Source organism: Calliphora vicina, chromosome 1 (assembly GCF_958450345.1).
Source record: "Calliphora vicina chromosome 1, idCalVici1.1, whole genome shotgun sequence".
Classification (NCBI taxonomy): domain Eukaryota; kingdom Metazoa; phylum Arthropoda; class Insecta; order Diptera; family Calliphoridae; genus Calliphora; species Calliphora vicina.
Genome location: NC_088780.1, coordinates 65,013,352 through 65,157,530, shown reverse-complemented (window position 1 = coordinate 65,157,530; position 144,179 = coordinate 65,013,352). Strand labels below are relative to the sequence as shown.

The 144,179-nt window shown below is 33.0% G+C and overlaps 1 protein-coding gene and 1 pseudogene across 3 annotated transcripts; one reads left to right on the top strand and one right to left on the bottom strand.

The window, feature by feature from the left end:
- The first annotated feature begins 38,691 nt into the window (after positions 1-38,691).
- LOC135949271 (uncharacterized) lies at positions 38,692-53,826 on the top strand (annotated as a pseudogene).
- An 18,637-nt stretch (positions 53,827-72,463) lies between these two features.
- CkIIalpha (casein kinase II subunit alpha) lies at positions 72,464-103,791 on the bottom strand. Of its 3 annotated transcripts, XM_065514942.1 has the most exons (4): positions 103,773-103,791; positions 103,525-103,628; positions 103,046-103,440; positions 72,464-74,699 (listed from the first exon to the last, which is right to left on the bottom strand). In XM_065514942.1, the coding sequence occupies exon 4, from the start codon at positions 74,594-74,596 to the stop codon at positions 73,586-73,588; it is 1,011 nt and encodes a 336-aa protein (XP_065371014.1). In that variant the 5' UTR covers positions 74,597-74,699; positions 103,046-103,440; positions 103,525-103,628; positions 103,773-103,791; the 3' UTR covers positions 72,464-73,585. The 3 variants fall into 3 exon arrangements, with proteins under 3 accessions (XP_065371014.1, XP_065371015.1, XP_065371013.1); XM_065514943.1 differs by lacking the exon at positions 103,525-103,628 and having other exon boundaries at positions 103,773-103,790; XM_065514941.1 differs by lacking the exon at positions 103,773-103,791 and having other exon boundaries at positions 103,525-103,702.
- Positions 103,792-144,179: the final 40,388 nt, after the last annotated feature.

Sequence of the window (144,179 nt, the reverse complement as noted above, 5' to 3'; positions counted from 1 at the left end):
TATAATTTTGTTATATCTTTGTTGTTATCACCCAAAAGCAAAATTTAACTATTTTAATGAGAGACAACTTTTTGAAAGTAAACAAGTTTTTTTCTTATTCTTGTTGTTTGCCTTAATTATGCGATCAAATGTTCTTGGTGCTAAGTGAAAGATTCGTTAAAAATGTTACCAAAAATAAAATATTATCAATTTTAGTTTTTTTCAACCAAAGGTACGTTTCTAATAGTAACATCTCAATTTAATGCAACTTTTTCTATTTAAATCAATAAATTTCATCACTTTTAAAGATGCCCAAGGGAACTTTTTTGTCCGATCAAGAAAGAGAAATTGGACGTAAAATCGATCGTTCGGAAATTTCTTGAAGAAAGGTCAAAATTATGGAGTTCGAAAACCTATAAAGGGAAATACAAAACTAACAAGAAGACAACTTAATCTAATTAAACAAGAAGCAACCCGCAACAAATTGAATTCCACACAAATTAAGAATAAATTGAGTTTTCCAGTGACTTCCAAACATGTTGCCCACATTTTACGAAACGATGAAAACATAAAATGGAAAAAGCCGAAATGTAAACCAATGCTAAAAAAGCACCATAAAGAAAATCGTCCAAAATTCGCAAGAAAATATATGAAATCGACAGATGAGTAGAAAAAAGTAATTTTCTCTGAAGAAAAAAAATTTAATTTAGACGTTCCTGACTCATACTCGTGCTATTGGCACGATTTGAGATCAAACTATGTTCGGATGTAAAAACGTAATTTCGGTGGTGGCAGTGTTATGGTTTGGGCAGCGTTTTCTGTAGTTGGCAAGTCGAAAATATGTTTTGTTCCGACAAAAATGAATAGTGCGATTTATAACGAACTGTTGGAAGATGCTCTGCTTTCATTTATGGATGAAAAAATGGATGAGGATTGCATATTCCATCAAGATAATGCCACAATCCATGTTTCTAAGCAATCGGAATCTTGGTTTAATGAACATAGCATTCCTCTGTATGACTGGCCGGCTTGTAGTCCGGACTTAAACCCAATGTAGAACTTGTGGGGATACATGGCTCGTAAAGTTTATGCAAATAATGCCCAGAATGAAAGCATAATGACTGTCACAGAGCTGAAACTAAGAATTAAACAAGTCTGGGAGGAAATTGATTCCAATATGCTTAAAAAAATTTTGGAATCAATGCCAGACCGTACTTTTGAAACAATCCATAACAAAGGATCATCCACACGTTGTTAATAATGCTACAGTGGCCCATAAATTAAAGTGCGTTTATAGGAAAATACCCTTAAAATGGCTGTTAATCTCGAAAATTAAGTAAAAGTAAATAAAGTACATATGAATTTGTTTTGTAAACAATATTTTAAGTGAAGTCTTAACTAATTTAATAAACAAATTTGTAGCCCCCAAATATGTTCATGTTTAATTTTCACAATCTTTTAAAAAAAAGTAGTGTGCGTTTATAGGAATATGCACCAGTGTATCTGCTATTAGGGCCTAATTGGAAAATGACCACCGGGATTGGGATCTATATTTGCCAGAGATAAAGTGTGCTTTACGAACCTCCGTACACCACACCTTTTTTCGCGTTGTTTGGATACCATTGGTTTTCAAATGGGGCCGATTATAAGTTAGCCCGGAAATTAGGAACAATGAACGAACACCAAATACAAGACATAGATAGAACCGATCGTCTAGAGTTGACGATCGAAAAGATTAAAGAAAATATTCATACGGCCTATATGCGGAACGCAAAAAGGTACTATGACAGGGCACGTATAGCGAAATTCACTCCAGGACAAGAAGTCTTTAGGTAAGATGCAATATAGTCTTAGAAATTATTATCTATTTATAAAATTTTTGTATTCTTACCTCCGTTTGAGTAATATGGTGCAATATTAAGATTAGGAATCCTCAGTGATAAAAAAATTAAAAACTGTGATAACAACATGTGATATTGACGTTTTGTGACTGCTGTTTATTTTGGTAGGTTTAATGTAGTTATGTTGTGCAATTTCAGACCTAAAGAAAAATAAGATGTCACAAAGTATCGATTCATATTTATGGTTATTATTATGGATACTTTCCGTAATGTTATGGTGAAAATCATCCAATTCCTTGTGTTTACTTCTGAACTTTTTGAGTGTAAAAGAGTTTAAGAAGTTAATTAGATCATTGGATAACATTTTTCTCGATCAGAAAGTTAAGAAACGATATAGTTTCTAATTAGTGATAGTTTAGGATTAAGTAATTTATAAGCCTTAAAAGGGCGTTCGATTAATAACGCACATGACTGTGCAATACTGACAAAAAGCCAGTAACATGATAAAATGTTTAATAAAAATAAAATGGGTTTGCCCATACGGTTTCTTTACAACTGAAAGAAATACGGCAGAGTGCCAAAGTTTTCAATGGTCACTTTAACAGGATTGGAAGACAATAGGAAAAGTTGCGAGGATTCCTGTAAAATAGATAAACAAAATTTGTAGTTAAAACTTAGTTTTATATTGCACTGATATACATATATAATTACCTTCTAGCCCGGCTAATTATAAAGTAGAATATGAGACTCTCTATTCAGGGTCATGGGAGTTCCCCACGTTGATCCTAAACATAAACCGCACACCGTTTCCTTCGGCGTAGACTTGAATGATTCGGAGTTTTGTTGCGGCGGTGCTTAAAGGTCTGACATAATCTTGTTTCTTTTGACACAGAGTGTATTGAAAAATTGGGCCAATGAGAAATTAATGTCTCCCACTTATAAATAATTGAAATCCTTTGGGCTGTTGCTCTTTTATGTGCTGTTCGATAGGATGTTGATGTTCTATTTCTCCAGTTTATTGTTGAGTATAAATTTGTGTCTGCCTGCTTGTTGATGTTCGAGTGTTGATATGTGTTTCTCTTGATGGTATGTTTAATATAGTGAGATGTAGATTATGTGAATGACTATGTTTTCTTTTTAGTTTATTTAAATGTTTTTTTATTGTGTTTATACTTAGTTCTTAAATATTTGATGTTTATATGTTATTTAAAATGTTGGAGTATTTTATGGTGTTTTGTTTAGTATTGTGTTTATTGTGTTGTTTCGTGTTTATTCCTACTTCGTCTGGTTCTATTTTGATGTAATAGAAGGTCATACTGGAAACTGCTTTTACTTTACAGAGGTGTACATTTTTAGTAGTAGATAGGAGTTGCCACCAATCATCCATTGATTGGAACGGTTGCCGACGGAAGAGAAAAATTTAATTCTCTGACCCTATCCCTTATGTGTATGTTGCCCTATAATATTATGTTATTTACCGGTATATGTTTTTTTGTATAGTTTTTGTTATTATGTGTGTTTTAAGGAGCAAATGAAAAATAAACGTGCTTAGTTTGAACTGAAGAAACATTATTAGCTATTATTTGCAAAATTCCGTAAAGCAAAGCTAAACGTTTCTCTGAAGTTTTTTTTTTTGAATGAAGAAAATAATTCAAAGATAACCAAATAAAAATTGTAAATATAATAGTTTTAAAATGCAACATTTGAAGTTTTGTTCGAAAGGAAGTGATAATAGTGACTAATAAAATTAAAAAGTAAATGCTTTAGCCGTTATAACTTTTAGTGATGTTTGTGTTTTTTTTATTGATTGATAGATATATGTCTTTTTTAAAAAAAAGGAAAAAGGTAACGAATAAAATTTATTTATTAATATCTATATATCTAAAATCAAAATTTACAGTAGAAAAGGTATACTACGTTTCGGACGGAGCTCGTCAACATTTTAAAAACAAAAGTAGCTTCGCAAATCTTACAGCTCATGATAAAGGTTTTGGAATGCCAGCTGAGTGGCATTTTCATCCTACTGCTCATGGTAAAGGAGCATGTGATGGTATTGGAGCAAACCTCAAAAGAAATGCAGCGAAGTATAGCCTACAGTGCTCTCATCAAGATCGCATCTTAGATGCGACTGCTTTATTCCATTGGGCAAAGAATTATTGTAAAGAAACTAAAATAGTTTTTAGTAGCAAAGAGGATCATGAGGAAACATTGAAAACACTAAAGAGCAGATTAGATGCTGCGGAAACAATCGATGGCACTGCTCAATACCATGCTTTCATATCGCTTGTCGATGGAAGACTCAAATTAAAAAAGTTTTCTGCATCTACTCAATTCGATTTCTTTCCAAAGCCAAAAAAGAAGCCAGCAGCGAAATCAGTAGCTGAATCTAATAACGCCAAGAAAGGATTGACAAAAAAAAGCAGCTAATAAAGGTGACAAATAAGGAGGATAAAAGTATGGATATTTGAAAATTTAAAAACTTCATAAATTAAGTGTAAAAATAGTTATTATATAAATTGATCTATTGTGATTAAGATTAAATTTTACTAAATTATTCATCTTTTTATTATTATTATTATTATATATTAAATTATTATTACAAATAAATAACAAAATTAAATTATTCAACATTTCCATAGAAAAAAAGGGATTTTTATTCCTGAGGTTAACATATTATGGGAATAACAGTATCGAGGCTATGAAATTTTAGTTGGGTATGTTACATACCATCGGAAAGGCTAATGTGTCTAGTTTCTCTGCGTAAGTTTAATTTTTAAGGTTTACACACAAATATGAAAAAAATTAAAATAGTGCAAATTTAAAAACCTTTGTCTTGAGTTACAAAACATTTATTTTGATAGATATCCCACTCGCATCCCACTAAGCGACCAAAAATGTTTTAAAGGAAAAGACCTAAGCTTTCTTTTGAGAAAAAAAAATTAATAAAAAAAGAGTCCATTTTGGAAAAAAAAGTCAAAAAGGTTTTTGATTTTTCCAAAAAAAGTAAAAAATTGTATGTCTTGAGTTACAAAACATTTTTTTATAGATATCCCACTCGCATCCCACTAAGCGACAAAAAGGGTGTTAAAGGAAAGCACATAAGCTTTCTTCTGAGCAAAAAAAAAATTAAAAATGGGTCCATTTTTTTAAAAAAAGTCAACAAAGTTTTTGATTTTGCAAAAAAATTCAAAAATTTTAAATCTTGAGTTACAAAATATTTTTTTTGATAGATATCCCACTCGCATCCCACTAAGCGACCATATAGGTCGCTTAGGAAAAGACCTAAGCTTTCTTAAAAAAAATAAAAAAAAAAATAAAAAGGGCCCATTTTGAAAAAAAAGTCAAAAATATTTTTGATTTAAAAAAAAAAATCAAAAATATTTTATTAAATTTTTTTAATTTTTTTTTTTCGAAAGATTGCATAAATAGCTATCTGAACTATTTGGGACACATTTTGCTAAGAACAATAGGTAATAAGTTATATGGATAAAAAAAACACCTGTTTGGCCAAAATGTCAAATTTTGACCTCCTATAACTCAGAGAGTTCTTGACCGATCTTTTTTGAAAAATGGTGTCCGAATTACTATCCAATAGAACTAACATTGGTGCAAATTTCATCGCGATCGGAAGACATCGATTTCAAAAGTTGGTTCACTTGACGTGAAATGCCCCATAGATAAAAGTGGCAGCTCCTAACTAAATTTGAGTGGAAGAGCTTTTGACCAGGTGCTTTTGTTAACAGATACGTGTAGCGGTACAAAATATAAGGTTTAAGTGAAGTCTTCCACCAAAGGTACTGTTTTTTTTGATAAGTTTAGATAGAAACAAGAAAAGTAAGGAATACAGCATACTCCTAGGCATATGATTAAAACCAGGGACCGTAACAATTATGACATTTATAATAAAAATCACAATATAATTGTTATTTTCTGAGTTTTATACAGCAAAATCAAAATCTAAAAATAACAATTATTTTTGACAAAAAAAATCAAAAAATTACAATTATTTTTGACAAAAAAAATCAAGAATTTCAAAAGCATGTTATTTTATGAAAATATAGTTGAAAACAATCAAAATGGTATGCTTGACTTGACTCTCCGATATTATCCTGTGATGGCTTTTTTCCTTAGAAATTTCAACAATAATTATTATTTTCGGTCCGTGATTAAAACCCATCATAAAATCAACCTTTTATTAATTAGGAAAATTTGATTATTGATAATTTTGCAAAAGAAAATATATAAGATAAATATATTTATTAAGTGTCAGTGGATGTCTATTTTGTGTATAATTTAAGATTTTTGTGTTTTTTGTCATTAAATGTTAGAATTTAGTATATTAATAAGAATCTTTCAGCCTAAATTTGTGAGAGTTTAAAATTTTACGTAATAATAGGTCTTTTCTCTACTATACAAAGTTAGAATTTTGAATATTTTAAACCTTGTATTGGGTCATTTTGGTGTTCCGTCTAAGCGAGCTCATTTAGGCAGGATTAGAGATTTAATTTGGAAAAGAACTTTGTAGGGTAGTAAAGAGGCTACGGATCAAATGATAAAAACTGTTTTTTGTTTACTAATTTCCTTTATTCATTTAGAAAGACCACAAATTAAATTAGTATTAGGATAAATCGTTTGTTTAAGAAATTTTGTTATTAAGTTAGGAACACATATATTTTACATCTCGTTACTTTTAAACTGTTAGAAACATAGGATAGTAAATAAGATTAATTAATGTTTAGATTTAAGATGATTTTTGATAATGAATAGAATATATATTTTTTTAATACATTAAATATGTTGTGCTAATTTTGTGTTTGTGGGTAGAGTCGACGTGCGGTAAGTGGGATAAAACATGGTTGGGGATCATGAAATAAAATAGTTATATTGGAACAATATAGTGATCCAGGATGGGAGGGCAAAATCGTGGGGGTTTACACCATCTTACTCTCCTCCAGCTATGTTATCTGGTTTTTGAATTGAGAGAAGTTAGAATTATTTTTTTTTGTTTCAGTAATTTTTGTTGATTTCAAACTATAGTTTTCAGTTCCAGTTTTGTTTGCGATTTTAGTTTCAGTTTATTTTTATTGTTTGTTTGTCCTTGAGGCTGCAGTGGCGGGATGGAACCTCCCTAGATGTGCCAATGAGCTAGCTGGCATCAATACTACAGTGCTCTTCGGGACATATAGCATAACTTTTTTATTTAAATTTCAATATTTTTTGTATGCCCTTAATATATTCTTAAATATTTTGCAAAGGCACTTTTGAATTTTGATTTTTTTAATTTATTTTTATATCCCCACCTTAGTGTTTAAAGTCCAAATACAAACATACACTCAGCTACACCTCTTCTATAGTCCTGGGAAATTTGATTAAAATAGGACTACCGGTTTAGAAATTATTCGAACCTGTTTTTGAACAGAAAAAACCGAAAACCGGTTTTTAAAAATTACGCTTTTTCGAATTATTCGAAAATCGTTTTTTTGTATATGTCGAATATTTGATAGCTTTAGTCGTAGACATTGTAATTATTTTTTTTCATACAAATGTTGTCACCCATGCCACAGAGACACCTAGTGTTGAGACACAAAACCAATCACAGCATAGCAAAGACAACAACACCTACAGACGCTTTTTGTGAATTCTCGCAAGTAGCACGGACAACACTACAAAAATGCAAGTTTGGGAATACATTTTTTTAATCTTGTGTGATACAACCAAGGCGAATTCATACAAGGTGGAGTCAGTTCTACAAAAACAACGATTTGATAGCTTTAGTCGTAGACATTGTAACTATTTTCTTTCATACAAATGTTGTCACCCATGCCACAGAGACACCTAGTGTTGAGACACAAAACCAATCACAGCATAGCAAAGACAACAACACTTACAGACGCTTTTTGTGAATTCGCCCAAGTAGCACGGACAACACTACAAAAATGCAAGTCTGGGAATACATTTTATTAATCTTGTGTGATACAACCAAGGCGAATTCATACAAGGTGGTGTCAGTTCTACAAAAGCAACGATTGGTCTTAACCCATGGTAGGCGTTCATATTGTTCAGGTTACGATGATTTTCGTCAAACAACCCGAATGTGAACAAAAGAGCGTAAAAATACACACAATTCATTCAGTTTCTTGATGTTGTTGTGGATATTTTTTTTTACCCAAAAGAGCACACAAATTAAATGCCTTTTTTTGCCTACCAATGGTCTTAACAAATCGTCGTCCCGAAGTTATCTTCACGTATATCACAAAATCAAAAAAAATGAGTTACGACCATTTTCTGGGGTAAAATTCTTAGATCTATCGATCTGTTCAATCGACAGGTTTATATCTCTTATAATTTTAGAGATATTGTGGGGCAATTTTGTTGTATATCCATTTTTGCTAAAAATTTAATGAGTTATGATACCGTATGAGCCATTTTTGTGGATATACAATAAAATTTGTATGAAATTTTATAAATATAAAAATAGGGTGTCTCAGTAAGAATGCAATTTTTGATTTTAAAATAAAAACATGGATTTTTTTAGAGATAGTTGTGATTATTTATTGGATTGTAAAGACGACATATTCTGATAAACTACGGAATAAAATATCTGTCAAATGACCACACGGATCTGATGACGAGGTATACATATATGCTTTAAATATCTTTAATTTTTTCATGAGAAATATTTATTCATGTGTACAAATAAAATTGTCGAAACTCTCTTTCTAGCTCGTGTATTAAAACTTGATGATGGAAATTAGTTTTCAATTGTAGATGTTTCAAAGACTAGAGAAAATAAATTGCATTTATTATATTTTATTACTTTTATTTTGGCAAATGGAACTTCTTTAAAATTTTGGATTGATTTTGTTGTCGAATCTAAAATAATAATGACTTATTTTAATTTTAGGAATCGGTCTATTGCACTATATATATATATATATATATATATATATATATATATATATATATATATATATATAGCCTTGCTCGTAGTTTGGTTAATTACGGGCTGCCTCTATACTGGGCATAGGCTGTCTATAAGTTGTCTCCACGTTTTTCTATTCGTTGTCAGGTCCTTGAGGTCACCGATATTGTTAAACGTACGTCCTAGGCTGACTGACATTTCGTTAACTTCTTGTAATGTTGATCTTCGCCAGGTGTTTCTAGGTCGACCTCTTTTCCTGCTACCTTGTGGGTTGTAGTTAAGTGCATGATAACATATCTCCGCAGGGGGTTTTCGAAGGGTATGACCGATCCATCCAAATTTCCTTCTACGGATTTCAATATTAATGTCATTTACTTCTGCTCTTGCCCAAAGCTGCTCATTGGATATTATACGAGGCCAAAAGATTTTAAGGATTCTTCGAAGACATCTGTTAACAAAAACTCGTAGTTTATTTTTAATACCTTCGGTAACGAACCATGTCTCGCATCCATAAAGTAATACAGCTAAGACGCATGATTTGAATATTTGGATTTTGGTCTTTACGCTATATATATTACAGCTCCAGACCCTGTTAAGCTGTGTGAAAGTTCCAATTGCCTTTCTTATTCGGCTTTCGACATCTTTGATTGTACCACCATCCTCAGTCACCACACTGCCCAAATATTGGAAATCTTCAACACGTTGAACATGTTTTTGATGGAGTATTAAGGGGTCGTCAGATCTAGAGTTAATGCGGATCTCCTTTGTTTTTGCTATATTTATTCTAAGGCCAACCGTACTTGATGTATATGCCAGGTCATTTAACTTATCCTGCATGTCACATAGCCTTTGGGAGAGTTCACATTTATCATCAGCGTAATCTAATGACTCAGGGCGGTCGATTGGTCTGGTAGGATTCCACATAATACCTCGGGATTTGTTTTCGTTAGCACGTTTGGAGACTGCATCTATAACGATCAGGAACAGTAGAGGTGATAAAAGGCAACCTTGGCGTACTCCAGATATGGTTTCAAATGGTTCTGATATTTGGCCTTCATGCTGTACTGAACATTTAAATCCGTCGTAACTACTACGTATAATGGAGATGATCTTTTCTGGCACACCAAAATTTCGCAATTTGGCCCATATACACTCTCTATGTATCGAATCAAATGCTTTCTCGTAATCTACAAACAGTAAATATAGCGGAGCGCATCTCAACTGCTTGTTCAATAATTATCCTAAGCGTGTTGATATGATCAATACAGGATTTATTGCCTCGAAAACCGGCTTGTTCAGGTCGCAATCTATTGTCCACATGGGTGATCATTCTCTCCAGGATGATTTTCATGAATACTTTCATGAAAACGCATAAAATGGTAATGCCCCTCCAATTGTTGCAGTCAGTTGCGTCCCCCTTTTTCGGCAGTTTAACTATGATACCCTGCAACCAATCATTAGGAAAACATTCCGCGTTCCATATTTGTTCGAAGAAGGGATGTAGTATTGTTGAGAATAATCCAGGGTTTACTTTTAACGCTTCCGCTGCAATGTTGTCCACGCCCGCTGCCTTCCCATTCTTGAGAGCTTTAATGGCTTCAACAATTTCAAGTTTTGATGGTGCTTCTGTACTGATAGGTAATAAACTGGTGGGGTTATTTGTTATTACGATTCCTTCGCGTTGGACATTTAATACACTCATAAAATGTTGTTTCCATCTTTTCAGTTGGTCGTCTATGTTGGTAAGTAGTTGTCCTTGAAGGTTTTTAACGGGAACGGACCTCCTAGCTCGTGAACCAGCAATCTTCTTGGTTATTTTAAAAAGGTCTTTCATGTTGTGTGCTGCAGCAGCGTTTTCAGCCTCTCTCACAAAATTGGTCATATGTTCCCTCTTATCATCCCTTATGGCTCGCTTGACTTGTTTATCCTTCAGAGTATATTCCCTTTGAATTAATTTCCTCTCACTAATGCTTCGAGTAGCATTGATTTTATTCTTAAGCTTTGCACGCTCATCTATAATCTTCCAAGTTCGCTGTGTTATAAATTCCTCCTTCGTATTTCGGCTTCTACCAAGTCCCTCTATGCAGGCCTCTAAAACAGCAGATTTAATACTTGTCCAGTTTTGTTCAATAGTATTCATCGGGGATGGTTCCATAAGCTTCGTCTCCAGTAGTTGCACGAATATGTTCCGTTGATGTGATGACTTCAGTTTATCTGTGTTGTATTTAACCCGATGGCATTTACTGTTCCTGTTCCGCTTCACCCTCCCAACAATAAAACGCAAGTTACCAACTAATAGGTGATGATCCGAACCTATGTCAGCACCTCGTCTGTTGCGAACATCACATAGGCAATTACTCCATTTAGCACTAACACATATGTGGTCTATTTGATTCTCAGTTTTGTTATCCGGAGATCTCCAAGTTACCTTATGACAATGTTTGTGTGGGAAAAGCGTCCCGCCAATTTTAAATTCATTTACACCACAGAGCTCAACCAGTCTTTCTCCGTTATTATTCATAGTGCCAATTCCATGAACTCCCATGATGTGCTGGAGGTCGGTATTTTCGGCACCAACTTTGGCATTAAAGTCTCCCATAAGCACCTTCATATCGTTCTTCATTATTGTTCCAATTGCATTTGTCAGGGAGTCATAAAAAGCATCCTTTGCATCACTAGTAGCATCCTCTGTCCTCTGTAGATTCCTTCCAGTACCTTTAAATCTCATCATCATGATGCGTTCATTTACGAACTTGTAGTCAAGAATAGCCTTGCGGAATCCATTGTTCACCAAAATACCCACACCATATTGATGTATATCATCCTCACGAGGCATACCAGACCAGTACATTTCATGGCCATTAGTCGTAGTTATCCTTCCACTTTGGTTCCATCTAACTTCACTGAACCCAATAAAAGCCAAACGATAGCTTTCAAGAATTTTACCTGTCTGGGCAAGTCTACCGGGTTTAAATAGCGTCTGAACGTTCCATGTAGCAAATCGTAGTCCATTTTCTAAGCATAAGGTCGTCAACGAATTTCGAGTTGGTTTATTTCTTATAGACATTCTGGGAATAATATCAATTCGGATACGACAGGTTATCAACCTACCGCTCCTATCCTGATGATGGGGCTGCCATCTAGAGCCATCAGACTGGCAAATTTGTGACAGTATTTAATCTGCACGATATTAAGGTTATACCGCCCATGGTCGGTCGCCATTTCCTCTTTGGTTGTAAGCAGGGTGCACCACTTGCCGGCGAGGTTGACATTTGAGTAGGCTAGGCTATATATTCGCATCGCTACCCCTTGCACTATGTACATTGCACTATGTACAGTGTAAATCTCTTAAATTTGAGAAAGTCCCGGTTGTGAAAATTTTTGAAAAATTGTTTTCAAATTACTACCAGTAAATAAAATTACCTCTACAAAACCACCCCCTATTTACTTGAGAGAAAATAATTCAAATTCACTGATTCAGAGCCTGATCTCATTAATAGGAGAGAACTCTTTTTACGTTATCCCAATCAAGAAAGGCACGATTCATGAAACTAAAATACAGGTTAATAGTGAAAACTATTATAGAAAGGTTGTAACATATTTTGAAACTCAAAAGAAAAGCTTTTACACTTATCAGCTGAAAGGAAGCAAGGGTCTACAAGTTATAATAAAGGGTATTGACTGTAATGTTGAACCACTCGAAATAAAGCAAAGCTTAGAAGATAAAGGCTTTAAGACATAAAATGTTAGAAATCGCGAAAAAAAACCCCAACCAATCTTCCATGTTGAACTTGAACCCGGTGACATAAGCCTGAAAAAAATGAAACACATCCCATATATAACCTGAAGTACTTATTGCATCGTAAAATTACGTAAGAAGAACCACACAAACGATTTGGCCCCGTCCAATGTATGAATTGCCAAGAATATGGACACACCAAGGCATATTGCAAATTGCCACCAGTATGTGTTATTTGCGGGGAGTTGCATAACACATCCCAATGTAACAAATCCAAAGATGATCCTAAAATAAAAAAGTAACCACACAGCAAACTACAGGGGTTGTCCTGTCTACTCAATTGTTAAAAAATCACAAAGCCAGAAACCAAAGATTTTCAGAGGATTGTAAATCTTCGTAAACCGCTCAGCCATTAAATAACATAAATTTTAACTACCCCCGTTGCAACAGACATATGACAATAAAGTAACACATGCAAATGTACTTAGAAACAACCAAACTCAGACGCAAGTCCGTCAACTCCAAAACGAAAATGTGAACCCAGAGGTAAGAGAGCAAACGTCAATTTTCAATTTTACCAGACTAGAATCTACAATAGAAACTCTTGTGCAATCCGTAAATAACTTTACAAACTCAATGAGTAACATGATGCAAGAAATGCTTAAGATGCAATCAATGTTATTGCAGGCTGTGCTTAACAGACCATGAACTGCCTAAGAATATGTTTTTGAAATGCAAACGGCATACGCCAACACAAAAACGAACTCGAATATTTTTTAAGAAACCAACAAATTGATGTAATGCTGGTTACTGAAACTCATTTGACGTCCAGAAGTTCATTTCGAATAAATGGATATGTAATATATGACATCAAAGATCCCAGAGGTAGAGCATGCGGAGTCTCGGCAATTTTAATAAAAGCTCGAATCAAACATTACTTAATGTGTGATTTTTGCGAAGATTATCTTCAAGCTACTACAATCTGTCTTGAAGATTTTCATCCAAACTTAGTGATTTCATCGATATACTCACCCCCTAGATTTTCAATTACAGAAAGTCAATATAATAGATTTTTTAAATCACTAGGCCCCCGTTTCCTGGCTGCTGGCGATTATAATGCTAAACACACATTCTAGGGATCACGACTGATTACCCCTAAAGGTCGTGTTTTGTTCGATACAATTTCTAAAATGGATCTGAATGTGCTTTCGAGCGGCCAACCTACTTACTTACGAAAAATACCGGATGTTTTTGATTTTAGCGTGATGAAAAATATCCCTAGAGAAATGATTCAAATTGAATCCTCGCTAGAACTATCTTCAGATCAATGACCCACTATTGTTACTTTATTGAGCCCCCTAGAAATTGTATCCCCGACTGGTAATTTAGCGATGGCAGGCACAAGAATAAATTGGCTCAAATATAAAAAATACCTCAGTACACATTGCTCGGAAAACATACCGCTAAGAACACCAGAAAACATCGATCACTCTCTTATCAATTTCGATAAAAATCTTAAACTGTCTGCTCAACATGCTACTCAAACCCCCTACAAATCAGATATAATAGAATTAATTCTGCAGATGTCGAACGACTCTTAAATGAAAAATGAAGATTTCGAAGAGAGTGCCAATTGCACAGATCCCCCCAATTAAAATCGAAGCTTAAAGATTGTATAAAAAGACTTAAAAAGCTCTTGGAATTTCGAAAAATGGAATCATTGAATAAATATTTAGAAAGCCTGGACGCAACCCCGCAATCGGATTACTCATTATGGCGAGCAACAAAAAGTCTTAAAAGACGCGTTATATGTAAGTCCCCCTTGCGAAATTCAAGTGGTGGTTGGGCAAAAAATGATACTGAAAAAGGGAATCTGTTTGTTAATCATTTAAAAAAAGTATTTACACCGAACACATCAAACGAAGCAATTGAGTTGCCACCTCTTGCACCCCATTTTGGAGCAGCCGTACCCCTGCGTTTTAAGATTCGAGAGATCGAAAATGCCATTGTTGATTTAAATCCCAAGAAAGCGCCTGGTATGGACAAGATCAGCAACAAGATGCTTATGGAGCTACCCCGGATAGCAATAAAAATAATTCTTTTTATTTTTAATGCTATATTACGAGTTGAATATTATCCTCCAGAATGGAAGGTTTCACTGGTTACCATGATACCCAAGCCGGGAAAAGATCACACAAAAGTAGAATCATACAGACCCATCAGCCTTTTGTCTAATATATCAAAGCTATTTGAGAAGATACTTATGAACAAGTTGTACCCGATGTTAACTGAAAACAATTGTATTCCGAATCATCAATTTGGATTTAGAAGAAAACACAGTACTATCGAACAAACCCATAGACTTGTAAATATGGTGAGAAAAGCGTTTGAAGAAAAGAAATACTGTTCCGCACTCTTCATCGACATCTCTCAAGCGTTTGATAAGGTATGGCATGCTGGATTAATATACAAATTGAGTCAAAATTTACCCGCAAACACACATAAGCTGTTGGAAAGCTATTTAACTGGTCAAACATTTAAGGTTAAAGAGGGAAACTTTTTAAGTACTGCACAACCCATTGAAGCTGGAGTCCCCCAAGGCAGTATCCTGGGACCTCTTTTATATTTGATATATTCGTCTGATATGCCAACTAACAATCGCACTCATACATCAACATTTGCTGATGATACTGCTATTCTAAGCATTCATGAAAACCCCTCAAGAAGCATCTCGTTACTTACAAAACCACATATTTGAATTAGAAAAATTGTTAAAACAATGGAAAATTAAAGTCAACGAGAAAAAATGTACACACATAACATTTACATTGCGTAGAGAATCATGCCCCCTAATCATATCAATAACCAAACAATAATTCAACAATCGGAAGTGAAATACCTCGGAATACATCTCGGTCGTCGCCATACATGGAAAAGTCATATAGATGCAAAGTTGACTCAAATGAAATTGAAATCAATTCAAATTAATTGGCTTATTGGCAGAAACTCTACGCTTAGTTTAGATTGTAAACTTCTACTTTATAACATGATCATAAAACCGATATGGTATTATGGCATACAGTTATGGGGCACGGCCTCAGCGTCAAATGTAGAAAAGATCCAAAGACGCCAAAACAAGTTTCTAAAGGTAAGGTCAGATTACGCAAATTATTTGACACAAAATGTTTCATGTGTTTGATCAAAACTATATCATATAATCCATGGGTTGATTTTATGGTCACACTGTACACATTTATTTGCCATATTTGTTTAATCAAACTACACAAAAATACTATCAAACACACGAAGGGCAAAATATATTTGTCTTGTGGTCACATTAATGGTAATATTTGTTCTAAATAATTATTAAATAAAGCTTCAAAAAAACTTTAATTCCTTTCATCAATAAAGAAGACATTTCTAGAAATTAAAATATTACTAGATTTGTCTTTACAATTAAAAGAATTGTGAAATTTCAGTACTTTTATTTAAACGTCAAATATTTTATGTTTCTAGTTTGAACAGAAAATATTTTTCACGGCAAACAAGAAAACAGCCGAATATGGTCAAACAAATTTATTTGCCGGCAACAAAACTCCACGGCAAATGAGTTTGAACTAGAAGAACTGCCAGCTTCAACAATGGCTAATGCAGCCCAATTCGATATTAGTCCTGAGGATGTTAATAGAGTAATTAAAAATAAATTAGACTTGAAAAAATCACCGGGATATGATTTAATAACGCCATCAATGATTAAGAACCTACCAAATGTGGCAATAATTGTGCTATCTATATTGTTTAATGCTATCTTGAAACTAGGAATTTAACCAAAAAATTGGAAAATTTCTCAAATAATAATGATACCTAAACCGGGTAAAGATTTAACCCTGCCATCTTCTTATAGACCTATTAGCCTACTCCCTTGTTTGTCGAAGATATTCGAGAAAATATTCCAGGAAAAGATAATACCTTTTTTGAATGATGGAAACATTATCCCAGTACACCAATTTGGTTTCCGTGAACATCATGGCACCATTGAACAGGTCAATCGTTTAACTGGAGAGATTAGAAAATCTTTTGAATTAAAGAAATATTGTTCTGCCGTCTTTTTAGACGTTGCTCAGGCTTTTGACAAGGTATGGCATAAGGGTCTAGTACATAAAATCAAATGTTTACTACCACTATGTACTCATAAATTGCTGGAGTCTTATTTATCGAATAGACTTTTCAGAGTTAAGTACAATGATTATGTGACGAGAGAATACAAGATTGGAGCTGGCGTTCCACAGGGAAGTGTACTAGGACCTACGCTGTATTTGATTTACACCTCCGACCTCCCTACGTGCGATAAACTAACAATTTCAACATTTGCTGATGATACCGCCATTATTAGCTCAGACGAAAACCCACTCATGGCATCTAGTCAACTGCAGAATTACCTCGTACGTGTGGAGTCATGGTTGAAAAACTGGCGAATAAAGGTAAATGAGCTGAAAAGTAAACATGTTACGTTCGCTCTAAGAAGAGGAAATTGCCCACCTGTCACACTCAACAACGTTAATATACCGCAGTCTGATTATGTCACCTACCTTGGTATTCATCTGGATAGACGGCTTACTTGGCGCCGACACATAGAATCCAAGAGACTTCACATGAAGTTAAAATCCTCTAGCTTTCATTGGTTAATCAGTGACCAATCAAAATTAAGCCTTGAATATAAAGTCATCCTGTATAAGACCGTTTTAAAACCAATTTGGACATATGGAATTCAATTATGGGGAATTGCTAGCAACACCAGTATTGATCTTATACAGAGGGCCCAATCTAAAATTCTTAGGACCATGACGGGAGCACCATGGTACATAAGAAATTAAAACATCCACAGAGACCTAGAAGTGACATTGGTAAAGGAAGAGTTCAAGAAAGTCCGTGAGAAATATATTGTGAAGCTGCGAAACCATCCCAATACGCTTGCAAGACAACTTGTGCAGACCCAAACCCGATCCAGGCTCCGTAGAGCAGATCTACCACCCCGCTAAGATGAGTGACAGTTTACCATTATGGCTCTCTTGCTGAAGAGCAAATAGTTTTAATTTTAGTTATAAGATTTAAATACTTATTGTAAGGTCAAAATAGACAGATTCAATAAATCAATAAAGCGTTAAAAAAAAAAAAAAATGTTTAAAAAAAAATAGTGAAATTGTCTCTTTAATTTAGTGCTTAAATATTCTCCTTTTATTTTTCTGCCATGCTGAGCAAATAATTTCTGTTTTTGCTCTATTTGATCAAACAATTATTTGATGAAAATATTTGATATAGTGTGACCACACGGCAAATATATTTAATGATTCTTTTTCGCAGCAGTTTGGTCAAAGAAAAAGTGAAAAATTAAATTCAGTATATGACAAAAAAAATCAACAAAACTTTATTCAAATAATTGCTTTACAATTCGAAATAACTGATTTAACCTTAAAAAGATATGCAAGATCAAATTATATATTTTGTATGTATTTATATAGCTAGTGGTCACACTATGTTCACATTAAGAAAATATCTGGTTTGCCGACAAATAATTTTGTTTGACTAAAATCAACTGTTTTGTTGCTTGCTCTAAATTTTATTTGTGGTCAGATTCAAGCAATGAAATATTTGACGAAAAACTTCAAATATTACCTTAAGAATGATCACAGTTGCCCCCTGGTATATCCAAAACGCGAAAATACACAAAGATCTAAACATGTCCATTGTAAAAACTGAAATCGAAAAATGTACAAAAATATTTAAAAAAAACTTGAAGTTCATCCAAACCCGCTGGCCCGCAACATATTAGATAACCGTGGCCACACTCGATTAAGAAGGAGGGACACAGCTGATCTAATCTAGAAGGAAGAATGCCAATTTAACTAAAACAACCATGAATACAAAATTTTTACGTCCGGTACTGGCTGGACTAATTAAATAATAATTATTGGATATAAGATTAAATAATGAAGATACAATAAATAAATGATAAAAAAAAAATTACTTCTTTTATACAAAATGTCAAGGAAAGTAGACGATACTATTTTATTTCTGTTTTGTGGCACACAGGAGTCGCTCCAAAGAATCATATGCTCAATATTATAAAATCTTGGAATACATTTTCCAAAATTTTAATAATAAATGGTGGTTTTTTAAGCCCGCCAGAACTTGCGAAAGGATTAACTATCTAATGAACTGTCCCACTGTTGTCACTTTTTGACATTTAGAATCAGTATATTCTGATGATGATAAATCATTATAAATATATTGATGCTTGAACAACAGCTTTAAAAATCAGTTATTGATTCACCTTATTGTCGACTGTTTTATCGCAAAATTTTAACGGGTTTGTTAATAAACAAAATTGATGCATATTGAGTAAAACCAATCCACAACAAACTCAACACACTTTATTACATCCAGAAAAATTCACCATTTGGTGTGGTTTACATGCTGGTGGCATCATCGGATCTTATTTCTTCAGAAATGAAGCCGGATCTGGCGTTGCGGTCAATGGAGATCGATACAGAACCATGATCAACAATTTTTGTTTGAAAATATGGATTATATATAGCCGGGCGATATCTGGTTTCAACAGGAGGCGCTACGTGCCATATGGATACCACAACCATCGATTTATTGAAATGGACCTGTCAATTATCCTCCAAGGACGTGCGTTTTGACATTTTCGATTATTACCTGTAAGTCCACGTGAAATCACATAATGCGCTTCATTAAAAATAACCAAAATGCAAATTTTTCAGTTTTTTTTTTAAACATTTTTGCTACTAACTAAATACTTTTGCAATTGAATTCAAAAGAATCGAAATGTGTACGTAATTGCACTGGATACTTTTCTTTAAATTTAGCAACACAAGATGGTGCCTTTAAAAACACTTGTTTCCATTCGAAATTAATAAATCTATATATTCAAATTGAGATCTAATTTCTTCGGCTACTCGATGTAAACCATGTGCTAAACATGTTACATGAATAAGTTTTGAATAAAATACTTTTAGACTATTTACAGCTATAAAAATATATCCAAAAGGAAATTAAATATACAATAAAATGGAAAAATATGCTAAATATATGCATTTAAAAGAAAAATATGCATTTATAACAAAATATGCAAAAATATGCAACAACAAATCGATGCCGTTTGGTTGCAAATTCTTCGATTCGGAAAGATAAATTGTAAAAAGTGATTTTGAGATACTGACTATCCTTGCCCTGGTGATCACACACCGATGTATTTTGCAGATGTATTAAATAAATGTAAAAACTTTTGCGAACATTAAAGAAAATTAGTTAAATCGGTCCAGGCGTCCTGCGATTTTAGATATATCGAAAATTTTTGGTCAATTTTTCTTTCAGTAAAAACTTAAATTGGATTACTATGATCATTTAAACAAAAAATTAGCCAAATCGATGTAGCCGTTTTTCGATTTTAGATTCGAAAAAAGTGGGCGTAGTTAATTTTTCATTCCGTAAAAACCTAAGTTGGGCCGTTCTCTACTGATGCAATTACCAACGAACAACATTTGATTTTTATAATCGTTGGTAAAAGGTATAAAGATATAAATTTTTTATTTTCGTTGTCCATATTATATAAAAACACTTTTTAATACATTTTTTAAACTTTTTCTTACAGTTTGGGTTTTTTTTAAAGAAAACTGTTTTTTATTTTTGAGCAGATGTCAAAATTTGTTTCTAACTAGTTTATCTCAAAAGCTAGTTACAAACCTGTTTTTGTTTTGTATGGATAAACAAGTTTCTCAAACTAGTTTATCACCATAAACAACTTATAACAAGTTTATGGCGTAGGTGTAAATGCATGTAAACATTGCTATTTATGTATAACATATTTTAAAATTTTCGCCACTAATTCTCTGGTAGGGTGTATTTAAAATTTTTCCTTGACTGTACATCAAATTAAATTTAATGTTTGATAAAATCATCGCTAAGTTTTTAATGAATCATAGTAAGATTTAGCCTAAACTTCTAGAATTATGCGGAATTTAATTTTAATTTTTAATGGTTTCATTATGTGTAATTAATTCGGAGAAAGTTTTTATTTATTTAGAATCATTGTAATTCTTAAAAAAGTATATCCAAAGAGGTTTATTGTATATATATATCAGCAGTTTAGGTTTCAAATCAGACCGAATGTTTGATATAATGGCCCATAATCATAGTCTAACACTAAAGTCGGTTGTTTTTAAAAACAAATGTAGAAAATGTTTTCATACAATATACAACAAAAAACAGACAAGTGGCAACGCTGAACAGCTGACATACAAAATTAAAAAAAATCTTAAAAACGTAAACAATAAAAGTAACCGGGACATCTAAAGAAAGAAAGTTGTTTGTTGTGGAAAAATGGAAAAGATAAGATTAATATCATAATTACGATATTTTGGTACTAATTTTATTGATAACTGTTCAATAATTGCAAAATCTCTACCAATATCTTGTAATATTTTTTACTTTGTGATGAACTTTTTTACTCGGCGAAGAACAGCTGATGCTGTTGTTAAACGAGTTAAAAACAACTTCAGCTAGTTTTATATTTAGCGTCGACTTCAGCGTCAGAAGTATACTTTAACATGTCTATGATAAGCCTAGTACTCTGTTCATATTTGCGAAAAACTATGGTTTTTTCATGCGAAAAATTTTACATGCTGTTTGACAGCAGGCTGTTCGTACGAAAGAAGTGCTGCGTATGTTATTTCGTGTGGAAAAATAAGGTTGCCAGATGTATTTCACATGTTTTCCACAATAAAAACAGAGTACTGCTTTTGCGAAATTATTTCGCATATATTTCATTCCAAATATTTTATATGTACTTAGTTTGACAGCATTTCGCACGAAATTTTGAACAGAGTACCTAGCTATAGACCTAAAGTCCATTCTTAAGTAAAGTCGAGTTTAATTCTCTTAAATTTTTTTTTGTTTTTTTCATATTTTATTTATTGTATCTTCACAAAATAATGTGAACTATCAATAATTTGTTCAAATCTTAAATCTAAATATTATTTTTTTTATTTACGTCCCACCACAGTTGGACGAAAAATTTTGTTTAATTTATAGATCCTATCATTAGCGCAGGTCTGTTGGATTCCTTCTTCTTAGTCGGATGTAGCCATTACTTCCCATTAATGTTCGTGCAAGTGGGTTTGGGTGAACTTCTAACTTTTTAAAATATGACTCCGCTTGTTTTTTTTTATTTCATTTTTCACCAGGGAGACACCTAGGTCCTTATGAATGTTAATATTTCTCACATACCAAGGCGCTGCTGTTATCATTCGTAATATTTTATTTTGGAATCTTTGAATTTTTTCAATATTAGAAGCTGAGGCCGTGCCCCATAATTGAATTCCATAGCACCATATGGTGCTATGGAATTCTCTTAAAATGTACTTTATTTTTGACTATGATTATGGGCTAATGTGTATAAAATGAATATAGAAAATTCATCAAAATATGACATTTATTCATTTTAGTCTCAAATTTTAAAAATCTGTTAAACGAAAATCAACATTTTAAATTAACCGGTTCTTTATAAACAAAACTTTACATTTTTTTGCTTTGTTTATTTGTATTTATAAAGGTATTTATAGGCGGCTATACTGAGTATTAACACTTTTCAAATTTAAAATATTATTAAAATCACTCGGTATTTCAAAAAATCGTTTCGAAAAAACATTTATTGTTTACACGATAATATTACAAATATTTTATTTCTTTGTTGATTGATATTTTTCTGCAAACTTTATTTTTATTTTATATTTTCTTGACATTTTGTTTGCCTTATTTGTTTTTATAAATACATACCCGATACATATGAAAATAAAAAGTTTTTGAATTGTTTTAAACAAGTTTTCAATACCGACCGTAAATCAAAACAATCATTTGCATTTTTTGAATATCTAATACAAATTTTTTAGACGATGAAATTGTATTATGATACTTGAGTTTTTGACAAATATTAATACTCAGTATTGCCGTCTATAAATACCTTAAATAGTATTTATAGTATATTTGTATAACAAATTTACATTTGCTACTGTATTAGCAATCAATTGCAGTAAATATACATTTTTATCAATCTGCATACTAAAAATATAGTTACTATTATAATTTTGTATAACTCTGCTAATATAAATTGATGTTATAGTGCATTTACACCGAGGCGAAATCTAGTGGATTTTAATTGAAATCTTGCTCAAAATCTATACCGTTTACACCGCTGTTTTCTGACATTTAGCAAGATTTCATTTAATAACAAAAACAGCTGACTAACAAAACCCGCAGTAAATAAGTAAATTTTTAGTATTATAATTTATAAATTTAACTTTTATTCATATTTGCATCCATTGAAAATATTTATCAAACGCTAAAATTTTTTCGCACTTTTTATATTATTTTTTTATTTGTATCTGTCAAATTTTACTTGTACAGTGCTGTATTTTTTAGTCCGTTATGAAGAAATTCACGGTTGCATCACTTGGTACTGAGTAGATTTGAGGAGATTTCCCCAAAATCTAGTCACGAAGTAGATTTCATTTTGTATGGGAAATCTCGTCAAAATAACTAGATTTGGCTCGAAATCTCATATGTACTAGATTTCGCTTCGGTGTAAATGCACTATTACTATTCATATATTACTATACAAATTGCAATGTTAGTTTGCAATTTCTAGTAGCAGATACAACCAGCGAATGGCGGAACGCATGGTGGTAGCAGCCATTCTGCCAGGATTTTTATGCCTTAGACTACTATCAGAGCCGGTGTTGGCAGGGGGTGGTGCGGCTACAGGGCACGAGGATTTCATCACAGACCCTGATCGCACAGTTGCCATTTGGGAGTCGGGCCAGACTAGTCTGCAGTAGCATGCAGACTAGTCTGGCCCGGTGTTATCACCTGACTAGCCTAGGTCACAGTAGCATTCGACTCGCCACAGCCCGTTACCATCGCTGTGGGAGTAGGGTCCCCGGAGATTATGAAGCCCCCGACCGGGTTCATGGGGCATGATTCCTTTCTTTCCATTGCGTCCTTACGGACAAGTAAAGGTTGCATTTTATACCTGCTGCCAGGTGTTGATTAACTGCCGCCCCATTGGGGATAACAGATGCATACCAACAGCCGCCCAATATGGGACACAGACGCTGATGGATTTCGGACGGACAATTTAAGAGCCCTTTCGGACCAGACGGACAATAACCAACAAAGCCATCCATCTCAGTGAGGGGAACATGGCTTGTTGGAACATCTGATAGCCGCCCCAACGGAGAACTGACGATATCAGACAGAGGGGGGGTAGTTCTTAGTATCATGCTCACCGCGTGCCCTTCTGGAATGGGAGACCCTACCGGAGACAGCCAACTCAAGTTAAACTGTCCCCACCAGCATGACCAACACAGATCATCGCATTTAAGCCTCTACATCGCGTCAAGATGACTACCCGTCGTAGATGACTACCCGTCGTATACAGAAGTAACACCAACTAATTTTAAGGGCATTGGTGTAGGATATCATATGGTCGATCTTGACCGACTATACTTTCATTCTTTGCTTTTGGAAATATCCACTTTGGAAATCTAAACATACATACTTATATAGACAATTATAAATTAGTACCCATAATTACAAAGGTTTTTATTTTTATCAGTCCCGCACATTTTCCGATATATTGAGTCTAAAAAATAAATAATATTGTTACGTTTTAACCTTTTCAAAACGCTGGATTATTTCCTTTAAATAAACCGGATACTTTTGATTGCAAATAAAAGCCGTTTAGTAGTTTAAAAATTGTAACAACTCTTTATTTCTTTAAAATGTACAACAACAACAGAATTAAATAGCCACTCAATGTTTTTTATACACGTTTATAATGTACACGAATTTACTTGAAAAACACAACACACTTTAAGGCACTCAGATGATGTTTATTCGAAAAGCGTCTCTGATAAACTCACTAACGACTGCTACTATTTATAACTGTCTAGAGGTTTCTAATACATACGCCATCTGTGGTGTACTTTCTACAATGTTCTTTAACTGAATATTCGAAATCGAATACAGCGTTGCCAACTTACGATCAAATCAACTGAAAGATTTTATTTAATAATGCCCACAGATATGTTACAGTTTTACAGCACTGCTATTTGAAAGCACTATGCCACCCCTAAATCAACCGTTAAAATCGTTATATTTGAATTCAAGTACAATTTCGTAACAATATTATTGAAATATGTTATATTGTGTTTTTATAGGATATTTTAGCATTTTGAGTAATAATAAATAAGAATTGTAAAATTAATATCACAATATGTATGTACAAGAACTTGTAATTGTAGAAATTGTAGTTTGCAAGTTAAAATGTTAATGAAACACAATTCATCAGCTCTTGTAAGAATTAGACTTGTAATTGTAACTTGTAGAATTGTAGTTTACAAGTTCACAATTACAAGTGTTTTTGCCTGTAAAATTGTGAACTTGTGAATAATTGTGTTTCATCAAAATACAATTACAAGTTTGTACCTACAAGTGAATCTTACAAGTCACAAGTCTACCAGTCATACTTCTACAAGTGGTTTTGTTTCACTAAACTAAATTTACACTTGTAGAATTGTAGAAAAAAAGCTTGGGGTCGACGGAGACCCCCAGGAAAATTTTACAAGTTACAAGTGAATGATAAATTGAAATAAAATTTTTTAATAAAAATTAGTTAAAATAAACACAAAATCCAAAAATTTTAATATTAATTACCATTTGGTTACCTTAATATAGAAAGGCCCTAACTCGTGTTTTTTTTAATTCGAGATTTGTTTTGCTCAATATTATATATGAGTGGGCCTTATCGAAATAATCGAAAATCTGGGCTTATAAAAAACACGAGTTAGGGACTTTCTATATTAAAGTAACGATTTATTTATTTTGTTTATTTTTTTAAATAGGTTTCACATATACAGAAGAAGTCATGCCACCTAATTTTAAGGCGATTGGTGTAGGATATCATATGGTCGAGCTTGACCGACTATACTTCCTTACTTTTTTTTTTGCTTTTAGAAATAGCCACTTTGGAAATCTAAACATATATAGACAATTATAAATTAGTACCCATAATTGCAAAAGTATTTATTTTTATCACCTCACTTTAAAAATATTTCCAACAAATTTTAAAATCTAAAATTTGTTTTATGAAAGTGATATATTAGGGGGTTTTTATTACTGAGGTCTATTTCACTAAACTACAATTCTACAAGTTTCCGATAGATTGGGTCTAAAAAATAAGTAATATTATTGAAATATGTTATATTGCGTTTTTATAGGATATTTTAGCATTTTAAGTAATAATAAATAAGAATTGTAAAATTAATATCACAATATATATGCACAAGAACTTGTAATTGTAGAAATTGTAGTTTACAAGTGCAAAAAGCTACAAGTGTTGCCTTTGAAACACAGGCCCCAGGGGCCTATTTCACTAAACTACAATTCTACAAGTTTACAATTACAAGTCTAATTCTTACAAGTGCTGATGAATTGTGTTTCATTAAAATTTTCACAACACTTGTAGCTTTTTGCACTTGTAAACTACAATTTATACAATTACAAGTTCTTGTACATACATATATATTGTGATATTAATTTTACAATTCTTATTTATTATTACTCAAAATGCTAAAATATCCTATAAAAACGCAATATAACATATTTCAATAATATTACTTATTTTTTAGACCCAATCTATCGGAAAATGTGCGGGGACGGATAAAAATAAATACTTTTGCAATTATGGGTACTAATTTATAATTGGATATATATCGCACACCCAGTTCAAAAGTGACACAACTCAAAATTTTAATTTTTCAGAAATTTCATAGAGTAGTTATGAAATCTGCTGATTCTTCGGTTTTATTTTATTTTTTATCGATATTAAATTGGGTAATTCTAGAATCCTTTTTGGTGAAGTTTACCTGACTAGTGGGAATATTGCTGCATTGGAGGAGTTGATTGGTGATTTAGTTGTCAAATATGATAATGTAATTATATCAGGTGATTTCAATAACAATTTTTCATGCACATCAAAGTCTTACCTGATGTCAAGCATGTGTTCTCTTAAGTCCCAGTTTGGGTGTTTGGTCTTCCAACCAGATGATGTGTCCGGGTATTTCAAAGCATGCGTTTATTTTTGCAACTATCAACTTGCCTAATTTTGTGTGTGATGATATGATTGAATATAGAAATTATGGTGCTATTGATATGATGCGAATGGATGAGGAGGCTAGTTTATCAGATTATAATCAGGTTTATGGTAGTAATGACGTTGATGTGCAGCATTTATGTTTTATGTCTAATGTATTTGCTTTACATGACTTGGTGCCGATTACGAGACGTAAGCGTAGGTGGTTTATTGATAATGAGTGGTTTTATGCACCGGAGATTATTTATAATATTTCTCTTCGAGATCTTGTTTATGGTGATTTCTTGGCAGATCGTACTGAAGTGAACTGGGGTATTTTTTGTCGAGTGAGGAGTAGGACTAAGACTATTATTCGCAATGCTAAGGGAAGCGCACATAAGCAACGTTTTGAGGGGTTGAATAATAGACAGATGTGGAATTTATTAAGGGAAAATGGATGTATTAAATGTAATGTAAGATGAAGTAGATAACGTGGATCCACGCGATATCAATCGGTTTTTTATTTCAAACCAGTCTTATGAATGGCCGCGGCCGGTAGTTTAGCTAACTGATCTAAACTTTCTTAATGTGAATTCTTTCTCTTTTCGTGGCATGATGGTTTACCTCTGAAATTTATCAAGATAATTTTCCCTTACATAAGTTCTTCTCTTACGCATATCATCAACACAATATTTACTACCTCTAAATATCCTTCGATTTGGAAAATTGCACGAGTGGCACCGATTAGGAAGGAGGCAAATTCTAATTCGCTTGAAAACCTACGTTCAATTTCTATGGTTCCAATTCTTTGTAGAATTGTTGAACATATTATGAAGGACCAAATTATGCTTTATATAGATCAGAATGCATTACTGCATGTCAATTAATCTGGGTTTAGGCGAAAGTATAGTACTACTGCTCTACTTGGTGGACTTACAGATTCAATACGACGAAAGATTAATGAGAGGAAAATGAGTGTATTGGTTTCGCTGGATTTGTCGAAGGCCTTTGACAGGGTACTACATTCAAGGCTAATCTTCAAGTTGTGTGACATGTTCAAATTTTCAAGATCTTCATGTATGTTGATGCAATCATATCTCTTTGGGAGGACGCAGTACGTTGAAGTGAGTGGTACGAAGTCACATGCTTTAGAGGTTTCAAGTGGAGTACCTCAGGGTTCAGTAATTGGTCCATTGTTATTTATGATTTATATCAATGACTTTGTTAATATTTTTTATGTTACTTCTATTGAATCATTTATATATGCTGACGATATTCAGATATTGTTTGCATCGATGATGACCGTGATGTGTTGGAGAATAATGTTAATTTTTACTTAGGGCTGATTACTCAGTGGATGGAGGATAATGGTTTTAATATTAACACTGATAAGTCTAAGGCTATGTGTTTTGGATGCGATGCTGAAGATTTCCATATATCTATGAATGGAGTTGGTTTACATTTTGTGGATGAAATGAAGTGCTTGGGGATTTATTTAGACCGAGGACTGAATTTTTCGAAACATATTGATTATGTTTGTGCACGTGTGAATGGTTATATTCACTTGATGTGTACCTTCCATTTCGTATTAGGAGGGATGTTGCAAATGCTCTCCTAATGTCACAATTGATGTATGCCTTGGAGATATATTCAGGCACCAACAATACATTCTTGAGGAGAATCCATCTTACTTTTAACCGTATTATCAGATTTATATACCGATTGAGAATTAGAACTCATGGCACATATTCATAAATCATATCTAAAGTCGGAACTAGTAAAACAGAAACTAAAAAATAGTTCATTGATAGTTGTAGTTCTTATTCAGAATTCATAACTAGCTTAGTTACTGCTTTGACATGTAGAGAAAACAAAATGTCGATAATATTTTGATCGATATATACTGTAATTAATTAAAAGGCTTATAAAGCTATTAAAAAACTATTTTTGTTCTCTAAAAAGTACATACAAAATTTATAGTTGTAATTTGTATGTAAATCAATTAAAATAATGGCATGTAAAATTTAATTTTTCAATAGAATGTTGTTGACAAAAAAAACACATCTCTAGATTATTTTCCTTTTGTATACATGTATTAAAATGAAATCAATCAGCTGTTTTTTTGAATGCATTAGTGTCTCTAACTTTGTTATGGATTTTATTGGGTTTACCTTTGAAGATTTCATTAAATTAAGAATGCTGTTACTATTTCGTAAATCTGCTATGATGAATTGTCCGAGATATATTGTAGATAGTTTCCAATTTTCGCGATCTAGTAGAAACCCACAGATAGTGTGTCACCGTCCATTTATGAAAGATTACTTCATGTAAGAATCTTACGGGTGTGGAATCCTCTTCCTATAAAATTAAAATTGTTTTCTTTTTCGAATCAAACATTTAAGCGTAGACTGAAACAATATTTCGACTTTTTGGTCGGAAAAAAGTCGAATAGTCGAAAATAGTCGATAAAAGTCGGAAAAAGTCGATAAAAGTCGAATAGTCTATAAAAGTCGACATTTTAGATTGTTAAAAAATATTTAATTTGAACATTAAACTAAAACTATTGCAATTTGGTACACATGCATTTTTTGTAGTGTATGCTAATATAAATAATAAATAAATGTTTATAAAATAAAGCTTTTTTCTACACAAAATTCTTCCAACATTCTTCTAACTATTATCGCCTTGATAAATTTTATTTTTATTGCTAAACATTACAAAAGGCGCATCAATAAACGTAGAAACTATATATTTTTTACAAGAAATGGTAAAAAGTCGAAAATAGTCGGAAAGTCGAAAATAGTCTAAAAAAGTCGATTTATCTAAAAAGTGGAAGTTCGAAAAGTCGACTTTTTAAAAAACGAAAAAAGTCGAATGTTCGAAAAGTCGACCATTTTAAAAAAAAGGAAAAAGTCGAAAGGTCGAAAAGTCGGCTTTTTGTTTCAGCTATAGAACCCTACTTTGCATATTACCTAATACTGTTGTCATGTAACTAATATACAATTATATGTACTTTAAGTTATACTACAAATTTTTTATTGATTATATTTTTTTTCTCATGTTTCTTTTTAATAATTTTTTTTTTTAATTTCTTAGCCTACTATGTATATATTTTTAAATTTTCTTTAATTTTATGTAAATTTTTTTTTCCTGATTGGAATTTGAATCATATTTGGCCCTTAGGGCTTGATTCTTAATAAATGAAATAAAATATATACCAATTGAAACATGATGAAAGATATTAGTGTTTTTTTAGCAACAGTTTGACCCCTTTCACACTAGGCAATTTAGTTGCGCAAGTCTCTTGGTTGTAGATGCCAGAGGCACAAAGTATACAGAGGCGTCAAATTTGACAGTTCAAAAACACTAAAATCAGCTTTTTTTGAAATTGTTTCGATAGAAAGAGAAAACAAATTTGCGGTTTAATACAGAGAGTGCGTTAAAACAAACAACTATATAAATAAGCACAAAACCAAACCAGTTGAAATTGTTTCGAGTGAAAGAGACAAATATATTTTTTTTGACGTGTCGCCTCTGTATACTTTGTGCCAGAGGTAATGTCGGGTTAAGGAGAAGAAAATTTTGCATGCTGTTTTTTGGTTGGTCAAGAGACTTGCACAACTAAATTGCCTAGTGTGAAAGGGGTCTTTACAATAACAGAATACACTGATATCTTTTGTATAGATAAACAAGTGTATTGTGAATAGTTTAAGCTTAAAATTAATTTTTCGGGTTTATATAACCCGAAAAATTTTTGATTTGATTTTGTGTTTATTTTAACAAATTTTTATTAAAAAAATAGTTAAAAAATCAAATTTTATTTCAATTTATCATTCACTTGTAACTTGTAAAATTTTTCTGAGGGTCTCCGTCGACCCTAAGCTTTTTTTTCTAAAATTCCACAAGTGTACAAGTGCAAATTTAGTTTAGTGAAACAAAACAAAATTCACTTGTAGATACAAACTTGTAATTGTATTTTGATGAAACACAATTATTCACAAGTTCACAATTTTACAGACAAAAACACTTGTAATTGTGAACTTGTAGCTTAACTATAAATTTTAAAATTAATTTGTGTTTTTTTAAGTCGAGATTTTTTTCCTAAATATGATATACATATGAGTGGACCATTTATCGAAATAATCTTTGCTTATAAAAAACACGAGTTAGGGCCTTTCTATATTAAAGTACCGGTTTATTTATTTTGTATATTTTTTAAATAGGTTTCATATATACAGAAGGCGATTGGTGTAGGATATCATATGGTCGAGCTTGACCGACTATACTTTCTTACTTGTTTTTTATACCCTTCAGCTTCGTGAGAAGGGTATATATAAGTTTGTCATTCCGTTTGTAATTTCTACATTTTTCATTTCCGACCCTATAAAGTATATATATTCTGGATCCTTATAGATAGCGGAGTCGATTAAGCCATGTCCGTCTGTCTGTCTGTCCGTCTGTCTGTTGAAATCAATTTTCTGAAGGCCCCAGATATCTCCGGGATCCAAATCTTCAACAATTCTGTCAGACATACTTTCGAGAATTTTGCTATTTAAAATCAGCAAAATCCGTCCATAAATAACGGAGATATGATCAAAAATCCGAGACAACCTCTGAAAATTTCATCAAAAAACACAATGTATTGCATGCTTTGACAAAAAAGCAACAAAACGTATGGTTGGATGTGCAAGCTTTTCGTATTTTGTTTTTTTTTGTGTTTTGTTTCTTTTGGCGTTGTTGTTGTTTTTTATACAACTAAACTTTTGTTTGGTTGTGTGTTGGTTTTTTTGACAAAAAATCAACAAATCGTATGTTTGAATGTGCATGCTTTGCGTATTTTGTTTTTCTTTTGTGTTTTGTTTCTTTTGGCGTTGTTGTTGTTTTTTATACAATTAAACGTATGTTTGGATGTGTGTTGGTTTCATTCCTTGCGTATTTTGTTTTTTCTTTTGGTGTTCTGTTTCGTTTGGCGTTGTTGTTGTTTTTTGTGTTCTTGATAAATTTAGGATGCTGTACGCTGAAAGTGGGCAATGTACATACATACATATATACTAATTATAAAAAATAATAATGCATCCACAACAAAGGTGAAGGGTATATAAGATTCGGCATAGCCGAATATAGCACTCTTACTTGTTTTATTTTGGAAATAGCCACATTGGAAATCTAAACATATATAGAAAATTTTAAATTAGTACCCATAATTGCAAAAGTATTTATTTTTATCATATTTTCAATAGATTGGGTCTAAAAAATAAGAAATATTATTGAAATATTTTAGCATTTTGAGTAATAATAAATAAGAATTGTAAAATAAATATCACAATATATATGTACAAGAACTTGTAATTGTAGAAATTGTAGTTTACAAGTGTAAAAAGCTACAATTGTAGTGAAAATTTTAATGAAACACAATTCATCAGCACTTGTAATTAGACTTGTAATTGTACCTTGTAAACTTGTAGTTTAGTGAAATAGGCCCCTGTTATATGTGTGTCCTCTAGCTGCATAAAGCAACAACAACACGCAAAAATAGGAACAAATACAAAGCAAAGCAATTTCTTGACATATGGTTGAGTGCCGTTGCAATTAATTGCATTTTGTTGTTTCTTTACTGTTAATGTAGAAAATTAAAAAGTCAACAACAACTTGTGCAATCTGAAATGCAAATGAGTATGATTGGCTAAGCGTTTGTAACAGGTGTAAATTAAAAAAAAAGTATAGAACGCTGAAAAAAAAATTATACAATGAAGAATCTGAGGTACATACATATGTACTTGTATTGTGAAGAATAGGAATGCAGTGAAAGTACATTAAAGAAGCTTATTTTTTTTTTTATTTCATATTTTATTTATTGTATCTTCACAAAATAATGTGAACTATCAATAATTTGTTCAAATCTTAAATCTAAATATTATTTTTTATTTACGTCCCACCACAGTTGGACGAAAAATTATGTTTAATTTATAGATCCTATCATCAGCGCAGGTCTGTTGGATTCCTTCTTCTTAGTCGGATGTAGCCATTACTTCTCAAATATGACTCCGCTTGTTTTTTTATTTCATTTTTCTCACATACCAAGGCGCCGCTGTTATCATTCGTAATATTTTATTTTGGAATCTTTGAATTTTTTCAATATTAGAAGCTGAGGCCGTGCACCATAATTGAATTCAATAGCACCATATGGGTTTTATTATTGAGCTGTACAGCAAATGTTTGCAATATAAACTCAATCTCGAGTTTTTACCAATTAGCCAGTAAATTTGAGTAATTTAACTTCATTGAAGCAATTTCGTATCTATATGTAAGTAAAAAAAATAATTTCGTATCCAAGTAAGACGTCGGTCTAGATCAATGATGTTCATTTCATTGTGCTTTCGCGCTGAGTAACAACACACATATTCTTATTCTCTTTAAAAGAGAGTAACAAATGTCTCATTTTTTCAGAAATTCATTAAGCATTGTTGTTGGTTGGTTTTTGGACGAAGCATAGCAAACACACGCGTTTCAATTACAATTGAACACAAAACAACAAAGTCAGAAATAAATAAAAAAATTTAGAGAATTTCGGTCGTATAATGTGTATTCTTTTATTTCTTAAAAATTTAAATTACATTCATTTAATAAATTGGTTATATCTAGCAAAAATTCTAAATCTAAACATTCTTTATTTTGTTCTTATTTTAAGTGTTTGACATTATGTTTGCTGGGTAGCTCTCTCACCAATACACCTTCATTTTTATTTTTGAACATCACTGGTCTAGATGCAGACCTAGATATTTAACTTCAATTTGTTGAGGTATTATATGATTATTTATTAGGATTGGAGGGCACAATTCTCTACGCAATGTGAATGTAAGATGTATACATTTTTGCTCGTTTACTTTTAATCTCCATTGTTTTAAACAGCCTTCTATGTCGAGTATATGGTCTTGTAAAAGTACAGATGCTTCTTGGGGGTTTTCATGAATGGCTAGTATAGCTATGTCATCAGTAAAAGTAGATATGTGGGTTCGACTGTTTGTAGGCATATCACAAGTATATAGCAAATATAGGAAGGGACCCAGTATACTTCCTTGGGTACGCCTGCTTCAATAGGTTGTGGTGAACTTAAGTCTCCCTCTTTAAGAACGAACTTTCGATGACTTAAATAATTTTCTAGAAGCTTGTGTGTGTTCACTGGTAAATAATGTTTTATTTTTATCGATAATCCTTCATGCCATATTTTGTCGAAGGCTTGCGAAACGTCGATGAAGAGTGCAGAACAATATTTTTTTCTTCAAATGTTTTGGATATGATTTCTACCAATCTGTGAGAAATCATATTGCTTATGAGCAACCGTTACAGATCATTTTTTATTACGCATTTTGGTTATGTTTAGATCGAGGAATATTTGTCATGTGTACTGAATTGTTGTTTTTTGTAAAGGATTTTTGTGCGTATTTGTTTTTTATTAAAATAAACGGTATTTTTATACCCTTCATCTTCGCGAGAAGATTGCTTTTTAAAATCAGCAAAATCCGTCCATAAATAACTGATATATGAGCAAAAATCCGAGACAACCTCTGAAAATTTCATCAAAAAAAGACAATTTATTGCATGCTTTGACAAAAAAGCAACAAAACGTATGTTTGGATATTAGAGTTGTGTAGCTCATGAATGACCTAGTTCAATTGAGCTATTCACTCAACTGAGCGAAGTGAATCATTCATCATACTGAGCGTTTTCAGCTCAGCACTGAGCGTTTTCAACTGAGCGCTGAGCTGTTTCAGTTCAGTGCTCATGAAAGAGCTGCACAAGCACATTCATTTGTCGTCTTCAATGTTTCAGATGTTTCACATGTTTCACTTTACTCGTCAATGCTCTTACATTCTTTCGCTCACTGACATTGAAAAGTGAGTGAGTATTGTGTCCTACAAAAATAAAACGATCATTCGAATGTAGGTTTGTTATGTATGTTTATGATCGTATGCTGCCGCGTATATATTTTTGTTTCAAGAATTATTAGAGTTATTCAAATTGTTTTTGGTTTCATGAAGGAATTTTTATATGTGTGCTATTGAATGAATGTGAATTTATTTATGGTATGGTGATGTAGAATGAAATAAAGAAAGAATATTGCTACAGTTTGAAAGTAAATTTCATAAAAAAATAATGAAAAAGGCAAATACATAATTGTTATTGTTAAAATAATAATTGTAATTGAAAGTATGTAATTAGTAAAAAAATACTATTTCAAAAACACATTAGTGGGATTATATCTAACAAAACACATAATTAAAAAAATACAAAGTACTGATATTCTTAATTAAATTAGCAATATTATTTCAATCACTTTTTTTAGAAAACATACAGTGGTGGTCAAAACATATGCAACTAGCAACAGAATTTTACAAAAGTTGTTTAAACTAGTTTTAAAGGTAAACAAAAATATTCATTTGCTTATAATATTTGTTTATTAATGCTTTAAAAAGCATTAATAGCGTTCCAAGCATCTACCAATCCTTGAAACATAATATCTGAATTAGTGCAATTTCCGGTGTCGATTCTTTGATTAACGATTTCCCAAAAGTTCCCAATGGGATTTAAATCCGGTAATTGTGGTGGCCATTCCATTACTGAAACTCTTTCTTGTGCTAACCTCGATTTAACAACATGTGAAGAGTGCTTGGGGTCGTTATCGTACTGAATAACTCATGGAAGAGTCATATTATCCTCAAAATTTGGAAGCATTACTCTTTCCAAGATGTCTCTATAGATAAATCCATCCATTATTTCATTAATTCTGAGCGATGGGCCAACTCCAGCAGCTGAAAAACAACTCCCATACCATTACGTTGCATCCTGCATGCTTCAACGACGTTTTCCCAACGCGCAAAAAACCGCTTATATCAAAACGTAATCAAAAGAAACGTTTGAAGTTTGCAATGGAACATTTAAATTGGTCAGAAAACAAATGGACCAGTCGTCCTATTTAGCGACGAACCCGAATTTAATATCATCGGAAGTGATTTCATGTGTTACGTAAGACGACCAGTTAACACGAGGCTTCAAGCACGATACTGCAAAAAGACAGTGAAACATGGAGGATGTAACGTAATGGTATGGGGGCTGTTTTTAAGCTGCTGGAGTTGGCCCATCGCTGAAAATTAATGAAATAATGGATGGATTTATCTATAGAGACATCTTGGAAAGAGTAATGCTTCCAAATTCTGAGGATAATATGCCTCTTCCATGAGTTATTCAGTACGATAACGACCCCAATCACTCTTCACATGTTGTTAAATCGAGGTTAGCACAAGAAAGAGTTTCAGTAATGGAATGGCCACCACAATTACCGGATTTAAATTCCATTGGGAACTTTTGGGAAATCGTTAATCAAAGAATCGACACCGAAAATTGCACTAATTCAGATATTATGTTTCAAGGATTGGTAGATGCTTGGAACGCTATTCCTGCAAATTTTATTCCCAATATGATAGCTTCAATGCCTTGCCGATGTAAGGCCGTCATTGAAAATATAGGATTTGCCACCAAATATTAAGTTTTATAGACATAAATGTTTTAGAAGCAATTAGTTAGTTGCATATGTTTTGGCCATTGAAATATCAACCCATTCGTAGTTTTTTTAATTTTTTTTCTTTTCAATGCAAACAATTCTGAATTAAATTTCATATTCTCATTTTTAAAGCATTAATAAACAAATATTATAAGCAAATGAATATTTTTGTTTACCTTTAAAACTAGTTTAAACAACTTTTGTAAAATTCTGTTGCTAGTTGCATATGTTTTGACCACCACTGTATGTATATCTTATGCACTTTTTTACTACACTGCTACATCAACAGAACATTTGTCAGCTGCTATGAGCGACCTATCGTGGGTTTTTCGCTGTTTTTTGGAATGACAGTTTAGAATTTCTGAATTTAAGGAATAAGATTTATAAGATTTCCTTTTTCAAATTCCAGTTAATATCTCGAGTTTTTTGGTAATTTTATTATTTTGTGGTAAAAGAATACCTTATAGTTAGTGAATGTTCTGCTTAACAAATATTGTCTAAACATTTGGTTAGCATCGGAAATTAGAAATAATAAAAAATGAACTCTTTTTTCCGCAAAAATATGAGTTTAATAAAATACAATTTTATTTTTTAAAATTTTAATGAATTATTTCACGCATAAATCTCTAATTGTCAAAAGACTGTGTGTTTTTACTAACAACAGAAATAATTGATTTAATTCACTACAAGCAATTCTCAAAATGAAATGGTCATTATACAACATACTGAGCTAATGAGCTAAAAGAGCGACCTAGTTCATTTCAGTGAGCTGAGCTGAAAAGAGCGGTCACTTCACTAAGCTAATAAACCCAACTCTAATTCATTTGTAGTGATGAATTATTCTTGCTTTCATGCATGTGTCCTTCCATAATCTGGTTGTTGCATTTTCTATCCATTTTCTATCATTCCTCTTTATCCTTTTTTCTCCTGCTACAAAATCACTCACGACCACGATTGAACCTATTTATGTATTTGTTTATCATTTTTGCATAAATTGTTGTTGCATTATGCATTTACTAGCATTTATACTGCAGTTACAGAACACATACATATAACAATTTTTATATCATAATTACCTACTTGTGTGTATAAGTTGATGTTGTTGCAGTTAATTTCCTTTTGCTCCTGTTGTACTTATACTTGTGCCTTTTTTGCATTTACATACATCTTACACATAAAATTGTTCTTGCACAATTATTTTCTATCCCGCTTATTTTTTTGTTTGTTCTCCTGTTACAAATTTTACGAAATGATATATTTGAATGTACAACAACACTTTATATGATAGATTTCATTCATAAAATTGCATTTTATTTCTTTTTATATCCTGGTATTTATTATGGTATTCATTGGCTGTTGTTGTTGCATTATCTATCCTTTTTAAACCGTTTTAATACAAAATTATTTTTTTCTTACTAATTTTTCTAGACTCCTATTAGCACCAGCATGAATACATTTGAATTCGTATTAAAAAATCAAACAATCAATCAAAAAATTCAAAAATATCCTCCGCATTTAATCTTATTTAATGTATTTTCATTGCATTGCTATCTTTCACAATACATACAATTATACAATTATTGCACTAAAATTCTTTATTAACACACATTTCAATACAATTTTTTATTTTGCACACCCAAATTTTTCTACTCAATGACTATATGCGGCAAAACAAAACCATATATGAGGCTTTAAACATTTTTAACTTTGCACAATTTCGTATTTTACATTTTTCAACTTCGCGAAGCACTGGTACCATTGTTCTGGCGTACAAAAAAAATACATACCAGCATTTAGGAACTTAATTGGTTCAGTAGTTGCCCCTAACTAACCCTACACACACACCACTAGATTATATTACCCCAATCACTTACCTTTTACTTTTTATTCCATTTTAAATAATTCAAAAACTTTCATATCTTTTCATTAACATTATAAAAAGGCATTCTTTATTGAATATTTAGTTAAAAAAAAAATTTTAAGGTTTAAATTTTAAAACATTTTATATAAATATACTACATACGAAGAGCAAAAATCAAATTTAACATCTCATTATAATTCAAATATATATAGGATTTAATTTACAGCAGTCTTTACAAGCGATTTCAGGTGAGTATCTTTTTATGTATTCATATAAAATGTAATTCTAAAATAAATACGTTTTCTCTTTTGTTTTCAGGTTTTTTTTATCGTTCTTATCTATTTTAGATCTAACTTTTCTTTCATGTACCTCTTGCGCACAATTTGTGGTCTGCTGAATACACTAAGGGACCCTAGAAACTGAGCTCAATTTTATGTGGCCCTACGTTTTTCCTTCATTCTTTAAAGGATTAATTACTTAGGTATACAAAAAGTTAAATCTAATTTATTCTGATAAAAAAAAGAGTAATATATCTAAATTACGTATATGAATGTTTTTTTTTTGTATATAATTACTGAATGAATGATGCTGATGAAAATGTGGTGGATGATGTTAATGATGCTGAAGAGGATGGCAAACGGATAATGATGATGGTGATGAGGAAGACTAGAGATGATGGAGAAAGACCAGGCCAGAAGGATGGCTGATGATTAGCGGATGAAAAGATGACTAGGCTGATGGCTATTGCGGTTGGTATAGATGAATACTGTTGAACATGGATGAAACAGGTGCGGATGTTGCAAATTGATGAAAGAGATGTAGCGGATGTGGAATATATGGTGAATGGGGAATTTGGCGGATGTGGCTGGCGTAAATGGCGGTTTTTTTATAGTTAAAGTTCGTTTTACTAATTTTTTTTTATCTTTCAGTTTTTTGCTTTTAATATTATAAGGTTTTATCTATTACATTTAGATTTAAGTTTTACTTTTAATTTTCTTCACCTTCAGTTATTTTTTTTAAGTCTTAGATTTAAGTTGTTTTTCTTTCTTTAAGTTCTAAATTTCTTTTATATTTAAGTTAATTTTTTATATTTTCTTTATCTTTAGTTTTCTTTTGTAACTTTAATTTTTAACAATTTCTTTAAATTTTTCTCTTATTTTAATTTCTAATTTAGTTTTCTTATCTGTTTTTCTTTAGGTTCTTTATATTTAAGTTCATTTCTTTATTTAATTTATTTTAAGTTTTATTAAATAGTTTGTTTTATATTTTATTTTAGCTTTAGTTTTATTTATTTTAGCTTTAATTTCAGTTTTAGTTTTATCTTAATTTTGTTTTTTTCTTCTAGATTTATTTAGGTTTTTACTTCAGTTTTTAGGTTTATTTATGTTTATATTAAAGTTTTTATTTAGTTTTAAGTTTATTATTTAGTTTTAGTTTTATTTTTAACTCAGTTTTTAGGTTTATTTTTAAGTTTTAGTTTATTTTAGGTTTAGGTTTAAGTTTGATTTAGCTTTTAGTTTTAAATTTGGCCTTTTTTTGTTTTGTTTTATTTTAAAATTTCATTTAGTCTTAGGTTTATTATTTAGTTTTAGATCTTTTATATAGTTTTTTTTTTAGATTTTCTTTTTATTTAAATTTGAATTTTAGGTCTATATTTAACTTTATTTTTTTTTAATAAACTAAATAAATAAAATTGCTCACACAAACTTTTTCACATTCACTTTGTTTTATATATTTTTTTTTTGTTTTTCGATGCGCCACTTAACCACTTACCAATCCAATTCACAACCAAAGAGATCGATCTTCAGGTCACACACCAGCTCATCACATCGGTGTCATATTCTTTGTTCCAGGCAAAATAGATTGTCAGCAATCTACTTTGCCTGACGCCTGTATTTTTTTTGTTTCTGTCCATCCTTTCATATTTTTATTACCTATTATGTTCTCAATAAATCCCAATGTAATGATCAAAAAATTTTAAAATTTGATTAACAAAATTTTTAAAAATTTGAAATTGGAGTTTTGAAACTGCCTTTAAAAAAATTAAATTTGTTTGGTTATACCTGTGAATACGAAGACAAAAACTCATATACAAGTAAATATGGATATATTTTAAGTAAAAATATACTTTCATTTTAATATTTCTCAAAATATGTTAATTTTGTTTCTACATTTCTTGTTCTAGTGGCCTGAAACACGTTAATAACTTTAAATTTTTTTAACCAATTATTGTCTTTTATATCTTAGTAGAACGACAATTACGTGTACATTTCGATTCTTATAAATTAAATTGCAAAATTAATTATTTAATGCAACAATTTTTACAAAAACTGAAAAAACAGTTAGCGTTATCCTATCATCCTAATATTTTACACAAGAAGTTTCTACAATACATAGAACCATTCTGGAGGCCTGTACCTAGAAAATTTTTTTCGTCCATACAATCTTGGAGAATTCTAATGTACATATATAAGTACGTGCAGCAACGTTTTTTTCTTAACAACGTCCATATTTTTTATTAATTTTTTTATATTGAAGTCAGCTGTTTTATGACTTGTCAAAAATAAACCACTTAACTGTCTAAAATGCTGATGTAAACGGCATTGTTTATGAAACTAGTTTGAAAATTACAAGTGTAAATGCACTATAACAAAATATTTATTGTTTACATAAATGAGTAAAGCCCTCACTATTCAATTATCTACACTATATTAAGTTTAAATACTTATTTGGCTGCCAATACATGCAAGGAGTTATAAACATTAAAAACAAATTAAAACTAAAACTGTGCTAAAGAAATTGATATATTCTATAATACTTCAATTTTTAGTGATAAATTAATCGGTTTTTATACATTATTGTGCAAAATCAAAAATTTCACAAACTAAAAACTAAAATTATAATGTAATGACAGTTAACAATTGTAAACAAATGAGGAATTTTGACAGTTGAACGAATTCGGCGAATTCAAGAATAAAAGTCAGCTGTTCTCGTGAGGTCACCTTATTAGATTCGCCTTGGACAACACCTTGTATGAATTCGCCTTGTATATTTCATTCCAAATATGATCAATCACTATAATTGTAGGTTAAAGAAAATTAACAACTCTGTTAATTTGGCGGATGTCGGTAATAAACAAACAGCACAACAACATTTCGAAAATGGTAAGTATTAGTTACTAATTATTATTAAATTCTATTTTCCAGGAAAATTAAACAAATTTAAAGCAAGGAGAGCAGAGTATAAATATAAGAGAAAATTTAAGAGAAACCCGAACGAGATCAAGTTAATTGTAAATTTAATAATGAAGTTTTGTGTAATTTTCTTTGTGACAATAAATTTATCAAAAATATTTAATTGTTTTATTTAATGTTTCACTTGTCAGGGCGAACAATTTAATAAATTGATAAGAAAAAATAATCGTGTGGAATAAACTTGCGGAACGTGAATTTATTTTGTATTAAAATAAAAAAGTATTTTATATACTTCGTATTTATACGCGAGTCTCACACAAATTATTTATTCTTGAATACCTGGTTGTTGTTGGTAGGAACTTCCCTTTTCTTTCAGACACAAGCAGTAGTTGCAGTGCATTTTAATGCTTTTTTTTATTTAGGGGATGAAAGGCGAAGGTGTTTATTTTTGTTTTAGAAACAAATGTTTTTATTATTATTAACCGTGTGTTTTATTAACGATCGCGGTTAATTTATCAAAAGTTTTTGTTTTTAATTGTTTTATTACTTAAAATGTTTAGTTTTCGAAAACGATTACAAGTTTTGTATTCGATTTTTGTTTGTTAAATTCTTTTAAATCAAGTCCCAGCTCGGGCGCCAAAATGTATCGTAAGAGTTTTTACGAATGTTGGACTGATTATTTTGGAATAACAGCCTTTTAAAAAACCGATGCGAAAAAATATAAAATTGGTGTGTTTTACTTTGTCTTTTATGAACAAGTGAAGTTTATTTATTTCAATATGAAAGTATTTTTTTTTTTGGGTGTATAACACTTTAAATAAAATTACCCAAGCCTCAAGGTCAAGGGTGCAAAAAACTACCATTTTTTACAAAAACTATATAATTTTTTCTTAATTATATTGGCCCATAATCATAGTCAAAAATAAAGTACATTTTAAGAGAATTAAACTCGACTTTACTTAAGAGTGGACTTTAGGTCTATCATAGACAAGTTAAAGTATACTTCTGACCAAGGAGAATTTATACAAGGTGGAGTCAGTCAAACAGCTGATAATTTTTTTTTCGCGTTTTGGTTCTAACAACTGTCAAAACTTGTTTTTATATTTAAAGTTTATTAACAAAATATTTATTGTTTACATAAATAAGTAAAGCCCTCACTATTGCATTATCTACACTATATTAAGTTTAAATACTTATTTGTTTAATTTTTCATTTTGTTTTTTTGACATTTGTTAAGACCAATCGTTGTTTTTGTAGAACTGACACCACCATGTATGTATTCGCCTTGCTTCTGACGCTGAAGTCGACTCTAAATATAAAACTAGCTAAAGTTGTTTTTAACTCGTTTAACAACAGCATCAGCTGTTCTTCGCCGAGTAAAAAAGTTCGTCACAAAGTAAAAAATGTTTAAGTTACAAGATATTGGTAGAGATTTTGCAATTGTTGAACAGTTATCAATAAAATTAGTACCAAAATATCGTAATTATGATATTAATCTTATCTTATCCATTTTTACACAACAAACTACTTTCTTTCTTTAGATGTCCCGGTTACTTTTATTGTTTACGTTTTTATGATTTTTTTTTAATTTTGTATGTCAGCTGTTCAGCGTTGCCACTTGTCTGTTTTTTGTTGTATATTGTATGAAAACATTTTCTACATTTGCGGTGGCACCAAGTTAAAGTCGGTTCAATTTAAAACATACTTTAATTTTGACTATGGTTGCAAATTAATAAAAAGCTGATTTTTATTTTAAAGTTGTTTTTAAAAATAACCGATTTTAGTGTTTGACTATGATTATGGGCCATTGTTATTAAAATTCAATTAAATTCATTTTTGTTGCTTTTATTTAATGGCCAAACATACACCCTACGATTTTGAAGTTTTAGAGAATTAGTGGCGATAATTAAAAAATATGTTATAGCAATGTTTAAGGTATTTAATATTAAGACAGTTTGAAGTAAAAAAGAATATGGAAAAATGTAACATAGATATTATTGGGGAAAAACATAATAATTAGCGGGAAAAAAGTCTACACACAACATAATATCTTCTAACATCACATATAATATTTATAATTTTTTTTTTATCCTTGAAAATGACAAATTGAAAAAGGGTTCATATTCCAGTTCGGAATATGGTCGTAAATCTCCGAAAGGAAAATAAATTTTATGGAGAAATTGCTAAGACAACAAAATTAAGTCGGCTACAGTACAGACGACCATAAAACATTATAATAACACTAATAGAACCGAAAATAATCCAAGATCTGGCAGACCTAAGAAGCTTTCGAGACGTGCTTTCGTGATGAAAGTAGTGAACCAGAATTCGAAAATAAGCGCTCCAAAATTTTCGGAACAGGTCGATAAATGTTCCAACCACATTGTTACTCCACGAAAAATTATAAACATTTTACATGACAATGGAAAACATCACGCAAAAAACCACTCATTTCAGCGAAGAAACATAAACTTTGGCTTGAGTTTGCAAAAGCTCATATGGACAAGAGTATGGATTTTTGGAATCGTATTGTATTTGCCGACGAAAGTAAGTATATTATTTTCGTAACTGGCATACCTAAACACGGCGGGCGGCAAGCGTATTTTAGTTGTCAAAGATTCTCATGCCCATACAATTGAAGGTGAGTGTAAATATTTAAAATAGTACACATATATTATTTTCTTTTATATTTATATATTTTATATTATCAAAAATATGGTTATTATCTAAATAATCAGGGTTGTTATATAGACTCTTTTTCCTATGGATTTTTAATGTTTTTGTAATTATGGTTTAAATTATGTAAATTATTTAATTTTTTATTTTATAAATAAAGTTATTCTTTAATGCCTTAAATACTGACATAAACATTTTTTTTTAAATTTCTTCGCGAACTCTCTAAAACCAATAAATCATAGGGTGTATGTAGACTTTTTTCCTTGACTGTATGTTTGGATGTGTGTTGGTTTCATTGCTTTGCGTATTTTGTTTTGTTTTTTTTTTGGTGTTTTATTTGGCGTTGTTGTTGATTTTATATAACAAAACGTATATTTGGATGTGTGTTAGTTTTATTGCTTTGCGTATTTTGTTTTTTGGTGTTTTGTTTCGTTTGTAACTTCTACAATTTGTAAACGTGTTCTTGATATATTTAGGATGCTATACGCTGAAAGTGGGCAATATACATACATATATACCAATTATTATAAAAAATAATAATGAAGGGTATATAAGATTCGGCATAGCTGAATATAGCACTCTTACTTGTTTTTTGTACACTTGTCCATGTGTCCGTTATTTTTTTTTTTTCGCGAATAGTTGTAATATTGATGTAATGAATAAATAATTGAGTAGGAGTATAAAAGGCAGCCTCGATCATAGTACGAGTATATTTGTGTAATAGATGTAGTGAAGTTCACATGTAAGAAGTTTTAAACATTGATTTTTAACCAACAACGATAAAAGTATTTTTTTTATTTAATAAACATTTTGACAAGGAAAAAACCGTAAAAATTATAAACTTTTAGTGAAACAATTATGAAAGATATGAACAATTATTTCGATATCAGTGCTGTGTCTGATAAGGTTCCCAGAAAACTTACATTGAAAAGTAATGAGTTAAAAAGGTAATATACCTACTATTCACTACTTACACAATAGCTTTTTAACTCATTATTTTAACACGGTGATGTCATTGGAGGCAAGTACTTACAACTAGGGTTCTATAAGTCGATTGTTCGAACAATCGACTTTTTGCTGAAAAAAGTCGAAAAGTCGAAATCGACTTTTTGGTCGCAAAAAAAACGAACAATCGATTATGTTATCTCAAAAGTCGAATAGTCGATAAAAGTCGAAAATAGTCGATAAAAGTCGAAAAAAGTCGAATAGTCGATAAAAGTCGAAAATAGTCGATAAAAGTCGAATAGTCGATAAACGTCGACTTTTTAGATTGTTAAAAAAAATTTTATTGCAACATTATACTAAAACTATTGCAATTTGGTACACTTGCATTTTTTGTAGTATATGCTAATATAAATAATAAATAAATGTTTATAAATTAAAGCTTTTTTTCTACACAACATTCTTCTAACTATTATCGCCTTGATAAATTTAATTTTTATTGCTAAACATTACAAAAGGCGCATCAATAAATGTAGAAACTATATATTTTTAACAAGAAATGGCAAAAAGTCGAAAATAGTCGGAAAGTCGAAAACATTTGAATGTACAACACTTTATATAATAGACTTCATTTATAAAATGCATTGCATTTTATTTCTTTTTAGATCCTGTTATTTATTATTACATGGTATTCATTGGCTGTTGTTGTCACATTTTGTTGTTGCATTATCTATCCTTTTTTAACCGCTTTACATACAAAATTATGTTTTTTTCTTACTAATTTTTCTGGACTCCTATTACCACCAGCATGAATACATTTGAATTCGTATTAAAAAATCAAACAATCAAAAAAATTCAATAATAATATCCTCCGCTATCCTTTGTCCAGAATCTTATTTAATGTATTTTCATTGCATTGCTATCTTTCACAATACATACAATTACATACCTCAAATTACATTCCCACGACAGCCGGTTCTATGCACCGAAATGACCCGATTTCACTCGGCCAAGGGCTGCCAACCCAGCAACAACAAAAACTATAAAATTTTTAATTTCGGAGCTGCACCTTCCGGCATTGCTGCTCCGTATTTTACTGGTCCGTGAAAAAAATCCCGGACCATGGTTCTGCACGGTTTGTCAGAACCGACTGCACCACATGTCAATACAATTAAGGTGCAACTCTTGTTTGGGATGGTGTCACCTCAGGAATTGTTCCGGACTTACCCATGAAAGGGAGTGGTCGAAGAATTACGTTGCCCCAGCTACCATTGACGTAGTTCATTGGCGTCTTCGCCATCATCGTCGTCATCCTACGCCAGATTTCCACCCTCCACACCGCAATCACAACAACAGCAGCAAGTACAACAACAGCAGCAGCAACAACCATCGCCGTTCACACCATCGATTGCAGTCCGTAGACCTGGGGTGATATCCATATTGCAGTTCAACCCCAATGGCCTCCAAAGGAATATTTCCGAAATAACCCGATTTATGCGCCAACACAACATCGTCGTCGCTGCGGTCCAGGAGACTAAACTCACGAGTAATTCCAGTCTGCAAAGTTGCAATGGATACAACGTTCTCCGAAAAGACCGCACCAGAGGTAAAGGAGGAGGCATCGCATTTATCATACACAACACGGTGCAGTATTGAGCTCTTTCTCTCGATCTGAATTCTAGAGACCAATATCTTGAAGTTCAGGGTATTGCGGTCAGATCGGGAGATACGGAGTTGAAGCTCTATAATGTCTACATTCCACCAGTAGCCAGTTGTCCAACAGGCTACCATCCCGACATTAGGACATTATTGGATGTGGATTAGAGATGCTAATCGGGACTGATTTTTAAAAATCCCGGGGTTCGGGATTTCGGGATTTTCGGGAAATCAAAAATCCCGAAAATTATAAGAAAGAAACGTACATAATTATACCTTTACAATTGAAAGTAAATTTTTTATTTAGCAATTAATTTTTCTTAGACACTAAAAAGCATAAAATACTTGCATGAGTACATTATATAAGAATAACAATACAGTATGTACATTAGGCCGGGTCGATTTGTATGGACGATCAAAACGTAAAAAATCCCCAAGAAACCACAGGTCTAAAATCAAATCCTATCTTGCGCATTTCGTCTTTTATCCAATAAAAAAAAACTATTAAAAATAATATGGGGGATTTCATGTCAAGTGAACCAACTTTTGAAATCGATGTCTTCCGATCGGGATGAAATTTGCACCAAGGTTAGCTCTATTGGATAGTAACTCAGACACAATTTTTCAACAACATCGGTCGAGAACTCTCTGAGTTATAGGGGGTAAAATTTTGACAATTTGGTCAAACAGGGGTTTGTTCTTATCCATGTAACTTATTACCTATTGTTCTTAGCAAAATGTGTCCCAAATAGTATAGATAGCTATTTCTTCGATCTTTCGAAAAAAAATATTTAAAAAAAAAAATAAAACATTTTTAATATTTTTTTTCCGAAATCAAAAACTTTTTTGACTTTTTTTTAAAATACGCCCTTTTTTTTTTTTTTTTTTTTCTTAAAATAAGGTTTAGATATTTTCCTTGAACACCTACTTGGTCGCTTAGTGGGATGCGAGTGGGATATCTATCAAAATAAATATTTTGTAACTCAAAACATAAAATTTTTGACTTTTTTTGCAAAATCAAAAACTTTGTTGACTTTTTTTTTTCAAAATGGACCCTTTTTTAATCTTTTTTTTTAGGTCAAACAAAAGCTTAGATATTATCCTTGAAGACCCTTTTGGTCGCTTAGTGGGATGCGAGTGGGATATCTATCAAAATAAATATTTTTTAACTCAAGACTTACAATTTTTGACTTTTTTTTTTGCAAATACGATTTTTTTCCAAATGGGCCCTTTTTTTAAAATTTTTTTTGTAGTCAAAAGAAAGCTTAGGTCCATTCCTTTAAGATATTTTTAGTCCCTTAGTGGGATGCGAGTGGGATATCTATCAAAATAAATATTTTGTAACGCAAGACATACAATTTTTTAATTTTTTTTTGCAAAATCAAAATTTTTTTCCAATATGGGCCCTTTTTTAATTTTTTTTTTTTGCTCAAAAGAAAGCCTAGGTCCATTCCTTTAAGATATTTTTAGTCCCTTAGTGGGATGCGAGTGGGATATCTATCAAAATAAATATTTTGTAACGCAAGACATACAATTTTTTAATTTTTTTTTGCAAAATCAAAATTTTTTTCCAATATGGGACTTTTTTTTAAAAATTTTTTTTTGCTCAAAAGAAAGCTTAGGTCTTTTCCTTTAAGACCTATTTTGTCACTTAGGAAGATGTGAGTAGGATATCTATTAAAATAAAAATGTTGTAACTCAAGACATTCAATTATTGACTTTTTTTTTGCAAATTCGAATTTTTTTTCAAAATGGGCCCTTTTTTAAAAAAAAAAAGCTTAGATATTATCCTTGAAGACCCTTTTGGTCGCTTAGTGGGATGCGAGTGGGATATCTATCAAAATAAATATTTTTTAACTCAAGACTTACAATTTTTGACTTTTTTTTTGGCAAATACGATTTTTTTCCAAATGGGCCCTTTTTTTAAAATTTTTTTTGTAGTCAAAAGAAAGCTTAGGTCCATTCCTTTAAGATATTTTTAGTCCCTTAGTGGGATGCGAGTGGGATATCTATCAAAATAAATATTTTGTAACGCAAGACATACAATTTTTTAATTTTTTTTTGCAAAATCAAAATTTTTTTCCAATATGGGCCCTTTTTTAATTTTTTTTTTTTGCTCAAAAGAAAGCCTAGGTCCATTCCTTTAAGATATTTTTAGTCCCTTAGTGGGATGCGAGTGGGATATCTATCAAAATAAATATTTTGTAACGCAAGACATACAATTTTTTAATTTTTTTTTGCAAAATCAAAATTTTTTTCCAATATGGGACTTTTTTTTAAAAATTTTTTTTTGCTCAAAAGAAAGCTTAGGTCTTTTCCTTTAAGACCTATTTTGTCACTTAGGAAGATGTGAGTAGGATATCTATTAAAATAAAAATGTTGTAACTCAAGACATTCAATTATTGACTTTTTTTTTGCAAATTCGAATTTTTTTTCAAAATGGGCCCTTTTTTAAAAATTTTTTTTTAGTCAAAAGAAAGCTTAGGTCCATTCCTTTAAGATATTTTAGGTCCCTTAGTGGGATACGAGTGGGATATCTATCAAAATAAATATTTTGTAACTCAAGATATACAATTTTTGATTTTTTGGCAAAATCAAAAACTTTTTTGACTTTTTTTTAAAATGGGCCCTTTTTGTAATTTTTTTTTTGCTATAAAGAAAGCTTAGGCCTATTCCTTTAAGATGGTTTTGATCGCTTAGTGGGATGCGAGTGGGATATATATCAAAATAAATGTTTTGTAACTCAAGACATACAATTTTTGTGTTAAAACATTTATTTTGATAGATATCCCACTCGCATCCCACTAAGGGACTAAAAATATCTTAAAGGAATGGACCTAGGCTTTCTTTTGAGCAAAAAAAAAATTAAAAAAGGGCCCATATTGGAAAAAAATTTTGATTTTGCAAAAAAAAATTAAAAAATTGTATGTCTTGCGTTACAAAATATTTATTTTGATAGATATCCTACTCGCATCCCACTAAGGGACTAAAAATATCTTAAAGGAATGGACCTAAGCTTTCTTTTGACTACAAAAAAAATTTTAAAAAAATGGCCCATTTGGAAAAAAAATCGTATTTGCAAAAAAAAAGTCAAAAATTGTAAGTCTTGAGTTAAAAAATATTTATTTTGATAGATATCCCACTCGCATCCCACTAAGCGACCAAAAGGGTCTTCAAGGATAATATCTAAGCTTTTGTTTGACCTAAAAAAAAAGATTAAAAAAGGGTCCATTTTGAAAAAAAAAAGTCAACAAAGTTTTTGATTTTGCAAAAAAAGTCAAAAATTTTATGTTTTGAGTTACAAAATATTTATTTTGATAGATATCCCACTCGCATCCCACTAAGCGACCAAGTAGGTGTTCAAGGAAAATATCTAAACTTTATTTTAAGAAAAAAAAAAAAAAAAAAAAAAAAAGAGAAAAAATTTTAAAAAAAAGTCAAAAAAGTTTTTGATTTCGGAAAAAAAATATTAAAAATTTTTTATTTTTTTTTTTAAATATTTTTTTTCGAAAGATCGAAGAAATAGCTATCTATACTATTTGGGACACATTTTGCTAAGAACAATAGGTAATAAGTTACATGGATAAGAAAAAACCCCTGTTTGACCAAATTGTCAAAATTTTACCCCCTATAACTCAGAGAGTTCTCGACCGATGTTGTTGAAAAATTGTGTCTGAGTTACTATCCAATAGAGCTAACCTTGGTGCAAATTTCATCCCGATCGGAAGACATCGATTTCAAAAGTTGGTTCACTTGACATGAAATGCCCCATATATATATACTGCAATATCATTGGATAAAAGACGAAATTCGATAGGATTTGATTTTGATAGACCTATGGTTTCTTCTTAGAATTTTCCGTAGAATGCGTTTCTGCTATACGATTTTTCGTGAAAAAAATCGACATACTGGTGAAAAACCGTACTTTAGTATAAAAAAGTGTTTATTTTAAATAGCTTCTTAAGAATACTATTGCATCTATGGTTTCATCTGCCATTCTGGAACGAATTTTGTTTTCGACATATTCTGCTGCCGAAAAACATCTTTCACATTGGCAAACCCGTTTGCAAATACTTATAACAAATCTGCAAGTATTTTACTCTTGTTCCTTCAGAAATAAAATGATATATTTCTTTTGCAAGTTGAAACTCTACATTATAATTTGGTTTCGTTATTGTTATTTGGGGTTTTTACATTTATTAATAATGGCCCATAATCATAGTCAAAAATAAAGTACATTTTAAGAGAATTAAACTCGACTTTACTTAAGAGTGGACTTTAGGTCTATCATAGACAAGTTAAAGTATACTTCTGACGCTGAAGTCGACTCTAAATATAAAACTAGCTGAAGTTGTTTTTAACTCGTTTAACAACAGCATCAGCTGTTCTTCGCCGAGTAAAAAAGTTCGTCACAAAGTAAAAAATGTTTAAGTTACAAGATATTGGTAGAGATTTTGCAATTATTGAACAGTTATCAATAAAATTAGTACCAAAATATCGTAATTATGATATTAATCTTATATTTTCCATTTTTCCACAACAAACAACTTTCTTTCTTTAGATGTCCCGGTTACTTTTATTGTTTACGTTTTTATGATTTTTTTTTAATTTTGTATGTCAGCTGTTCAGCGTTGCCACTTGTCTGTTTTTTGTTGTATATTGTATGAAAACATTTTCTACATTTGCGGTGGCACCCAGTTAAAGTCGGTTCAATTTAAAACATACTTTAATTTTGACTATGGTTGCAAATTAATAAAAAGCTGATTTTTATTTTAAAGTTGTTTTTAAAAAGAATCGGCTTTAGTGTTTGACTATGATTATGGGCCAATATCTTTTAGCCTTTTAGCAATCGAAATATTTACATTTTGTTCGAGCTCCTCATCTGAGATAAAATCAATTTCATTTGAAGAGGATTCAAATTGAGTTTTAAAGTTGAAGAATTGATTTTCTAGAGCCCCACTCAAGGAAAACCAAAAATACCGTTTTCCTTTATTAACTGTATTGTAGCAGGAGTTGAGCTTAACAACTTTGCTGAACATCATTTTGAGATATTCGGGCATGTAGAATGTCAAAATGAATGAAAAAGTCACACAAAAATTACTATTTCCCCTATTTATTTATGAAAAACGGGATTTGGAAAATCCCGAAAACCCCGGGATTTAAAATTAAAAAATCCCGGGCTTCGGGATTTAGAAAATCCCGAAAACCCCGGGATTTTCGGGAACGGGATTCCCCGTTTAGCACCTCTAATGTGGATACACGTTTGGTCCTAGGGGACTTCAATGCTCATCACCAGCTCTGGCACTCAAATCTTGGGGAAGATCAAAGAGGAGCGTTGCTGGCGGAACAGATTGACGAATCCACCTTCTGCACACTAAATGATGATGCCCCCACACGGATTATGGGCAATTGCACTAGTTCGCCAGATATCACCGTAGCGAGACCTGGTCTGATTAAATGGGGACAAGCGAAACAAATGGTTGGATCATTTGAAGAACTGCAATCTAAGTTCTGCAGTAGGCAAGTTGTGGTCTACAGTTCGGTCTGTCTCCGACAATGAAGGATGATAGGGTCGCGATTATGTTTGCAGACAACACCATATTCTACCCTAAACGGTGCGTGCGTGCTTTTTGCCGACAGTTTATTGAGCACCCCGAGAGACAAGGCGAAAAGAAGTATTGTCCGCAAACTACATAATCTTCCATTCTCGAACACACCACAATTTTACACGCCAACTGAATGCTGATGTTAAAACACCTAGGCGAGCGGGGATTCGAGTACCTGACAACGGTTTTTAACCTGTCAGTAAGGAGCTTAACAATACCCAATGTTTGAAAAATGGGTCGAGTGAAACCTGGGAAAATCGCGAGTGAGGGACAATCGTACAGGCCGATTTCCCTCCTGTCACCTGCCGGCGGTGGCGGCTAGCCGGCTCTACGCCGAGTTTTCTACCGGCTGAAAAAAAATTCAGCTTAGCCGAATTCAAACAATATAAAATTAGCTTTTTTAACAAATTATAAAATATTTTTATGTCAATTTGTCTCAACAGTATTCCTACTTTTTATTAATACCTAAAAAAGGTACTTTAAATAAAAATATTTTTATTAATTAAAAATTAATTACAAAATAAATAAATCAAAAACCATGTTAAGGGTATTCATTTAAAAAAAATGCAAAAATTACACAAACACAAGAAAAAAATTTAAAAAAATACAAATTTTTGTGGATTTTTTTTTGTGTTTGTTGTGTAAAAGTGTCAAAAAATCAGAGTGTAATTTTCCCTTTTTTGGAAATGAATACCCTTTATATTTCTTTTGTGAAAAAATATAAATTTTATGAAAAGTAATTACTGTTACGATTCCTGACAATAATAGATGTGTTCAGATTTTATATGTATATCTTAATTAAGCTTCACACAAAACAGTAAAAACAAGATAAATGCATATATATGGTATCACTGCCGCTAATTCAATTAAATACCGATTTTCGTTAGTATTCACTGATATTAAAAAAGAACCAAAAATTAATTGAATCATAAATTTGTAACTTAATATTTAATAAAATACGATAGAAAAAATGAGAATCGGCTAGCAATTGAGCCGCCAACTAGCCGAGTGATTCGGCGGCAGCGTGGCTTGTTGAAAAAAATTGGCTGAGCCAATTTTGAGCCGCGCCGATACGGCTTGCTTCTCTGCTCGTCACCAGCATGGATTCCGTATAGTCACTCCGATCTCAAAGGGCTTAAATCAGCAGAGGCCTTGTGAACGGACTATCCTAGTGGCACTTGACCTGTCGAAGGCCTTTGGCACTGTCAGTCACGCCACACTCTTCCAGAACATCCTGTAGTCCACAATGCCCAATAACACGAAGAGATGGATAGTGAATTATCTGAGTGGCAGGCAGTCGTTCGTGGAGTTTAGAGACAAATACTCAAAACCCCGTAGAATTAAACAAGGACTCCCTCAGGGCGGGGTCCTGTCGCCACTCCTGTTTAACTTCTACCTCTATAAACTCCCAGGGCCCCCACAGGGTGTGGAGGTTATCACCTATGCGGACGACTGCACCATCTTGGCGACAGGTCACAACGTTGATGAGCTTTGCGGATTGGTAAATGGTTATCTCAACGAAATCCACAATTTCTTCACTACACGTAACCTGCAGCTAACACCAACGAAGTCATTGACAACACTCTTCACCACCTGTCAGTGGTTAACTATGCTGCTCCAGTGTGGCCGCCTTCGTTAAGTGGAGAAATATTCAAAGCTGTCAAAATGCAGCCTTATGGACTGTCACAGGCTACCTCCAAATTACCTCCGAACACCACATTCACGAGGAAACTAAGGTTCTACTGGTCAGGGAACATAACGTCATGCTGACGCAACAGTTCCTTCTGGGATGTCACCGGAGGAGTCATCCAAACTTCAACATTACACAGTTGGATTCTCCCCCAAGGCATGTCAGACAGGACCTTAGAAAATACGAGAAGAGCATACAGAGGTATGTGCATGAACCATTTGATCGCAGTTCGTATTTGACAGCTTTGAACGACATTCATAGAGACGCCATCAATTCCGCGGTAGCAGAATACCGATAGCAGACGCTGAAAAAAGTCTACCGCGTAAAACAAGAGTCGTTCTGGCACAACTAAGATCAGGATGGAGCAACAGGCTTAATGCCTTCTGGTCCCACATAGACCGTGCCGTCCTCAACTTATGTCCAGCATGTTGTCAGGGTCCCCATGATACGCTCCACATTTTCAACTGTCCAGCCAGCCATACTTCACTACGTTCAGTAGATTTATGGACCCACCCAGCAGAAGTAGCACAATTCCTTGGACTTGATCTTGCAGAACCTCCAGAATAAATATTGTAAAATTGTTGAAGCTGCTAGCTACAACAACAACATACCTCAAAAAATAAAACTTCTATTTTATTGCACTAAAATTCTTTCATAGTTTTTTCAACTTCATAGTTTTTTTTCATATTTTTCTAAGTCAGTGACTATATGCGGCGAAATATTTCCATATATGTGGCGGAAATATTTTATAAATAAACATTTTCGCTTTAAACATTTTCAACTTTGCACAATTTCGTATTTTACATTTTTCAACTTCGTACATTTAGCATCTTTAGCATCCATATTTACATTGTTTGAATTTTTCACTGCGCATATCGTTTAGTTTATGGTTTTCACGCTGCAATTTGTTTGCATGTATGATGTTTTTGTAGTAAATTTTTTGTACATTATACACAAGCAATTTCATTTGTTTTTGCTAACCAAAAATATACATATATTTATGCAGCAAATGTTTTAAAAATTAAAAATTTTCATTTTGTCTTCTAGCTGCAACGTAAAATATTTTGTAAGGCAAAATATTTTGTAAGGCAAAATATTTTTGGAAAAACTGCGACAAATATTTCTACCATGAAGCTTGTGCATATATGGAATTTGTAACTCGTCACCCTTAGACCCCTTTCACACTAGGCAATTTAGTTGCGCAAGTCTCTTGCCCAACAACAAAACAGCATGTAAAATTTTCTTCTCCTTAACCCGACATTACCTCGGGCATCTACAAACACAAGAGACTAGCGCAACTAAATTGCCTAGTGTGAAAGGGGTCTTATTATGGTTGTCGTCAAAGAATAATTACAAGAAGTGAAACGCTGTCAAAAAAAAACCTAACTGGCCTACCTAAACAAAAGCGTAAGACGGAACGTTTTTTTGCGCTTAGCTTTAACGCTGAAATGCCATACCTAAACAACAGCGGCAACGATACGTCAAACAATAAAAACAGCGTTATCAACAAAATAAATATAACAACCCTGATTAGACAATAACCATATTTCTGATAATATAAAATATATAAATATAAAAGAAAATAATATATGTATGTATGTATACTATTTTAAATATTTACACATACCTCCATTTTCTAATAACAAATATACATATATTTTTTTCGCTTATTTGTTTTTCCTTTTGTATGTATATGTTTACATTTATTGTGTTTTGCAACTAACTTCACTATTAAACGTGCTGTCAAAATTGGATTTTCCAATTGCAAAGCGTTGCCGCCGCGTTATTTAGGTATGCTACAGCCCCCGAGAAGATAACAAACTCTGGCCAACAAACTTTTTTGGTTTTACTCATTTTTAAGAGAGTAAATAAAAAATTCTCTCTGAGAATAATTTGCAGCAGAGAAAATTGAGTGTTTTCTGCTTTACAAACCGAATTTTAAGTGCTGCCAAGTTTAAATACACGAATTTACTACTTAATTTATATAAAAGTCAATTAACAGTGAATGCCTGTTCTTCTTCATTTTTGTGCATGGGAGAGGATTTTCGGCCTCTAACAAACTTTTATTCATTTTCTAACAAACTTTAGTCACTTCAACTAAATTTTTGATTTATTTAAAAATTTATTTAAAATGATAATAAAAAATGAAATAAATTACATTTTTAATTTATAAATTAAACAAAATTTTATGTTAAAAAACACTCATGTTATGTATGCTTCAAAAGCAAATAATAACGTTTATACAAAAAAATCACTCAAACCACTTTTTAGCCTATTGTTTAAAAATGGTATTTGTGCCAAAATTTAGAAAACGGGGCGTGATAGAGGAAGGTCTTGGCTACATTCCCCAATACCAAGTTTTTTCCTGTACGGATAGGTGTTCGAACAAATTTTTTGAAAAATCACTCAAACTATTTGGGGACATATAGGGCAAAAATGGTTATTTGTGCCAAAATTTGGAGAATCAAAAAAAAATATCAGGAAAGAGACGAAGGGGAAAAATTATTTAAAAAAATCGCGCTATTTTTTTAAATAATTTTTAATTTTTTTGCAATATTTAAAATGTATAACTATTTCGTGAAGCACCACCTTCACTCATCAGTGCCCAAGAGTTATGTAGTTCTGTGTTTTTGGGACCCACACAGAATGTTAAATAATCTTCCTTTTTATGGGCGAACTGCTGGGCTTTAAATATGTTTTTAAAAGGAGATTATAATTACAATCACATATATGAGTGATTATAATTGTAGGGAATTGGGGAAAAAGAAATAAATAAAAAGAGTTTTGAGTATTTAGTTTTCTTTTTAATTGGGTTTTATTTATTTTCTTGTTAGAACATATTCACCTTTTTTTGGTGTTTTCAGAGCTGGTTTACAATTTATGTTTAATTAATTTAGGTAAGTATTTTAAGGTAAGTATTTTATGGTAGGTATTTTATGGTAAGTATTATTTTAAACAAATTTTATTTTAAGTAAAAGGTAAGTTTAAGTTTACGAAAAAGGTAAGTTTAATCTTGTTGGGTCTGTTGCCAAGCCAAAATTGATATATAATATGACCAAATCCATTGTGAGCCTAGTACTGTATTTAAGTTTTTAAATTTTCAGTTTTTTTACTAAAGTGATGATATCTCGAAAATTATATATCAAATGAAAGCCTGAAATGTTCTCTGCAAAAATGTATGTAACATAAATTGTGGTTATATTGGTTAATTTTCGAGATAACAACACTTTAGTAAAAAAACTATTAATGAAAAAACATAAAAACAGTTATTGGCTCACAATGTATTAATATATTCGGAAATATTATATATCACTCGAAAGGCCTTTCCGAAAGCTTTAAAATGATACCTATATTAACTACATTCCCTTTCATATAACAAAGTCATGTAAAATGTTTGGTTAATTGTTTACAAAAATATGTATTTTTTTAATTTATTAATTTTTAACCTCATATAACTGCGTGATTTAAAGGGTTAGGATTATAAATTATATATCAAATGAAAGCTTGGAAGGTTGTCTACAGAAAGTTATATAACAGAAATATTCATTATATTTTTTAATTTTCGAGATAACAACACTTTTGTAAAACAAACTCTTAATGAAAAAACATAAATACAGTTATTGGCTCACAATGATATTATATATCAGTCGAAAGACCTCTCCGAGCACATTCAAATGATTCCTAAATTAACTAAATTTTCAACTAAACTAAGTTTGTTGGCGAGGGGTTGAAGAGGCAGAGTGTGTAGTACACGACCATCTGTACTAGACATTTTTTGTATCTCTTTTCCACTTTTCGCAATTTTCATGTTGTTGCTTCATATCATTTTTCTCACATCAATGTTTAAATGCATTTGACAAAGCAAATATTCATACGCATCAACAACGAAAAAATTAAACGACAAATTTCTGTCTGTCTATTAATTTCGCGGTTGTAAAAGGTTTAGGCAAGTTCAAAAGAGAATGAGAAAAATGTCTGCCTTTCAATTTCTGCATTGTAAAAGGGAACTAACATAATCATTATATTGATTAATTTTAGTAAATAAACTCAAAATTTAAAAATTTAAATAGTCCTAGACTCACAATGGGTTAATGAATTTAGTCATATTATATATCAATCGAATGCCCTTTCCGTTTCAGTTTCAATTGATATCTATATTGTCCAGAAGTATTATCCAGTACAGTAGATATTTACAAATATATATCAAAACTTTAAAGGTGTATAACTCGTAAACCTTAAGAGAGCAGACAATTTTTTTACATTTAGTCTTTCATAGGCCTTCAAAACTAATTTTTTTTTCAAAATTCAAGCTGTTTCTTTCGCAGGTCTTGACTTATACCCATTTTTTAATTTTTTTACTAACTAAATGGGTTCTAAAAAATTGTGCTTAACAAAACGTACAACACTAGTATAAAACGAAAAAAATATTTAATTTCAATGTGTAGGGGAGAGGGGGGCACGTTTGAACAGGGGCACCTTTGAACAATGTTAATAAAATCTCAGTTAACAATTTTTTCCGACCCTTAACCGAGTTTTTCACATGACAACCTCGTTTTCTAGAAACGTCAACAACGTTCGCTAGTTTTTTCAGTCGTCGAACGCATTTAGTTGGGCATAGACTAACATAGACCCGAATCAGCTGTTTTTAGCAATATGGCGGAGGCAAACAAAAAAAATTTACGAAAAATTAACAAAAGAAAATGTATAATAAACCACGGTAGATTTAAAAGAGGGACAAACATATAAATTTATCTTTCTATATCTCGTCTCACACACTCATCGATTTTTTACTACATTTTATTTTTTCTCTCGCTCTAAGATCTCCCTTAATGGTGGAATTGAAAAAATGGTAAACAAAAAATGTAAACAAAACCATACGGTTCGATATTACTATTTTGACAGCTGTCAATGGTTTCTTATCTGGGTATCTGTGTAGTTGGGTGTCCATGTTTTTGCAGTAAATTTAGTAAATTTTTTTTATTTGTTTGTAAGAGTTTTTTCTTTCGTGAAATAAATTTATTGGCCCATAATCATAGTCAAAAATAAAGTACATTTTAAGAGAATTAAACTCGACTTTACTTAAGAGTGGACTTTAGGTCTATCATAGACAAGTTAAAGTATACTTCTGACGCTGAAGTCGACTCTAAATATAAAACTAGCTAAAGTTGTTTTTAACTCGTTTAATAACAGCATCAGCTGTTCTTCGCCGAGTAAAAAAGTTCGTCACAAAGTAAAAAATGTTTAAGTTACAAGATATTGGTAGAGATTTTGCAACAGTTATCAATAAAATTAGTACCAAAATATCGTAATTATGATATTAATCTTATCTTATCCATTTTTACACAACAAACTACTTTCTTTCTTTAGATGTCCCGGTTACTTTTATTGTTTACGTTTTTATGATTTTTTTTTAATTTTGTATGTCAGCTGTTCAGCGTTGCCACTTGTCTGTTTTTTGTTGTATATTGTATGAAAACATTTTCTACATTTGCGATGGCACCCAGTTAAAGTCGGTTCAATTTAAAACATACTTTTATTTTGACTATGGTTGCAAATTAATAAAAAGCAGGTTTTTATTTTAAAGTTGTTTTTAAAAAGAACAGACTTTAGTGTTTGACTATGATTAATTGAAAAAAACTTTTTTTAAAAAAAATTAAAAAACAATTTCGAAAAAAAAAAAATTTGAAAAACAATTAAAAAAAATTAAATTTTGTTTACCTAAACATATTTAAAAAAATTTATTTTAAATTATAATTTGGTTAAGGGTATATAAGATTCGGCACAGCCGAATATAGCTCTATTACTTGTTTAATTTTATTTTGTTTCACGTTATAGGGAATGTATAATTGAGAACATACTTTATAATAATTGTACCTTGCTAATTCTACAATGGTTTTAATTAAACTTGACTTGGAAAAAACTCTCTCGCTGATTGTACATAGATGTTGGAGAAATCGAAAGTAAAGCATGATAAACAATATCCAATCAACCCTATCGCGAGTCAATATTTCACATGAAATATATTCCCTTTTCCCATTTTTCGTTCATGCACTTTGTTCACGTGGAAAATTCCCCATGTTGTGAAATATTTAGATGGAATTTTGTAAAGAATAAACAGCTGTTTCGAACAAAATCAACTATTGTGAATGAAAAGTTCATGGGAATATTACGATAGCAATTTTCCCTTCGAAGGAAATGTATATTTCATGGGAACATAAATTTCACATGTTTTTTACGATAGGGGTGAATATTTCACATGAAATATGTTCCCTTTTCCCATTTTTCGTTCATGCACTTTGTTCACGTGAAAAAATTCCCCATGTTGTGAAATATTTATATGGAATTTTGTAAACAATAAACAGCTGTTACGAACAAAATCAACTATTGTGAATGAAAAGTTCATGGGAATATCACGATAGCAATTTTCCTTTCGAGGGAAATTGATATTTCATGGGAACATAAATTTCACATGTTTTTTTCGATAGGGGTGAATATCTCAGACATTTTTTTAGTTTTTTCTAAGCATGGACTTTTTAGATTTTTAATCTTTTAATAATTTCGATAAGTTCTGATAAAATACTCGTTTCAGTAATATCTCCTTCAACAAATACATGTAAATTAAATATGTCAGTTGTTATGTTTCTTGGATGTTCGAAAAATATGTAATTTTACCTTGACATTTGTATTTGAATTACAAAAAATATTGTTACGAAATTGTACTTGAATTCAAATATAACGATTTTAAGGGCTGGTTTAAAAGTAGCATAATGCTTTCAAATAACAGTGCTGTAATGGCATATCTGTGGGCATTGTTAAATAAAAGCTTTCAGTTGATTTGATCGTAAGTTGGCAACGCTGTATTCGAATATTCAGTTAAAGAACATTGTAGAAAGTACACCACAGATAGCGTATGATCTAGAATATTCGAACTTTGACAGTTAAAGAGCTTTCTAGATGGTAATGCAGTGTTATAAATAGTGGCAGAGGTTGCAGTCTTGAGTGAGTTTATCAGAGACGCTTTTCGAATAAACATCATCTGAGTGCCTTAAAGTGTGTTGTGTTTTTCAAGTAAATTCGTGTACATTATAAATTGTGTCTGTAATTCTGAGAATTTATAAACCTGTATAAAAAACATTGAGTGGCTATTTAATTCTGTGGTTGTTGTACATTTTAAATAAATAAAGAGTTGTTACAATTTTTAAACTACTAAACGGCTTTCATTTGCAATCAAAAGTATCCGGTTTATTTAAAGGAAATAAACCAGCGTTTTGAAAAGGTTAAAACGTAACAATTGGTGTCAGAAGTGGGATTGCAAATTAATAAGCATGAAGTTTGAGGAACTAAAAGTTGAACAACTCAAGAAAGAATTGCCTCTGCGATGGGTAGTCATCTTGACGCGATGCAGAGGCTTAAGTGCAAGGAGCCATGGGGCCGTGCTGGCAGGTACAACCATACCAGAGGGGCTCATGGTGAGCACGAACTAAGAACTACCCTTCCCCTTGTCAAGTAGCGTCTGTATATCCCTATGGGGCGGCTACTTGACGGTACTGTCAGAAGGTTTTCCCTTTCAATGAGATTGGGGCCTTCTTGACAGTATATGTCCGCTTTTCTGGACCCTTTGGGTCCTCTGTCCCTTTCCCATACAGAGTCCGAAATCCACCAGCGTCTGTTCCCATATTGGGCTGCTTGGTGGTCTGTTTGACCCCAGTGGGGCGGCAGTTTTTCACCTGGCAGCTAGGTATAAAATGCACTTTTTACGTCGGTCCGTCCGATAAATGGAAAAAGACAAACAGTGCCCTATGTATCCGGTCGGCGGCCTCATAATCTCCGGAGACCCTATTCCCGCGGCGGCGATTTCAGGTCGCGGTGAATCGAGAGCTACTGAGATCCAGGTTAGTTCGGTGGCGACACCGGGCCGAGCTAATCTGCTAGCTACTGGCGCTCAACAACAAGCAGGAGGAGTTTTAGGAAAACCTAAAACATCTGAATGCGCAAAGACTGCATCCTCTAAAAAAGGATGCAAGAGTAAAAGCAGCGAGGTGCCTCTGAATTTCAACCCAAGCACCTCGAAAGCTGCCTTGGACCGTACCGACAGAGGATCGGTAAAAACCCCTGTTTTGGGAGCTGCTAGCTTGAAAACTCAGGCTGTAGCTAACCCAGTGCCGATCGTGAGCAAGGGTGCTGCGAACAAGATTTCGGGTACCCAAGCTACACCTCTCCCTGCCAGTAAAGGAACTAAGTTTTCGGGTTCCCAAGCTGTGCCTCCTGCCCAACAGGGCGACAACAACCCCACAAGGCACGTAACACCAGCCAGAAGGGCTTTTTTGAGACGGCGAGCCGCCGAAAAAATTATCGACCGGTTAGGCAACAAACCTGCCGAGTCACTCTCGTCCGATGATTTATCATCACTCAACTGGGCAAGGAACATCCTAGCTGACCTGCAGAATCCTCCTCATGCGTCTAAGGACGCGCCTAAACGGCAACGTTCCGAGGAGGAGGCGCAATCGCAGAGCCAGCAGCCCGCGACGAAACGTCCCAATTCTCACCGATCGTTTGACAAATCCTTCAGCGAGGTGGCCAAAGGTCATCTTGTTCGGGCTGTCATCGATCGGAGTGACTCTGACTGCTCTATATCCCATGCAAATTGGGATATGGTGCGCAGAAAACTGATGGGAGTGTTCTGGCGAGTTCTCAAAGAGAACCCGGGACCCCCCCCCCCCCTCAGTGTGATGATGCCGGTTGGTATCGCGGTCGGGTTAAACTAATGGCTTGTTCAAACGAGCGATCTGCCATGCTTTTTAAGCAGGCTGTCGCTCTGTTGGACGGCCTTTGGGAAGGAGCTAGACTGGATGTGGTCTCTGTTGACGAGATACCACGCCGGCCTAGATCCACAGCCCGAGTTCCCGACGAACCGGCGAAACCGGAGGAAATCCTGGAGCTCCTTCGGATCGGAAATCCTGACATCCCTACACATGATTGGATGGTTGCCAGGGTCTCCGAATCTGAAGGGGGATACAGGAGGATCACGGTTATCATGAACCAGGAGTCCCTAGCGCCTCTTCGGAAAAATCTAGGAAAGGTCTACTACGGTTTCGAGTCGATCTTTCTTAGAGTTTACCGAGGAGACGATAGGGGTAAACTGGTTCAGGATGACATTGAACCTACCCCCGAGGACATGTCTTGCGATGAGACTACTAGTTCTGTCGCTCAAGAGGACACCCATTCCAACTCTGAAATGGTGGGTGAATTTTTTGGGCCATTGGACGATGTAGTTGACGAGGACGCCCTCTTGGACTCGAGTCCCTCGGACCAAGAAGACGTCAACGTCACAATCGTACAAAAACACGGAGATGGTGAAGGTAACTCAAATTAATCTTCACCACTCCAAAGCAGCTTCGGCTGCCCTGCTCCTCCGGATGTCCGAGAGAGGGGAGGAGCTAGCACTCATCCAAGAACCCTGGATCCATCGAGAAGGGGTTCGCGGACTAGGTGCCAAAGGCCATAAGCTACTATACATGAAAGGCTCAGGTAACATTAGATCATGTATAGTAGCTAGCAACAAACTCAATATCTTCATTCTTTCTGATTACAGCGATGAAGATACTGTGGTAGCGGCCTGGGAAACTGGTGTAGGAACTATACTAGTTATCTCAAGCTACATGGCACATGACCACAGCGAACCACCACCAAACAGCAAGGTTCGCGACATAATTGAAAGGGCAAGAGTTGAGAATCTGCCGGTTATTATTGGAGCTGATGCCAATGCACATCATATTGTATGGGGCAGCTCGGATACCAACGCAAGGGGTGAGTCAATTTTCGAATTCATTCTTTGTAATAACATAGACATAGTCAACACTGGTTCAGAACCAACCTTTGTAGTTACTAACAGAAGGGAGGTTCTTGATTTAACGCTAGTTAGTTCTAAGCACTCAGATCTTATCAGTGGATGGAGAGTTTCGAATGACTGTTCATTCTCTGATCATATGTACATAGACTTTGTTATTGAAGTTCGTGAAAAGGGGGCTATGCCCATCCGAAACATGAGAAGGACTGATTGGGTTGGGCAACATGCTATTCTCTCTCGCCTTCTCCCTGACCCTCCGATCATTAGTGATCGGAATGATATTGAAATTGCGGTCAACAATTTGACTAATGCGTTTGACAGAGCGATATCAGATTCATGCAGACCTAGTATCTGCAGAGGTAGGAAAAAACCCCCTTGGTGGACTTCCGAGATAGCGAACACTCGTAGAGTGTCGCAAACTTTTCAATGAGGCCAAGAGACTGGGCAACTGGTCTGTTTACAAGTCCTCTGTGAATAAATTCAAGAACCTGGTTAGGAACGCGAAGCGCAAATCCTGGAGGTCCTTCTGTAGCGGCGTGGAAGGTTCCTCTGAGACGAGTCGCTTGCGCAGGATCTTGTCATCTTCGGCCGCTGTCCCGAGTTATATTCAGAAATCGAGCGACAGCTGGACTACTAGCGGAAAGGAAACCCTAGAGGTTTTGATGGACGCTCATTTCCCTGGCAGTGTTCCCCTATCTGAGGATAACACTGCGATATCTTATACTGGGCCTTTTGAAGTCACAATTCTCATAAATGAGGAGAGACTAAAATGGGCCCTGCGTAGCTTTGACCCATATAAATCTCCGGGTCCTGATGGCATCATTCCGGCGGATCTGCAACGGAATGAGGATTTAATTATTCCCTGGTTGACTTGTATATACTCGGCCTGCTTGGCTTGGTCATATATTCCGGAGTCGTGGACCAGATGTACTGTGGCCTTAATTCCCAAGGGAGGGAAGGCATCTCATACTAGACCCAAGGATTTTAGGCCTATTAGCCTATCGTCCTTCCTCTTGAAAACTATGGAAAGGTTGATTGATCTACACCTTCGTTCATCGATTAACCCGAACCGACTATCCTTGTCTCAACATGCCTATATGAAGGGTAGATCTGTTGAGACTGCTTTACATTCGCTTGTGGGATTCGTAGAAAAATCACTCGAGCATAAGGAATATGCATTGGTGGCCTTCTTGGATATTGAGGGGGCCTTTAACAATGTGACGCCAGAGACGATCCTTTCGGCTCTAGGCGGTCTGGATATAGATCAATCTATTATCTGCTTCATAGGTAGACTTCTGACTAATAGAGTCATTATCTCTTCTATGGGAACTGCTACTATTTTTAGATTAGCGAACCGGGGCACTCCACAGGGAGGGGTTTTATCTCCACTCTTGTGGAATCTTGCCATCAATATGTTACTCATGAAATTAGATTCCATGATGTGCAAAACTGTTGCATATGCTGATGATGTTGCCGTAGCTGTTTCTGGGAAACACTTGGACACATTATCACAATGCCTGCAAACTTCACTAAGTACACTCAGCCAGTGGAGCACTGCAAGTGGACTAGGTGTGAACCCTGGGAAAACGGAGCTTGTGCTGTTCTCCAGAAGGTACAAAATCCCTCCGTTCCCATTACCGCGCCTTAACGGTGTGGAACTTAAACTCTCGGATAGTGCTAAGTATCTGGGAATTATACTAGACTCTAAGCTATCCTGGAGCCTTAATATTCATGCGAGAGCGTCCAAGGCGGCTGTCGCTATCTATGCCTGCAGAAGGGCCATTGGGAGTACCTGGGGAATAAGCCCTAGGAATGCGAAATGGCTTTTCGATATGGTGGTTAAGCCCATACTAATGTATGGAGCACTAGTTTGGTGGAAGGCTCTAAGTAAATCCACCTACTGTGGGATAATTGAGAGAATCCTGCGAATATCCGCACTAATGATCACGGGTGCGCTACGCAGTACTCCGTCTCGTGCTCTGTTTGTAATGATGCACTGGCTACCGGCTGATCTGATGGCAAAACAATTGGCCATAAATTCGGTGGTTAGGTTAAGTACTGTTGGAGCATGGAGGTCTAGTTGTACTGGCCATGCGTCTATTTTGGGCAGTATATCTTATCTCCCTGCTAATATTGACTACTGCACTCCCTTACCCTTTATTGACAGACGCTTCTCTGTGTCATTGACGGGTGGGTCTCATTCTTCCATGGACACGTTTGTCATATACACAGATGGCTCTAAGTCTGCGGATGGGGTGGGTGGAGGCTTCTATATTCCCCATCTTCAGAAGAGGGTGTGTTTCAGGCTACATGATCATTGTAGTGTAATTCAAGCTGAGATTTCAGCGATCAAAAGGGCGGTACACTGGATGAAGTACTATAGGCTATTTGGTGTGAATATCCGAATCTGTACCGACAGTAAGCCTGCAATTAAATCCCTATCTGGCGTCTACTCGACATCCAGATTGGTATATGAATGCCGGGTATCTCTTAATGAGATGGCGAGACATTCTAACCTGGAGTTATTCTGGGTGCCTGGTCACTCTGGTGTACCTGGCAATGCTATTGCGGATGAACTGGCCAAAAGAGGCTCTCGTCTACAAATTGACGAGATCGATAACTTGGTCGGTTCACCGCTGTCTTGCTGTAAGTCAATCATACAGCGTAAATTATTTGAGTCTGCTCAACTTAGATGGTCTAACTCGACAAACTGCACGATATCGAGACTCACCTGGCCCGTTTATGACCATCGTAGGTCAATGTCCCTGACGGGGCTACCTCGGGCTAGGCTTCGAGCTCTGATGTCAGTGCTCACGGGGCATTGCTTGATAGGTGAGCATGCTAGGAGAATGAATACTCCATATAATGACTTCTGTAGAAGTTGCCATGATGAAGACGAGAATGAGACGATTGAACATCTCCTCTGTCTTTGCCCTGCCTTAGCAGGGGTGCGGACTGCGACAATAGGTAGTCCATTTTTGCACGGCCTAGCGGATCTATCTACTCTGGATATCAGGAGGATGGATTCGTTCATTCGTGCGTCAGGTTGGTTCGGCATTGAACCCAGTTCTGACATGTGAAGAATCTCTTGAGGTCCTGAGCATGATCTTTAGGATAACACAAAGGGACCAATTTCATGGACCCAAGTGAGCTGGCTGATAACTAGCTGCCTTCATAACCTAACCTAACCTAAGAAAGAATTGAGTAAGTTGGTGCTACCAACAGAATGTAATAAGGCGGAATTGCAGAAGAGGCTCACAGATGAACTCAAGCGGCGTGATATTGATATTGGAACTTACGAGTTCGAGTATAAGGAAGAAATGGAAGTTTCTACACGTTCAGCAACAAGCAGCATGGATTTAAGCACAATGTTTGCTGCTATGATGGAAAAATTCAAAGAAACAAATGAAACTTCTAAAGTAAACAACGAGAAACTTCTTGCTGAAGTTAAAGAAGAAAATAAAATAATGGAAATGAAATTTGAAGAAACTTCTAGAGCCACAGACGAGAAGCTTCGACAAATATCGGAAGATATAAACAGCAGAGTGGATGGCATTGAGAAAAAGGTGTCCGACTTAGAAAGCTGTTTAGAAATACAAGCCATAGACGTCAATAAAAAACTCTCCGACTTAGAGATTGGTGTCGACAATAAACTGCACGATCTGCAAATAAAAGTTAATAATCTTCAATGCCAAGATGGACCGGTTCGAGTTATTTCAGAAGCATCTAGCAGAATAAAGGCCCCTAGTTTTGATGGCATCACACCATTTAATGTTTTCAAGTTCCAGTTCGATACAGTTGCCATTAGAAACATGTGGAACAATGAAGAAAAAGCTATAGAATTGATATTGGCCTTAAAAGGGAATGCCGCAGTAGTTCTTGAAAGCGTGCCAGCAAGCAACAGAAATTGTTATGATGACATAATGGAGGCGCTACAACGTAAGTACGGTGGCGAACATAAAAAAGAATTATACCGAATGGAATTGCGTGGCAGAGTGCGGAAGGCTAATGAGACACTACAAGATTTTGCGTTGGAAATCGAGCTTTTGCTACAGCTCACTTATCCATGGGAAAACAATCTATTTTTGGACCATATCAAGATAGAGACATTTGTGAATGGTATTCGCGATCCAGAGATAAAATATGCGGTATGTGCCACACCAAAGTCAACATTCTTTGAAACCGTCTCATTCGCGCTGGTATAAGAAACAGCAAAGATAATTTCAAAGCCCCAGGTGTGTTATGTGCGGAAGATCGAGGTTGTCGCTGAAAATGATAGAAGTATGGTCAACGAATTAAAGGAATTAATAGAGACAGTTTTAAAGGTATTAAGTAAGAGACAAACTAAAGCCAAAATTAAATGTTATAACTGTGGAAAAATGGGTCACATTCAGCGAAAGTGCAGAGCACCAATAAAGCGAATCAGATATGTTTCAGCATCAAGAAATAACCAGCTGGCGAATTATCAAGCATTACAGGAGCCACCTTTAAAGCGAGCTTGCACTGAGGGACAGGATCTGACACCCACACCTGATGGCCCTACCATCTCCATATCAGTACTGCAGCAGGAAAATAACAATCTTACTGCTAGTGGGAACATCAACGGTCGGAAGCACATACTTACTATGGACACGGGAGCGTCGCAGTCTATCATAAGAACAGATTTAGTAAGGAAATCGATGGAACCAATTTACAATGTAAGTCTACGCACCGCTACTGGAGAGCCTGCCGCTGTCCATGGTAAAGTTAATGTGAAACTAACTATTGGTGGTATTAGCGTAAATCATGTCTTTGTTGTTGCCGATATTGTGGAAATAATCATTGGTGCAGACTTCATGATTAGTCACAGCATTACTTTGGATATGGGACAAAAAGTCATGAATTGGCAAAATGTTAAAATACCCCTTGACGTCGGATATGAGAGCAAGTCTCAAGTAAGAAAGTTAGTTTTTGTTGAGCACAAAAGGTTGCCACCGCAGTCAGAGGATTTGGTATGGGCCCGTGAGGAAGTGGAGGATTGTATAGACAATGGTTTGTTGGTGTTGGAACCAGCGGATGTGAGAAGTGGCCATGTAACAATGGAGGCCCTCGTTGAACAGTGCAACGACAGAATGGTTCCTGTTGGAGTGATAGGTCTGTCCCGCAGAGAAAAGAACATCAGGCCGGGTTCCAAGATGGGTGAAGGTGCTTCAGCAGAAAAAGAAATGCATGAACTCGTTCGGAGCCGAATTGAAATGATAAATGGCCAAATGAAAACCAGATATAGCTCACAACGTAATAAGGGTTTGTCATCCAAATTAAGGAATCACTGCAAAGGACCACATAGGGTGGTTAAGAAATTGGACGACATGGATTATAGAATACGGAAATGTGGAAGACCGATATCGGGAATTAAAGTTGAACATCTGAAACGTCTAGACGCCTATGGGAGAAGTGAATCTATGCCTATTCGGGACGAACAGGCTTAAGCGGGGGGCAGTGTTACGAAATTGTACTTGAATTCAAATATAACGATTTTAAGGGCTGATTTAAAAGTAGCATAATGCTTTCAAATAACAGTGCTGTAATGGCAGACTGTAACATATATGTGGGCATTGTTAAATAAAAGCTTTCAGTTGATTTGATCGTAAGTTGGCAACGCTGTATTCGAATATTCAGTTAAAGAACATTGTAGAAAGTACACCACAGATGGCGTATGATCTAGAATATTCGAACTTTGACAGTTAAAGAGCTTTCTAGATGGTAATGCAGTGTTATAAATAGTGGCAGAGGTTGCAGTCTTGAGTGAGTTTATCAGAGACGCTTTTCGAATAAACATCATCTGAGTGCCTTAAAGTGTGTTGTGTTTTTCAAGTAAATTCGTGTACATTATAAATTGTGTCTGTAATTCTGAAAATTTATAAACCTGTATAAAAAAACATTGAGTGGCTATTTAATTCTATGGTTGTTGTACATTTTAAATAAATAAAGAGTGGTTACAATTTTTAAACTACTAAACGGCTTTTATTTGCAATCAAAAGTATCCGGTTTATTTAAAGGAAATAAACCAGCGTTTTGAAAAAGTTAAAACGTAACAATATGTTAAAGTGCAAAAAAAAAAAATTTCGGTTAATCGACACAAATTAATCGGTTTATTTGTTATTTGAAAATCGTCAATTTTGAATTATTCGAACCTAGTTAACCGACCAAAATTAATCGGTTAACCGATTAACGGTTAATCGATTGAATACAGTATGTATATAATGAAATATTCGTTTGTTAAATATTTGTTGCAGTTTTGATTTAAAATTATGAAATATTTTGCAATTTTTTTACTAATATAGTAGTAATTTAAAACTCTGGTAAAGTGTATTGTTTGAATTACCTATTGGCATAGATAATAAAACTTAGTTTTTCATTTTCATATAAAAAGAAATTAGCCCTTTCAGACATTAATTAGAACTAGTATAGCCCGGTGCACTTCGCTACCCCTACCCTAGTAAAATTACAAAAATATGAATGGATTTCTGATAAAACCTTACTACATATAAAAATATTGAGAATCTCTCAATTACACTATTTTGGTATGGGAGATACCCCTCCACTGCTCTGATCCCACCCATTTTTAAACCTTTTATGTAAATATGAAGCTTTCCTTTATAAGGGAGGGGTAATTCCTACTAAGCCTAACTACAACAGGAATCAGGAATAAATTCATTTTTAGCTCACCTCAGTAGAATGGTAATAAATTGATTGATACAGAGTTTAAATACTTTTAGAATTATAGTTCTTAGGCAAAGTTTGAAGAACCTTGCAATTATTACTTTGTATGATAGTTGACTCACCTTCTTTTCCGACCCCTTCCATTTTGGTTCCCCAGATATTCGAAATCAATATTTACTCTGTATAGGAGGTGCTACGCCCTCTAATCTTATTCCGTCCAATCCCGAAAATTTTCAGTGAAACTATGCTAAATGATAAAAGAGCTATTTAGACAAAATTTTAAAAATCTCGCAATTATAGTTCACAAAATATTTAGAAATAACAATTTACATTGTATGGGAGGTGACTCACCATTTGTACCCGTACCATTTTTGATTAAACTTAATGTAGTGATAAGAAATTGATTCGTATGAAGTTTGAAAACCGTCACAATAATAGTTCTGCAAATATTATAAAATATGGGAGTTAGAAAATAAAAAAAACACCTTCAAAATATATTTTTTAATTGACTTTAAATTACTAAAGTCTTCTTCTTTGTTTTCTATAACAACTCTCACTTAAAACAGACCGAAAACTTACTGTTTAATTGTTTCTCTTATTTATTTACAACAACAAATTGGACAAACATGCATTGCTTTGTTTACATTTTAGCTTAAGGTTCACATGTACACGTTTTTGCATATGTGTTAGTAACATCTTTAAACGCTTATAACTCCTAAAAAACTGAACCGATTTCAATAAAATATATATTCTGCACATCTGTGAACAAATCCCTTTAAAATGGTATATTTTTTGTCCAAATTGAATGTATAATGTGAGCGTAAAAGGGGTCTAAAAAAATCGACTTGCCTATTAATATTATGATTAGTTGAGATGACAATTTCAGTGTAAGCTAATTTGAGGCTGCTAATTAAGAATATGAAGTCAAATTACAGGTAAATTGTCACACCTGCCTGCCAGGTGAGGTCAAATATTTTGGACGAATTTCCTTAAAGGACATGTATCTCAGAAATAATTTTTAAAAAACAAATTTAATTAATTGCAATTAATACACAAATAGATAAATTAATACTCAATTAATACTTATACGTTTTTTTGAGTTTAAATTAATGTAATTATCATTTTAAACTAGCACTGAATATTACTATGTCTAACAAATACTTATAGAACGCTAACGAACTTATGAAAATAACATAATTTAACAAAAACCAATGAAAAATTCGATGTTTAAATCACATATACTATATACAATCTAGTAAACACTCTTTTGATAACGCTATTAATTGTAAAAATATATCCATTTGCGTCAACGCTACATGACTTTAAAAAGAAAAACCCGAATGTCCAATATATTGGACAAAATGTCTGAAAAGGTGGGTTAACTATGCAAGCTTAGTTAATATAGCCTCGATTATTTTTTTGTGTGTATGATCGTTTCATTATTATACCCTTCACCTTCGTGAAAAGGTTTGTTATTCCGTTGGACCTACAATGGGTCAAAATTAGAAAAAAAATTTTAACCGGTATTTTTTTTCCACCAAAAGTTTTTTTTCGCTAAATATTAAAAAACAAAAAAAAAATTTAAATTTAAAAAAACAACTCACAAAATTTAAAAAAACACTTTTTCAATAATTTTTTAAAAAACTATAATTGCACTGTTTTTTATTTAACATTTGCTTCCAAAATAATATAAAAGTACTTCTGGGTTAATATTAAGCCGAATTATGAAAAAAAATCCCCGGTGTTTTTTTTTCCTTTTCTCATTATTCCTATTCAAATTTTATGTTAAAAAAAGAAAAGGGAAAAAACTCCAGCGGATTTTTTTCATAATTGGGCTGATTATGTATAACATCGATCTGCATAAGAATTGAATGATTATGTAAAACTATAATAAAAATTAACTAAAGTCACAGGATTTGAAACAGAGTGCTTCTTTGGATTATTTATTTTAAGATTAACACGTTTAAATGTACTTACGAGACAGGCGAAAATGAATGTCATACCAAAAGTTCGCAGTAACTATATAATACAAATTAGTTGTTTTATTGTTTTATTTTTTATTATTACGGTTTATTATCATTTTTATTATTATTATTATTTATTTTAAATAAGCATTTTGGTTTCTCTGTGAAAAGCCAAAATAGAGAAAAAATAAAAAAAGAAATATATATAAAAACAAAACAAAAAAACTGTTTATTTTTTTTTTTGAAAATTAAATTGTACAAATTTTGAATACAAGTATTTATAATTATGTATGTCGTATGCCTTAATGTTGTTTTTGTTTTATATATAACTAGAGGAGAATGAATGGAGTGGGAGTGGTGGAGGGAGGGTAAGGATAACCGTTTTTTATATGTACGTTGTACGTATATGATGTATAATGTTGTAGTTTTTGTTGTAACAAACAGTAGTTGTACAAATAAGTATATATGTATGTGGTTGTGTCTATATATCTATGTATGTAATAAATGTATTTGTATTTGAAAACAAGTATGTATGTAGGTATTAATTAATTAATTATTTTTGTTTGTTTGTGAGCGAAGAAGTTTCTAAACATAATTATGTTATAATAGTATTTAATTTTGATGATATATCTTTACACCATACATATGATAAGATAAGAGTTTAGAGGTGGATAATGATGCTGCTGATGATGATCTACAATCTAGATGAATTTGTTGTTCTTGAGGTGGTAAAAAAAAATACATTTTTGTTTTAAATGAATATACCACATTCCTTTCTTTTCCATATTTCTATTTAATTTGAATTTATTGTTGATTCTTTATTTTTTTTTTTTTGTATAAATATTATCAGTTAAATGGATTTTGTTTAAACGCAGTAACTGTCCTTAATTGCAATTCTTTATTGGTTTGATACAATACACATATGTACCACCATCATCTAACATAATTGGGTGTTTTTGTGTTTATGCGAATAGAATAGTTTGTATTGCCGTTAATTTCTTGTTACTTTTTGTTCTGTTTGTTTTATTGATGGTGTTTTTTTTTAATATATATGTAGTATAAATTTGAATTTAATTTGGTAATGATAAATTGTCTACAACTTGTTAATCCTTTTATCTGACTCTGTAATACGACATGATGATGACTGGCTTACACACTTCCACACTACATCCATCCTAGTTTCGGCTTTCTAATCCTATTGCTGATTATTCGACTTCATCTGGCCGTTAACAATGGGTGCGAAATACGGATGTGCCATGGCCTCACGGGCAGTAAGTCGTTCGACGTGATCGTAACGCAAAAGCTTGTCGAGAAAATCAAGGGCTTCTGGCGATACTAGATGCTGGTTGTCGGAGTGAACAAAACGTTCCCATCGCTTGCGAGAGTGTCTCTGCAAGATGTCATGGAATCGGGGATCCAATTCGATGTTGTACTTATCCAAATATGCGTAAAGCTCTTCAGTGCCCAGCACTTTGGCAATACGCACCAGCTGATCGTAATTATCGTGGCCGTGAAAGAATGGCTCTTTGCGGAAGATCATTGAGGCCAACATACAACCCAGCGACCACATATCTAGCGAGTAGTCGTACATCTGGTAGTCAACCAGTAACTCGGGTCCCTTAAAATAGCGTGAGGCAACACGGACATTGTACTCCTGCCCGGGGTGATAGAATTCAGCCAGACCCCAATCAATCAGCCGCAATTTGCGGTTTTCATGATCAATCATTACATTGTGAGGTTTTACGTCACGATGCATTATGCCCATGCTGTGACAGTAATCGAGTGCCTTTAACAACTCAAACAGGTAGTAACGAATTTCATAATCTGTAAGTGTTTGATACAACTGTTTAAAGTCTGTATTGTTGACGTGCTCGAAGATGAGGGCTGGAGTGCGAGAAACTGGATCCTTGACCACAGCTAGCAATGTAATAATGTTGGTGCCACCGCGTAAATTTTCCAAAATTTTAATTTCACGCTTAATCTTCTTCTTCTTGACAGGTTTCAATATCTTTACCACGCACTTTTCGTTGTTAGTAATGTTTATAGCTTCAAACACTTCGGAATATTTGCCACGTCCCAATTTGCGCACCAATTGATAATCATCCTGATTAGCCCAGTCGACAACATAGTTTTCGTAATCCCAATATTCATCCGGCTTATGTGCATTCACATCCGTATAAACGCGAGCGGCGCTCGGTAGGGTCATTGTTACAATATCGAATTCAAGCGATGAATATGTCCAGTTGTCCGATGCAGATGATGCTGTGGAAGAATGTTCCCAGAGGTTTGGATACTGTTGACAAATCGATCTGTAATGAGCATAAATTAGTAAGTATTTATATGTATGTCAGTAACTGTTTTTACAAAAATAAAGTTTTGAATATGTACTAACTAGTTAATAAGCTACGCACAGTGTGGTAGATCGCAAATCTAACTGGACACAATTAATAAATCACGTTGGGTTCACTTCTCACTTATGAATCATATAAAAAATGAGTTCAAATATAAAAACCAACTTTTTTTTCGCAATGTATTTTGGGAGTTTTTACTCATTCTTCAAAAATTTTCTTTCGTGAAAAAGTAGAAGTCATACTGGAAAAGTGAAAAAATTTATGGCGGTCGCAAGAATGCGCAAGATGTTTTTGATTTACCTTGAAGTGAACACTTGAAAGATTAACTCAAATATAGTTTTACACCGGAACAGCTTTAACTCTACTTGAAAAAAGGAAATATTTTATTTTTTCCAATTTCTGATCTTCTCACAAAAAATAGTTTTTTTTTATAGTTACAATGGAAATAATTAAATGAAAATTGTTGCATATTTCCTTGAAATAGAGCTTAATAATAATATAAAAAAGTTATGACAATAAAATCACCGTAGCCTTTTTAACCATAAAAAAGTCACACAAAAAATACAATTCTCTTTGAAATCTTAATGTACCTGTTGACAACAACTGACTTTAAAGCTTAGTTTTTCCTAATCGGAGCTAAAAACCAAAAAAACAAAACATGAATTACAGTTCCCTATTGTATTGAGAAGCTCATTAAATGATCAGAAGGAATGTTGCCAGACATTTATTTTTTAATTTTGTCCAGCTAGATTTGTGATTTACCACAGTGTGCAACGGTCCAAACAAGCAATATCATGTCTAAATAATTTACAAAATATGAAGAGTTTTTGCGACTGACTGACTGACCGACTTAAGAAACCTTAAACATAGAATAAAATTTAAATCTATAGAAACGTTACTGAAAAGAACGTAAGTTATAATAATCTTAACAAATGTATTTTGTTATTGACAGTCATTTTATATTTTATTCTCCAAATCTTCGTTCCAAGTTCTTTCCTACGCCTATGAACAGCAAAGTAACTCTATTGCACCATTGTTGTTAATGACAAATTTCTCTTGGCAGTTGTTTGATATACCGATAATAATAAGCAGTCTTATTAACAAAACTGACTCATATAGCAATTCCGTATTTTTTTTTGAGTCCATAGAGTAAAGAAATACTTATAATGAAAAACTAATTTTGGGTGCTCATTAATCATAAACCATCACTCAAACCAAGCCTAAAAAAGTGGTTTACTGAATTTCGTTGTGGCCGTACAAGCACGGAAGATACCGAACGTTCTGGACGCCCAGTTGTGGTCTCTACACCCGGTCGAACAATTGAAACGATCGGAGATTGGAAGTGCTAGTGATTGTGAAAGTAATAGGCATCTCAAAAACACATCTTTTCTAATATTTGCATTGCTGTTTCAAGATTTAAGTTCCATTTGAAACATATCGCTGGCTTAACATGCAAAGGCTCTAAGTCCATATTTTAAAATTTTAAGGGAGAGACAAAAAACATTCAAACATGTTTTTGCGTAAATATTTTTTAATTCTGTAAACGCAATTTTTTTGTATTTTTCTTTGTTTTCGATGTGCGTAAAAGTAAAATGATAACAAAAGTATTTGCCGTGATAAAAGGTTTTTTGGACTTAGAGCTTTTTCTATTGCTTAGTTTGTATTTTTTCTATGGACTTAGGTCTTTTTCTTAGAACTTGTCTTTCAATTCTTATTTACTAGTTTTTATATCTGGATTACTAAGTCATTAATATAGACAATATGGGTATCTAATGATAGAAATTTCAAAGTCCATTGCAACGATTTGTATAAGGCTATAGTATGTTGGACCTACAATGGGTCAAAATCAGGAAAAATATATTTTAACCCGAATTTTTTTTTCATCAAAAATTCTTTTTTTTTAATTTTTAAAAATTTAAAAAACTTTCAAAAAATTTTTCAAAAATTAAAAAAAAAATTTGGAAAAAAAACTTAAGAAGGATATATAAGATTCTGCACAGCCAAATATAGCTCTCCTACTTGTTTTTCACTAATAATTTAAAAAAAAACAATTTAGAAAAAAACAAGAGAGCTATATTCGGCTGTGCCGAATTTTATATACCCTTCAATAAAATATACTTTAATATAAATATATTTAGGTAAACAAAATTTAATTTTTTTTCCAGTTGTTTTTTCGAAATTGTTTTTTAAAATTTTTTTTTTTTAAATTTTAAATTTTTAATTTTTTTTTTAATTTTAAAACAATTTTTTTTTTTAATATTTTGTGAAAAAAAATTTTGGTGAAACAAAAAATTCGGCTTAAAAAATATTTTTTCCGATTTTGACCCATTGTAGGTCCAACTTACAATGGTCTTATATACGTCGTTGCACAGGTATTTGAAATATCTATCATTAGATATCCATATTGTCTATATTAATGATTTAGTAATCCAGTAATGGGTCAAAAATAGGTCAAAAATCGAGGTTTTTTCCTTATATCTCAGCCATTTGTGGACCGATTTTCTTGATTTTAAATAGCAACCGAGCCGGAAGACATTGATGTATCATTCGTGTATGTAAGTTATTTGGGGGCTTCAGAAAGTTGATTTCAACACACAGACGGACATGGCTATATCGACTCCGCTATCTATAACGATTCAGAATATATATACTTTGTGGGGTCGCTAATGAAAAATGTAGAAATTACAAACGGAATGACAAACTTATACAGTGACGGACAATACAATAGAATCACTACATATGAATTCGATTAAAGCGGTAAAACTACAAAATTTGATTTCAAAATTTAAAATTTGTTCATTATGTATTAATGCTCATAACGTAAACAATAAATAGAAAAAAATGAAATAAAAAAATAACACATTCTTATGTTAAAAACGATGTCAAATCTGAAAGACTAAGGCCATAATTTTGTAAATCACGTCACCAAAGTGATGTTTATGTGCAAAGCAAAAACAACATTTCACACATTTTAAAAATTTGTTTTTGTTTTGTGTACACAATTTTCAAATTATGAAAGGCAAATCAAGCTTGAATTTGTGTGCGTTTGTTTGGTTCACAATTTGTACATAAAACAAAAACAAATTTTTGAAATGTGTGAATTGTTGTTTTTGCTTTGCACATAAATATCACTTTGGTGACGTGATTTACAAAATTAGGGCCTAAATAAAATATGTGACATTCAAATAGAATCAATCAGTCTTAAAATGATTAAAAATAAAAAATTTTCATAAGAATTCGTTGTTTTCTTAATATTTTGTTGCATATCAATTATTTCTAATAACAGCATCAAATCTTTTGGGGATTGAATTTAACAAACTTTCGCATGTAGATCGGGAAATTGCATACCATATTTCCTGAATTTTCTGCCAAAGTTCTTCCTTGTTTTTCAATTGTTCAGGTACGAGTTTGTCTTTTACTATTTTCCATAGGATTTAAGTCTGGTTATTGAGACGGCCATTCCATAACATGAATTTTGTTATATAAAAACCATTTTTTGGCAAGACCTGACGTGTGCTTTGGGTCATTATCTTGCTGGAAGAGCCATTTTAAGGTCATATTCCATTCTGCATGTGGCTTTATAACATTCTCCAAAATATTTACATACAAGTGCTTATCCATATTTTCTTTAATCCAATAAATTGGACCAACGCAATACCAAGAAAAGCATTCCCATATAATAATATTTCCCCAACCATGTTTAAACGTTTTTGGTTTTTGCCATTTTTTGGACGTCTAACCCATGTCTTATCATCACTACCAATGTCTTATCATCACTACCAATTGTATATACCCTTGCCACTTATGGTGAAGGGTATTAAAATTTGGTAAAATTTTTTTTTTTTAAATTTTAAAAAACAATTTAGAAATTTTTTTTTTAAATTTTGTATACCTAAAAATTTTTAAAATTTGTATTTTAAAGTACAACATGGTGAAGAATATATAAGATTCGGCACAGCCGAATATACATACCTATAATACGTTTGTGTAGATGTTTGTAACGCCCAAAAATATTAGTCTAAACCAGTGATGTTCAAAAATAAAAATGAAAATGTATTGGTGAGAGAGCTACCCAGCAAACATAATGTCAAACACTTAAAATAATAACAAAATGAAGAAAGTTTAGATTTAGAATTTTTGTCAAATAAAACCAATTTATTAAATGAATATAATTTAAATTTTAAGGAAATGAAAAAATATACATTGTAAGTCCGAAATTCTCTTAAATTTTGTATTTATTTTTGACTTTGTTTTATTGTGTTCAATTGTAATTGAAACGCGTGTGTTTGCTATGCTTCAAACAAAAACAACCAACAACAATGCTTAATAAATTTCTGAAAAAAATTGCGATAGTCCGTCACATGTGGTTTCTACGCATTCTCAGCGATGAATGAACAAAAGTTTTTAAAAGAGCATAACAAATGTGTGTAAATTTTTCAAACAATTGTTGTATGGCGTGAACATCACTGGTCTAAACCCACCTTAAATTATACCGATAGACTCAGAATCACTTTATGAGTCTTGGTGTTTATTTTCCCAATTTTTACGTGATTATTAATATCTTAGTTGCGTGTTAAAAAATCTCGAGGATGGGGGACGACGCTGCGTCCCCTGTTGCTCACACATCATCACAGCCGGATTTCGAAAATTTCTTTCAATCGATTTTGATTACTGATTTTAGAAAGTCGCGTGGTAATGTGAAGAGGACAAATTCTAATCCTGATGTCTCGGCACCTTTGGCCAAGAACAACAAGGTGACCTCATTAAAATCTCATTTCATCCCTGACGGATTTAGATGACACTGTACCTCAGTTTTTGAGTAATTTGAAATCTAGATGCGCTGGAATGGATGTAGTTCCGGAGGTATCTGATGAAATTGAGGTTGTACCCAATGGACAATCTGGGGTATCTCAGGGTGACACTATAATTTATAGACAAAATTTTTACGATGAGTGTGATTTTTTAGTTTTGGTTGATTCCTCTAATGCTGACCCTGGCAATGAGAAGATTCGTAAAAGTTAATGGCAAAGTTCTCCTGTAGGTAGAACTTTGTATCGCATTAAGTTTGATTCTGCTGCTAATGCCAATGAATTGCTGGTAAGGATTTGAGTCAGATTGGTTTGAAGGCTTTTATTCCAGATACCTTTATTTATTCTTATGGGGTGATTCATGGCATTCCTTTGGAGTTGTCGGAAGATTATATTTGTGAGTCTGCAACTTCTGACGTTGATATTGTGTCTGCTAAGAGGTTTGTTAAAAAGGATAAGGACAGTGGTAAGGAAACGCCAACGTACTCTGTGAAGATTGGTTTTCGCTCAGGCAACATTCCGGAGCACATTATTTTGGATTTTTCTCATATTAAAGTTAATATTTACTATCCCCCACTCAGACAATGCCACACTTGTGGTCGCCTTGGTCACATATCTAAAGGTTGTCGTTCCAAGAAGAGATGTTTGAATTGTTCTAATGAAATTTGTGATGGCAATTGCATTAAGAAGTGACTTTTATGTGGAGGTCTATCTCATTCTAGCAGAGATAGGAAATTGTGTGCCAAATAGCGCGAGGCGGATGATATTTTGAAAATTATGACCATTAAACGCCTCTCCAGAACTGAGGTGATAAAATCATATTCGACTAATCAATTTGATATATTGAATGAATATGATGGGAATTTCCCATCCCTAACTCTACCCCTGTGAAGGATAGGGATCAGGAAGTTAATAGGATTCTTACCAGACAGAGGTATAATAGTGTTGTGTATGCGAAGCCTCCACCTCCTAGGCCTGTACCTATTTATGTACCTCTTCAACCTGTTGATACTGACCCTTCTATGCCGGTGATTTACAGGGAGAATAAAGCTAAGGTTTCGGATTTTGAGAAAATCTTTGCTGAATTCTCCTCTTGGATTTCTTTACCAAGGAGGGCAGTGGTTCCCACCTTCGTGTACTTAATGATTTCAACAATAAAATATCTAATGCTCTTTCTGATTTACTTACATACATCTGGTGATCCATCGTCTTCTCTTTCTAATTAATAATGAAGATTTTACAGCACAATGTCCAGAGTTTAAGTTCAAACAAGTCTTCCATTGAGTTTTATATCAACAATTATAACGTAGATGTTTGTTTATTTTCTGAGATTTTTAAAGTTGACGATTCAGATCCCAACTGTAAACTTTTGAATTACAATATTTTTTCCAAAACTCGTCCTGATAATTATGGCGGTTGTGCCATATGCGTCAGGAAATCTATACGTGCCAGAAGGATTGGTTTTTCAACAAATCTGGATGTGATTATTGTAAAAACCCTTAATTTGAACTAAAACTTTACTTTTGTATCGATCTACTTTCCACCCAGTCTATCCACTGGTACTTGTGCAGCTGAATTGTCCCGTTTATTATCTTTTCTTGAGGGCATGCGCAATGTTATAATGGGAGGAGATTTCAACGCTCGTCATTCCCTTTGGGGTGACAGGCTGGACTCTTCCCGAGGATGTTGTTTTAGAGACATTTTCAGTCGATCAGATTTTGTATGTTTGAATGATGGATCCATCACTTTTCTTCCTCATTTAGATAGCGACAGAGAGACTGTTTTAGATTTGACCTTTGCTAGACTATCTTCTCTATCAGTCCAATGGCGAACTTGTCCCATGTAGTCTGGCGGTTCCCATCATTTTCCTATTATCATTGAGATTGGTGCTGTTGCGGTTTCACAGACCAAATTTCTTTCTAAACGCAGACTCTTGCAGAATCTGTCGACAATAGAACTGGAACCAGATATGGATTGTATTATGAACTCCCTTAGGAATGAAATTTCTAATGCAACATTCAAGTCCGGTAAATTTGTGCCGAAGGCTTGGTGGAATGGTGGTCTTTCATGTCTCTTCAGGAAACATATCGCAGCAATGATTAAGGCTCTTAAGTATCCAACACAGGAGAATCTGGAGGATTCTGTAAATGCTTCGGAAGCCTGGAAATTAGCGGCTCGGAAAGCTAGAAGTAATGATTACAAATAAAGAATAGAGGAAGTGAATAATCAACAAAATACTGCTGCTGCATGGCGTTTTGTCAATAGTTTGAAGGATTACAACTCCAATGGACCCTTGATGTGGGACGATGATGCTAATGGTTCTTTCTTGAGGCATTTGGCGGATCAAGTTTCATCTAGGGATCGTTTTTTCTCTACTTCTAGGCCATCGGATATGAATATTACGCCTTTCTCATTTAAGGAGTTCGCTGATGTTCTTGACTCAAGGAAACGAGCCTCTGCGGGGCGTCTGGATCGAGTCACTTATGATATGGTTAAATCCTTGTCTGTTGCATCTAAGGAGTCTCTTTTACACGTTTTCAATAATTTGTTTCTTGATTGTACTTTGCATCCACATTGGAGGAAGATTAAGGTTGTTCCCATTCACAAGAGGCATGTTTCACTAGATGATGTTAGGAACTTTAGGCCGATTGCTCTCATCTCAGTTTTTTTGAAGTTGTTGAATATGATGGTAAAGAAAAGGTTGACTACGGCTGTCGATGCTTTGGGAGTCTTATCCGATCGTTCCTTTGCTTACAGAGGGAGAATGTCGACGACAACGTGTTTGAATGAGTTTCTTTTCAGGGTGTCATATCTCAAGTCAACGGGTTTGAGAGTTGTGTTGGCATCTATCGATATCAGCAATGCCTACGACTGTGTGAATGTTTCCATACTAAAAAACATTGTACTCAGTCAGCCTATTTCGTTGGATTTGATTGATTGGATATCATGTTTTCTCTCTGAAAGGGAGCTGTGTATGGGTAACATGTCCGTCAGTGTTTTTAATGGACTTCCTCAGGGATGTTGCCTCAGTCCGATACCTATACACTGCTGGTATTCACTCTCTTGAGGATGATAGGACCCTGATTTTTCAGTATGCGGATGATTTTCTGATTCTCTCCTTTGATTCTTTTTTTGACCAGGCGGTATCTAACCTTGATTCTAAAGTTGGTCAATTTCGATCGATCTGTTCCTTCCTTAGTTTGCGTATTAATTCATCAAAGACCAAATGTATGTTTTTTGGCAGACGGGCTAATTTTGATATGGGACTCACTGTGAATTCTCAGGTGAATTCGCTTAAGTTTTTTGGTCTGACCATCAGAAATACTTTGACTGTTAATGATCATTATGATCGTGTTTTGAGGGAATCCTCTTCAGCTACCAATCTTCTCAAAAAGTTATCGGGTATCAGAGGAGGTCTAAGGCCTCAGATTGGATTGAGATTTTATAGTGCTTTTATAAGGAGTAAGATTGAGTATGCGAGATCTACTTCTGCCCACGCCCCTAGGTATGTTGACAGGAAGATTCAGACCTTCCAGAACTCAAGTCTAAGACGTTGTCTAGGACTGTGTCCCTCCACGCCGATACAGGCCATTTATGTATTGGCCAACGAACTGCCACCTCATCTTAGATCGGTCTATCTTGCGTCCAAGGAGCTTTTAAAGTTTGCGTGTTATCTTATGGATTTGATTAGAGCGGCACCCTCATATCTTAAGAACAGTTTGTCTACGGGAAATACAAGGATATTTTTGACTCGATTCCGTCACTTGGTGAATGTGGCACTAGTGACAATATTAGGAACAGAGGTATGTAAAATGAGGAATTTTACTTTGGTTGCTACTGACTCCTCGATAATGAAGAATGGCACTGGATGTGTTGTTTTTAATCTTCTCACTGGATGTTTCTTTTTGTACAGTACACGTGAGAGACTTTCATAACTGTCTGGAGAATTAATTGCCATTAAAAGGGCTGTTGATATAGCCATTGTGGATAATAACTCGCATCTTGTTATTTACACTGATAGTAGAAATGCGTGTATTTTGTTGGGACGTGCTAGTTCGAGGAACTTTATAGTATCGGATATTGTTAATTCTATAGTTGATTCTCATATCCTTGAGGTACATATAGTATGGGTTCCTCCCCATGTTGGAGTTTGGTTCAATGAGAGGGTAGATTACCTGGACAAACAGGCCGTTTCTCTTGGCGCTCCTTTAGAGTGCATTCCATATGAGGATGCACTTGTGAGGATAAGGAATTCTCTTAATCAGGAGTGGCTGGATTTCTACAGGACCAGATCTCAAGTGTCTGGACGTTTCTTTTTCTCTCTTTTCAATGAAATACCTGTAGGACCCTGGCACAGGGGTGTTGTTTGGGATCCAATTGACATCAAGATTATTAATATGCTCTTATGTGGCCACTGTTATAGTGGCGTTTACCTTCATTTGATACGTAAGAGATCGTCTGATGTTTGTGATTCTTGTAACATGATCTACAATTCTGAGCATCTTATCTATCACTGTTCTGAATTCAATGATATAAGAATTAAACACCCATTTTTTCGTAAATTTACTAATCTTTTTGACTTATTAAATTCTCATGACATCGGTATATACTCTCAGTTAATTAGTTTCATTAAGGAAGCTAACATACGAGATCGTTTTTAAGTCTTAGGAAATAATCAACCGTTAGTCACTAACAGCGTTATACTAGTGGAAGTAGGCATTTTTCAATGCCCAACGTTTTTCCCAGTGTTTTTTTCCTTCGTGTGGGATACCCTGGCTTTTTGCGTATTGCTTTGCCATCAGCTCTTTTTATTAAAAACCAAAAAAAAAGTCACTGCATTTGTTGTATGTATTTTCAATCATCAACATGTGCAAATTACATTGCTTGCAGTGCTTGCGCTCTCACCATTGATTGCCATTTACTCAATCATTTTTTAAATGTCGTTAACAATAACAATTTAAAAATGGTTACTCTGTTTTGATTTGTTTGCAATGTATTCAAATGATTCATAAAAGCTCGATGATAAGTTGAATGGATAAGACAAAATCAGTGCATTAAATTGTTTTAAATAAATTTTCGTGCGTGGTTCAAGAACGAAATTTCAACAATATTCGTCTAATTTATGTATAGTGATAACCAGGGAAACCAAAATATGCAAATGCATGTTTTTTCTGGTGAGTCTAATGGGCACATTGATAAGATATTTACACGTTTCAGAACTATTTAAGAATTTTGGCATCGATTTGTTAGTGCATATTTTTGCATATTTTACCATTAAATGCATATTTTTACATATATTTGTTTTAGGAGCATATTTATGTCATATTTTTGCGTTTTAGAGCATATTTTACTGTTTAATAGCATATTTTGATTTTATCAAAAACATATTTTGTCTTATTTTTCGCAGTTGTGTTACAGGTTTTTGCTTCCTTTGTTTAAACATATTTTGTCTTACTTATTTTTCGCAGTTGTGTTACAGGTTTTTACTTCCTTTGTTTAAAATTCAAAATTGAAAAATATATGATTTTTTTTTAATATAAAATAAGCACTATTTTAATAATAGCGCCATTTAAATATCAAATTTTAGTTCTAATTCAAACTTAACCGTTTTAATTGTTAAAGAAATATTATCTTTTAAATTTGCTCCTATAACATCAATTGATGTCGAAAGAACATTTTCTATGTATAAAAATGTTTTCAGATCCAATAGACGATTTCTATTTGAAAATTTAAGTCAACATTTTGTAATTTATTGCAATAATAACCCTAATTGAAGAAGTGACTTTATATTTATATAAAATATCATCAAAAAATACCCCTCGAGGCCTTTGCATAACTTAAGTTGCTATTGTTTTTATGTTGTATTTATTTTTTGTTATACTTGTTCAGTTCTTGTTATTTTTGTTTATTTTATGTTACTTTACCTTTTTAGAAATAAATTGTATTGTTTTTTAAATTAAAGTATATTTTTTGGTTATAAATTATGTAAAAGTTTGTTTTTTTAAGAGCATATTTTAAAGTTTTTACTGCATATTTAAAGCGCTTAAAACGCTTCTTTTAGAGCATATTTTCGGTTTCCCTGGTGATAACTCATGCACATCTCTGATATGTATGTATACACAAAGGGGGCAAGCAAGGTTTGTGGAGCTTCTGAAGAGTAAATATAATCTTTTTATATAAGTATTTGGTATTGGTGAAATCCCTAGGACTATAGGGATGTCATAATGAAGACAAGGATGATACTATTTTCCACATTATCTGTCACTGACCAGCACTAGGAGATCTACGCATTAGGATTCTTGAACATCGTTTCTTTGACGTTTAGGCTCCATTAGTCTTTCCATTAGTTTTTCCGTAAGAACGTATCAGCCTAAAAACCAACTTGGTGATTTTTTTTTTACTATTTTTAGTGTTTTTGTACCTAGACCGTTAAAATATCATTGTGAGCATTTTTATAAATATATTGCTTGTTAATGAATTCATTTGCAAGATTTAATTTAAACTAAATTTTATTTTAAAGTGTTACAAATATAAATATGTTTCAAATTTGATCAGCTGCTGGAGTTGGCCCATTGCACAAAATTAATGCAATAATGGATGGATTTATCTTGAAACATCTTTGAAAGAGTAATGCTTCCAAATACTGAGGATAATATGCCTCTTCCATGAGTTATTCAGCACGATAACGACCCTAAGCACTCTTCATATGTTGTTAAATCGTTGTTAGCACAAGAAAGAGTTTCGGCAATGGAATGGCCTCCACAATTACCAGATCTAAGCCCTATTGAGAACCTTTGGGAAATCGTTAATCAAAGAATCCATATCGAAAATTGCACTAATTCAGATATTATGTTTCAAGGATTGGTAGATGCCAATTTGATAGCTTCACTGCCTTGCCGATATAAGGCTGTCATTGAAAATATAGGATTTGCCACGAAATATTAAGTTTTATAGACATGTTTTCGAAGCAATTTGTTGCATATGTTTTGGCCAATGAAATATCAACCGATACTTAGTTTTTTTTAAATTTTTTTCATTTCAATACAAAAAATTCTGAATTAAATTTTATATTCTGATTTTTAAAGCATTAATAAAAAAATATTACAAGCACATGAATATTTTGTTTACCTTTAAAACTAGTTTAAACACCTTTCTAAAATTCTGTTGCCAGTTGCATATGTTTTGGCCACAACTGTATATACAATATAATTTCTTAGTATGTCCGTATGTTCCTATGTATGTCCTATTCTCTTTCCGCAACTCTCTGAAGTCATCTGATGACATAGGAAGATGAAATTTGGCATACTTAAAGTACTTTCTCTGCGAAAGATCGTAACGGAGCCAGATTTTTTCGGCCTGTGAGAAGAGCGGTGTGGCACTTTCCGTTTTTAATATTTCTCTATGTAACTCACTATTTTTTTTTAAGGCGATTTTAATGACACATAAAAAATATTAGTAGTACCACATGCTAAGGGTGACTATTTGAACTGATTTCAAGATCCCATTCACGCAGCGGTCATAGTATATCCCTGAATGAATCCACACTCATCGCATGGTTTCATTTAAATCAAAACAACATTAATGCCCGAAAATATTATTACTGTTTTTAATAAGAATGCTAATTGGCAAGTGCGAAAATGTGGCGGAAATAGGGTGATTGGGCGGATGTATACTGTAAGTGTATCTAAAGGTGAAAGATACTACCTTAGACTTATGCAGCTTCATATTCAAGGTGCAACTGGATTTGATGATTTAAAAACAGTAAACTGTATAACACACTCTAGCTTTAAGGAAGCAGCTAATGCATTCGGTCTCCTACACGACGATACAGTATTGAAGTCAAATATTTTGAAAGGGGGACGTACCTATCAATCTCAATTTAAACTTCCAGTACCGTTAACGGAGACAAATTAAAAAACCCAAACTTATAATATGGGACGAGGCAACAATGGCACCAGTCACCAGTTATATGTCCTTACCTAGTCATACAACCCCCACTTGGTCACTGCCACTTTATTTCGTTTTTGAGCTTACGAATTTTGGCCAATTCCAAACCTAGAGGTTTGTAAACAATTTTGAAAATCTTTACAAGATTCCTCTAAATTTGTTCGTATTATTATTTCAGCTCTATTTAGGTCGAATTCTTTCCTTAATATAAAGATTGTTTAAAATAGTAAAAACTCTTTCACAAAAAGCGTTAAAGGAATGAATTCTTCAATTCATTCCTTTAACTTTTGGTAAAAATATTGTTTTTTTTTAAATTTAAAAATGCTATATTTTTAAAAAACGATTTTCTGTTTTTAAAGCGTCTTGAACTTCAGTCTTAAAAGTTTTTTGTTCATTAGGCGAAATTTTTTTCAAAATGCTGTTAACTTTGGTGCCAAAAAATTTGTCATTTAAGCTAGGTACTCTGTTCATATTTGCGAAAAATTATGGTTTTTTCATGCGAAAAGTTTTACATGGTGTTTGACAGCTAGCTGTTGGTTTTAATTTCGTGCGAAAGAAGTGCTGCGTATGTTATTTCGCATATATTTCATTCCAAATATTTTATATGTAGTTTGACAGCATTTCGCACGAAATTTTGAACAGAGTTCCTAGCTTTATTCTACATCTGAAGCTATTCATAGTAAGGTCAAGAGTCATTCTCAAGAACTAAAATAGTTGTATGAAATTCCTGCATTATGTTTTGCATAACATATAAAAAAGCTTCGGATAATCCTTAACTTTTACATTCTTCTTCTTCATTGACATCATTATCAGAAATTCCATATGACACGTATTCCCATCAAATTGTTTGGTATTTATTTTTTAATTTCTTCAAAAAAAACATACACTTTTTTGCATAAGTTATTACTGTGTACTAATTAGTAGTAAGTAAATTTAAAGTAATAAATAATATAGATATTATTGTCGAAAATTTCTATTTAGCTGGATAAATGAAATTTTAGCTTGAAACTGGACAGGCATCAAAAAAGCTCGACAATCCAGCCAAGTCAGCCCGGCTGGCAACACTACCTGGGATACCTTTCATGTGTTCTTTAATTCGTTTTTTTACAAGATCCTAATATCTTTCCACAGGCCGAAGTTCTGGACAGTTGGGTGGATTTGCCTCCCGAGGTACAAAATTTACAGTTTTCTTTGAATACCACTCATGGCATTTTTTCTATTATGGCATGATGCCAAATCGGGCCAGAAATATTTTTTTATGTGGATTATGGACGAGGTTATGTTCAAAAATCTAGACCCGGAAGTTATGAAAAGTCTACCAACAACAAGAGGTGCATTTTTTTTATAAAATTTTACTCAGCGCACCAAAGAATTTAACTCTACGAGCTGCTTTTCTGATAGAAGTGTTCGGTGAAAGAGTTGTTCGACTTATTTTGCCTTTCTTCCTGATCCAGGTTTTCTTTTAATGTTCAAGTCTTTCTTATACTGTTTAATGGCTTTTGAAACGGTGTGACGATGAACCTTCAGATCTTTTGCTATTTTTTTGTCCATATTGGATAAAAACTAGTTGACCGCCCCGACCCGGCTTCGCTCGGTAGCATTTACTAATGTTAGCTCTTCAAGTTTCTCCAACCCACATACACCTGCCTGTTATTATTTATTTGCAAATAAAATATCTAAATTTGTACAGCATACTTTAGGGAGCTGGTTTTATTACAGTTGACTCGACTCAAAAAAAAAAAAAATTCCGAGTTTTACCCTGAATTTATGAATTTTTTTTCTTTACAAACATAAACCATCTCCTGAAAATTTCGAATCGAATAAAAAAAAATCAGCCAAATCGCTCCAGCCGTTCTCACGTGATGCCATTACATACATGGACCATTTCATTTTTAGATAGAGGTAAACCTCCATTTACGTGAATTCGATATAACGCGAACTCAAATTAGCAACCATTTTTTCGAAACGCTGCAATAAACAACAAGATAAGAAAAATAAACACAAGCGAATAACAGATTTCTTTTTTGAAAACTTCGTTAATTTTTATGATTTTTTTGTTATGTTTTGATATTTTTTATGTATTGGAATAATTTGTTTTTTTAATTGACATTTTTTCCTTAATTTTCGATAAGAAATAATTTTTTTAGTGGAGTTTTTTTACTTTACTTTTGTTTTAAGTAAGTTTTTAAAAGTACAAATAAAATAAGTTTACTTAAAGTATATATCGTCGTCTTAAATGCAAACGGACGTAACTACATTTTTATTGTTTTTACAGGAGAAGCTAAACACGTTATAAAATCAATAATAATAGAGTATTCTTGGCAATGAATTTCTTTAATAATTGTAATTTTTTATCTCAAATTTTTCAAGAACATGTAGTTTGATAAATAGAACAATAATCAATCAAAAACTCAATTTTGAATTTTTGTGTAGTTAAGTCCGCTTTCATTTAAGGTGACGATATGTATGAACATATATGTTTTCGATTTAACGCGATTTTTAGTTCCCAATTTATTTTTTGTTATGTAACTGATGTATTGTTTTACGCGAAATTGGCCCCACAAAAGCATTTCTTTCTAAATTAGAACGCGAATTTGATTCACTCGCTATTTTTTTGGGCCCAACAAACTCGCATAGATATTTTTACATTAAGTTTATTGCATCACTTTTTGCACCAAATTATAAAATTTTATTATCAATGAATTTTTAATTGTGTATTAGAAGTAAGTTTTTTATATAATAAAAATAAAAAAAATTATGATGAAGGTTACAATATTTGCGATGAACTTGATTTCTGTGTTTTGAAAATAAGCAATTCTAAAAAATTAGCAATATAAGTTTTTTTATATATGAGTCATGCTGAGTATTTGAAACGATAAAAAAATACGAAAATCTTAACCAGGACCAACCAACCAAAAATACTTGAATTCCAAATAAAGGTATACAATGTTGGAAAAAATAATAGAAACGAATGCTTTTTTTCAAACTTTGTAAGTATATTATTAGTCAAGTTTAGTTTTGTTTTGTTAAAAAAAATGTATATGCAATTTTGTTTATCAGACATACAGCATAAGAAAAAACATAATCATTCCTATTTTCATTTATATTTTATATGACTAACAAAGTAAAGTCAATATTTTTACTGGAAAAAATAAAAGAAACGCATAGAGGATCATCTTTATATTTTTTGTTAAAAAACTTTCTTATATTAATATTTTGTTTCTCTACCTGTGTTTTTCACAACTTCATTGCAGCTGTGTACTGGCAGATGGAGGTGTGGGAAATCTCATGTTTGGGGAAAGGACAAATTTAGTTATTTGTATATTTTAAAAGAAAATTTGAAAACTAGTGCCGCTAATTAGGGCATACAAGACGACTATCAGTTCTTGGACTACAACGACACAAAGCCCACTTCTATGGTTGTGCGAGAATGGCTCCTCTACAACGTTAAGGAAGTGGTGCATCACCCTCCCCGGAGCCCAGATTTAAAACATTTTTTTTTTTTTTTTATTATTATTTATTTTCAACAACCTAGCCTATTGGCCATAATCGGTTATAAATTTCTACATTTATGAGTTATTTTGGAGAAAAAAATTCGTCAGCATAAAATAACTAATAAGCAAATGCTGAAAGATTTCATCGTTCAAGAATGGTGGAATATTGGTACAGAAACTACAGAAAAACTGGCTTTATCGATGAAATATCACTTAAGAGACGTAATTGCTGCTAAAGGAGACCAAAGTCAATATTAAGGACATCATACATCATCATAATATGCATTTTATAAATAGATATGGGCATTTCCACCGGAAGGTCCACCCAGACCAGAAAATTAAAAGTGTTTGAAAACACTTTGTTTTATCCCATTTTCATAGGGAAACAATCAAATGTAAATAATGTAAAGAAATTTTCCATTTATTCATAACCCATTTCGAGATATTCGAATGCAAAGTCGACCAAGGGCAACTTTTCTGATTTGAATATTTATAATGCACATTTTGTTTTGATACAAGTTCTTAAAGAGAGACATTATGTATGGACTTTTGATATCTAAAATCTTCCTGAGGGTACAAAGAGTGAAAATAGAATGGATAAGAAACTATTCGATTGAAAATAACTGTAAGTTTTTGCTTTGCATTATCACATATTTCGATGTCCCGTGCGACATTGAAAAACAACATTTGGTATCAGTGCGTCGAAAGTACATGCAGAAAGATTATGAAATATTGAGTCCAAACAGAGAATTTTAATACAATTAAAATAAAAGACACTTTACTGAAAAATAAGAACATTTATAATTTTGGTACTCATATAAAGTTGGTCCCGTGCGACATCGTAAGTGTGAAATTTAAAAATTTTAAAATTATTTTTTCTTAAATATGTAAATGAAATAAATCATGTAAATATGCACAACATCACATAAATATTGTAAAATTATATCTTCTGTCGTCTGATCAGATTGAAAAGCATTCTTTGTTATATAATTTAGACAAAAAATGGAGAATAGTGAAAAGCATTCCAGATATAGCCCAATCGGATTACTTTTGAGAACTGCGTATTCTGAAAAAAATATCGGTTTGATATTCCTGAAACTACTTTCATTTAAATTTATTTTTTTTATTGTATTTACTGATATACAATACTTTGCCCTATGTCTATACTTGATAAACTTTTTTGAATGATAAACGTCAAAATTGTTGTCAAGAAAAAAAATTATAATTTTTTAGTGTTATTGCATCGTTATTAACAAATTGTTAGTATTTTTGCTCAGACAACTTTGTTTTGAAATCAAACGTCATTTATTGTTATAATAAATATTTGTCAAGTATAGACAGGTGCTTATTCGTACTAAATATTTTTATTACGTTTTTATTTTCTTGATATTATATTGAAAAAAAATACATTGAATACTTCTGTTAATTTAAAAACATTTATACTTAAAAAGCAACAGAAACTACATTAATATAATGATGGAAAAAAATGTCCCGTGCGAATGTGATTGAAATTTATTTAAAAAAATATAACTAATTTTTCCGTAAAATCAAAACCATTTTAAGAGACATCAATGAACTACATTCTAAAATTAGTCACATTGAAATATTGCCTATGGTTTCGCTGAAAATTGGCGTTCGAATGGTTGGCCGCGAAATTGACTTCTGTATTTGTCCCGTGCGAATGCCTAGGTTTTTTGCAATTATCTTGAAAATGAAAACTTGCCCTAAATCAAACTTAGCACCAATTATGGGGCTAATTAAGCGCTATAAATTAAGCCTTTTGTCAAACTAAAAATTCTATTTATTTTGACTTATTTTTCACTTTAAATGTGTACGAATGTTCCGTGCGACACAATGGAATTGCCCATATGTAAATTTATTTATAGGCAGAGTACGGAAATAAACAAATCGAAACGTTTGCTATCGTTTTGTTTTGTTCTTTTCAGTCAGTAAAACAAAAACCAAACACATACAATGAGAATGATTGTCCCATTATGTTTTGTATTGTTTTTGCTCATGAGCGCAAACTGTACATTAATAAGGGTCCTCATGTAAACGCTTAAAAGCCTCGAAAACTGTGCAATCTGTGCATTTTTACACTCTCGCAAATGAAATGTCAAAAAATTCGTTTGCACAACTCCGATAAGTTTGCGCGACAATTTAGACTCGCAAACTTGAATTTATTGTGCATTTGATGAATCAGCTGATTTTGTTTACTTTTATTTATAAGAAATAAAAATCAAATAATGCATGTGAAAATTGTGTAACTTTGGAACAGAATGATTGTATTAAATGACATTGTGTATGAAAACATTAACCAACAGCTAGAACATAAACAAAGTCCTCCAAACTATGTATACCACCGTTTGTTCCAAAGATTTAACTTTCATTCAACATTTTAAAATTAAAATTTATACAATTTGAAGTGGCAACACTATGACAGAATAGAAGTGTAATTTTTGGCTAAGCAAAAATAAATTTTTAAATATTTTTATTTAATTGTCTAAAGTGCCTAATTAGTTTTATTAAATCTGATAATATAGTCGGATGTTTTTTATTTGATTATTCTTTGCAATTTTCTAATAAAATCCGCATAAAAGGAAGGCTGAGATAGTATTATTGCAATATCTGAAGCTGCTGTTTTTTTCAACGTGTTTATATCAGCTGTTATATTTTATTGTTGATGTCCTATATTAAATGGCTCCACAAAAGGAAATATACAAATGTTCGTGTGGGAAAAATGTAACTAAAACCCAAAAAAGTGTGGGTTGCTCCTTATGTGGATTATTTTTCCACATTAAATGCGTTCGTATGACCGAAGATCAATTTCTTGTTTTTGCACAAAACAAACATGTGTTTTCCTTTATATGTAATGGGTGCCGTGCAACGCCAAAGAACAATACGACAGTGTCTTCGGAGACGGGAGATAATATTCAACAAAGTTTACATAATCTTACAATGGAATTGGGTCAGCAGTTTGAGGACCATAGTCGAGTTTTTGAGAGACAGGTGTATGCCAGTATAGCTGCACTAGAAACGAAGATGCTTGAATTATTTGACCAATTTCGTGTTGAGCAGAGAGACTATATTAATACCTTAAAGTTGGATATTCTTCATAATGCTGAAATGATTAAAAAAGTTGAATCTGCTGCTAATAGCCGCATTTGTAGTTTGGAAACCCGTAACAATGTCTTGCAAAGAAGGCTTAATAGGGCAGACATAACAATTAAGGGGTTACCAAAAAAGATCAAGGACCTAAGTGCCTCATTTATTAGGATTGCATCGCTTTGTGGATTAGCTATTACACAATCTGATATACAGCACTGCACATACATTAACAATGGGAAAACTGTTTTAGTAAAACTTAATTCCGTGCAGTACCGGGATAAAATTATGTTGAATTTCTCAAAGAAAAAGTTTGTTGTGCTTAAAGATGTCATTGGTGGTGATGTTGCTTCAAAAGTTTTACTAAGGGATCATTTAACACCAGCGGCAGCAGAGCTCATTTCTATCTGTGGAAAATTGCGTGATTATAAGAAGATAGTCAAATACAGGTTTATCAACACAGATATCCCTAAAGTTAACGTCATTTTGCCGAATAATTTAGAGTGTGTCTGGGACACAAAGCAATGCGCAGCGTTACTGGATGAGGTTTTGCTAGTAAATGATGTGGGTAGCGTTGTAAATAATACTTGTAGTCCGGTGGGTTCTTGTGAACAAAGTAACTCTGGTCGACTTGATGAAAGTCTCGTATTTGAATAGTGGATAAATATCTAACTCCTGCGTCATTATTTCATCAATGATCTCAATTTTTTATTTTTTAGATATATATCATTAAAGTAGAGTAGCGCACTTAAAGTGTTATATAACTTATAAAGATGTATATGCACATACGTATATGTTAACGTGTTATATATCTTATAAAGATATATATGTATATACACATACGTATATGTTTATATTATTCTTTTTGTTTTGTTGAAAATGTTTATTTTTATCTTTTGCTTAGCTCATTCCTTTTTTTCATATATCTCTTATTATTTTCCTATATTTATATTTTTTTTAATTAATTGTTATTTTTTTAATGGACCTAAGGATTAATCTTGGCCCTATTTGCAGTGATAATAGTCACCTGGTAACATGCATTGGGGACAGAAATGGCCTGAGTATAGGACATTTCAATTGTCAGAGCTTTAACGTAAATTATTCTTCAATTAAATTGAATGAAATAAGAAACATTTTATGTGAAGGGTTTTTAAGCATTGTAGGGATTAGTGAGACTTGGCTGAAACCTGACATTCTATCTGATGTGATTAATATACCAGGTTATGTGCTGTTGAGGAACGATAGGATTGGAAGGCGTGGTGGTGGTGTTGGGATCTTGGTAGCTAAGGGAATTAAACATAGAGTAGTTATGAAATCTTCTGATTCTTCTGTATGTGAGTTTATATTTATTGATATCAAATTGGGTAATTCTAGAATCCTTTTTGGTGAAGTTTACCTGCCTTGTGGCAATATTTCTGCATTTGAGGAGTTGATTGGTGATTTAGTTGTCAAATATGATAATGTAATTATATCAGGTGATTTCAATAACAATCTATTCTGCACATCAAAGTCTTACTTGATGTTAAGTATGTGTAATAGATTACATCTCACTTATGCTCATAACAGCTTACCAACACACTTTGATACGAGGACGAGTAGCACATCGTTACTTGATTTCTTTCTCTTAAGTCCCAGTTTGGATGTTCGGACTTCTAATCAGATGTTGTGTCCGGGTATTTCAAATCATGCGTTCATATTTGCAACTTTCAACTTGCCTAACTTGGTGTGTGATGATATGGTTGAATATAGAAATTATAGTGCTATTGATATGATGAGAATGGATGAGGAGGCTAGTTTATCAGATTATAATCAGGTTTTTGGTAGTAATGATGTTGATGTGCAGCTTTCTGGTTTTATGTCTAATGTATTTGCTTTACATGACTTGGTACCAGTTACGAGACGTAAGAGTAGGGGGTTTAATGATAATGAGTGGTTTTATGCATCGGAAATTACTTATAATATTTCTCTTCGAGATCTTGCTTATGGAGCTTTCTTGGAAGATCGTACTGAAGTGAACTGGGGTATTTTTTGTCGAGTGAGGAATAGGACTAAGACTATTATTCGCAATGCTAAGAGAAGCGCACATAAGCAACGTTTTGAGGGGTTGAATAATAGACAGATGTGGAATTTATTAAGGGAAAATGGATGTATTAAATGTAAGGATGAAGTAGATAACGTGGATCCATGCGATATCAATCGGTTTTTTATTTCGAACCAGTCTTATGAATGGCCGGTAGTTTCGTTAACTGATCTAAACTTTCTTAATGAGAATTCTTTCTCTTTTCGTGGAGTTGATGAATACGAAGTTTACTCGGCGCTATGTAAGATCCGTTCAAATGCTTCGGGACACGATGGTTTACCTCTGAAATTTATCAAGATTATTTTCCCTTACATAAGTCCTTCTCTTACGCATATTGTTAACACAATATTTACTACCTCTAAATATCCTTCGATCTGGAAAATTGCACGAGTGGCACCGATTAGGAAGGAGGCAAATTCTAATTCGATTGAAAACCTACGTCCAATTTCTATGGTTCCAATTCTTTCTAAAATTGTTGAACATATTATGAAGGACCAAATTATGCTTTATATAGATCAGAACGAGTTATTACATGTCAATCAGTCTGGGTTTAGACAAAAGTATAGTACTACTGCTCTACTTGGTGGACTTACAGATTCAATACGACGGAAAATTAATGAGAGGAAAATGAGTGTATTGGTTTCGCTGGATTTGTCGAAGGCATTTGACAGGGTACTACATTCAAGGTTAATTTTAAAGTTGTGTGACATGTTCAAATTTTCCAGATGTTCATGTAAGTTGATGCAATCATATCTGTCTGGGAGGAAGCAGTACGTTGAAGTGTGTGGTACGAAGTCATATGCTTTAGAGGTTTCGAGTGGAGTACCCCAGGGTTCGGTAATTGGTCCATTGTTGTTCATGATTTATATCAATGACTTTGTTAATATTTTTGATGTTACTTCTTTTGAATCTTTTATATATGCTGATGATATTCAGATTTTGTTTGCATCGAATAACCGTGATGTTTTGGAGAATAATGTTAATTTTTACTTAGGGTTAATTTCTCGGTGGATGGAGGATAATGGTTTTAATATTAATACTGATAAGTCTAAAGCTATGTGTTTTGGATGTGATGCTGAAGATTTCCATATATCTATGAATGGAGTTGGTTTACAATTTGTGGATGAAATGAAGTGCTTGGGGGTTTATTTAGACCGAGGACTGAATTTTTCGAAACATATTGATTATGTTTGCGCACGTGTGAATGGTACCATCAGAAGATTATATTCACTTGATCTGTACCTTCCATTTCGTATTAGGAGGAATGTTGCAAATGCTCTCCTAATGTCACAATTGATGTATGCCTTGGAGATATATTCAGGCACCAACAGTACATTCTTGAGGAGAATCCAACTTACATTTAATCGTATTATCAGATTTATTTACCGATTGAGAATTAGAACTCATGTCTCTCCCTATGTTATGGATTTTATTGGGTTTACATTTGAAGATTTCATTAAATTAAGAATACTGTTACTATTCCGTAAAACTATTATGATGAATTGTCCGAGGTATATTGTAGATAGTTTCCAATTTTCGCGATCTAGTAGAAACCCACAGATAGTGTGTCACCGTATAGCCTCTTCCATTTATGAAAGATCACTTCACGTGAGAGTCTTACGGGTGTGGAATCCTCTTCCCATAAAATTAAAATTTTTTTCTTTTTCGAATCAAACATTTAAGCGTAGACTGAAACAATATTTTGAACAAAGTTTGTAAATTTGCTTCTTTGCTTCTATTTTTTTTTATTTTTCTCCCCTTTGCATATTACCTAATACTGTTATCGTATAATGTATATAATTATTATACTTTATATTACAATTTTTTTTTTTTTATTGATTATTATATTTTTTTTAAAAAAAATTTTAGTATTTAATTTCTATTCTTACTATGTATAAATTTTTTAATTTTATGTAATTAATTTTTTCTGAGTGGAATATGAATCATATTTGGCCCTAAGGGCTTGATTCTAAATAAATGAAAAATAAAATAAATAAATAAATAAAGCTTTTGTTGAATTTATGTATTTTTATTTGACAAATATAAATTTTCTGTATAAACTTGCACAAAATTGAAAAGGTGGGTTCATGAAACATGTCGCGCAAATTTGCCCATTTGCACAAATGGGAAACTTAAGCGTTTAAATGAGTACCCTTAATATAAACGTACGCAGCTAGAAAAGAGTAAGAACAATATTGAAACATTATGATAAAAAACGTTTGGTAATTGATTTACTCATTATAATAGAGAACACAGTACAAAAAAAAACAAAAGGAATAAAAAATACGTTTCTCTATCTGTTTTGTACTCAAACGTACGATTGTAACGGTAAATTAAATAATGCAGATGAGTTAAAAGCCAATCGTTTCGTTTTCTCTCTTTGTCACTTGAAAAGTTTTTGTTTTGTTTTTGCTCATGTACAATACAATATAAAAATTTTGATTTGTTTTGTACATTTTGCAAACATTTGCGAAATGTTTTGTTTGTTTTCATACTCTGTTTATAGGGTATGGACAATTTTTTGAGTTAATATTTTGAACTAGTTTTAATTTTGTTGTTAAAAATAAATGTGAACCTTTTTTTATTTTACTATTAATTGGCAATTTTTATAAGCACTTGTTGGACTTTAAAAGAACATTTACTGTATTCGAATCGGGTAAGTATTTTTCAAATCATAATCAAATATATTTTCAGCTGTATGGGGTACGAATAATTGTTTGAGACAGTGCATATTTATTAAACAAATTTAGTAAAAAGCATTTATAAGGAAGGAAATTCCAAATTATAATAATGCTACAATGGTAGGAAATCCTTTACTTAGGACACATATTTATAGGTTTTCGACGAATTAATCGTTTTGAAGTGTAGATTCATTTTTGAATTTATTTCTTTATCCAAAATCACATAATAGTTGGTGCAACATTTGTGCAAAAGTGACGCAATGACAATATATATATATTACAAGGAGAGTAGAACAAAGTCTTGTTCTTTGTTATAGAAGATCAAACATCATCAAATAAAATAAAACTAATTTTGGTATAAATCAAGATCAGCGAAACAGCTTGCATTTTTATAATTTCTTTGGTGTTGATAGCTCTCATAATTAGAAGCACAAAAACGTTAATATTTTTCCCTGCTCTCTCTTAGTTTAAGAGTTATATGAATTTAAAGTCAATACATATAATAGTACATTTCTCATATATTTGGAAAACAAACTGATCGTTATGGGTATCATTGAATAGTGCTTCACAATACCTTTAATATGATATATAATATGGTACAGTTTATTAATATTGTGAACCAAAAATTCCTTTTTGATTTTATATGACAGTACTTCAGAAAATTTTGATATACAGAAAAAGTGATTTTAGCGAAGCCGGTGTTCGATACACCCCAGAGTTAAAAGTCCCTTCACCAATACAGAAAATGTGAATATTAACAGAAAACAAATTATGAAAATATAAACTGTTACGCTGTTTGATTTGTTCCCTAATTTTTTTGTTTTGAAACATCGTAAGTAAAAAGTTTTTGAAATAAATAAAAGAATTCTAATGTATTTTATTTAATGGTTACGTCTTTTTCGTCAACTATTTGTCATGTGTGACCCTCCCTACCTTAACACTTTTTAAATTTCTAAAAAGTGTTAAGGTAGGTCAAGCTCGACCATATAATAACCTACATGATATAAGAGATACATATGGGGCATTTCATGTCAAGTGAACCAACTTTTGAAATCGATGTCTTCCGATCGGGATGAAATTTGCACCAAGGTTAGCTCTATTGGATAGTAACTCAGACACAATTTTTCAACAACATCGGTCGAGAACTCTCTGAGTTATAGGGGGTAAAATTTTGACAATTTGGTCAAACAGGGGTTTTTTCTTATCCATGTAACTTATTACCTATTGTTCTTAGCAAAATGTGTCCCAAATAGTATAGATAGCTATTTCTTCGATCTTTCGAAAAAAAATATTTAAAAAAAAAAATAAAAAATTTTTAATATTTTTTTTCCGAAATCAAAAACTTTTTTGACTTTTTTTTAAAATGCGTCCTTTTTTTTTTTTTTTTTTTTTTTCTTAAAATAAAGTTTAGATATTTTCCTTGAACACCTACTTGGTCGCTTAGTGGGATGCGAGTGGGATATCTATCAAAATAAATATTTTGTAACTCAAAACATAAAATTTTTGACTTTTTTTGCAAAATCAAAAACTTTGTTGACTTTTTTTTTCAAAATGGACCCTTTTTTAATCTTTTTTTTTAGGTCAAACAAAAGCTTAGATATTATCCTTGAAGACCCTTTTGGTCGCTTAGTGGGATGCGAGTGGGATATCTATCAAAATAAATATTTTTTAACTCAAGACTTACAATTTTTGACTTTTTTTTTTGCAAATACGATTTTTTTTCCAAATGGGCCCTTTTTTTAAAATTTTTTTTGTAGTCAAAAGAAAGCTTAGGTCCATTCCTTTAAGATATTTTTAGTCCCTTAGTGGGATGCGAGTGGGATATCTATCAAAATAAATATTTTGTAACGCAAGACATACAATTTTTTAATTTTTTTTTGCAAAATCAAAATTTTTTTTCCAATATGGGCCCTTTTTTAATTTTTTTTTTGCTCAAAAGAAAGCCTAGGTCCATTCCTTTAAGATATTTTTAGTCCCTTAGTGGGATGCGAGTGGGATATCTATCAAAATAAATATTTTGTAACGCAAGACATACAATTTTTTAATTTTTTTTTGCAAAATCAAAATTTTTTTCCAATATGGGCCCTTTTTTAATTTTTTTTTTGCTCAAAAGAAAGCCTAGGTCCATTCCTTTAAGATATTTTTAGTCCCTTAGTGGGATGCGAGTGGGATATCTATAAAAATAAATGTTTTAACACAAAAATTGTATGTCTTGAGTTACAAAACATTTATTTTGATATATATCCCACTCGCATCCCACTAAGCGATCAAAACCATCTTAAAGGAATAGGCCTAAGCTTTCTTTATAGCAAAAAAAAAAAATTACAAAAAGGGCCCATTTTAAAAAAAAGTCAAAAAAGTTTTTGATTTTGCCAAAAAATCAAAAATTGTATATCTTGAGTTACAAAATATTTATTTTGATAGATATCCCACTCGCATCCCACTAAGGGACTAAAAATATCTTAAAGGAATGGACCTAAGCTTTCTTTTGACTACAAAAAAAAATTAAAAAAAGGGCCCATTTGGAAAAAAAATCGTATTTGCACCAAAAAAATTCAAAAATTGTAAGTCTTGAGTTAAAAAATATTTATTTTGATAGATATCCCACTCGCATTCCACTAAGCGACCAAAAGGGTCTTCAAGGATAATATCTAAGCTTTTGTTTGACCTAAAAAAAAATATTAAAAAAGGGTCCATTTTGAAAAAAAAAAGTCAACAAAATTTTTGATTTTGCAAAAAAAGTCAAAAATTTTATGTTTTGAGTTACAAAATATTTATTTTGATAGATATCCCACTCGCATCCCACTAAGCGACCAAGTAGGTGTTCAAGGAAAATATCTAAACTTTATTTTAAGAAAAAAAAAAAAAAAAAAAAAGGACGCATTTTAAAAAAAAGTCAAAAAAGTTTTTGATTTCGGAAAAAAAATATTAAAAATTTTTTATTTTTTTTTTTAAATATTTTTTTTCGAAAGATCGAAGAAATAGCTATCTATACTATTTGGGACACATTTTGCTAAGAACAATAGGTAATAAGTTACATGGATAAGAAAAAACCCCTGTTTGACCAAATTGTCAAAATTTTACCCCCTATAACTCAGAGAGTTCTCGACCGATGTTGTTGAAAAATTGTGTCTGAGTTACTATCCAATAGAGCTAACCTTGGTGCAAATTTCATCCCGATCGGAAGACATCTATTTCAAAAGTTGGTTCACTTGCCATGAAATGCCCCATATACATATAAATTAAATATTTATGACCGATAAAGTTCAATTTCGAGAGGACATTTGTATGGGGGCTAGGTGAAATAATGGACCGATTTCAGCAAGTTTCAATAGGCTTGGTCCTACAGGTCGAAATATCTTCAAAATTGCGACCTGTACTTTGCGCACAAGGACATCATTTAATCGACTCAGAAAGTGATTCTAAGACGATTGGTATACTTTAAGGTGGGTGTTAGACCAATATTTACAAACATCTGCACAAACGCATTGTACCCTCCCCACTATGGTGATGTAGGGTATAAAAAGTAAATACAGGTCGCCGAATGTTTATATTTAAAAATTTTATTTTTAATACGAATAGCTTTCTAAACCCTATATGTATTTTTTAACTGTCTGTCATTTTGCGAAAACCGACCATTTATTAACCTTGCGGAGTTAAATCGGGATCTAAGAGTGTATTGTCGGGTAAAAAAAAATGGTTTAATTAATTATACTTCACTACACATCAAAATATTAAGTCATTCAAAAACACACATTAAATCATTCAAAAACTAAGAGAAAACAGACCAAAACGTTTCTTTCGGTAATCGTGATTTATAAAATGTTGTCTGAGAAATGGTCTAATAACTAACAAAAAACATTATTAATATGTTTTTTAACAAAAAAAATCTTAAAGTAGTTAATTTGAATTTCTCAATGAACAAACAAGTTTTTCCTTCCCACTAATCTAATAATATATCTCGTAAATATTTTAATTCCACAATTTTTTTAAAATTTTAAGAAATAGGCGATTTGTTTTTCTATCAAGTTTCTCCCACCCTTTTATAGTTCTTCAGCGAATGAATACCGAAACACAAAAATAAAAAAGAAATACTAAAAAAACAACATCGACAAAATCCATTGTTGGTAGATATTATGACAAATGTACACACATAATACACTCTTTTGTAACTGAGATTTTCACATACCTTAAGTCCACTAATTTTGTTTTTATCTTTTTCACTTGTATTTTCCCCAAAGGTGTCTTGGGGGCTCCCGATACTGAGTCACTTCTTCTTCTGTACTTTAAATAGATACTGTTTGCCGATACCAATGTCCTCAATGGAAATACGCTTCCAATTTTGTTACAAGAGACCGATTTTGAATGTCTGCAGTAGGAAACTAGCAGCAGACAAAAATTAAATGTTGGATATCTGGCTATATTGACTGATGACGAGCGTTTTTAGACATGTATAAATGGTACACGCGTGGACTGTGGACGAATTTTTGAACTGCTCTGCTGTGTCTGGCTTCACGGCTACACACTGAAAGTCTTCTCATACAAATGCTTACTTTGTCCCTCTTAAAATTCACCAATGGACACCTGGAAATAAAGAAGCATAAATTAATAAGCACATGTAGAAGCAGATTCTAATATCACTTGATTTTCTTTTTAAATTTCAATTACTTTTTCAGATATATTCTATTTTTCTTGTGTAGCCGCACCAATTTTTTTTAGCAAAATGAAAAAATAAAAGAGAAAAACCAGCGTAACTTCCTTCACTCGTTTCGCTTATAAGAAGAAAAAGCACACACACACATAATTCTTAACTCAACCCAATGCAATATAAATGACAGAGTCAACACTCAGAGACTGCTAAAAGAAAGAGTACACCATTTGTTGACTTTATCGATGACAATCACAATAACACTCACTGCGTAAATGAAAGAGATAAATATATGCTGGAATACGATGTTAAAACGATGTGAAAAGACACCACCGGAGAAAAGTTTTTTTGGATAATTAATTTTGTAAAATTTGTAATTAAGCAGAATGTAAATAAACTTAATCTAAATCTATTTACTTATACTCCAGCTATAACTTTACATATAGAATTAACTTCTAATTGAGTTATTTCACTTAATTTCTCTGGATTAGGCAACGTGTACGTCACGTACTATTTTCTTAAATTGACCGATTACAGGAATAATCGAAAGTATCGATGAGTGTCAAAATTACTACAAAACTTAACAACACAATAATGCGAAAAATACACGTTGAAAAATGTGTATTCACAAACAATAAATAATTCCAATCATGCAGTGATAGTAATTTAGCGATTTTAAAGGCCTTATTCATTATCAATTTTTAAATTTATTACAGGTTAATAAAACAAATTTTGTATGGAAATTCTGTTTTATAAACCATTTATAAAATTAAAAATTGATTATGAATAAGTGGGTAAATATATATTTATTCAGTATAGCAATACAAAGCCATTGATGTCAAAATACTTACTCCTGTCTATTAGGGAGGGTAAATTTTTTTGACTACTAAGCATATAGCAAATTCGTAATCTACGGAAAATTCTAAGAACTTTTCCAGAAGAAACCATGGTTCTAAAATCAAAATCGAGCATCCGGTTTTTTACGAGAAGATTTGGAGCTCAAGACCTCTTTTGCTAGGAGACCTCGAGTATGTTCAATTTTAAAAATAATACTATTTCTTCGTTTGTGTTCCGATTTCAAAAAAATTACATATATATAGAATCTTCTCGTCGAGTACTACATATAACATCTCGTAGCTAACAATTATCTCTTATAGCGTAAGAGATATTGGCATTTGAATAATACATTTTTAACATTTTTACCCACCCTACTCCAGTTTTTTGATGACCGCGGTCTCAAATATTTACCGATTTTCTCAATTTTTAATTTATAGGACTAACAAGAAATGTATATATTAAATAATGACTGAGTCAAATGTTATGCATAAATTTCAAAAAATTAAAAAGGGCGATTTTTCGTAATTTTTTTGGGAAAAAAGTGCTCTTATTCTTTTTAAGTTATCTAAAAAAATTTCTAAAAAGATGTATAAAGACTATATAGTTTTTGAATATCTAACTTTACACTAAATATTTTAAATTAAAAAAAGATTAAAAATTTTTGATACCGAGGGGACCAGGTGAATTCAAAAAACGCCAATTTTGTATGTAAAATTCAACTTTAGGGCATAAATTCTCAAACTGCATAGTCGATATCAAACTCTAATAACCCATTTTAGATGGTCCAATATGATCTTAATCATTTTTTAAAGGGTTTCGATAATAGGGGGTCAGACGGCATGTATTGATTATGTATTGGGACATGTATTCGATACATATGGAATTCCATGTGTATGTCAAAATTGACGTTATACATACGATTCATAATTTCCACGTTCAAACGTACATATGTAATTATGTTTATATGTTTATATTTATTTAAAACGTTTTTAAATAACAATAAATATATTTAATGCAATGAAACTTATTTTGTTATGATTTTTCTTTACTCGATTTTGTTTTGTTTTTTTTATTTTGCACTCACACAGTGTTGTATTTCAAAATACAACACTGTTATACATACAAAAATAGAACATGTTCTAATTGTCAAATATGTCACGAGTAATACACATGTATTTTACATACCCAAAGTTTCATATGGATAACACGGTATGTATATGTTTACATGTGGAATCAAGGCGTATTTAACAAGGTGACAGCAGTGGCGAATTGAAATAAATACAGGCGAATTCGCTTATTTTTTTATATGGAGTTTGACATAGTGACGTTCCGGCGAATATTTTTTATATATGTAGTTTGACATTATCGCGTGCTAGTTCTATAATCAGCTGTGCTCCCGATGACACCTTATTAAATGTACCTTGTGTGGAATACATGTCACAAAACACAAGCAGCACAGACGGCATGTGCTGCTTTAATGGATATTATAGCAAAAAAACTAAAAAAATCCCATTTTTGGGATTTTTCAACACTTGTTTGGGAATTGCTGGATTCCTGATTACAAAATTAAAAATTTGTTTTTATTTTTCCATTTTAATTAAAAAATCTAATTTTTAGCGATTTTAAAGGCCTTATTCATTATCAATTTTTAAATTTATTACAGGTTAATAAAACAAATTTTGTATGGAAATTCTGTTTTATAAACCATTTATAAAATTAAAAATTGATTATGAATAAGTGGGTAAATATATATTTATTCAGTATAGCAATACAAAGCCATTGATGTCAAAATACTTACTCCTGTCTATTAGGGAGGGTAAATTTTTTTGACTACTAAGCATATAGCAAATTCGTAATCTACGGAAAATTCTAAGAACTTTTCCAGAAGAAACCATGGTTCTAAAATCAAAATCGAGCATCCGGTTTTTTACGAGAAGATTTGGAGCTCAAGACCTCTTTTGCTAGGAGACATCGAGTATGTTCAATTTTAAAAATAATACTATTTCTTCGTTTGTGTTCCGATTTCAAAAAAATTACATATACAGTGGTGGTCAAAACATATGCAACCAGAAACAGAATTTTACAAAAGTGGTTTAAACTAGTTTAAGATGTAAACAAAAATATTCATTTGCTTATAATATTTTTTAATTTATGCTTTAAAAATAAGAATATGAAATTTAATTCAGAATTGTTTGCATTGAAAAGAAAAAAAATTAAAAAACTACGTTTGGGTTGATATTTCATTGGTCAAAACATATGCAACTAATTGCTTTTAAAACATTTCTGTCTATAAAACTTAATATTTCGTGGCAAATCCTATATTTTCAATGACGGCCTTACATCGGCAAGGCAGTGAAGCTATCAAATTGGTAATAAAATTTGCAGGAATAGCGTTCCAAGCATCTACCAATCCTTGAAACATAATATCTGAATTAGTGCAATTTTCGGGGTCGATTCTTTGATTAACGATTTCCCAAATATTCTCAATGGGATTTAAATCTAGTAATTGTGGTGGCCATTCCATTACCGAAACTCTTTCTTGTGCTAACCACGATTTAACAACATGTGAAGAGTGCTTGGGGTCGTTATCGTGCTGAATAACTCATCGAAGAGGCATATTATCCTCAGAATTTGGAAGCATTACTCTTTCCAAGATGTCTCTATAGATAAATCCATCCATTATTTCATTAATTTAGAGCGATGGGACAACTCCAGCAACAGAAAAACTGCCCCCATACCATTACGTTGCATCCTCCATGTTTCAGTGTCTTTTTACAGTATCGTGCTTGAAGCCGCGTGTTAAGTGGTCGTCTTACGTAACACATGAAATCACTTCCGATGATATTAAATTCGGATTCGTCGCTAAATAGGACAGTCGTCCATTTGTTTTCTGACCAATTTAAATACTCCATAGCTAACTTCAAACGTTTCTTTTGATTACGTTTTGATATAAGCGGTTTTTGCGCGTAGGGAAAACGTCGGTGAAGCATGTAGGATGCAACGTAATGGTATGGGGGTTGTTTTTCTGCTGCTGGAGTTGTCCCATCGCTCTAAATTAATGAAATAATGGATGGATTTATCTATAGAGATATCTTGGAAAGAGTAATGCTTCCAAATTCTGAGGATAATATGCCTCTTCGATGAGTTATTCAGCACGATAACGACCCCAAGCATTCTTCACATGTTGTTAAATCGTGGTTAGCACAAGAAAGAGTTTCGGTAATGGAATGGCCACCACAATTACTAGATTTAAATCCCATTGAGAACATTTGGGAAATCGTTAATCAAAGAATCGACCCCGAAAATTGCACTAATTCAGATATTATGTTTCAAGGATTGGTAGATGCTTGGAACGCTATTCCTGCAAATTTTGTTACCAATTTGATAGCTTCACTGCCTTGCCGATGTAAGGCCGTCATTGAAAATATAGGATTTGCCACGAAATATTAAGTTTTATAGACAGAAATGTTTTAAAAGCAATTAGTTGCATATGTTTTGGCTAATGAAATATCAACCCATACGTAGTTTTTTATTTTTTTTTTCTTTTCAATGCAAAAAATTCTGAATTAAATTTCATATTCTTATTTTTAAAGCATTAATTAAAAAATATTATAAGCAAATAAATATTTTTGTTTACATCTTAAACTAGTTTAAACCACTTTTGTAAAATTCTGTTGCTGGTTGCATATGTTTTGACCACCACTGTATATAGAATCTTCTCGTCGAGTACTACATATAACATCTCGTAGCTAACAATTATCTCTTATAGCGTAAGAGATATTGGCATTTGAATAATACATTTTTAACATTTTTACCCACCCTACTCCAGTTTTTTGATGACCGCGGTCTCAAATATTTACCGATTTTCTCAATTTTTAATTTATAGGACTAACAAGAAATGTATATATTAAATAATGACTGAGTCAAATGTTATGCATAAATTTCAAAAAATTAAAAAGGGCGATTTTTCGTAATTTTTTTGGGAAAAAAGTGCTCTTATTCTTTTTAAGTTATCTAAAAAAATTTCTAAAAAGATGTATAAAGACTATATTGTTTTTGAATATCTAACTTTACACTAAATATTTTAAATTAAAAAAAGATTAAAAATTTTTGATACCGAGGGGACCAGGTGAATTCAAAAAACGCCAATTTTGTATGTAAAATTCAACTTTAGGGCATAAATTCTCAAACTGCATAGTCGATATCAAACTCTAATAACCCATTTTAGATGGTCCAATATGATCTTAATCATTTTTTAAAGGGTTTCGATAATAGGGGGTCAGACGGCATGTATTGATTATGTATTGGGACATGTATTCGATACATATGGAATTCCATGTGTATGTCAAAATTGACGTTATACATACGATTCATAATTTCCACGTTCAAACGTACATATGTAATTATGTTTATATGTTTATATTTATTTAAAACGTTTTTAAATAACAATAAATATATTTAATGCAATGAAACTTATTTTGTTATGATTTTTCTTTACTCGATTTTGTTTTGTTTTTTTTTATTTTGCACTCACACAGTGTTGTATTTCAAAATACAACACTGTTATACATACAAAAATAGAACATGTTCTAATTGTCAAATATGTCACGAGTAATACACATGTATTTTACATACCCAAAGTTTCATATGGATAACACGGTATGTATATGTTTACATGTGGAATCAAGGCGTATTTAACAAGGTGACAGCAGTGGCGAATTGAAATAAATACAGGCGAATTCGCTTATTTTTTTATATGGAGTTTGACATAGTGACGTTCCGGCGAATATTTTTTATATATGTAGTTTGACATTATCGCGTGCTAGTTCTATAATCAGCTGTGCTCCCGATGACACCTTATTAAATGTACCTTGTGTGGAATACATGTCACAAAACACAAGCAGCACAGACGGCATGTGCTGCTTTAATGGATATTATAGCAAAAAAACTAAAAAAATCCCATTTTTGGGATTTTTCAACACTTGTTTGGGAATTGCTGGATTCCTGATTACAAAATTAAAAATTTGTTTTTATTTTTCCATTTTAATTAAAAAATCTATATAAATTTAAAATTTTACCTTACAAATATTGATAAATAAAAATTTTATTTCAATTTGAAATATTTGTAACTTAGCAAAAACTTAATAAAAAACAGTTTTTGTCATATTTTTCAAAAAAGTATTCCATGATTTTTTTAGTTGTCAAATGTTATATATATGGGAGATTTCACGTCAAGTGAACCAACTTTTAAAATCGATGTCTTCCGATCGGGAAGACCAAAAAAGGTTATACCTATTGGATAGTAATTCAGACACAATTTTTCAACAAGATCGGTTAAGAACTCTGAGTTAGAAGGGGTCAAAATTTGACATTTTGGCCAAACATGTGATTTTTCTCATCCATTACCTATTGTTCATAGCAAAATGTGTCCCAAGTAGTTTAGATAGCTATTTCTTCAATCTTTCGAAAAAAAATATTTAAAAAAAAAATAAAAACATTTTAATTTTTTCTCCGAAATCAAAAACTTTTTTGACTTTATTTCAAAATGGGCCCTTTTTTAAATAAAGCTTAGATCTTTTCCTTGAATCTATTTGGTCGCTTAGTGGGATGCTATTTCGATATCTATCAAAATAAATGTTTTATAGCTCAAAACATGAAATTTTTTTTTGCAAAATCTTTTTTTTCCAAAATGGGTCTTTTTTAATTTTTTTTTGCTCCAAAGAAAGCATGGATCCATTCCTTTAAGACCTATTTGGTCGCTTAGTGGGATGCGGGTGGGATATATAGCAAAATAAATGTTTTGTAACTCAGGATATACAATTTTTGATTTTTTTTGGCAAAATCAAACATTTTTCCAAAATAGGCCCTTTTTTTTGCTCAAAAGAAAGCTTAGGTCTACACCTTTAAGAGCTTTTTGGTTCAGATTTATATAGATTTTTTATTTAAAATGGAAAAATGAAAACAAATTTTTAAATTTGTAATCAGGAATCCCGCAATTCCCAAAAAAGTGTTGAAAAATCCCAAAAATGTGATTTTTTTTAGGCCCTAATTTTATAAATCACGTCATTAAAGTGATATTTATGTGCAAAGCAAAAACAACATTTCACACATTTTAAAAATTTGTTTTTGATTTGTTTTTTGGGCCCGAACAAATTTACCCACCCTACTGTCTATACTTGACAAATATTTATAACAATGATTGACATTTGTTTTTAAGAGCAATTTTGTCATACCGAAGCAATATTACTAATAAATTTTGACAACCATGTATGAATGTATATAAATAAAAATCATTTAAAATAACAATTAATATTCACAATCCAAAAAAATTAATTGGCTCCCCAGCCATAAGATATAAAACTAAAAATATAAATGGAAATATTAAATACAGTGACGGACAATACAATAGAATTACTACATATGAATTCGATTAAAGCGGTAAAACTAAAGAAATTGGCCCATAATCATAGTCAAACACTAAAGTCGGTTCTTTTTAAAAACAACTTTAAAATAAAAACCTGCTTTTTATTAATTTTGCAACCATAGTCAAAATTAAAGTATGTTTTAAATTGAACCGACTTTAACTGGGTGCCACCGCAAATATAGAAAATGTTTTCATACAATATACAACAAAAAACAGACAAGTGGCAACGCTGAGCAGCTGACATACAAAATTAAAAAAAAAAAATCCAAAAAACTTAAACAATAAAAGTAACCGGGACATCTAAAGAAAGAAAGTTTTTTGTTGTGGAAAAATGGAAAAGATAAGATTAATATCATAATTACGATATTTTGGTACTAATTTTATTGATAACTGTTCAATAATTGCAAAATCTCTACCAATATCTTGTAACTTAAACATTTTTTACTTTGTGACGAACTTTTTTACTTGGCGAAGAACAGCTGATGCTGTTGTTAAACGAGTTAAAAACAACTTCAGCTAGTTTTATATTTAGAGTTGAATTCAGCGTCAGAAGTATACTTTAACTTGTCTATGATAGACCTAAAGTCCACTCTTAAGTAAAGTCGAGTTTAATTCTCTTAAAATGTACTTTATTTTTGACTATGATTATGGGCCATTGATTTCAAAATTTAAATTTATATTAATATATAATGAATCATAATGTAAACAAAAAATAAATAAAACTAAAATAAAAAAAACAACACATTCTTATGTTAAAAATTATATCAACTCTAAAAAACTAAATAAAATATGCGACATTTAAATAGAATCAATCTGACTTTAAATTATTAAAAATAAAAAATGTCATAATATTTTGTTGCATGTTTTTTAATATTTTGTTGCATGTCCAATATTTTCAATAACAGCATCACATCTTTTGCGCATTGAATTTTCCAAACGTTCTCATGTAGATCAGGGAACTGCATACCATATTTCCTGAATTTTCTGCCGAAGTTCTTCCTTGTTTTTAAATTTTTCAGGTCCGAGTTTGTCTTTTACTATTTTCCATAGGTTGGATGGGATTTTATAATAAAGTATTTATTTCCATATTTAAGGCCTTAAAGAAATATAAATTTGTTTTATTTGTCAACATAATCATTTTAGTGTCAACTTAATCATCTCAAATGTAATGTGAACGTCTTTGATTAACTTAATCAAAATTTTCTTAAAAGCGTTTAAAAGCCCAAGGGTGAACATAGCATAATGCTATGTTAAATTATTTGTTAATCACTTCAAATTGACATGATTAAAACTTAATCACATAGAATAACCTGAACATTAACTTAATCAAAATCTTATATTCGTTCGATTTCTTCTATACTGGGTACCGTTCACACCAACAGTATATGAACGATCAGACGTCTTATCCCTTATAAATCCCTTGGACCATTTCTTACCCGTATCAGGTCTTAACTGCACTGTAACACCTTGCCCAGTTTCGAGATCTGGTAGTTCCCTTGTTGATCGATCATAGTAGTATTTCGCCTTTCTCCTGTTATGGTCTATCTTATCTGGTACATGGGGAACGATTGCTGGTTTGAAACTTTCAGCAATAGCTGGTAACCCACACCTTGTTCTCTTTGACATAAGTCTCTGAACGGGGCTGCTTCCAACCTTATTTGGTGTATTACGCCAATCTAATAAGGACCACCACATATCCGCTTTCTCCTTTTCGGCCTTCTTAATTATCCTCTTCGCTGTCTTTACAGCAGATTCTGCCTTCCCGTTGCCTTGTTGATGATATGGTGATGATGTTACATGTTGAAATCCATATTTGGAAGCAAAATTCCTCATATCCCTGTTCACAAAATGTGTACCGTTATCGGAAATCACTCTTTCAGGCACCCCATATCTAGCAAATTGCTCCATCATATTATTTATAACTGACTGTGGCGTTAAATCAGGCAGCTTGCAACATTCGAAGAAATCCGAGTAGTGGTCAACGATTATCAGCATTTTTTCTGGCTTGTTATTGTATATCACAAAAAAAACATCCATAGAGATTATCTGCCAGGCGTACGTGGGTATTTCATGTGACTGCATTGGCTGCTTTTGCTGCGACTCCGAGAATTCCGCACACGTTCCGCAGCTTCGAACTTTCTCCTCTATTTGTTGACACATACCTGGCCAGAACATGTTTTCCTTAGCTAATTTAATACAATTTTCAATACCCGAGTGGCTAGCGTGAGATTTATCAGTCATTAGTTTGCGGAGACTCCTTGGTATTACGACCTGTTTCAGGCGAAAAATCAAACCGTCCTGAAGAGTTAATTCATGTTTGAATTTAAAAAAAACATTTAAGAGCATTATCAATATCCTTTATATACGATGGCCAACCTCCAACAACATATGACTTTAAAATTTGAAATGAGTCATCCTTGGCTGTTTCATGACGTATTTGCTCCACACAGTCGTTAGATAGTTCCAAATTATTAATTAGCTTATGTTTACTCACGCTCTTAATGGAAAAAATGTTGTTTCTCTTCATCTGTTTCCTAAACTCATCGTCATCAAGTTTCATTGCGGCCCTTGACAAACTATCTGCCACTATATTCTCCTTTCCACTAATAAACATTATATCAAATGTATAGCGTTGAAGTATCATCAACATTAACTGCAACCTTTTGGGCGCCTTGAGTAGCGGATTCCTAAAAATGTTAATTAATGGTTTGTGGTCCGTTTTAATAGTTACCGAGGGGTTTCCAACGATCAGCTGATCGAATCTAACACAAGCAAAAACGATGGCCAATAGCTCCTTCTCAATCATTGCATAATTTTGTTCTGCCTTAGTTAACTGGCGTGACGCAAATGCCACGGGCATCTTGTTCTGAAAAACTGCAGCACCTAGTCCCGTGGATGATGCATCACAATGAATTTCGACAGCTTCTCCGACTTTATAATATTGTAAACCTTCTGTATTGACTATGGTAGCCTTCAATTCATCAAATTCTGCCAACGCTTGCTCAGACCATACCCATGGAACGTTTTCAAGAAGAAGTTTTCGAAGTTCAACATTTCTCGTAGACAAATTTGGTACAAATCGACTCAAATAATTCACCATGCCCAGAAATGTCTGCAATTCAGCCTTGTTTCCCGGTGGAGGGAAATTAGCTATGGCCTCAATTTTAGAATTATCCGGTTTAAAGCCATCATCGGATAAAATATGCCCATAAAACTTTACATAAGACTCGCACAAACTCAGTTTCGATTTATTCAACTTGCAATTCCATTTATTACAGCGTTCCAAAAGTAACTTTAACTTTTTGTTGTGATCTATCATCGCCTCCTCTAAGGTCTCCCCACAACCAAATATCAGCATATCATCAGCCATTATCTCTATTCCCTCTAGGTCATGTGTCATTTCACGAATCTTCAGTTGAAATAATTCTGGGGCTGGAGACACCCCAAAAGGTAAACGCTTCCAGCGGTACCTACCAAATGGAGTCCAAAATGTTGTCAGAAAACTGCTTTCGTTTTCCAATTCGAGCTGCCAAAACCCCTTCTTTGCGTCCACAGTTGAGAAAACCTTGGCATTAGACAGTTCCGGTAACATTTCATCCATGGTTGTAAATTGCAAATTAGGTCTCTTCAACGCCTTATTAAGAGGAATGGGGTCAATACAAATACGAAAAGAATCTGATTTCTGTACAAGTAAGATATTACTTACCCATTCAGTATGGGTTTCAACTTTAGCAATTATGTCATCCTTTTCAAGCCTCTTCAATTCCTCCTTCAATTCCCCTCTAAGAGCAACTGGTATTCGCCTCGGCTTCTGAATGACTGGTTGTATTGTGGGATCGATTTCCAATTTCACCTTTCCTGGAAGTTTGCCATAACCCTCGAAAACGTTGCTAAACTCATTGATCATTCTCCCGGCCTCCAATCTGAGAAAGTTTACCTTTTCTGTATAGTCCCTCTTTGCCATAATAGAATTGCAATATTTGATTAGGCCCAAAGCCAAACATGTCCCTTCCGACAGTAAAAATCCGTGGTTGACGTTAACAATCTGGAAATTAATACCATATCTTCGGCCCTTGTGTCGACAAGGAACTCTAAACTTTCCTAAAACCTCAATACTCGTGCCACCAAATGCCTTTATGTTACAATCTGATGGATTCAATTCCGGTCGTTCATCCCCAAGTAACTCGCATAAGTTTGAAAACCCAATCACACACACGTCCGCACCACTGTCCATCTCGCACTCATATATCTTCCAACGTCCCAGTATCAGTAGTTCCAAATTTGCCTTTACCTTGTGTCGATCATTTTTCACATCCAGTCTATATAGCGATGCTTCGGAGTCCGAATCTGCATTCTCCTCTCTACTAGCCCCAATAGAGTGCATCTTATTTGGTTTGTTACCTTTATTTCTCGAATAACAACATTTGGCAAAGTGCCCTTTTTTCATACATATATTGCAAGTTTTATTGAGGGCTGGACAACTACCACTTGTAAATGGGTGTGAAACTCCACAAAATTTGCATAACTTCTTAACATTTGTTGTCGTCCTCATTTTGTACACGGCTTTATTATCCTCACTCACCATCTCATTATATCTGGCCTCAGTTGTCTCATTTATCTTACACCTGTTGACTACATCCTCAAAAGTCAACTTTGAAAGGTCTTCCTTCAAAAATTGTTTCTTTAAATTTTCATCACGTATGCCAAAAATCATTCGGTCTCTAATCATCACTTTCTTAACGCTATTTTGAGGAATAGTATCGAAGTCGCAACTATCGTCCATCTTACTTAGCCTTCGTAAGTATTCCTCAAACATTTCTGCCTCCATCTGGTTGCATGTGTGAAAAGCCCATCTATCAAAAATAGACTTGCCACCTTTTGAAATTTCCAAAACGGGACACCACTAAATGATCAGAGAACGATGGAAAAAAACATGGAAAATGACCTAGCGTGGGTTACAGGACTTGCTGAGTACATTACAAGTTGTGTAAAAAAATTTCAGAAACACCTTCAAATTCAGAAGTTATTCTGAAAAAAAACCGTTTACAGTGATGTTTTTCAACTTATCGATCTGTAACTCAGTCAGTTTTTGTTCAATTTTTATTTTTTTTAACGTGCTGGGAAAGAAATCTTATTACGCTTCAAAATGACTTGCATTTATTGATACATTTGTAAGTTATAAGTATTGTTTTTGTTACGATCTTTTTTGATTTGAGTCGCTTTTCATTGCTTATTTTGATATGAAAGATTATAAAAATTTATATCAATGTATAAAGAAAAGTTCTTAATAAAACATGGTTTTAATTTTTCAAATTGGATGAAAACTGTAAAAGTTATTCAACTTTTCATTAATACCTTTTTGAGTATTTTCTCCCCCAGCGCATATAAATGTAAAAAAACAGGGTAAATATTTTAGAACTTTTTTCGAAAAAGTTTAATATAATAAACCGATTTTAATAAGTAATATCCGATTTTAATAAGTAATATCTCCTTTTGGTCTATATAAAATTGTCTTTAAAAGCACTGTGCAAAAAAAATTGGTTTTCATAGAAAAAAATTAAAATAACTATTGTTGAATTTGAAAAATTACGAAAAAAAAAAAAAAAATTTACCTTTTTAATAACTTAAACAATTTCTTAGATTATTTTTTTAAATTTTTAAATCGGTTTTAAAATGTTTGAGTTAGAGGTATTGAAGTACTACCTACCCTAAAACACTTGTTTCAAAATATCTCAAAATTTTGAGGGTGTTCAAAATCTTTGAAAACGGTTTTAGCATGTCCTCACCTAAGCATACAACCTCCATTAGGACGCTTTTCAAGTTCTGACAAAAAGTGTTATTTTGAAGCAGTGTTATTATCCTATTTTATTTATTAAAATCAAAAATAACACATTAATTTTAATTGTGTAAAATCTGGAGAACTATTACTGTGAAAGTCTTCGAACTTTATACAGGAGTAAATAGTTATTTTCGTATATCTGGAGAACTATAATTGTGGAAGTCTTAAAATTTTGCCCTAATATCACCCTTACTATTCTACATTTTTTGGGTGAAAATGTTATTGTGTTAGTGGGCGTGACATCTCTCATACAAAGTAAATAGTTAATTTCGAATATCTGGAGTACTATAATTGTAAAGTATTTAAACTTTGTATGAATCAAATTCTTGTCACTATACGGAGATTGGCTGAAAATGGGCGAGACTGAATTTTTTAAAGTAAATAGTTATTTTCAAATATCTGGAGTACTATTATTGTGAAATTCTTCAAACTTTATATGAATCAATTTCATATCACGACATGAAGTTTAACCAAATTGGGAAGAATCGGAACAAGGTTTAAGTCACCTACCACACAAAGGAAAATAAATATTTTCAGAACTATAATTGCGAGATTCCTCAAACTTGTCCGATAGCTCACTTATCATTTTAAATATTTTGTCTGTAAAATGGTCGGGATTGGATTAGTGGGAGTGACACCTCCCATACAAAGTATATAGTTAATTTCGAATATCTGGAGTAATTGTAATGTATTTAAACTTTGTATGAATCAAATTCTTATCACTGTACAGAGTTTAGCTAAAATGGTCTAGATCGGAAAATGGTCTAGTGTGAAACTTTCCATTCAAAGTACATAGTAAATTTTGAATATCTGGATAATTAAAATTGCGAGATTTTTCAAACTTTGTCTGAAAATTTATTTTTTATAATTTTACCTAATTTGTTTCACATCATTAAAAAAATAGTTTATAAAATCTTTAAAATTTTTTTATTTTACTAAAAAATTTATATTTTTAATCGATTTTATCAGCTTTTTTATTATTATTTGAAGTAATAAATTCGACAAACTCAGTCCATTTCAATGGACCAACAACTCACCTTTAACTAAAGGTACAAGCATCCTAGAGCGAGTATCGTGCCATTTATTTTTCATGAAAGTTAAATAATGTTTACTAATGAGTTTATTGAAACTCATAGAAGTTAATGCACTAAGTACCTATGTATATTGTTAAATAGTGATATTCAGTTTTTAGAAAATACTATATTTCAGAAAATAAAGCATCCTTGTTTCTCGGTATTTCCAATTTTTGATTTTTTTATATTTTTTGTGGTAATTAATGAAAAAGTTTTTTTTTTTTTAAACGGGACAAATGGCGTCCCGTTCAGAGTATCGCCGGGACACGGGACATTCGACTCTAAAACTGGTCTGTCCCGTCGAAAACGGGACGGTTGGCAAGTCTAATCAAAAAGAGTATGCTTACTAGTCGTGACACATGATTCAACTTTCCCCAACAGCAACTCGCATGAAACCCTGTCCTCATCTCGGACACCGAAATTATCGTATTTCAACTTAGCCTCGTCGCCTATTAGCGACCATAAAATGTTGGCTTTTTTCGCTTCATTCACTGCCGGCCATTTCACAATGCCGGTCGCCTCAGAATACGCCTGCCAATTGGCCTTGAACAAATTGAAATTATCCCCCACATTTCCGCCTATCTGCAGTGGCTTTGGAAAGGGTATTTGAGTCTCCGTATAGTTTGTAGCATTCTGTCGTAACTCTGCCAACTCTTGCATCATCTGCTGCATTAACTGCATTTGTGTCAAAATAAATTGTTGATCAGTCATCTTTGAGTTCAAACACACCTGACACCATGTTATATTCAATTAAATCAAGTATAGTTTATTTATATCCTAGATCAATATATACAAGTTAAATTAATATCTTAAGTAAAAAGCTCGTTCTAACGTGTTGACCACACCCAGCGCCTTGTATGTCTATATCAGGGGTGCCCACAAGTTCCTTATGGAAGAGTAAACACCAATACATTTAAAGAAAAGCTACTTTTTATTCAATATTTGTTGTTGCTAAAACCAATTCATACAAAGAAAAAAAAACTCACTTTCAACACACACATTTTTAAAATATCATACGATAAACAAAAACAAAATCTACATGGATGATCGCAGTCGTCAATGTTTACCAGCAAGCATACGAAAGTGTTGTTGCTTTCAACATGCGTGTATTCAGTGAAGAACGACAAAAAAAAATAATAAGACAAAGTTGTTTGTGTATTTTGTATTGCTAATGCTGAGTGCTCTAGTGAGTATACAAAACACACAGCCTATAGCTAAGAGCAATTACAATAACAAAAGAGTACCAAGAGTATAGGGCTTGGGCATGACTGGTCTATATTCATATATAGAGTTGCCACCCTGTTCACTCGTCAAGTTAACACGTCGTATAACACATAGTATTAATCAACATTTTGTTTAAAAACGTTTAAAACCTCAAGTGTGAACATAGATAGCATTAATCATTTCATTATAAATGCTATGTTCACATTTGCAGAGTTAATCATCTCAAACGTGATTAAGCTCTAATCCAAAGTAAATTAATAAAGTAGACTCAGTAGAACAGCTGACTATTTTTTTTACTTTGGTCTGAACTGTCAATTCACTTCTGGTTGTTGTGGCGAAAAATACAACAAGCCCAAAAGCAAAAACAACAACAGGCAACTTTGACAGCTCAGACCTTAAACCAAAAACAAAATTGCTTGTGGTTTTTGTAAATGTTGTATTTGTTGTAGTACTGTCGCTACTTTATTAATTTACTTTGCTCTAATCCATTGGTAGGCAAAAAGAGGCATTTAATTTGTGTGCTCTTTTGGGTAAAAAATAAAATATCCACAACAACATCAAGAAACTGAATGAATTGTGTGCAGGGTTGTCAGATTTTTTTTACCTCCATCGCCAAAAGCTAAACGAAAAATCGCCAAATATCGCCAAAATAATTTTTTTGAGTTTTTTATTGTAAAATGTATTATAATGTCTTAAATCTAGTCCATTAATTATTTATATTAAATTGATATCAAAAGTATACATTGTATTAGAATTAAACTTTTTTAACATTTTATCTGTAGCCTGAAATGAATTGCAACAAAATTTATTAACATTCTATAACTTATTATTCTCATCAATGAATCTAAAAGTTCATATTGGTAAAATTAACATATTAAAGAGAAATGTTCCACCTGCATCTTAATAATTGTAAACTTGTGGCCAAACATCTAACAAATTTTGTTGGAATTTCACCTTGAAAGATCTGAGTCCAATTAATATATGCTAATTTTGACCATTGTAATTCACATTCCCCTGCAGATACTTTTGAATTGAAAACTAAAGTTAGTGAATTTTGAACTACCGAAAAGTTCCATTTCATTTCAATATTGAAAATTCATTATATACTGTTACGAAATTGTACTTGAATTCAAATATAACGATTTTAACGGCTGATTTAAAAGTAGCATAATGCTTTCAAGTAACAGTGCTGTAAAACTGTAACATATCTGTGGGCATTGTTAAATAAAAGCTTTCAGTTGATTTGATTGTAAGTTGGCAACGCTGTATTCGAGTTCGAATAATCAGTTAAAGAACATTGTAGAAAGTACACCACAGATGGCGTATGATCTAGAATATTTGAACTTTGACAGTTAAAGAGCTTTCTAGATGGTAATGCAGTGTTATAAATAGTGGCAGAGGTTGCAGTCGTTAGTGAGTTGATCAGAGACGCTTTTCGAAGAAACATCATCTAATGCTATGTTCACACTTGGGCTTTTAAACGCGTTTAAGCAAAATTTTGATTAAGTTAATCAAAGCCGTTCACATTACATTTGAGATGATTAAGTTGACACTAAAATTATTAAGTTGACAAATAAAAAAACAACAAACAAATTTATATTTCTTTAAGGCATTAAATATGGAAATAAATACTTTATTAATGATATCAGCAAATTATTTTAAACCTTTGAATAATTAAATTGTGAACATTGATGAATTATTTAAGGTTTTTTAAGAAAAAAAAAGAAAACTTCTGTCAAAATTTATTTATCGGTACTACACTAAAAGGTGGCCGATGCTACATCATCATCAGTTTGAGGTATGTTCAGTTGATCCTACGTGATTAATGAAGTGATTAAGATTTTATCTTGTGAATTTGAAGTGATTAACAAATCATTTAAATGTATGGATAATCATCGTTTGAGATGATTAAAGGCTGGGTTAGCCGACCGTTGATGTAATGTAACCGTAATGTTGACTTAACGTAAAACTTTAGTGCGATTATAGAACATTAAAAACGTGTCATATGTTTTTGACATAAGTCCCCTTTTACAATGCAGAAATTGAAAGGCAGACATTTTTCTCATTCTCTTTTGAACTAACCTAAACCCAAAGTAAATTAATAAAGTAGACTCAGTAGAACAGCTGACTATTTTTTTTTACTTTGGTCTGAACTGTCAATCAGTGATGCCAAGTGTAGGGATTTTTCCCTTTTTGTAGGGATTTTTTCCCAAAATTTCACATGTAGGGAAAAAGGGAAAGATTTTTTACTTTTGTCGAATTGTAGGGATTTTTTGCAATGGCAATTTAAAACTACATATTATGCATTTTCCAAATATAAAATTAAATAAAAACATAAAATTTGTTTAGTATATCATTAGAAATTCGTAAATCTTGTATAATATGAAGTAAGTAATAATGTGGCATCTTTAATATCATCACCGCTTTCAAACTACATACATATATAGTGATTATCTCAAGGCGTATTAACTCACTCACGCACTTACCTTGTTAATACGACTTGGATTCTCGTTTTTACGGTATTTGACATTTCCTTAAAGAACTAGCTACAGAGTAGATTCTACAATAAATTTTCTTTTGAAGTAAACACATGTTTGGTTTTATGCATTTTTTTTACATACATACGTACTCCATCTTCGCAGGTCTCATCGATTTTAATACATAAGTTTTTAAGAAATAAATGTCATTATAAATTAAAACAACAAATTTTAGAAAAAAAATTCCGATTCGTCTTCTGATAATGATGGAAACAAAGTAAAGATACTGCTCAAGTTGGTTGCGAAATGAGAAGCTATTGGGATGGCTGGAGCCGGTCAAAGATGACGACTTTAAATGAAGATACAAGGCTTGTGTGCTAATACCCAAATGTACCAAAAAATCTCTCAAAAACAAAAACCCGAACAATGGATTCTCTTTTTGGCAAGCAAGTGTCGTGTGCACCCTGTGAATGATGAGAAGAGGTTGGCAACGCGAAAAATGATGAAAGATGTCAAATGGGTTTTGACAGAGAAGAAAAAAAAGGAAGTGGACTAGAAGGAATAAATAGAAAAAAAAAACAAACAAATGGTAGGCGCCAGGCAAAGTAGATTGCTGACAATCTATTTTGCCTGGAAAAGATGGAACGTTACCGAGGTGATGAGCTGGTAGATTACCTTGGTATCGATCTCTTTGGCTGTGAAATGAATTGGTAAGTGGTTGATTGGCGCACCGTTGGAGATAAAAGAATGATGAAAAAGTTTGTGTAAAAGTTTTATTAATAAAATACCAAAATAAAAAAAAAAAAAATTTTTATTAATTGAAAGAAAAGAAAGTAATAAAAATATAAAAATTTTGGTATAGAACTTAAATATAAAATTTGAAATTTAAGTATAAAAAAAAAAACTTAAAATTAAATGAAATTTTATAAATTAAACCTGAAACTAAATAAAAACTTTAAATTAAATATAAATAAACCAAAAAAAAAAAAAAAAACTGAATCAAAAACCTAAATAAGAATAAACTAAAGCTAATATAAAAAGTAAAAACTAAAGCTAAAACATAAAAAGCAAAAGCCAAAATATAAAAACTAAATCTAAATAAATATTTAAACACAAAATCTAAAAATTAACTGAAATTAAAAGACTAAAATAAAATATATATATAAAGCTAAATAAATCAAAAACTAAATTAAAACCAAATTAAATCTACAACTAAATTAAAACAAAATTAAATCTAAAACTAAATTAAACAAAACTAAATCTAAAGCTAATTAAAGTTAAATATACAGAACTGATAAAAAAAAAAACTGAAAATAGAAAAATACTTGAAAAAGAAAAACAATATAAAACAAAAACCGCCATTTTCGCCAACCACATCTGCCATTTTCTCCATCCATCAACTTTATCATCCGTCATCATCCATCTATACTCACCAACTGCATATTCATCCATCAGCCGACAGTCATCACCAAAACATACACATAACTCCATCCACCAAATCCTCAATAGTAGCATCCGTCATCCACTGTCCATATCAGCAATAGCATCCTTCCAGCCTGGTTTTCCTCCTTCTAGTCTGGTCATCCTACATCATATCTGATTGTCATCACCATCATCATTAGCAGCGTTGTCAGCATCCTTCATCACCATCCAACAGGGCACATTCGGCACAGTACCATCATCAACATAAAAAAAAAAAATATATCCAGGTACTCTGTAAATATAAAGAAAATAAATTAAGTAAACATATATTTTATAAATATATATATATATATATACTTTTCCACCTTTTTGATAAAACGGTAAAGATTAGATTTAACCTTTTTGATTTATGTAATTATTAATCCCTAAAAAGTATTTGCGAGGGACACGTAAGGCCATAAAAAGTGAGCTCAGTTGTTAGGGTCCTTTAGTTTGTTTATGCCACAAATTGTGCGCAATAAATTAGAAAGAAAAAAGTTAGATTCTAAAAGAAAAACCTGAAAAGAAAAGGAAGAAAAGAAAATATACATACATATATTAGAAATACATTTTTTTTACATAAATAAATACTTGTTTGAAATTATTACCTGTCTTAAACCTACTGGAAAGAAAATTAAACTTATATATATAATTTATTGAATTCATTATACCTTTTTTTATATTAGATTTAACGCAACTAAATAATTGAATTGAATTTAAATTAAATATTAGATTAAGATTAAAAATTGTCAATAAAGAACATATATTTTATAATGTTTAAATGAAAAAAAAAATTATCAAGCTTTATCATTTAATATGATTGGCTAAGTTCAATATAAAGCGGCGGTAAGTAGGAGAAATTTAAGTTGCAGGTATGGTTTGGGACGTCAAGAAGAGGACGTCATGGCGAGGGTCAAACCTCGAGTGGGAGGGCAATACATTTGTGTATAAGTATGACCGGTAGGGAGATGCAGCCAAGACTTCGAGCCCCTAACAATTAAAAAAAAAAAATACATACATAGCTGGTATGATTTTTTGTGTTAGTGTGTGTCCATGGTCCAGGTTGCCGGCAAGAACCACCTCCATCCGGCGAGCTTCAGCCGAGCTTAACGCGGGCATACCAGCGCCGCTGGCAATCTGGCCACTCATTGTTTTGTTTTCTTTATGTTTGTCTTCCGTGCAAACATGTTACACACCACTTCACACAAGTCCTGGAAAAACCAATGATGTGGCCAATTTCAAAATCCGATTAAGCCTTTTTTTTGGTTGAACACAACTTAGCTGTTCAAAAAAGAAAAAAATAGTGTAGGGAAAAATGTAGGGAAAGTCAAAAGTGAGTGTAGGGAAAAAAAGGGATTTTTTTTCATAAGCGTAGGGATTTCTGAGAAAATCTCCTGGCATCACTGCTGTCAATTCACTTGTGGTTGTTGTGGCGAAAAATACAACAAGCCCAAAAGCAAAAACAACAACAGGCAACTTTGACAGCTCAGACCTTAAACCAAAATTGCTTGTGGTTTTTGTAAATGTTGTATTTGTTGTAGTACTGTCGCTACCAAGGCGTATTTAACAAGGTGACAGCAGTGGCGAATTGAAATAAATACAGGCGAATTCACTTATTTTTTATATATAGAGTTTGACATACGGACGTACGGGCGAATATTTTTTATATATGTAGTTTGACATTTGTGCGTGCTATTTCTATAATCAGCTGTGCTGCCGATGGCACCTTATTAAATGCACCTTGGTCGCTACTTTATTAATTTACTTTGCCTAAACCTGTGTAATACACACTCTACATCTTGAACCCCTTGCCAACAAACTTCGTCTGTCTGTCTTTCAATTTCTACATTGTAAAAGGGGTCTAAACAAACAAATTTAAACAGCTGTTTGAAAGTGTTATCAACACAATTGTTTTAAATACTGTTCAAGCGATTTTATAATTTTTTTCTGCGATTTAAAAAAAAATGTATTCATCATCATTGTGAAGAGCTTCGAAGTGACTTCATATATGTTTATATTAACCCATTAGGAGACAATTATAAATATTATTTATTACCTTGTCATACAGACTTTATTTATTAAAGGTACGATAACTTAAAAATTAATTAATATTGTATTGTACTTTATACTAAGGGCCATTATTACAACTTGCCTTTATGTTCGTAATAGTAATAGTTAACTTTAAGGGTACTTTTTTCTATTGCTTAAAGTTTCGCCTTTCACTATTTCGAACATAAAGGCAAGTTGTAATAATGGCCCTTAGTATAAAGTACAATACAATATTAATTAATTTTTAAGTTATCGGACCTTTAATAAATAAAGTCTGTATGACAAGATAATAAATAATATTTATAATTGTCTCCTAATGGGTTAATATAAACATATATGAAGTCACTTCGAAGCACTTCACAATGATGATGAATACATTTTTTTTTAAATCGCAGAAAAAAATTATAAAATCGCTTGAACAGTATTTAAAACAATTGTGTTGATAACACTTTAAAACAGCTGTTTAAATTTGTTTGTTTATGTCAAAAACATATGACACGTTTTTAATGTTCTATAATCGCACTAAAGTATTACGTTAAGTCAACATTACGGTTACATTACATCAACGGTCGGCTAACCCAGCCTTTAATCACTTCATTAATCACGTAGAATCACCTGAACATACCTCAATCTGATGATGATGTAACATCGGCCACAATGAACCTTTCAGATTAGGGTTCTATAGCTGAAACAAAAAGTCGACCATTCGACTTTTTCCGTTTTTAAAAGTCGACTTTTCGAACTTTCGCCTTTTGGTAATTTATGAAAAGTCGACTTTACGAACTTTCGATTTTTTAGTTAGTTGACTTTTTTCGACTATCCGACTTTTTTCAACTTTTTACCATTTTCATTAAAAAATTACATATGTATTTTTATTATGGTTGATAAAAAAAATATTTATCTGTTCTATAAGTCGATACTCGAACAATCGACTTTTTCCTGAAAAAAAACGAAATCGACTTTTTGGTCGTAAAAAAATCGAACAATCGATTATGTTATCTCAATAGTCGATAAAAGTCGAATAAAGTCAAATAGTCGATAAAAGTCATCTTTATAGATTGTTAAAACAATATTTAATTGCAACGTTATAGCAAAACTATTGCAACTTAGTACAATTGCATTTTTTGTAGTGTAATATATGTGAATAATAAATGTTTATAAAATAAAGCTTTTTTCTACACAAAATTCTTCTAACTATTATCGCCTTGATAAATTTAATTGTTATTGCTAAACATTACAAAAGACGCATCAATAAATATAGAAACCATGTATTTTTTACAAGAAATGGTAAAAAGTTGAAAAAAGTCGATTAACTAAAAAGTCGAAGTTCGAAAAGTTGAGCTTCCATAAATTACCAAAAGTCGAAAAGTCGACTTTTTAATAACGGAAAAAGTCGAAATATCGAAAATTCGACTTTTTGTTTCTGCTATAGAACCCTAAAATACTGCAACAATTTAGTTTCTGATGCAATAGTGCGCGTTTTAGAATATTTTGTTGAAAAAACTAAAATAAATGAAAATTTTACATTATATATACTGTATCTACAGCTGCGATCAATATATATATATATCTATAGCACCACGACATTCCTATTGTTATTTAATAATATATCGTAAAAACTGTTATATTACTTTTTGTTGTTTTTGTATAAATTTATACTTAATTCAATGAACTTTCAAACCTTAAAAATAATTTTGAAAATTAGATGCAAATTTTAAAGAGAAACTACATAATATATAAATACCTAAGAAATTCATCAGTCAAAAATATAGCACCAATATAGAAATCGATTAAAATAAACAAAAATTAACCAGAACAAAATATAATTTAGTAACAATTATTATGGTTTGTAACGTTCTTAACACGTTATTATTAAAAGTAAAATATTGCTGTATTTTTTGGCAAAAAAGTACCCCATAAATATTTTAAAATTTTGTTTCGAACTTGTATGCCAAATATATTTTTTCATTGTCCAAAATAAATTCTTAAATATTTTTGGTTTCCTTTTACCCTTTTTGTGACTTTTGGCCATCTATTTTTAATAAAATTGTGTTTGGGGATATCGCATTCTGTACCACGAAATTGACCTTTTAGCTTGAAACCCAAATTTATATCAGTTTATCATTCCATAGATCATTCATATGGTCATAATTTCATTGATTTACATCTGAGTATGATTTTATCAAGCATATATTCTTCGAATGTTATAATAGAAAAACCACAATCAAACTATAATTTTAAAATCTGTATGTTTGTAAGATAAGATGAATATATTATCTTAAATTTTGGTTGAAATTGGATTTGGAGGAAATTCTATAGAAGTCTGATAACAAACAATATAATTTGTTTAATTATTTGACCAAAAAGTGTTTTGGTACTTGAATGTTGAAAAATGGTAATGCCACTTCGGAAATTTTACCTTTAATAGAGGATGTTACATTGTTATTGGTAAAACTTTTCTAGGATTTAAATAATTAAAATTTTGTTCTAGTAATAACTGCTACACTAGTCGAATAACTGCAACACTAGTCGTCACTTTTGACCACCGTGCAGAACATAAATGCCTGATTTTCGAAACGGTGGGCCAAGAGTGTTATGATTAAAAGAGATAAGCGGTTTCGAAACCTAAAATTTATATTCTTATTTCAACGCAATGTTTTTTAAAACCATTTCTAAATATCTATAAATAGTTTTATTCTGAATTAAGCTAATTTGTATGTTCAGAAATCATTATTTTTTAAACTAGAGCTCACATATACCACATTTTTTGTTACTAAATAAATTTGAAAAGTAAAATTAATTTTTTTGTTTTTAATTTTATTCATTTCGATATAAATAGATTTAAATTATAATTTTATGGCGATTTTTTAAAACGAAAACATGAATATTGTTACGAAATTGTACTTGAATTCAAATATAACGATTTTAACGGCTGATTTAAAAGTAGCATAATGCTTTCAAGTAACAGTGCTGTAAAACTGTAACATATCTGTTGGGTATGCAACACTGTTTTAGTTGCAACACTGCTAAATTGCGACACTGCAGGACTATGCAATTTTAAACTTAACGAACTTTGAAACTACAAGCAGTTGTCTGTGTGTATTGTCTCAGCAGTGAGCAAGTTCGGTCGTGATCTAATAATTGCTTTACATACTTTTATAACTATATTTAAATAAACTATATTACTTTTAAGACTAAATAAATAAAAGCGCGAGTTTTATTCTACAAGGTCACAACAAATTGGCGACGAGGATTAATGTGAAAGGAAATAAATTTGTTTTATTCAATTATCATGGCGACATCACCACTTGAGCAAGTGCTAGCAAAAATACTAGTACAGCAACAGGAAGCATCAAGTCGTCAGGAGCAACAAATTATATTACAGCAGCAGCAGCTCCAGAAACAATTTGATATGTTTGAGAGACAAGAGCGATTTATGGTAACACAGCAACAAACGTTTCAAGACATTGTAAGTCGCGACACAACAGATTCCCCAGCAGTGGAGGAAATCAACACCACAGCAATTCAGTCATCAGGCACACTCAACAGAGAACAACTGATGGACATATTAGCAAAACAAATTACAGAATTTGTATTTGAACCAGACGAAAGTCGTACATTTGGTTCATGGTATTCCAGATACGAGGATTTATTTTTGATCGATGCTAGATATTTGACAGATGCAGACAAGACACGGTTACTTCTCAGAAAAGTAAGCCAAAGCGTCTATCAACAATATGCTGATGTAATGTTACCATCGAAACCATCAGAAATTTCATTTGAAGTAACTCTGGAAAAGATGAAGAACATGTTCGGAAAAAGGGAATCACTTTTCAGTAGCCGGTACAAATGTTTTCAGACAATCAAATCAGAAGTTGAAGACTACGGGGTGTATATTGCAAAAGTAAATCGCCTCTGTGAAAATTTCCAATTGGAAAATTGCACAAAAGACAATTTGAAATGTCTCATTTTTGTCAGCGGTCTTCAGTCACCAAAGGACGCAAATTTCCGCAATGAAATTTTAAGAATGCTGGATGAAGAGAGACCTGAAAAACCGGTAACCTTAGAATTCATCAATAAGGAAATTCAGCGTACCCTACAACGTCAGAATGACACCAAAATGATTGGCAACAACCAACAGGCAGCTGTTCAGACACAAGCCATTCATACAAAACAACAGAAAACTAAGTACGTATCTAACCATCACAAGGATGATTCAAAAACACCTTCAACACCATGTTGGTTTTGTGGCGCTATGCACTATTCAAATACTTGCCAATACAAGAACCACAAATGTAAGCAATGTGGTAGAGTAGGACACAAAGATGGTTATTGCAACGTTAAAAGTGACGGCAATAACAACAAGCAGAAGCATTCAGCTGACAACCGTCACACACAACAAACAGCAAACAAGCAGAACACAAATTCTAATAAGAATACAGCACAAACGAGAGCCATCGATAACAGTATCGATAACTGGTTTCATCGTAAACATGTAAATGTTTTAATAATGTCGAGCTTCAACTGGACACAGCTTCAGACATTTCTATTATTTCAGAGGAAATATGGGCCAGTATAAATAGCCCCACATTAACCTCAACAAAGCGTACTGCAAGAGACGCAAACCACAACAAAATTGAATTCATTGGAGAATTCGAAGTAAACATTTAATTTTTAAATGCAACAGGAACAATAACATTTTATGTGACAACAGTTCAATCATTGAACATAGCAGGTGCAGATTTTTTTGAAGAATTTGGTTTTTGGGAAATTCCTATCAACACTTTTTGCAATACAATTCAAAAACATGATGCTGATGACCACATCACAGATTTTATTAAGGAATTTCCACAAGTTTTTGAAAAGAAGCTGGGTCATTGTTCAGGAATAAAGATCCATCTTCCACTCAAACCAAATGCTGTCCCAAAATTTTGTCCCAAACGTCCAGTTCCATATTCAGTAATTTCTCTAGTATATGCTGAACTCAATCGATTGGAGGAAGAAGGCGTGATTTCACCAATTAACTTTTCAGAGTGGGCAGCCCCTATAGTTACAGTGAGACGCTCTAGTGGTAAAATCAGAATATGTGCAGACTATTCAACAGGTCTCAACGAAAATGTTGAACCTCATTTTCATCCACTACCTCTACCAGAGGATATTTTCATGTGCCTCAACAATCGTAAGTACTTCACAAGACTTGATTTTAATGACGCATACATGCCGTTTGAAGTAGATGACACAACCAAGTCCATCTTAACTATAAACACACATCGAGGCTTATATACGTTTAATAGGCTAGTTCCTGGAATAAGGTCAGCACCAGGTGCATTCCAACAAGCTATAGAGCAAATTCTAGCGGGCATTCCAGAGGCCACGGCATATTTGGACGATGTTATTATTACCAGCGAGACATTTCAACAGCACCTACAATCAATACGACACGTATTGAATCGTTTTTCAGAATACAACATGACAGTAAATTTTGAGAAATGTGAATTTATTCAACCCCAAATCAAATACTTAGGTCACATAGTTGATTCTAGGGGCATCAAACCGGATCCGAATAAAATTTACTCAATCACCAATTTACCGAGACCTCAAAATGTCAGTGAACTTAGATCATTTTTTGGTTCTATAAATTTCTACGGTAAATTCATTGGCACAATAAGATCACTTAGAGCACCTCTCGACGAATTACTTCAAAATAATACTAAGTGGTATTGGTCTCCAGATTGTGAAAATTCATTTCAAAAATTCAAGCAGGTTCTAGTATCGGATTTAATGCTTACCCATTATAACCCCAAGTTACCCATTATAGTTTCAGCAGATGCTTCAATGCAGGGTCTTGGCGCACAAATAGCACATATCATGCCAGATGGAACGAAAAAACCAGTTGCACACGCATCTAGGTCTTTGACGCCAGCTGAGAAAAACTATGGGCAAATTGAGAAGGAGGCTCTTGCTTTAGTTTTTGCAATAAAAAAATTTCATCGCATGGTATATGGAAGGAAATTTTTACTCCGTACTGATCATAAACCATTACTGGCAATCTTTGGTTCAAGAAAGGGTATTCCAGTTCATTCAGCAAGCAGACTTCAGAGATGGGCATTAACCATGATGACATACAACTTCGATATCGAGTACGTCAAAACAGATGATTTTGGTAACGTTGATATGTTATCCCGATTGCTTCCATCAAAACGACAAGAGGATGAAGATTTTGTAATTGCATGTGCTACTCTCGAATATAACATAAGATCTATCTTAAGAGATAATCTTCAGTCAATTCCACTCACACATCATATGGTTCTACAGGCAACGGAAAAAGATTCAACCATACAGACAATACTTCAGTATATACAAACATCATGGCCAAAGAAATCAAAAGATCTTCCTGGCAGCGATCTACTAGCGTTTTATAATCGCCGCTCATCATTATCATTTGTAGGCGGTTGTTTACTATTCGGTGAACGTATTGTAATTCCACGAATATTTAGAAACAGAATTCTAAAAATATTACACAAGGGACATCAAGGTCAACAACGTATGAAATCTATTGCACGCAGCAATATATATTGGCCTAACATCGATCAACATATTGAAGATTTTGTACGTCTGTGCCCACAATGTCAAACAAACATGAAGTCACCCACAAAGACATCATTATGTTCCTGGCCTATATCAACCAAACCGCTCCAACGCGTTCATATTGATATTGCAGGTCCTATTCGATCACATTACTACTTGGTCATAGTGGACTCATTTTCAAAATGGCCAGAGGTATATCAATGTGATACCATCTCCAGTAAAAAGATCATTGATCTAATGACAGATTACACAAACAGATTTGGTTACCCAAATTTGTTAGTATCCGATAATGGTACTCAGTTCGTGAGCGCAGAATTTAAAGAATTTTGTAATCAACGAGGTATACAGCACCTAAGGACAGCTCCATATCATCCACAAAGTAATGGACAAGCTGAACGCTTTGTGGACATAATCAAGACAGCGATAAGAAAATTATACGATGGTGATTGGAAGGATAACACACATCTTCAAGAATTTTTATTACAGTATCGTTCGACCCCAAACTCAAATTGTGCGGAGGGGAAAACTCCTGCGGAACTATTTATTGGACGGAAACTACGTACTGAAATTGATCTAATCAAACCTCAGGATTCTTCAGAACTTATACGTGACACGAAAATGGAGGAACAGTACAATAGGAAACACGGCGCGAATCATCGTGAATTTCAAATTAATCAACAAGTTTTTGTAAAAACCTACAAGGACAATAGGATGATATGGCGTCCAGGTGTAATAATCGAAAAAGTTGGTCATGTGAATTATCATGTTGAAATCAAGGATGCTGATTCATATAAAGTCATCAAATCACATACCAATCAAATTCGTGAACGTTTTGTAGATGTGAATCCACACGAATCTACGGCATACAATTTGCAACCATTATTTAACCGACCAGCTGAAGATGATCATCCACATCTGGAGTTACCGGACGGTATTCAGTCAGATAACTAAGATGTCAATGAGCTTTTCAACACATCATCAAATAATGATGATGCTACAAATGAAAGTACTACATCACCACCCAGACGTTCCACACGAAATAAGCGTACTCCAGCATGGCACCGGGACTACGAGGTTCATCACTAACAAAGGGGGAAATGTTGGGTATGCAACACTGTTTTAGTTGCAACACTGCTAAATTGCGACACTGCAGGACTATGCAATTTTAAACATAACGAACTTTGAAACTACAAGCAGTTGTCTGTGTGTATTGTCTCAGCAGTGAGCAAGTTCGGTCGTGATCTAATAATTGCTTTACATACTTTTATAACTATATTTAAATAAACTACATTACTTTTAAGACTAAATAAATAAAAGCGCGAGTTTTATTCTACAAGGTCACAACAATATCTGTGGGTATTGTTAAATAAAAGCTATCAGTTGATTTGATTGTAAGTTGGCAACGCTGTATTCGAGTTCGAATAATCAGTCAAAGAACATTGTAGAAAGTACACCACAGATGGCGTATGATCTAGAATATTCGAACTTTGACAGTTAAAGAGCTTTCTAGATGGTAATGCAGTGTTATAAATAGTGGCAGAGGTTGCAGTCGTGAGTTGAGTTGATCAGAGACGCAAACATCATCTGAGTGCCTTAAAGTGTGTTGTGTTTTTTTCAAGTAAATTCGTGTACATTATAAATTGTGTCTGTAATTCTGAGAATTTATAAACGTGTATAAAAAACATTGAGTGGTTATTTAATTCTGTTGTTGTTGTACTTTTTAAAGAAATAAAGAGTTGTTACAATTTTCAAACTACTAATCGGCTTTTATTTGCAATCAAAAGTATCCGGTTTATTTAAAGGAAATAAACCAAACGTTTTGAAAAGGTTAAAACGTAACAACTGGTGTCAGAAGTGGGATTGCAAATTAATAATCATGAAGTTTGAGGAACTAAAAGTTGAACAACTCAAGAAAGAACTGAGTAAGTTGGAGTTACCAACAGCAGGTAATAAGGCGGAATTGCAGAAGAGGCTCATAGATGAATTTAAGCGCCGTGATATTGACATCGGTGCTTACGAATTCGAGTATAAGGAAGAAATGGAAGTGTCTACACGTTCAACAACAAGCAGCTTAGATTTAAGCACAATGTTCGCGACTATGATGGAAAAAATGGAAACAGCCAACGAGAAACTTCGGTCTGAAGTTAAAGAAACTTCTAAAGTAAACAACGAGAACCTGGAAGCGAAATTGAACGAAAATTCTAGAACCATCCTAGAAACTTCTAAAGTAAACAACGAGAAACTTCTTGCGGAAGTTAAAGAAGAAAATAAAATAATGGAAATGAAATTTGAAGAAACTTCTAGAGCAACAGACGAGAAGCTTCATCAAATATCGGAAGTTATAAACAGCAGAGTGGATGGCATTGAGAAAAAGGTGTCCGACTTAGAAAGCTGTTTAGAAATACAGGCCATAGACGTCAATAAAAAACTCTCCGACTTACAGATTGGTGTCGACAATAAACTGCATGACCTAGAAACAAAGGTTAATAATCTTCAATGCCAAGATGGACCGGTGCGAGTTATTTCAGAAACATCGAGTAAAATAAAGTCCCCTAGTTTTGATGGCAGCACACCATTTAATGTTTTCAAGTTCCAGTTTGATACAGTTGCCATTAGAAACATGTGGAACAATGAAGAAAAAGCTATAGAATTGATATTGGCCTTAAAAGGAAATGCAGCAGTAGTTCTTGAAAGCGTGCCAGCAAGCAACAGAAATTGTTATGATGACATAATGGATGCTCTACAACGTAAGTACGGTGGCGAACATAAAAAAGAATTATATCGAATGGAATTGCGTGGCAGAGTACAGAAGGCTAATGAGACACTACAAGATTTTGCGTTGGAAATCGAGCGTTTGCTACAGCTCACTTATCCAGGGGAAAACAATCCATTTTTGGACCATATCAAGATAGAGGCACTGGTCAAGAAACAGCGAAAATAATTTCAAAGCTGCAAATATGCAAGGTGCGCAATATCGAGGTTGTTGCTGAAGACGAGAGAAATATAGTCGATGAATTAAAAAGGTCTTGGAGGCGTTTAATGATAAGTATAGCAAAGCCAGAGTAAAATGTTATAATTGCGGTAAATCTGGTCATATTCAACGAAACTGCAAAGCACCGAGAAAACGAACCAGATCTGTTTCGCCTCCAAGAAACAACCAGCCGTCAAATCATCAATCGTCACAAGAATCACCTTTAAACTAAAACGAGCTAGCACTATGGGGCAAGAGCTAGCTCCCACATCTGAGGGCCCCACAATCTCCATATCAGTAATGCAGCAGAAAAATAGCAATCTTACGGCTAGTGGATACATCAACGGTCAGAAGCACATTTTTACTATAGACACAGGAGCGTCGCAGTCCATAGTCAAGCCCGATTTAGTCAAAAACACAATCGAACCATTACGTGGGGTAAGTCTGCGCACAGCTACTGGGGAGCCAGCCACTGTCTATGGTAAAGTAAATGTGAAAGTAACCATTGCCAATGTTAGCGTGAATCATGTATTTATTGTTGCCGATATTGTGGACAAAGTAATCATTGGTGCTGATTTCATGATTACTCACGGCATTACTTTGGATATGGGACAAAAAGTTATGATTTGGCGAAATGTGGAAATACCCCTTGACGTCGGATATGAAAATAGGACTCAAGTAAGGAAGCTAGTTACCGTCGAGCATCAGAGACTACCACCACAGTCAGAAACTTTAGTATGGGCCTGTATGGAGGGAGATTGTGAGGACAACAGTTTGTGGGTGGTAGAACCAGCAGAAATAAAAAGTGATCTTATAACAGCAAAAGCCCTCGTTAAACCCTGCAACAACAAAATAGTTCCTGTAAGAGTGCTTAACCTGTCCAGCTCTGTAAAAATCGTTAAGCCAAATTCCGAAATAGGTCGATGCACTTCAGCAGAGGCAGTAATCAATTGCGAGAAAAACCCGGAACATGCCAATAAATCCACCAAGGAACACGAGCTACTAGCGGAATATGTAGGGAAATGGGTAGGAGGATTAGCGTCGCCCGATAGAAATAAGGCCAAACAGCTTCTGAAGAAACATACCTCGGTCTTCGCCTTAAAAAGTCAAAGCCAAGGTAGAACGGCAATTGTAAAGCATCAAATAAATACTGGCGAAGCGAGGCCCATAAAGCAAGCGCCCAGAAGTATTCCTCTAGCAAAACGAAGTGAGGTGAAGGCGCTGGTTAATGAAATGGAGCGAGATGGAGTAATCGAACCATCTTCAAGTCCTTGGAGCTCGCCTGTTGTGTTAGTTAAAAAAAGACGGCAGCACTAGGTTTTGCGGAACATGCCAATAAATCCACCAAGGAACACGAGCTACTAGCGGAATATGTGGGGAAATGGGTAGGAGGATTAGCGCCGCCCGATAGAAATAAGGCCAAACAGCTTCTGAAGAAACATACCTCGGTCTTCGCCTTAAAAAGTCAAAGCCAAGGTAGAACGGCAATTGTAAAGCATCAAATAAATACTGGCGAAGCGAGGCCCATAAAGCAAGCGCCCAGAAGTATTCCTCTAGCAAAACGAAGTGAGGTGAAGGCGCTGGTTAATGAAATGGAGCGAGATGGAGTAATCGAACCATCTTCAAGTCCTTGGAGCTCGCCTGTTGTGTTAGTTAAAAAAAGACGGCAGCACTAGGTTTTGCGTCGATTATAGAAAGCTGAACGACGTTACCAAGAAAGACAGCTACCCGCTACCAAGAATTGACGACACCCTGGACACATTAGCTGGAACAAAATGGTTCTCCACATTGGACTTGCAAAGTGGTTATTGGCAAGTAGAGATTGCAGAAAAAGACAAAGAGAAAACTGCGTTTAGTGCTAGTGATGGATTATGGCAGTTTAATGTGATGCCCTTTGGACTCTGCAATGCTCCAGCCACATTCGAGCGTTTAATGGAACATGTGTTGAAAGGACTTCACTGGAAGACATGCTTGGTGTACCTCGATGACATAATTGTCATGGGGAAGTCTTTCGATGAACACTTGAAAAACCTTGAAGAAGTCCTTAAACGAATAGCTGCGGCTGGACTAAAACTTAGCGTAAAGAAATGTGCATTGTTCCAGAAAGATGTTAAGTATTTAGGGCATCGCGTAACAGCAGACGGCATATCAACAGATGAGGATAAAATACGAGCCGTAAAGGACTGGCCTCGTCCCAGAAATCTTCACGAATTGCGCAGTTTTCTAGGCCTTTGCACGTACTACCGACGATTTGTACCGAATTTTGCCAGTGTTGCCGCAAGCCTACATGAGCTAACGCAGAAGTCGCGAGCGTTCCTGTGGAGTGAATCTCAAGAACAGACATTCCTTCAGTTAAAGGAATTGTTGTGTACAGCCCCAATTTTGGCATATCCCATCCCAGGGGCGAAGTTTGTGCTAGACAGCGATGCGAGTGGATACGGAATAGGCGGTGTGCTTTCGCAGGTGATCAAAGGGGCGGAAAAGGTCATAGGCTACTACAGCCGAATACTTTCCAAGTCTGAGAGAAATTACTGCGTAACGCGACGTGAACTCCTGGCAGTATTGGAGTGTGTGAAGCATTTCCACAAGTATTTGTATGGTCAGCACTTCCAACTGAGAACCGGTATTAAGCCGGTATTAAGCCCTCATCAAATAATGAAAACACTTCCCAAGAGCAAGGTGACCTTAACGAAATTCACGAATTCGTACGCAGACGAATAAAAATTACCAGCGACAAAATGAAAGCCAGATACGATCGAGCAGCGAATTCTGAGGGATTTAATGAAGGCCAACTTGTACTGCTGTATAACCCACAACGCAAGAAAGGACTGTCTCCCAAACTACAAACCCATTGGGATGGACCATACAAGGTGATTAAGAAATTAAAAGACGTGGTGTACAGAATACAGAATGAAAAGAGCCTGAGATCTAAAATGAAGGTCGTACATCTAGAACGACTAGCTGCATATGGGAGAAGTGAATCTATGCCTATTCGGGACGAACAGGCTTAAGCGGGGGGCAGTGTTACGAAATTGTACTTGAATTCAAATATAGCGATTTTAACGGCTGATTTAAAAGTAGCATAATGCTTTCAAGTAACAGTGCTGTAAAACTGTAACATATCTGTGGGTATTGTTCAATAAAAGCTTTCAGTTGATTTGATTGTAAGTTGGCAACGCTGTATTCGAGTTCGAATAATCAGTTAAAGAACATTGTAGAAAGTACACCACAGATGGCGTATGATCTAGAATATTCGAACTTTGACAGTTAAAGAGCTTTCTAGATGGTAATGCAGTGTTATAAATAGTGGCAGAGGTTGCAGTCGTGAGTTGAGTTGATCAGAGACGCTTTTCGAACAAACATCATCTGAGTGCCTTAAAGTGTGTTGTGTTTTTTTCAAGTAAATTCGTGTACATTATAAATTGTGTCTGTAATTCTGAGAATTTATAAACGTGTATAAAAAACATTGAGTGGTTATTTAATTCTGTTGTTGTTGTACATTTTAAAGAAATAAAGAGTTGTTACAATTTTCAAACTACTAAACGGCTTTTATTTGCAATCAAAAGTATCCGGTTTATTTAAAGGAAATAAACCAAACGTTTTGAAAAGGTTAAAACGTAACAATATTCTATATTTTTTCGACAATTTCTTACGATGGTGCTATTATTTTGACTGCACAAAATCTGTATATTTTTCAAAAATACCATATAATTGATGGAAAAGTTAATATTTCTTAAAGAAAACTTTACTCATAGAAGAAATAGAGATTAATTAATGATCTTATATAATTCTTATTTAATTAAAATTACTATGGAAATAAAAATATTTCCCATGTTAATTGCTTAAATGTGCTGTGGTGCTATTATTTTTACCGGCACTGTATAAATCATATTTTTTTTTTTTTTTTTTAAAAAGAGAAGTAACACTCAGGCAATTAATTATGCCTATATATAAATGTGTTACTTTCTTTGGAAAGGGGATAGAGTGTAGAGGAAAAGGTGGTGAAAGGAGGAGAAAAGCTTTTTTTAATTAACAACTCTGCAATTGCGCGTTATGTTTGTTATTAGTGCAGGTTGCAGCGCCTCTGGTGGTGAGATGGCGCCTTAGTCAAGCCAACAACCTTTATTTTATTATTTTACTTCGGTGGCGTTTTAGTGTTATACCACCGAAGGAGGGCGCTGTGATAAATATTAGTTATTAGTAAACTAATAATTATTATAAACTGATGTTGTTGATTGGCAGCGGCTGGGAATCGAACCCAGGCCACAAATACCATATCATGCTTAATGATCAAACGCGCTAACCAATTAAGCCACAGCAGCCTCACATGAAATCAGAGTTCCAAGAAGGAAGACAAAAAAGTCGGTCTTGTGGGGAAAGGTGTTGTCAAAAATTAAGTCAGACTTTGAAATAACAAAGGAATAAAAAAGCCGAAAATTTTGCAGAACGTTCGAAAAAGCAAACTCTGTTCAGTTGTTGCGTACCCAACTTAATGGCCCATAATTATAGTCAAAAATAAAGTACATTTTAAGAGAATTAAACTCGACTTTACTTAAGAGTGGGCTTTATGTCTATCATAGACAAATTAAAGTATACTTCTGACGCTGAAGTCTACTCTAAATATAAAACTAGCTAAAGTTGTTTTTAACTCGTTTAACAACAGCATCAGATGTTCTTCGCCGAGTAAAAAAGTTCGTCACAAAGTAAAAAATGTTTAAGTTACAAGATATTGGTAGAGATTTTGCAATTATTGAACAGTTATCAATAAAATTAGTACCAAAATTTCGTAATTATGATATTAATCTTATCTTTTCCATTTTTCCACAACAAACAACTTTCTTTCTTTAGATGTCCCGGTTACTTTTATTGTTTACGTTTTTTGGATTTTTTTTAATTTTGTATGTCTGCTGTTCAGCGTTGCCACTTGTCTGTTTTTTGTTGTATATTGTATGAAAACATTTTCTACATTTGCGGTGGCACCCAGTTAAAGTCGGTTCAATTTAAAACATACTTTAATTTTGACTATGGTTGCAAATTAATAAAAAGCAGGTTTTTATTTTAAAGTAGTTTTTAAAAAGAACCGACTTTAATGTTTGACTATGATTATGGGCCAATCATTTAAAAAATATCCAAAAAAGTACGCGAACAACAATTTGTAAAAGCTTTTAAGTTTCTGTTTGTAAACATTTGATAAGTGCGCTTTTCAAAAAACTTAAATCGCTGTTAATGCTCAAAGAAACCAAAAATTAATAATAGCATGATTTTTGCTATAAAACTATAAATTGTAAAAAAATTTTACTAAAATTAAATTTTTTACAAAACCGCTAAATGAAAGTACGTCGAAATGTATAAAAACGCTAAGTTGACATTGCTTTATATAATTTTCATTAACAAATAAACTCATTTAAAAACAAATATTTAATGCATTATTGCAACAGAAATCTAATTATAAATGTGTTTGTTTAACATTATTTTACATTTATTCTTTTGAACAATTACAATATTTCTGTACTTTGAGTTTCATTTCTTTTGTTTACATTTGAAAATATACAATCATATGTTTTTAACATATCGAGCCCTTAGCGCCAAATTATCGTAAGCGACATTTTCTAATTTTTTTTTTATTGGAAAAATTTAAAACTGATGTTTTAGCGTTCTCAGAATATCAAAATTGTTAATAACTTCAAAATTATAGGGGGTAAGATTTTATCGTAAGTCAATGTTTATATTTTACAGAAAACGAATTTTATCGTAAGCGACACACAGTGGTATCGAACAAAAAGAGGGAAATAAATCTGTAACTTCTATATGGTTAGATTGGTTTGAATGAAATTTCACATGCGCAAAGAAAAAGTGTTGTCGAGTTTAAGTTTTGATCCTTGACCACATGGGCCCACCGCGGGCGCGACCAAGGGTCTCCAAATTAGGACACCTCGGGCATGTCATATTTTTAAAAAGATTCAATTTATTCGATTGTGTTCCGATTTCAAAAAAATTACACACATATAATCTTCTCATCGAGCACTATAAAAAACCTTGTTCTAGCTGTCATATATCTCTTATAGCTTAGGAGATATTCGCATTTGATAATTAAATTTTCAAAATGTTTACCACCACACTCCAGTTTTTTGATAACAGCGGGTCCAAAAATTTTCCGATATTCTCCAATTTTCATTTGTTGGAGTAACAACACATTTATGTGTCAAATAGAAAAAGAATTGTTTAAAAATAATGACTAAGTCCAAAGTTATATGTATTCGAATTTAAAAAATTTTAAAAAGACGATTTTTCAATAATTTTCTGAGAAAAAAGTACTTTTTTCTTTTTAAGTTATCGCAAAAAATTTCTAAGAGGATGTATAAGGAATATATACTTTCTGAAAGCTAAGTTTCCATAAAATATTTTAAATGAAAAAAAATTAAAAAATTTTTGTTATCGATGGGACTAAGTCTATTCAAAAAACACCTATTTTTTATGTAAAATTAAATTTTAGGGCAAAAATTCTAAAATCGCATATTCGATATCAAAATATAGTAACCAATTACAAGTGGTCTAATATGTTTCTAATTATTTTGTAAAGGCTTCCGATAACCCCGACCCTGGTATGGATATTATAGCCAAAAAACTAAAAATTCCCATTTTTTGATTTTTTTCAACACTTTTTTGGGAATTGCGGGATTGCTAAATTTAAAAATTCGTTTTTATTTTTCCATTTTAAATAGAAAAATCTACATATCTGTGAAATTTCATTAAAAACTATTCATAAATAAAAATTTAATTTCAATTCGAAAAATTTGTATCTATGCAAAAATTAAATAAAAAACATTTTTTGTCATATTTTTCAATAAAATATTCAATGATTTTTAATTGTCAAAAGTTATAAATATTTTTCATGACAGTTTATTGTCAAGGAAGGTTCCTAAATACTTGGCTCCCCCTGATAAACTCAGCTCAACGCCGTCTAGTTTCGGCAATTTGAAGTTCTCTACCTTATACTTCCTAGTAAACAACACCAATTCCGTCTTTGATGGGTTTACACCCAGCCCGTTAGTCTTTGCCCAGGATGAGAGATCGCCAAGCGACTCCTGCATGATGTCACTGATAGTTGAGAGAAATTTTCCCTTAATCAGGATCACCACGTCATCCGCATAGGCGACTATCTTCCTACCCTTAGATTCGAAGGTCCTGAGAATAGGATTAACCGCCAGTAACCACAGCAGAGGAGAAAGAACTGCACCTTGTGGTGTACCTCTGGTAACCCGTCTTCTGATCACATCGTCCCCTAGGGTTGAGTTGATAATCCTGCTTTCCAGCATTAAGATTATCCAACTCACTAGAAAGTCGTTGACCCCAAGTTCTACTAACGAGTTCCTAATTGCCTCTGTCCTGATGTTGTTAAAGGCGCCTTCTATATCAAGAAACGCAGCTAAAGTATATTCCCTATGCTTCAGACTGTGCTCTATACAACCGACCACTTCATGAAGCGCACTCTCAACGGATTTACCCTTGAGGTAGGCATGTTGAGCGTTGCTAATGAGATGGGTATCTATATTGCTCCTTAGATGTAGATCTATCAGTCGTTCTAATGTCTTCAAAAGAAAAGACGATAGGCTAATAGGTCTAAAATCCTTTGGTTTCGAGTGGCTGGCCTTACCGGCCTTAGGTATGAAAACAACCTTGACCTCCCTCCACCCACGCGGCAGATACCTCCTACTGAGACAGGCCTTGAAGATATCCGCCAAAAGTAATAATGCCGTATCCGGGATATTACACAGCATCGCCGGAAATACTCCATCCGGACCCGGTGATTTATACGGGTCGAAAGATTTTACCGCCCAGGCTAGTTTTTCCCTAGTGACTATTCCCTCAATTTGTCTAGAGTCATGACTAGTTCCCTCAGGCATGTTAGCCCCCTGATCGTCAGCCCTAGTGCCTATACCTTCACAACCAGGAATGTGTGTTTCCATAAGCAGGGAGAGTGTTTCCGAGCTAGATTCCGACCATGAGTTATCAGCTCTTTGAATATACCCTATGACCTTTGGGTCTTTGGATAAAATTCTCCGAAATCTTGACATCTCATTGACGCTATCAACGGATTCACAATAATTCCTCCATGAAGTCCGCTTCGCTCTTTTCAGATCTCCCTTGTATTTATTGAAACACACCTTGTAGTTGTTCCAGTCTCCTTGTAATCCAGTGAGCTTTGCCCTATTAAAAGATTTCCTAACCGTCGACCTCTGAACTTGAAGTTCCTTAGTCCACCATTTTGGCTGTTTACGCCTACCAGGAAATTTCATTGGGCATGATGACTCATAGCTCTCATTTAATAAACGGGTGAAATTGTTCACCGTTATTTCCAAATTGGGTGGTATCAGTTCACATAAAGTAAACTGTTCAAACCCAGTACGTACCTTGTCATAAAAAGTTCCCCAATTTGTCCGCCTAGGATCCCTAAATGGTACCCTTAAGGACGAGTTGAAGTTCAAAGTGAAGGTGATCCTACTATGATCCGAAAAGGAACAGTCCGTGGATACCCTCCAATCTCTAACGAAATTATCATCTTGGTTCATCAAGGTCATGTCTATAACCGCCTGCCTATCTTTGTTCCTAAACGTGGGCATGTTGCCCTTGTTACAGATAACTAGATTATTGACAGTTATGAAATCATAGACGCACTCACCTCTTTTATTGATATCAGCACTGCCCCATTGGCTGTGATGAGCATTTGCATCACATCCCATAACCAGGATAGCACCTCTCCTTTTGTGTACGCCGTTAGCTCCAGCACCTCATTGCCTGGTGGATCTACTGCATCATACGGCATGTACACCGAAGCCAAAGTCAGCGTCCGCTCACCCCTGGTTTCCCTATTCACCTAAAGGAATGAGAAATTATTAGTTTGAGTTCTCTCCTTGCCAGGATACACGTTCTTACCTTGTCCTCAGTGGACGGGATAAATAACGTGTATCCCGCTATCCCTAACCTCTTTGGTAGTGTCATGTTTCGAGTACCGAAACCTGACAGTGCCAAAACCAAAATTGACAACCCCTTTCACCTTGTCCAAAATCTCGAGGGATTTACGATCCACTGCGAACCGGAAATCCCTCCCGTTGTTCTCCTTACACACCATAGAGGCTACCGCCTTCCATTGGTCTATAGGGAGATCAACATTCTGTTTTTTCAATAATGCCAATATGGTTTCCACCGGTCTTACGGCTGGAGGAATCCATACTGTCACTATTGACCTTAATGGTAGTTCTGAAGAGCGTATCACTTCAAGTTTTAAGGCTGGATTAAAGTCGCCAAGTTTCCCAACTACGGTCCTTAAGAATTCAAATGAATTTTTATTTCCGCAGTTTATGACCTTGACTCCCTTAGCCCAGTCAGCACCTTTAAAAGATACGTCTTCAGAGCTACCACTATGGAAAGCCATCTCGTCCAAGAGTCTAGCCTCAAGCAGCTGCCATTGATCGGTGCTGATCTTCCCATCCGGATCATTCCGATCAATTATCGCTGCCTGAAGATATACGTCCTGACTCAGGGACTTCTTGAGCTTCTTTGTTGACGAGGTATGCTGGTCGTCCCCAGATCTAGCCCTCTTAATGGTACCCTTAAGAGTGCTAGATGGGGTTACACCAGCATTCCCCGAAGCCTTGCTGCATCCTGGTGCCTTCGATTACGAGGTTTGAGGACCAACGGATCCGTTTCCCTTAATGTTACCCATACGGGCAC

What these genes read in the sequence shown, in the direction of transcription:
- CkIIalpha (XM_065514942.1), bottom strand. Translation starts at nt 74,596, where the DNA reads ATGACCCTACCGAGCGCCGCTCGCGTTTATACGGATGTGAATGCACAT.